This window comes from Bombina bombina, chromosome 4 (assembly GCF_027579735.1).
Source record: "Bombina bombina isolate aBomBom1 chromosome 4, aBomBom1.pri, whole genome shotgun sequence".
In the NCBI taxonomy this organism is placed as follows: domain Eukaryota; kingdom Metazoa; phylum Chordata; class Amphibia; order Anura; family Bombinatoridae; genus Bombina; species Bombina bombina.
Window position 1 is genome coordinate 872,606,219 of NC_069502.1, and position 144,179 is coordinate 872,750,397.

The following is a 144,179-nucleotide window of genomic DNA, read 5'->3' on the forward strand; positions in this document are numbered from 1 at the left end:
TTTAGATTATATAGCTGGTGGTAGAAGTTTTGAAAGTGAGATGCTATGGCCTTACTATCTTGGATATATGTTCCTTGTTGTGTTTTTAATCTGTGTATGTGTGTGAGGGAATCTCTTTCCCTCAGAGTGTTCGCGAGTATTCTACCTGGGCGGTTGCCTTCATAAAAATATTTCTTTCGGAGCTGTAACGCTTTCCTCTGGGCCTCTGAGTAGAGGAGCGTTTTGAGTTCGTTTCTAGCGGTTGTTAATTCGCGGAGAGTGATTGAATTGGAAGGGGAGTTCTTGTGTTGTATTTCTAGGGTGTGTATTTTGGTGGTTAGGTGTGTCAAATGACTGTCATATTGTTTCTTAAGTCGTGCCTTGTGTTTAATACATTCCCCTCGAAAAACTGCTTTATGGGCTTCCCATACATAAAGAGGGGATGTTTCGGGGATTGCATTGAGGTTAAAGTATTCCGTCAGGGTAGTCGTCAGAGCTTGTGCAGTTGGTGGATGTTGTATCAGATATGCATCTAATCTCCAGATAAAAGGGTGTATTGGTATATCTGGCCAGTTCATTTTCAAGCTTATCGTGGAATGGTCAAACCATGCCGTCGGGGTGATATCTGTGTCAGTCATTAGGGAGAGGCTTGCTTGGTCTAGGTACAAGTGGTCTATTCTAGAGTACATTGCCCACGGGTGGGAGTAGAAAGTGTAGTTACGCTGTGAGGGGTATTGTGCTCTCCATGTGTCAACTAAACCCGAGTGCCTAATGCAATGAAATACTGAGTTAGGTGGGCGCTGTGCAGTTGTGGAAGTTGAATCTAAGAGAGGATCTAACACCGTATTAAGGTCCCCTCCCATTATCACTGTACCTTTACGAACTTCTTGTAGCATCACTTTTAATTTGTTGAAAAATCTATTTCTATGTGAACTGGGGGCATATATATTCACCAACGTAATAGGTCTGTTGTGTATAAGACCAATTAGTATAAGTATTCTACCCTCACCATCCGATGTAGTATGGAGGAGTTCGAACGGTAGGGAATGATGGATGAGAATGCCCACTCCGTTTTTTTTTTTGTGTTCATGAGAATTATAAAAGCTGAGTGGGAAATTTTTATTGTGTAATTTAGGTTCATTCCCTTTGGAGAAGTGAGTCTCCTGTATAAACACTATTGAACCTTTTTGTTTATTAAACCACTGTAGGGCTACTGACCTTTTTGTAGGAGAGTTGAGGCCCTTGGCGTTTTGTGAGACTATCAAAACTGTCTTATGTGCCATGTTTGCATCTGGTCCTACGTGGTGCTATAAAGTGTTGTTTAAAGTATCTTACCATTAGATGTCGCCCTAGATTGCGATGGAGTCCTACCCTTGTGTTATGTTGCATAAACCTTAGAGAGCAAAGAATTGTATCACAACTACCGTCATTTAACTGCCTGGACCTGGGGATCGACCTGAGCTTCATGAGGATACTGAAATAGAACAATGAACAATTAAACAAACATTTCAACAAACTACAAACAAATTCAACAAGGTTAACAAATTTAACTAACATTTCTAAATTCAGGAAAAGGAAATTTGTTCCGTTTCCTGATATAGAAATGAGGGAGGAGGTGTAGCACTGAATTAGTACTACTTTCATTCCCCATTAATTGCTGAAGAATAATTCTTATGAAGGGAATTCACAAGTTGCAGGGACATCTCAAGGGATCTTAAAGTTATTCAATGTCTCTAGGATAGAATAAGCCCAACATTTAACTTTGGCTACAACTGTTCATCAACTAGGTATTCTTGGAGCAATACTTAGTAGAGAGCAGGGAATTCCACTCAGGCAAAGAGTCATCTGTTAGTCTCGTCCAAGTATGATTACTTTTGTGTTTCAACTCTACAATGTGCCCCCTCAGGGTGGATCTACAGTGCAAGGTTGAGGGGCGAGGGATGTTAAGGGGGTTTCTTTGTCTTTAAAGTTATGGCAGTGGAGAATAACATCGCGGGGTGGGCGCCTTTGCTGAGGGTCTAGGTTTCAGAGCTCTGTGCATTCTGTCAATAGAAATATTGGCGCTTTCTTTGTTATCCAAAAGAGAGTCAAAGAGGTCCTGTATGTATTGTGGCAGTGCGGTAGCTAAAATGTTCTCAGAGATCCCTCTTATCCTTAGATTTTGGCGTCTCCCACGATTGTCCAGATCTTCAATCTGCATTTGCATCATTTTAATTTCACTGCTTTGGTGTTGAAGCTGCATGTCATGTAGATTAGTTGATTCAGAAATTTCCTCTGCATGCTCCTCTAATTGTAGTACTCTGTTTCCTAAGTCTACAACATCTTTTTTGACTTCAGTTAAACTCTCCTTTATAAGTTGGCTGACTTGATTCATGAAGGATACAAAGTCCTCTTTGGTCGGGAGAGACTGTAGATCTGCTTTAGTGATGGGGAGATTAGGGTCTGGTATTGAGGCTTCTGAATCTTCCTCTGGTGCGTCACTGTTAGATTGTGGTGAATTGGGTAGAGCAGAAGCAGCAGTGTCAGCAGTTCTGAAATAGGAGTTTAATTTAATGGCAGTTGCTGCAGCTACCTTGCTAACTTTGTCCCCTTTAGGGGGTCTTTTAGATGTCATTTTTGCTAAGAGTCCAGCTTAGAGTGGAAGGTGACCAGTGCCTGTAATTCTTGCAAGTTATTTTTATTAATTACTGTGCCGTATGTTGTGGCCAGCAGGTAGAGGATGCTTTTAGAGAGATTATGGCTGAGTTAAATTTATTATTGCTCCCAGGGGGAAGGAAATGCTGAACTTCTATTGAGTCCTTTCAGTGTTGTTTATGTACCCCTTATAGAAAGCCCACTAGGACCGGTCCCTGCTCCAAATAAATTAATGTCTGTTTACGTGTCAGTCTTTTAGTGATGCAGGGTCACTTTAGCTTACCCCCTTGTCTGCTTAATTCGCGGCACGCTGCACAGCTGGCAGATTTTATCCTTCTCCTCTCTCTTAGAGGTTTGCACGCGATGCAGGCTGATTCCGATTACCCTCTGTTAGTTGTTACATGGCAGTAGCTAGGATCGTTGTCGGAGCAAACCCGACCGGAAATCTCCGTGAAGCGGTAATTTGTTTTCAGGCCTCCTCTGTTACTTCCGTCACAGCCTTCATAGGCCTTTACTGCTACGCCTGTGTGCGAGTGTAGGCATTGAAAATGGCGCCTCCCCGCTACATCACCCGCGCCTTGTATGTCATCTGTCACTGCCAGGAGTGCTGAGAGTCATCCATTGTCCCAAAAGTGGATGCTGTAGGTGTTCCGCTATCTTTATGTGTCACTCTTCTCATCCTTTTCTGCCCTTCTGATTAACTTTAAGGGGAATACCACACGGAGCATTACAATTTTGCAGCCATGCTGGATCTCGGCTGGCTCCGCCTCCCGTCATGTTATGTTTTATCTGCTCTACATGCTGTTGTATTATATTGTACACAAGTGACATAAACAGGTTTAATATCACTTAATCACCTCTTTACCATAATAAAAATACAGAAAGAGCTCTGATTATTTCTCATCTCTTATTTTTGGCTTCTTCCTTTCTTCTCACAGGTGTCACATTTATATCATCTGACTCAGTCACTGATGATAAACAAGATGAACAAACACAGGAAGCAGATGGCAGAGGAGTTCCTGAGCCAGGCCCTGGGCATCATCTGCCTGCTGACCGGAGAGGTGGGAGCTGCTGGCGCATGCCATGATGACACTGGTCCTATTTACTGTGCTTCTTCTTATCCACCAGATCATCTCACTGACCCTAACTTTAGCTCACCCAGACCATCTCACTAACCCTTACTTCAGTTTACCCAGAACATCTCAATAACCCTAACTTCAGCTCACCCAGACTATCTCACTTATCCTAACTTCAGGTCACCCAGATCATCTCAATAACCCTAACTTCCGTTTACTCAGACCCTCTCACTAACCCTAACTTCAGTTTACCCAGAATATATTACTAACCCTAACTTCAGCTCACTCAGGCCATCTCACTTATCCTAACTTCAGGTCACCCAGATCATCTCAATAACCCTAACTTTAGTTTACCCAGACCATCTCAGTTATCCTAAATTCAGATCACTCAGATCACCTCACTAACCCTAACTTCAGCTCACCCAGACCATCTAACTTATCCTTACTCCAGATCACCCAGATCATCTCAATAACCCTAACTTCAGTTTACCCAGATCCTCTTAATAACCCTAACCTCAGTTTACCCAGACCCTCTTAATAACCTTAACTTCAGTTTACCCAGACCCTCTCGCTAACCCTAACTTCAGTTTACACAGACCATCTCGCTAACCCTAACTTCAGTTTACCCTTACCATCTCACTAACCCTAACTTTAGGTTACCCAGAAGATCTCACTAACCCTAACTTCAGCTCACCGAGACCATCTCACAACCCTAACTTCAGTTTACCCAGACCATTTCACAAACCCTAACTTCAGTTTACCCAGACCATCTCACTAACTCTAACTTTAGGAAACCCAGACCATCTCATTAACCCTAACTTTAGGTTACCCAGAAGATCTCACCAACCCTAACTTTAGCTCACCCCGACCATCTCACTAACCCTAACTTCAGTTTACCCAGACCCTCTCAGTAACCCTAACTTCAGTTTACCCTTACCATCTCACTAACCCTAACTTCAGTTTACCCTTACCATCTCACTAACCATAACTTCAGTTTACCCTTACCATCTCACTAACCATAACTTCAGTTTACCCTTACCATCTCACTAACACTAACTTTAGATTACCCAGAAGATCTCACTAACCCTAACTTCAGCTCACCCAGACCATCTCACTTACCCTAACTTCAGTTTACCCTTACCATCTCACTAACCCTAACTTTAGGTTACCCAGAAAATCTCACCAACCCTAACTTTAGCTCACCCCGACCATCTCACTAACCCTAGCTTCAGCTCACCCAGACCATTTCACAAACATTAACTGCAGTTTACCCAGACCATCTCACTAACCCTAACTTTAGGTTACCCAGAAGATCTCACCAACCCTAACTTTAGCTCACCCCGCCCTTCTCACTAACCCTAACTTTAGTTTACTCAGACCATTTCACAAACATTAACTTCAGTTTACCCAGACCCTCTCACTAATCCTAACTTCAGTTTACCCAGAAGATCTCACCAACCCTAACTTTAGCTCACCCCGCCATTCTCACTAACCCTAACTTTAGTTTACTCAGACCATTTCACAAACATTAACTTCAGTTTACCCAGACCCTCTCACTAATCCTAACTTCAGTTTACCCAGAAGATCTCACCAACCCTAACTTTAGCTCACCCCGCCCATCTCACTAACCCTAACTTTAGTTTACTTAGGCCATTTCACTAACCATAACTTCAGTTTACCCAGACCATCTCACTAACCATAACTTTAGGTTACCCAGAAGATCTCACTAACCCTAACTTCAGCTCACGCAGACTATCTCACTAACCCTAATTTCAGGTTACCCAGAAGATCTCACTGACCCTAACTTCAGCTCCCCCAGACCATCTCACTAACCCTAACTTCAGTTTACCCAGACCATCTCACTAACCCTAACTTCAGTTTACCCAGACCATCTCACTAACCCTAACTTCAGTTTACCCAGACCATCTTACTAACCCTAACTTTAGGTTAACCAGAAGATCTCACTAACCCTAACTTCAGCTCACGCAGACTATCTCACTAACCCTAACTTCAGGTTACCCAGAAGATCTCGCTGACCCTAACTTCAGTTTACCCAGACCATCTTACTAACCCTAACTTCAGTTTACCCAGACCATCTCACTAACCCTAACTTCAGGTTACCCAGAAGATCTCGCTGACCCTAACTTCAGTTTACCCAGACCATCTTACTAACCCTAACTTCAGTTTACCCAGACCATCTCACTAACCCTAACTTCAGTTTACCCAGACCATTTCACAGACATTAACTTCAGTTTACCCAGACCATCTCACTAACCCTAACTTTAGGTTACCCAGAAGATCTCACCAACCCTAACTTTAGCTCACCCAGACCATCTCGCTAACCCTAACTTCAGTTTACCCTGACCATCTCACTAACCCTAACTCCAGTTTACCCAGACCATCTCACAAACCATAACTTCAGGTTACCAAGACCATTTCACTAACCCTAACTTCAGCTCACCCAGACCATGTCACTAACCTTTACCAGCTCACCCAAACCATCTCACTAACCCCATCTTCAGCTTACCCAGACCATCTCACTGACCCTTACTTTAGCTCTCCCACTTGCACAACCTACATCCACAATACCTTCTCCGGCACCCAGGGTCCTCTGCACAACCCTACATTGTAAAATCTCTACCAGCACTCAGTATTCCCTGTACATCCCAAAACATCCCCTGCACAAGTTTCCACTGTAAAACCTTCTTGGTGCTCAGGGTCACCTGCAAAACCTTCCAGTATTAAACCTACCCCAGCACCCATGGTTCCTTGCATAACCCTTTATCAAACAACCTCCCCCTGCAGTGTCCCCTACATAACTGTTCACCTTAAAATATTCCTCAGCACCTATGGACCCCTGCTCAACTATCAACTGTAAAACACCGCTAAGCACACAGGGTCCTCTGCAGAAACCTTCACTGCAACCCCCCCCCCCCCCCCCCCCCCACAGCACCCGGGACCACTGTACAATCCTTTACTTAAAAATTTAACAACCCAAGCCACGCACCCTCAGTTGCATAACCCTCCCATGCCCTACTACATAACTCCCATGGCAGATCCTAAGGGTTCCCCTGCATAATACCAAACAAAACATAAACAATATAAAACACTAGTTACCAAGGGCTACCTTGAATGCGAGGAACCTACTATTACCCAATGATCTTCAGCATTTTCAAACAACAGAAGACCCACAAAGTAATTCTGTCTGCTACATAACTGTGTTGATCAAGACTGTAGCAAAAAACCTTAATTTAAAGAGATTTAGAAGTAAATGAGAACTGGAGAAATGTTACTCCAGAGAAACAGAGTCTGATGATTTTCTCTTATGTTTTATAGGAATATGTCATTGTGAAAAAGAGACACTCCCAGAACACTATTCACCGGCAGAGTAGAGAGGTAAGTACTGCTGGAGAATGTAACATTATATCAGAGTCATATTACAGTGACGCCCTTTACTAACCTATTTGGCCCTGTGCGTGTATTTCCTACCGTCTGTCTGCGTCTCTGTATGTTTTCAGTATCATTATCCCCTAACAGTAGCATTCACCGGCTGAGAGGTGGGTGAGCACTGCTGGGGAATGTGACATTATACCAGAGTCAAGGCACAGTGACGCCCATTACGTAACCAAATGTCTGTGTCTCTGTATGTTCTTAGTAACATTACGCTGGCTCTGTTAGTAAAAGTGTGTGACAGAACCAGTCCCTGTGTCAGCGCTGAATGAGTTGTGTGTGTTTCAGGTGCCTATAAAGTGTGATGACGTTGCTGTGTATTCCTCTATGGAGGAGTGGGAGTATATAGAGGGACACAAGGAGCTTTACAAGGATGTTATGATGGAGACTCACCAAGCACTAAGTACTATGGAGATCTCAGAAAACAAGAGCTCAGGTAACTTTGTTTAGTAGTAAAATATGTTGTATACAGGGTGTGTCTGGGCTATGACCCAAGATGGCTGCTAAACTGGAGGCTCTGACAGAAAAGTTGTATTTATTTATTTATACATGTACTGTATGTATCTCTATGTTAAAGCCCTTTGCAGTCCTTTTTTTTTATTTATTTTTTTATTTAACTGTTTTTTATTAAGTTTTTGAAACAGGAATACAGAAGATACAGTTGTACATATAATATGCAACAAAAAGAAAAACAAAGCTGTAGAGGTGACACGGAATCAGAGCATGTGACTATGTATATAGATGATGGTCAATTTGTATAAAAATACATAATATAACTGGAGTAAGGAAATATTGCTATACATAGCAGTGGGTTTTCCCCCCGTATTCTGGGGGGGCAGTCTTGTGTTACATAATAAAGAGTAGTAATACAATGACCCTAGATCTAAGTTATTATTTCCTTTGATCCCATATTTAACAAATATCTGCAATAAAATCTTGTTTGCCTAAGAATGTGTAGTGTATTCTTTCTAAAGATAGGATGTAATCTACTTCTCTCTGCCACATGGAGAGAGTGGGGATTTGTGTAGACTTCCAGAACCTGGGTATAAGGCGTTTGGCACAGTTGAGCATGCACCGAAATAGCTGTCTACGGTAGATGCAAGGTATAGGAGGAGTGTTGTGCAAGAGGATTACACTAGGAGAAAGTGTTACGTTAAGACCCAGTGTATTGTTAATACATCTGGAAATATCCTTCCAATAAGTTTGTAGGAGGGGACAAGCCCACCAGATATGTGATAGGATTCCTGTTCCACCGCAATGCCTCCAACACAAAGAGGAGGAGTTTGGGTAGATGCTATGTAGACGATGCTGGGTTAGGTACCATCTAGATAATAGCTTGTAGTTCATTTCTGCAAACATCAATGAGGGAGATGATTTTTTAGTTTCCACAAAAATATTGCTCCACTGGGCTTCAGTTAGGGTGAGATCAAGCTCTCTCTCCCATTTAGCTATATAAGAGGGTTGTTTGGCTGGGTATGAGCCTCTGAGCAGTTTATATATGATAGAGATTTGGGATCTCGTCATGTCTGAGGTCGTGCATAAAGATTCAAAAGGGTAAAGGGGCCTGGTCAAGTCATTAGTGTAGGGGCTATTTGTTATGGCATGTCTTAGGTGTAGAGAGGGGAACCAGAGGTGGAAAGGGGGGCCAAGCAGCTGGGAGAGTTCCTGTTGTAAACAAATCTGGCCATTGTTAAGCACCAAGTGTGCCGGGACATTAGAGGGTGAGTCAGCAATGGACGGGGTCTGTAAGGAGTGTGGTTGTAGTAGCAGAGGGTTATTAAGGAGAGGAGTAAGGGGTGAGGGTATAGTCGAGATGGGAATGTCTGAGGCTAGGGTTTTATCCCATACTTTCAGAGTAGCGACCACGTAGTAGTTTTCTCCAACATTGGTGTGTCCGGTCCACGGCGTCATCCTTACTTGTGGGATATTCTCTTCCCCAACAGGAAATGGCAAAGAGTCCCAGCAAAGCTGGTCACATGATCCCTCCTAGGCTCCGCCCACCCCAGTCATTCTCTTTGCCGTTGCACAGGCAACATCTCCACGGAGATGGTTAAGAGTTTTTTGGTGTTTAAATGTAGTTTTATTCTTCTATCAAGTGTTTGTTATTTTAAAATAGTGCTGGTATGTACTATTTACTCTGAAACAGAAAAGGATGAAGATTTCTGTAAGAGGAAGATGATTTTAGCAGACAGTAACTAAAATCGATTGCTGTTTCCACACAGGACTGTTGAGATGAAGTAACTTCAGTTGGGGGAAACAGTTAGCAGTCTTTTCTGCTTAAGGTATGACTAGCCATATTTCTAACAAGACCATGTAATGCTGGAAGGCTGTCATTTCCCCTCATGGGGACCGGTAAGCCATTTTCTTAGTTAAACATAAAAGAATAAAGGGCTTCAAAAAGGGCTTAAAAACTGGTAGACATTTTTCTGGGCTAAAACAATTGCTTTACTAGGCATATTATGCAGATTCTAACTAATTATTGGTATTATAATCTTGGGGAACGTTTAGAAAAACGGCAGGCACTGTGTTGGACACCTTTTTCAGATGGGGGCCTTTCTAGTTATAGACAGAGCCTCATTCTGGGACTGTATAGGGGTTAAATGTAAAAACGGCTCCGGTTCCGTTAATTTAAGGGTTAAAGCTCTGAAATTTGGTGTGCAATACTTTTAATGCTTTAAGACACTGTGGTGAAATTTTGGTGAATTTTGAACAATTCCTTCATACTTTTTCACATATTCAGTAATAAAGTGTTTTCAGTTTGAAATTTAAAGTGACAGTAACGGTTTTATTTTAAAACGTTTTTTGTGCTTTGTTGACAAGTTTAAGCCTGTTTAACATGTCTGTACCATCAGATAAGCTATGTTCTATATGTATGAAAGCCAATGTGTCTCCCCATTTAAATTTATGTGATAATTGTGCCATAGTGTCCAAACAAAGTAAGGACAGTAATGCAACAGATAATGATATTGCCCAAGATGATTCCTCAAATGAGGGGAGTAAACATGATACTACATCATCCCCTACTGTGTCTACACCAGTTATGCCCACACAGGAGGCCCCTAGTACATCTAGTGCGCCAATACTTTTTACCATGCAACAATTAACGGCTGTAATGGATAACTCCATAGCAAATCTTTTATCCAAAATGCCTACTTATCAGAGAAAGCGCGATTGCTCTGTTTTAAACACTGAAGAGCAAGAGGACGCTGATGATAATTGTTCTGACATACCCTCACACCAATCTCAAGGGGCCATGAGGGAGGTTTTGTCTGATGGAGAAATTTCAGATTCAGGAAAAATTTCTCATCAAGCTGAACCTGATGTTGTGACATTTAAATTTAAATTAGAACATCTCCGCGCACTGCTTAAGGAGGTGTTATCTACTCTGATGATTGTGACAATTTGGTCATTCCAGAGAAATTATGTAAGATGGACAAGTTCCTAGAGGTTCCGGTGCCCCCCGACGCTTTTCCTATACCCAAGCGGGTGGCGGACATAGTAAATAAAGAGTGGGAAAGGCCCGGCATACCTTTTGTTCCCCCCCCTATATTTAAGAAATTATTTCCTATAGTCGACCCCAGAAAGGACTTATGGCAGACAGTCCCCAAGGTCGAGGGGGCGGTTTCTACTCTAAACAAACGCACTACTATTCCTATCGAAGATAGTTGTGCTTTCAAAGATCCTATGGATAAGAAATTAGAGGGTTTGCTTAAAAAGATTTTTGTACAGCAAGGTTACCTTCTACAACCAATTTCATGCATTGTTCCTGTCACTACGGCAGCGTGTTTCTGGTTCGAGGAACTAGAAAAATCGCTCAGTAAAGAATCTTCGTATGAGGAGGTTATGGACAGAGTTCAAGCACTTAAATTGGCTAACTCTTTTGTTTTAGATGCCGCTTTGCAATTAGCTAGATTAGCGGCGAAAAATTCAGGGTTTGCTGTCGTGGCGCGCAGAGTGCTTTGGCTAAAGTCTTGGTCAGCGGATGTGTCTTCCAAGACAAAATTGCTTAACATTCCTTTCAAAGGTAAAACATTATTTGGACCTGATTTGAAAGAGATTATTTCAGACATCACAGGGGGAAAGGGCCACGCCCTCCCACAGGATAGGTCTTTTAAGGCTAATAATAAGCCTAATTTTCGTCCCTTTCGCAGAAACGGACCAGTCTCTAATTCTGTATCCTCTAAGCAAGAGGGTAATACTTCACAACCCAAACCAGCCTGGAAACCAATGCAAGGCTGGAACAAGGGTAAGCAGGCCAAGAAGCCTACCACTGCTACCAAAACAGCATGAAGGGATAGCCCCCGATCCGGGACCGGATCTAGTGGGGGGCAGACTTTCTCTCTTTGCTCAGGCTTGGGCAAGAGATGTTCAGGATCCTTGGGCGCTAGAAATAGTTTCTCAAGGTTATCTCCTGGAATTCAAGGAACTACCCCCAAGGGGAAGGTTCCACAGGTCTCAATTATCTTCAAACCAAATAAAGAGACAGGCATTCTTACATTGTGTAGAAGACCTGTTAAAGATGGGAGTGATACATCCAGTTCCAATAAGAGAACAAGGAATGGGATTTTATTCCAATCTGTTCATAGTTCCCAAAAAAGAGGGAACATTCAGACCAATTTTGGATCTAAAGATCCTAAACAAATTTCTCAGGGTACCATCGTTCAAAATGGAAACTATTCGAACGATCCTACCTACTATCCAGGAAAATCAATTTATGACTACCGTGGATTTAAAGGATGCGTACCTACATATTCCTATCCACAAGGAACATCATCAGTTCCTAAGGTTCGCTTTTCTGGACAAGCATTACCAGTTTGTGGCACTTCCATTTGGATTAGCCACTGCTCCAAGGATTTTCACAAAGGTACTAGGGTCCCTTGTAGCGGTTCTAAGACCAAGGGGCATTGCAGTAGTACCTTAGAAATGAGGATTTTTCTGACAGAGGTCAGAAAATCAAAACTTCTAAGCTCTTGTCAAGTACTTCATTCTGTTCCTCGTCCTTCCATAGCGCAGTGCATGGAAGTAATAGGATTGATGGTTGCAACAATGGACATAGTTCCTTTTGCACGAATTCATCTAAGACCATTACAACTGTGCATGCTCAGACAGTGGAATGGGGATTATACAGACTTGTCTCCGACGATTCAAGTAGATCAAAAGACCAGAGATTCACTCCGTTGGTGGCTGACCCTGGACAATCTGTCACAGGGAATGAGCTTCCGCAGACCAGAGTGGGTCATTGTCACGACCGACGCCAGCCTAGTGGGCTGGGGCGCGGTCTGGGAATCCCTGAAAGCTCAGGGTCTATGGTTTTGGGAAGAGTCTCTTCTCCCGATAAACATTCTGGAACTGAGAGCGATATTCAATGCTCTCAGAGCTTGGCCTCAACTAGCAAAGGCCAAATTCATAAGGTTTCAGTCAGACAACATGACGACCGTTGCATATATCAATCATCAGGGGGGAACAAGGACTTCCCTGGCGATGAAAGAAGTGACCAAGATAATTCAATGGGCGGAGGATCACTCCTGCCACTTGTCTGCGATCCACATCCCAGGAGTGGAAAATTGGGAAGCGGATTTTCTGAGTCGTCAGACATTCCATCCGGGGGAGTGGGAACTCCATCCGGAAATCTTTGCCCAAATAACTCAATTATGGGGCATTCCAGACATGGATCTGATGGCGTCTCTTCAGAACTTCGCGCTATCCCGATGCACGTTAAATTCAATTACACTCAAGCGAACACGTTTGCTTTCAACTCATAGGGGCCTATTTACTATGGTGCGAGCGGACATGATCCGATATAGCGGCATTTATTATTGCACCAGCAGTTCTTGTGAACTGCTGGTGCAATGCCGCCCCCTGCAGATTCGCTAGCAGGGGATGTCAATCAACCCGATCGCCCAAAGATGCGTGCAAAGAGCCACAATAAACCCCCTATCGCTCACATTCAACAGTTAGCGCATCACTCGTAATCTAGCCCTAAATTAACAGATTTAGATAAGATTTGTAGTTTTAACCTAGGAAACACATAAGTTCAATATGTTAGTCAGGGACCCCTATAGTATTTTTTTTTATTTCTTTTTGTAAGCTTGTTGCTCAGTGGATACTATTGTTAAGTCTAATGCCTATTCAATTAGGGCTGCAGTCACAACCTAGGGCTCTAGTTTTAATTAAAAATATTAAAGAGTTCCTTACTTATAGCTGTCACGGATGCCCCATCCCTGAACCTTTAATGGGGGACATAAAAATGTAATTTTAATAATTATTATTATAATGGAAAGTGAATTTCAAAATACTGTTACCAGGTAAGGTAGGAGGGCAGCACTGAAAAAACAATAAGTTCAGCAAGTTCCCTACCTCCCTGGCTGTTTTTCTATTGAGAAGGGATTGAAATATTAACAATCTGCAGCCAGACAAACTCCATAGGAAGTATGCACTCCTTTGATTGGCTGAAACACATTTATTTAAAGGGACAATAAACACCACTAACATCTCTATTTATTCCCGCACAACATTACCAATCAACCATTATTCACATACCCCCAATAGTAAAGAACATCATCAGCCATATATATCGTTAGCGTTATCATCTAAATCTATGTGTCCAAAATGGCCCCCCAACTCCTCCTCCCTGTACCTTCTTCATCAACGTTCAATATTTTTTTGAATACCTCTGCTCGTTTACGATGTTTTCAACAGTGTCATCACGCAGTGCAGGTGACATATGAACGTTACTGGCATGGCGATGCGCACCGCAATGATTTCCCCTATCTTCATTACCGGATGATCCGAGGGAACACTTTTAGTATCAGAATCTGTCTGTAGCGTTCAATTTCAAGCACAGAAAAGTGGTTATCGAATGGTTCCAGTTTTTTAGTTCCCCCTAGACGTTGTGCATGCGCAAATTCAGCGCGTCACGTGTGATCAGATACGATGACGTAAGCGCAACAGTCTGTGAAAGGAATGATACAATAATTTGCAAGTCGCTTACTAGAGGAGCATGTGGAATCAAGGTTAGGAAGAAGTATTCTTAGGGGCTGAGTTTGAGGGCTATTTTTAACAGTCTGGATGCACTGTTTGAATTTACAAGGAGACACAATGCGATGTGAAGAGGTATATTTAAAACATTGCAGAATAATCAACAGGCTCACTACTATTGAATAAGGTAAATTTATATGGAGTGTTTTACTGTCCCTTTAATTGGTTCTGTTTTAGCCAATCAAGAGTCGAGTTAATGACCAATCAGGAATTTCTGCAGCTGACATTCTGCTATTGGTTGCCTTTCCATCATACTGCTAATTGATCACAGTGTCTAGATTCTGGCTGCCATTGTTCAGTGTCTAAGAAAGGGAAAGTTTTTTTTTTACTGTTTTATGGCACCTAGACTGTGATAAGAAGTGCTATTTATAACCATGCAGTTCCCTCAATAAAACAGACAGTGTCACTGGGATGAATGGGCTATTATCACTTCATGAGCTTTTATCACTAAAGGATCTAGTTACATTGAGCCTGCTGTGACCCACAGGGCTGAGCAACAGACCCTTTCCACTGGAGTGGTGGAGAATATCGCTGGAGTCTCCCTGTTAGAAGCTGGTCCTTTGCAGGAACCAGGAAAGCCACGTTGACTGCAGGACTGACCGCTTCTCCCTCCAACAACCACTGGCAACACCCACCCTGTGACAATAGCGTGCTTATGTTCTACACCCTATTTTTTGTTCAGCAACCAAGGCACCTGCTCATGACATAGCTGAGGACATATAGCCCTATCTTTTTGAGTTCTATATGATTTATACCTTGCGCTAAGGACTCATGGTTACTTACAACTCCATTGGTGAAACTTAAACTTAGTGTAGTGGATGCATTTTGGTTGGCTGGCCTAACTGATCAGTATTACTAACATGACCATGTTCAGTGCATAACTTAAAGAGGTGACTCATTAGCTCCAGGGGCCGAACTACCATTGGTGCAGCAGCTGCAGTGGTACCGGGGACCCAAGGTCTGGGGGGCCCCATAGCAATCAGTCTATAAATTGGCTTGTGCAGAATGTGTACAATCCTAATACAGGTGAACCTTTTATTAGTGCAGGTTGTAGGTGTAGCTACCTCTTTATCTATCCTCAAAATCATTTTACAGAAAAACCTTTTGGAGGGCCCAAAAAATGTTTTGCACCAGGGTCCTCTGTTGAGTAGGTTCTCTACTGATTAATTCTTACTTGTATTTGCACAAGTCTTCCATCTATTAGTCAACTCCCCCATGGTTTGGCTGGAAATATAACTTTTTCATAGCTTTTTTTTTTGCCCCTATCATTTATTTTCTGTTTGATAGTATTTTATACGCCGGGTCCACAAGTGGCCCTTATATTCGCTTCGTGTTCCCCTTCACATATTTTCTTTGTAATGCTTTTAGTGGCCCAAAAATGTCCACTATATTTAAATAGGGATAATTATTTGTTATAGTTTTATAGTTTTTGAAACTATACAGGGATTTATTTCATACTAAAAATGAAGTTTATGTTATGGAACATTTGCTATTCACTTTACATATGTATATTGTAGCTTTGCTTTTTTTATACTGTTATATTTGTGATTCATGTATACGCATTTTGTGATCACTTTGATTTTTGAAAGCAAATGATGCTTGTACTTGTATCTATCTTACCTCCATAAAGAAAAGAAAAAATCTCATTCAGGAAAAGCACGTACACTAGTGAGCAACAGAGTGCAAATCTCTAGTGAATCTGTCATGTGTGAACTAATAAGCTGTCTGATTATAAACAAGTTTAATACCCAGCAACAATAATAAAAACACATTTAAAAGGTCAAGAGGGATTAATGTTAAATCAAATATATATATAATATTTTATAAGCGAAAAGTAACAAATGCTTTGTTTTTGTTCTTAAAAATGTATACATTTTAAAGGTATACTGAACCCAATTTTTTTTTCTATCGTGATTCAGATAGAGCATGCAATTTTAAGCAACTTTCTAATTTACTCCTATTATCATTTTATTTCCGTTCTCTTGCTATCTTTATTTGAAAAAGAAAGTCCAGAACCCTGGACAGCACTTGTTTATTGGTGGATGAATGTATCCACCAATCAGCAGCAACAACCCAGGTTGTTCACCAAAAATGGGTCGGCATCTAAGCTTACATTCTTGCTTTTCAAATAAAGATACCAAGAGAATGAAGAACATTTGCTAATAGGAGTAAATTAGAAAGTTGCTTAAAATTGCATGCTCTATCTGAATCACAAAATATAAAATTTGGGTTCAGTGTCCCTTTAAGATACCTTTTTACATGCAACAAAATGTGTTTCATATTGATTAAACAAAATAAAAGTATTGCATCTTTATTAGAATTAACAGGTCACAGTGATGAAAATCTAGACACAGGAGCACATGGTGAATTTCTACAGAATATTCAGCCAGTGGAAACCCCATCAGACGTTGCTGCAGGTGAGAGATCTATGGCAGAAGCTACTAGTAATGTTTTCTTCACCATTTATCTGAAAACTCAGGTGTTTAAATCTTTACTAATAATTATGTAAATGATAGACCCGAAGACAAACTAATTACAATCATTACAAACCAAACTGGTACTATAAAAGTCCAGATAAGCAGGGAGCGCCACAGAGTCCAGCCTAATATTGAGAAAAATGCAGATCAAATCAAGGATGATGGATCCCAGGAGTGGAAACGCGAATGCACAGATAAGCCGATCTCTTCAATCACACAAACTCGTAAAGGTATCATACAAACATCAGTTCTGAAAGACAGAAAAGAAGAGGCGCTTCCTTGTGCGTATCGGCTATATACAGATAGGCAAATGGCTACAGGTATCGATCGATCTCAATATACTCACAAAGGGAGCAGCACCGAGTTGTGCTATTATATAGGCAGATCCAGATAGAAATATTGTTTCTTACAGGATAAAGACGGGTTGGTTAAGATGAGAGAGCATATTCTCTAACCCATCTTTATTTAGAGCCATTTTATACCACAGTGGATATCCAGATACAGGTTACTCATACATATTCATACCAATCTTTACACATCTTTGACCAATTTTGCTAAGTCATTTTGCACATACAATTTACACACATTTAGAGCAGAATTTGATTCATTCATTTAGGCCCGGGTATTTCTATGACACTTAAGGGGTGGGAACTTCTCTGTGCTTTTTTCACAGCAAGTCAGTCCTATTGCAAATACGATTTGCTTCAGACTTACGCTTTGTAATAATAAGTTGTGAAATATCGCTACTTATGTTTTGGTAGCTAGTACAACTTCAATTGAGGAATGAGCGATATTGATACATTTTACTTCTATCTAGAAATAAGAACTTAAGTGCCATGAGTGTTAACACAGTGTATCTCTATTCACAAATAGGAATTTAGTTGATTTAATTACTAATTGGCAATGCAGTTGCTATCCATGATGTAGGAAGCCTTTTCTAATTGATTGGTTTAGGTAGATTTAAATAGCTAACAAAGCGATATGTTTTATGCCTGAGGAAATGGTCAGTGGACTGAGAAACGCGTAGCGTGCCAAACTGATCTATTTATGAGTTCTAAATTGTTTTAAAATTTGTTTTACTTCCATTCACGTGTGTTTATACATATCACTTCGCACTGCCTGGTCTGTACGATCACCTTATATTGCCAACCAGCTGGGCCTGGTTACCTGTGGCATTTCCTGAAGCCAAGTTGGACTGCAGCTTATTTGCGCTTAGAGTACACTGTATCCGGATTCTTGAGACCACGGTGTCAGCAAGCTGGAGCGCTGTGAGACTCAAGTCTGCCTCTAATAGCACAACTGGGTGCTGCTCCCTTTGTGAGTATATTGAGCGATACCTGTTGCCATTTGCCTATCTGTATATAGCCGATACGCACAAAAAAGTGCCTCTTCTTCTAATTACAATCATAAAATACTGATGTGTTGTTTAATATTACTGTATAGATGTCAGGGGTGTGGAAATTTAAAAAAAAAAAAAATCTACTTGTCCACAGGACTAAAGTGGTAGCCTAGTCTACTTGTCCCTTATGACAATCTACTTGTCCTGACACACAAATGTAATGGGACCAATCTATTTATCACAGAGGGGGGTACTATTTACACCACCCAACAATTAAAACAATTTAAAATAATATCCTGTTGTATAAGATAAGTTTGAAGAAAAAAAAAAGTAAATATTAAATATAACAATTTTTAAGATTATACATATATACTGTATTGTTAGAGGCATTAAAGGTAGACGCTCTGTTAGCGCACCTGCATAAAAACTCTCTGGTGCATAGTATTCATCTGCACTTTATGCTTTGAGGGCAGTGGCAAGTTGCAGTGGGCAGGGGTAATTAAGGGGATCCATGGGCAGATTGTGGGCTCCAAACAAGGGTGTTAGGACCCAATTTAAGGCACAATTTGTGCCCAGGTTTGTCAGCCCTGCGCTGAACATTTCTGCTCCACAATCGTGCACTCCTTTTAATTGTAGCCCACAGTGGTGATAAATTCATCATACAACATACTGTCTGTGCAATATGGCGCATATGCAAACTGCCACATATGTTACACACACTCGATCATTGCTAAACATACACTTGCTGGACCGTTAATGGCTGTTTGCTGTTAATTCATTGGTTTTTTTTTTAGTTATTTAGCGTTGTTTGTGCAAATATCCATCCATAGTATCAATGCTGAAAATGTTTAGACAGCGTTGCCAAGGCAACTATACAGTTGTATTCATAACTTTGTCAGTATTGTTTACCCATTTTTTTTTTAAAGGCAGCAATATTGTTACATGCATAATGTCATAAAAATAATATTCTTTAGGGTCAGAGTAAATCTCTAACTTGCCAGAGATGGGTGAAACATCCTCTCTGGTATCCAATGAGTTTGTGGGGGCTTTTTGTTTGGTTTTTAAAGTGCCATTTAATATTTAGTAGCTAGTGTTTCTTCTGCTGTCAGAGTGCTGGACACGTCTGTAAAACTCAGTGTTAGGGTTATGTCACTTGTCACTTGTCTCTTATACATTTTATGGCAATATACACTCATTACCTGCACACCTTCTACATATCTTTATGTATACTGTACTGTTGTGTGCGCTTCTGGTGCTGTTAGTAACGCTTTATGTTTTTACAGCCATTAAACTTAGTAAAGAATCAACAGAAAAGCTAAGACCATTTAAAAAAAAAATAAAAAAAATTGTGACAAGTGGCTTTTCTCTGCGCAGTTTAACCCTTGCATATATTTCTTGTGGCTGTAAAAACATAACCCTAACACTGAGTTTTACAGAGGTGTCCAGCACTCTGACTGCAGAAGAAACACTAGCTACTAAATATTAAATGGCACTTTAAAAAACAAACAAAAACCACCCACAAACTCATTGGATACAAGAGAGGATGTTTCACCCATCTCTGGCAAGTGAGAGATTTACTCTGACCCTAAAGGATATTATTTATATGACATTATGCATGTGATAAAATTGCTGCCTTTAAAAAAAAGAAAAATATAAAACCTATATATACACACAGAGAGAAGCACACTCACAGGAACGAACAACTGGCTCAATACTATTGTTAGCCTGTTCTATGGCGATTTACCACCTGGGTGCAGCTTCTTTTAGCCCAGTAATGCTTTTCACAGAGAAGAACTTTCATGTAGTATATCAGTCTGATCCCGCCTATTACGGTCAGTCCAGCACCGAAAATACCAGGCAATTCCTTTCTGAGCAACGAACACAGCAACCCCAGACGATCGTTTCGGCCTTCATTGGGCCTCGTCAGGTGTAGCTATATTCCTCTAAGCACACTGAGCAAGGAGTCCACATCTGGTTTCCCCTTTTTCCCATAGGGAGACTAAATACACACAGAGAGAAGCACACTCAAAGCTGCACCCAGGTGGTAAATCGCCATAGAACAGGCTAACAATGGTATTGAGCCAGTTGTTTGTTTCTGTGAGTGCACTTCTCTCTGTGTGTATTTAGTCTCCCTATGGCAAAAAGGGGCAACCAGACGTGGACTCCTTGCTCAGTGTGCTTAGAGGAATATGGCTACACCTCAGTGACGAGGCCCAATGAAGGCCGAAACGATCGTCTGGGGTTGCTGTGTTCCTTGTTCAGAGAAGAATTGCCTGGTATTTCGGCGCTGGACTGACCGTAATAGGCGGGATCAGTCTAATATACTACAGGAAAGTTCTACTCTGTGAAAAGCATTACTGGGTTAAAAAGCTGCACCCAGGTGGTAAATCGCCATAGAACAGCCTAGCAATGGTATTGAGCCAGTTGTTCGTTTCTGTGAGTGCACTTCTCTCTGTATATATATGTGTGTGTATATATATATATATGTGTAAATAATACTGATTTAGATTTGAATACAGCAGTATAGTTAACTTGGCAACACCGTCTAAACATTTTTAGCATTGATATTATTGATGGTGGATATTTGCACAAACAAAAACGAATTAACAGCAAACAGCCATTAACGGTCCAGCAAATTAGAGTGTTTGTTTAGCAACGATCGAGTGTGTGTAACATATTTGGCAGTTTTTGCAATACGGCGCATACGCAGACTGGGTTTGTTGTATGATGAATTTATCACCACTGAGTTGCAACTATCGAAGCACCATTGCAGATTTGTCAGTTCCCCAGCGGGCGGCATAGAAGTCAGTCAGCATGTGAGATACTACAGTTACTGAAATTCACATTACTATGCTTTGTACTCCATGCATGTGTGACAAACAGCAGCATGCGGCACAAACTACTGTGAAAAGGAAACTCTGCTATTGGGTCATGAGACAATTTTATGTTACATTTTAAAACGTAACTGCATTACATATGTCACTTCGCTGTACCTACCCTAATTACTGCAGTGTAGAATTATTATTTACCATTATCCTGCCGGTTATTTAGCTTTGGCATTCAGGAATACCCCACGGTTATTCATTCCTCGCCTACTAGCTGCCTCCCAGCAAATCAGTGGCGTTGCTTTTGAAGCAGCAATGGAAGAAGTGTCAGAGGAAGATAGCCAGGTTTCAGTAATTGCTAAAAGGTCTAAAGCGTTAGAAACAAACAGGTCGTTAACAGTTGTAAGTTTGTTACAGACAGAGTGAGCATTCCAGAGAGCACAAGAAAAGAGAGGGGATAAGCGTTGTGGGTTAATGGAGATTGTTAGTATTGCGTGACCTATAGTTTTTGCAGTGGGAGACTGAGTGAGAGTGTGAAAGTGTGGCTATTGCTGCAGGGCCAGGGTTAGGGAACATGTCACCAGCAGCAAGAAGAAGTAGGAGTGTGAGTGACTGGAGGGGAGAGTGAAACTTGTAGGATCGGGTGTGATTAGAGACAGGAGAGTTAGATGGGGAAGTGTTTCTAAGGAGATAGAGTAGTTCATGAGAGGACACCATAGGGGATGAGCGAAGGGAGGGTGAGATATGGATAGTGTGGGGGTTGTTGTTAGTGTTATAGGGGCATGCATTGAGTTTTAGGAGAAGGGCAGACAGAACAGAAAAGACATGGAGATCATTTTGCAGGTGTATAGTTAGTGAGGTTTACCTGTTTGTGGGACTGCAGTTTCCCCTTTAACTCCAGTTAGTAACTCTGCCACTTGTAACACAGAGCCACTTTGAGCAGAGAGCCAGGCTCAAGGGAGCCTGTGGTCTTCTTTTTATAGCAGTGAGATCTGAGGTGTAAATAAACATAGGTCCCCACGGCAATATTTGAAGTGTGCCTTCACTGAAACTAATTTTAGTTTCAGTGTGCGCACTTTCTGCGCCGTGTAGGTACACTTCAAATAGGGCCCTCCGCAGTAAAATGCAGACAAGCTGTGACGTTGTGTCCCAATTGACTTCAATGGGAGAAACATTGCTGCTCGCCAACATTGCTCAGACACGCCCCTTTTCTTTGAATATCTCAACAGATGCCATCGAAGCAGTTTCCCGATGGTCTGTCGATGCTTTAAATATCGGGGCCTATGTGAGGGGTAATCATATGGGGATTTCTCTGCCTTTATTTAGATCCTACCCTGGAAGTGAGTGTGTGGGAATTGCAGAAGTTATCCTTTTTCCCCACAGTCAAACAGCAATCCTGATAGCCCGTCAGATAGAATTTTTCTCCCCTCTACCTTCTCTGGCGCCATGTCATGTAGGCAGGTATGGTCTGTACCGCTGTCTTCCTCCTGGTGCTGAGACCCTTGAGACTGGGCCAGGCAGAGGCAGACTGACATGCTTTCACTGCTGCCCCTATTTAGGGGTTGAAATCCCCATGGTAACGCAGACCTCCGCAATGGATATTTCAGCTGGGTGCAATATCTAACACTCTCCCATACCATAAGTAATCTCAACGTGCATCACGTGACTCCACCCCCCCGGAAGCCTCCCTCATTTTATTTTTCATTAGATGTAACAGGTCACAGTGATGAAAATCTAGACGTGGGAGTACGTGGGGAATTTGTACAGAATATTGAGCTTGTGGAGACCTCATCAGATGTTACTGCAGGTGAGGAATCTATGGCATAAGTTTCACTATTTGAAAACTAAGATTCTGATATAATTTAATCCCCATTAATATCTATGTAAATGATGCACCTAATCTATTTGGCACACAAACACATACACTATCTTCCCTTCTCTTTCACCCTCTGCTTCATGTATATAGTACATACACACACCCTCTTACCTTCTCTCTCACCTTCTGATTCATGCTAATGGTACACACACTCTGCTTCATGTGAATGCTACACACACACATGCCCTCTATTCTTTTCTTCTCTTTCACTCCATGCTTCATCTGAATAGTACACACACACACACCCTCTCCTCTCTTCCCTTCTCTATTACTCTCTGCTTCATGTAAATGGTACACACACATGCCCTCTCTTCCCTTTTCTCTCACTCTCTGCTTCATGTAAATGGTACACACACATGCCCTCTCTTCCCTTCTCTCTCACCCTCTGCTTCATGTAAATGGTACACACACATGCCCTCTCTTCCCTTTTCTCTCACTCTCTGCTTCATGTAAATGGTACACACACATGCCCTCTCTTCCCTTTTCTCTCACTCTCTGCTTCATGTAAATGGTACACACACATGCCCTCTCTTCCCTTCTCTCTCACCCTCTGCTTCATGTAAATGGTACACACACACATGCCCTCTCTTCCCTTCTCTCTCACCCTCTGCTTCATGTAAATGGTACACACACACATGCCCTCTCTTCCCTTCTCTCTCACCCTCTGCTTCATGTAAATGATACACACACATGCCCTCTCTTCCCTTTTCTCTCACTCTCTGCTTCATGTAAATGGTACACACACATGCCCTCTCTTCCCTTCTCTCTTACCCTCTGCTTCATGTAAATGATACACACACATGCCCTCTCTTCCCTTCTCTCTTACCCTCTGCTTCATGTAAATGACACACACACATGCCCTCTCTTCCCTTCTATCTTACCCTCTGCTTCATGTAAATGACACACACACATGCCCTCTCTTCCCTTCTCTCTTACCCTCTGCTTCATGTAAATGACACACACACATGCCCTCTCTTTCCTTCTCTCTTACCCTCTGCTTCATGTAAATGGTACACACACATGCCCTCTCTTCCCTTCTCTCTCACCCTCTGCTTCATGTAAATGGTACACACATGCCCTCTCCTCCCTTCTCTCTCACCCTCTGCTTCATGTAAATGATACACACACACGCCCTCTCTTCCCTTCTCTCTCACCCTCTGCTTCATGTAAATGGTACACACACATGCCCTCTCTTCCCTTCTCTCTCACCCTCTGCTTCATGTAAATGGTACATACACATGCCCTCTCTTCCCTTCTCTCTCACCCTCTGCTTCATGTAAATGGTACATACACATGCCCTCTCTTCCCTTCTCTCTCACCCTCTGCTTCATGTAAATGGTACACACATGCCCTCTCTTCCCTTCTCTATCACCCTCTGCTTCATGTAAATAGTACACACACATGCCCTCTCTTCCCTTCCCTCTCGTCCTCTGCTTCATGTAAATAGTACACACACACATGCCCTCTCTTCCCTTCCCTCTCGTCCTCTGCTTCATGTAAATGGTACACACATGCCCTCTCTTCCCTTCTCTCTTACCCTCTGCTTCATGTGAATGGTACACACATGCCCTCTTTTCCCTTCTCTCTTACCCTCTGCTTCATGTAAATGATACACACACATGCCCTCTCTTCCCTTCTCTCTTACCCTCTGCTTCATGTAAATTACACACACATGCCCTCTCTTCCCTTCTCTCTTACCCTCTGCTTCATGTAAATGATACACACACACGCCCTCTCCCCCCTTCCCTCTCGTCCTCTGCTTCATGTAAATGATACACACACATGCCCTCTCCTCCCTTTCCTCTCGTCCTCTGCTTCATGTAAATGATACATACACATGCCCTCTCCTCCCTTCTCTCTCACCCTCTGCTTCATGTAAATGGTACACACATGCCCTCTCTTCCCTTCTCTCTTACCCTCTGCTTCATGTAAATTACACACACATGCCCTCTCTTCCCTTCTCTCTTACCCTCTGCTTCATGTAAATGATACACACACACGCCCTCTCCCCCCTTCCCTCTCGTCCTCTGCTTCATGTAAATGATACACACACATGCCCTCTCCTCCCTTTCCTCTCGTCCTCTGCTTCATGTAAATGATACACACACATGCCCTCTCTTCCCTTCCCTCTCACCCTCTGCTTCATGTAAATGGTACACACACATGCCCGCTCTTCCCTTCCCTCTCACCCTCTGCTTCATGTAATGGTACACACACATGCCCTCTCTTCCCTTCCCTCTCACCCTCTGCTTCATGTGAATGGTACACACACATGCCCGCTCTTCTCTCTCACCCTCTGCTTCATGTAAATGGTACACACACATGCCCGCTCTTCTCTCTCACCCTCTGCTTCATGTGAATGGTACACACACATGCACTCTCTTCCTTTTTCCCTCACCCCCTAGTTCATGTAAATGATACACACCTGTGCCCTTTCTGTCTCTACTCCTCATCCTCTCGTTCATCAAATGGTATTCGGAAAACCCTGTTTTATTGTGAATACAGTTTTTTTGGCAATTAATAGTTATGTGACTTAATATAGAAATTAATTGGCAACTAGTATTTTGGAATATAATTATCCTTTTGAATCAATGACTGCAGTGGGATGTTAATTGATCTACAGATTATTATATTTACAAAAGGGACAGTAAAGTCAAAATTAAACTTACTTGGATTGGACAGAGCATAGCATTTTAAACAACTTGTCAATTTGCTTTTATTATAAATTTTGCTTAGTTCTCTTGGCATTCTGTGTTAGTAAACCTAGGTGAGCTCAGGAGCGTGCACGTGTCTTTAGACATCTGGCAGCAGTTTTTGCAACATTGTTTATAGCCATGTTATGCATAGTTGCAAACACTGTTGCCATATATTGCTAAAGACACTGTGCATGCTCCTGAGCTCGTATCAGACTACCTAGATTTATTTTTCACCAAAAGATACCTAGAGAACAAACAAATTTGATAATAGAAGTAAATTGAAAAGTTGTTTAAAATGACGCTCTATCTAATGTCAGCTTTACTGTCCATATAATGAAATATTGTCTACATTTAATTATCTGACAGGTGACATAGATGTTAAAACAGAAGATCTAAGTGTAACGTGTCAGCTGGAAGCTCCAATGCAGAAAATGTGTGACAGCGACAATGCAGGTAAGTGCACGTGTGTGACAAGTCTTGTGTTTATGGGGTATTGCCTGGCTTTTATAGCTTATTGTTTATAAGTACTGTACATAATATCACCAGTCAGGGTGTCACCTCAATCACACACTGAGTGTCACAGTACAATATAGCCTGATACTCTGATACATTTCTAGGGTCTGGTTATCCTGATCACATGACACCCAAGCCCTATACAGCTGCTGTTATTTATATTTGCCCGAGTATATTAATTACTATTGTCATCTGATCAGCTGCGGATACACCGGTAGCACTTTGTAGGAGCATAAAATAAACCCCACAGCGCTATGTGATCTTTAAAGCCGCTCATCTGTATGTCCTGTCTGTATATTGTGAGTTAAATGGGCATTGTACTTAAAGGGATAGGAAAGTCAAAATTAAACTTGCATCATTCAGATAGAGCATGTAATTTTAAGACACTTTTAAATTCACTTCTATTTTCAAATGTGCTTCGTTCTCTTAGTATCCCTTGTTGAAAACGAATATGCACATATCATACACTAGTGGGAGCTGGTGCTAATTGGTGCCTGCACACATTTGTCTCTTGTGATTGGCTAACTAGTTGGGTTCAGCTAGCTGTCAGTAGTGCAATGCTGTTCCTTCAGCAATGGATAACAAGAGAATGAAGCAAATTTGATAATAGAAGTCAATTGGAAAGTTGTTTAAAATTGTATGTTCTATCTGAATTATAAAAGAAAATTTTGGGGTTTACTATCTCTTTAAACCTTTCTGATATACATGTGAAAGACCAGCAGAGAAACATGTTAGTAATATTTATTTTTACATAGAAAATGTTAAAGGGGCATTGTACTCTGCCAGGAAGCTACAGCATTAAAGGGACACCCAAGTCAAATTTACACTTTCATGATTGAGATAGAGCATGCAATTTAAAAAAAAAATTTTTTACTTCTATTAACAAAATGTGCACAGATTTCTTTCCTATGGCATGGAGAGTCCACGATTTCATTCCAATTACTAGTGGGATATTCAACTCCTGGCCAGCAGGAGGAGGCGAAGAGCACCCCAGCAGAGCTGTTAAAAGACAATTAAAGGGACAGTAAAGTCATAATTTGACATTCATGATTTAGACAGAGCATACAATAATGAATAACTTTCCAATTTACTTCTATTATTTTATATGCTTCCTTCTCTTGTTATCCTTTCCTGAAAGGTTTATCTAGGTAAGTTTAGGTGCAGCAAAGAACATAGGTTCTGTAGAAAAGTAGAAAAGAAGAGGGCGCCAATAGTGCACAATCAGTGGTACTGGGTCTTTGCACACGCAGATAACAAATATACTTACAAAGTATAATGCACTTGAGAAGTGCCACAAACGCCTGCTGGACCTTTTATCAGCTGTCCAGAAAGCTATCCTCCTGCAGCAGTATGGAGTCTCCAAAGGATTTGTGATCCCACACAGACTGAATAAGTCCCTTCAAGGCTCAATATCCCAAGTGTGTTTAAACAGGATAAAAACCCTCATAGGACAGGCTGCAGATGGTGGTAAGTAATAAGTATTTACTCGATAAAAACAACTGAGTAAAAATTCCACAGAGTGATAGAAGTCGTGATGCCAAATGTCTTCAAAGCACAAAAGGCTTTATTGTAACAAGAAAGTATCACACAACGCGTTTCCCGGTCTTGCTGACCGCTTCATCAGGTAAAGTGGTCAGCAAGACCGGGAAATGCGTTGTGTGAATTTTTACTCAGTTGTTTTTATCGAGTAAATACTTATTACTTACCACTGGCAATTTTTCTTATTAGTTTTGCGGTCACGTGACCAGACATAGAGAGAGCTCCTGAGGGTGTTATATTTATTGCGTTCTGAAAGTTTAAGTTCACTTTTTCCTGTCATCGCTTTGTTTTCTGTTACTTAAAGGTACAGCTAATAAATGTAACTTTAATTTTCTTAAAGGTACAGTACATCCTTTAATTTTTTTCCATTATGGACTAGTTGTCCCTCCTGTGCATCTTTGTTCCACATGTTTAAATAGGACTTTGTCTTCTAGCGATAAAGATACCCACTCTGAGCCATATGTCTCTCAGGATAATGTTGTCGATGCCATGCCTCAGCTTTTCCCTCAAACGTCCCAAGCTTTAGCAGTTTCCCATGCAGTGCCCTGCGGTTCCTCTCAACAGCCTCCTGGGGGTGTTTATTTACCCGGGGATTTTGCTGCGCAGATTACTTCTGTGGTTTCTGCAGCCTTGTTAGCTTTCCCGGTTACTGGTATGCGTAAGAGGAAATCTAAAAATATTTCTGTTAGAAAGGGCTCTGACTCCACTAAGACTGCGTTAGTCAGCCTCTCTCAATTATCTGATGAAGATGATACCTCAGTAGCTTCTGAGGGCGAGATATCAGACTCTGACACATTAGCAGACAATTCTACAGATTCAGATTTAAGATAGAACACCTCCGATTACTTTTGAAGGAGATTCTTGCTACTTTGGACAACTCTGACTCATCTGTCGCTGAGAATCTAAAAAAGTCTAGTAAACTTAACAGAGTTTATGATGAACCTTCTTCTGTGGAGGTTTTTCCAGTTCCAGACCGTTTGTTGGAAATTATAGCTCAGGAATGGGAAAAGCCTGGGATTCCTTTCTTTCTAATGACACAGTGAGTCCACGGATCATCATCAATTACTGTTGGGAATATCACTCCTGGCCAGCAGGAGGAGGCAAAGAGCACCACAGCAAAGCTGATAAGTATCACTTTCCTTCCCACAAACCACAGTCATTCTCTTTGAAGTTTTCAGTGTCTGAAAAGAAGTTTACTAAAATCAAGATTTTATTATTTTAAAGCAGAGTAGGTTTGCTCTGATCTTTCCTTGGGTTTGGCTGTACCCCACGTCAGTCTCTTCAGTAGGGCAGTGGTGGCTTTTAAGCAATTGAGAACTTGTGAGGTACAATCCTCACTGCGTTTTCTCAACAGATTTGCTGCCCTATTCAGAAAACCTGAGTAAGTTTACTCAGATCTTTCTTTCTCCACAGGTCCATGTGAGGATCGGCATCCTCTCAAACCGGGTGAGCTGTCCTCCTGCCGGACAGCTAGATGTGCAGGTAAGTGCCTTTTTGTCTTCTGGGGCTAGGGCCCTAAATAATAAGGTCATCTGCATTTAACTATGGGACACATTATCCTTTAAGAGGATTATTCTGGCAGAGGGCAGGCACTTTATTGCATGTGAGCGAGACTTAGAGGTTAATTGTTCTCAAAAGAAGGAATTAACTCTCTATTGGTGGCTTCAGTATTTTAAATTGTTTAGACATACTCCTACGCTAATGCTCGTACTCAGAGTGATTGTGTTTTTATTTGCAGAGCGCGCTTTTTCCCTGGTAGCGCCATACCTAAGGAGCTAGTTGATGTTTTCTCCGCTCTTTATAATAAGGGTGAGCGGCATCTTTATTTTGTGACCGATTTTTTTTTTTTTATTCCAGATCTGACTTGTTTTTCAAACTAAGTGACAGGATGAGGTGCGAGATAAAAAGATCTGCGCTTCATCTCCATGCCGTTCTCATGGTCCCGCCTCCTTCTTCTTCTGAAATGAAGCACCGCCATTTATTTTCTTGCCAAGTGCAGTTTCTAACTCCACCTCGTTCTCTGACTGAGAACAAAGCAGAGTGTTTTCTGCTGGTATCGAGTGTTAGGTTCAAATTAGTGGTGCAACTTTTGTCAATTAGTAGAAACCGTACAGCCTAAAGTCCATCCTGATTACTCTGGGTTAGAAGTAGTGGGTCTGTTTGTACGATGTCATAATAGTATCTAAGACCACTTGCCCTAATTTCAGTATTAGATAGTGTATTTGCATACCTTTCAGATTGTTTGAACCTTTAGTTAAGGTTTTTATGAATAAGACGTGCTGAAGGTTTTTTTTTGTTTTTTTTAAGTATTTTTTTATTAGAGGTTCAAAATAAAAGCATACATAAATATCAAACAGTGACAAATGAAAGCAACACAATGTTTGCATAAAAGAAGACAATAAATACATCAGAAAATAAATTGAAAGAAAATAATATACAAGCAGTATGCCAGGTGAAAAACAAACCTCCTAGAAAACACAAGAGGCCACTCTTGGGCCCCAGAAATATAGAACAAAATCACAGGAGGTTACCTTCGATCAAAGGAGACCACTCTTGGGTCCCAGATGACTGACCTCATTTTTCATTTTTATTTTTATTTTTTATAAATGCATATATATAAAAGAAAAAAAAACAATACTCTGAACAAACGTTACAGAACCTAGAACAATATTCAATATGTATAGTCGTGGTGATTGGGGGGAATCAGTACTATTATAAGCATAGCAAGTGAAAATGACTTTCCTATGAATTTAACCCTTCCAAAGTACTATAGTGAGCTTCATATTAATCATTTTTACATTTCCAGATCCCGCCAGCGACTTGTAATAACAATTATATGAGAGGTAAGTCAACGTGAAACTACCCACTTCATAGAGAACAACTTTAAAGGACAGATATGAGCCATAGTGAGTTCCCTAAGAGCCAACCTCAGATTTAGGCATCAGACATGAAGTCTTCATTAATAAATCTGGATATATTAGGGGGTGACCCATAGCAGCAGGAGTACAGAGCCTGGTCTGGTGTGTGTTAGTAGTAGCTGGTCTATATATAATTTATGGGGTGGACTATTTTTATGATAATAGCGTCTTATCTCTTGCAGTGCCAGCAGATCAATATAGCCAACACCAGGTCTTATAGTATAATAAGCATAATTAGTGTGTCAGGGGATCCTAGGTAAAGTGGGATCTGTTTGCTAAGGCTGCACAGGGAAAGGAGGCTATGTGTATATACATTTACACCCACATTCACACACACATCCATACATACATATCCATGTGTGCACCCATACACGTCTCATGTTGGATAAGGGGATCTACATGTTCCTAATATACTGGAAGCAATTGACGTTCTATTAAGAGTCACCCATTTAGGATAAGTGCAGAGCAGACTGGGTAGCAGCCTGTATAAATAAAGGGCAACTTTATGTGGCGGGTAAATAGATCTTAGCATGTCATTCTGTATAAACACATAGCTTTGATGTATAGAGCATAGTGAGAACAGGTCAAAATAACTGTGAAATATCGTTTGCAAGCCATATTGAAAGAGCGCTAAAAAACAATCCCTTTTGCGCTTGAAATATTTTAGTCTTACTGTCCGCCTGCTAAGACACTTGACAGTTAACAAACATAACAGCAACACAAAACTGACCAGCTTAAAATCTAGGACGTGTGCGGTAGCTGAATAGGAGAAAGCAGCAGTCAGGAAACCAGTCCGTCTCCATAGCTAGGTAGTCAATATCCCCGACATAAAGCACCTCGTTGGGCAAAGTATTGCGAACCAGTTGAGGCGGTACCAACACTTTAACGTCCTGCTGGCCAAAATCATGGTGAGTCAGAGTGCCCAGAACAAAATAAGTCCACCGGAGCCAGCAGAGCTCAGTACAGTGACTGCTTACCCTCTAGCCCACACCTGATTTGTCTAGTGCCCGTTACGAATGCAGTTGCGTGAAGCTGTGTGGGAAAGAAGGTGTCTCCCTCGGCTGTTCTCCTGCTTGCTGCTTGCTCGTATGAGTTAGGGATGCCGTTTCTCTGACAGCCCTTTGGGATAACAGCGGTTCCGTTGCGCCTATTGCCTGTCGCAGGCTAAACTCCTTCTCCCACACGGTGTCATAACCAACGTCATAGGCAAAGTGGAGGCGGGCTGGTCGCAATCCGATCTGAGGGTCTCTGTAAGCGACTCTCGAAGTATGGTGAGTGGAGCTCTGTGCTCAAGGCTCTCTGGGACAGCTCTGTGTTTGTGCCGGAGCTCGGAGTCCAGATGATTAACCTTTGGCTCTTCCTGGCAGTGATATTTTTCAGAGCTGACACCCTCTCCTGAGTTAAACGCAGTTTCTGGTGTCATGGAAGGGCTTGTTGTAGGATTAGAATTCTCCTGCTCTTCTGTAGTATTCTCTTGATCTGTCGACCGGCAAGTAGGTTTTTTAAGTGCCTGATGTATGGTTTCAGTAATGCATTTAAGTTGACGCTGCAGTAGGGAAGTGAGGAGATCCTCCCAGTCTGCCATTTGAACCACGGTATTATACACTATAGCTGTGTTGTAATGTTGCTTCTCCGTAGTCTGCATTGGCCACACAATAGGTGCGGCAGTGGTGAGGACAAATGAGGCTTCTAATGTAGGGGAAGGCCTCAGAAGAAAAAGTCCGGTACTGAGGGCTAGGGAGCCGCGCCACAAACCAAAACCCCAATTCTTGGGTCAAAGTGCCCTCAGCCAAGTTTCTCCACCTCATGAAATAGCTTAAAGCCAATTTTTCACCTTAATTTGAGTAATAAGTGGTGGATGAACCAGGAGCTGAGGCTCAGTGCAACCATTAAGATGGCCGCCGCCCGGAAGTCCCCGTGCTGAAGGTTTTTTTATTGTTCCCTTGATTGGGATCTTCTCAAACTTCTGAGAAAGACTTTTAGGTCTTGGGGTATCGAAAGGATGTTTTTTCTGGACAATATTTGGTTCATGTGTCATCCTTCCTTTGAGCAATTTCTCTTTTAGAGACCTTGTCAATCTTCTTTTCCATTGATTGGAATGAATTTGGGAAAGCGTTCCCTTGCTTCTTCTACTAGGGTGATTTAATGGATACCCACTTCCGTCTAATCTCGGAAGTCAAGTAGGGCCAGACCTGGTCAGTACCAGGATGGGAGCTCAACTGGTAGCATCAGTTGTGGTTGACTTGTTCCTTTTTACATTCTCTATCCAGGGACAATGGCTCTCGGAGGTCAGATAACTTAGAAATTATTCCTTCTCCTTTCTCTGCAGTCTAATGTCCGGCCAACAGCAAGCACTAGTGGTCCGGTTGATAACTTAGCCATCTTGCTACCAGGAGGTTGGGAGTTGAGATCTAGCTGCAGTTGCTTTTCCTTCAGTTTTCAGTGACTCGGTGCCTGGAGGGAATTGGTCTGATGGTTTCCAGGGACATCATTTCCTTTGCTGTTTTCCATAAAATGGAAAACATTCAGATTTGTCTCAGAGAATAGTTTTAATTCAGAGACATGAGATTCTCTTCCTTAGTGGTCTTTCAGGAGTATCTGTCTCAGGGTGTGTGCTTCTAGAGACACCCTGGGTCATGTGACCACGGACACCAACCTGCTGGGCTGGTAAACAGTCTGGGTTCTTTTAAGGCGCGGGGATTATGGTCTCGGATGTGTCTGCTCTCCTCGTTTACATCTTGGAGTTGAAAGCGATTTGCAATGCTCTGATAGCTCGGTTTCGGCCAGACTATATCACCCCTAGGGGTTATATCAACTACCAGGGAGGAACTCTGAGTTCCCTAGCCGGTAGGAGGTGACTTGGATGTTGAGTGGACGGAAGCTCACAATTGCTGTCTATCTGTCATCCTCATTCCAGGAGTGGACAACTGGGAAGCAGATTTTCTGAGCGTACAGACTTTTCATCCCGGGGAGTGGGAACTCTATCCGGAGTTGTTTTCCAGTTTAACCCTCAGATGGGGCATGCTGGAACCAGTTTTGATGTAGTCTCAGCAGAATGCCGAGTTTTCAAGGTACAGTTTTAGGTTAATGGATCCACTGGCCGCTCTGATAGATGCTCTGGCGGTTCTTTGGAATTTCAGGCTGGCATACCGGTTTCCTCCTTTTGCTCTTTTTCCACGAGTCATTGCTCGTATCAAACAGGAGAGAGCATCAGGGATTCTAATAGCCCCTGTGTGGCTTCGCAGGATATAGTATGCAGACCTAGTGGAGATGTTGTCTCTTCCGCCGGGGAGACCGTCTGAGGAAGGACCTTCTGGTTCAGGGTCCCTTCTTTCAACCATATCTCCTTTCTCCGAAGCTGACTGATTGGAGATTGAACGCTTAGTTCTATCTAAGAGTGGTTTTCTGAGTCGGTCGTTGAGACCATTATTCAGGCTCCTATGATTGTTACTAGAAAAAATTACCATAAGATAGACGTAAATATCTTTATTGGTGTGACTATAAAGGATATTCTTGGACTAAGGTCAGGATCCAAGGATCTTATCTTTGGCCTTGAGAAGAGATTTCTGCTCTATCCTTTCTGCTGCAGAAGCATCTGGCGGATATGCCGGATGTACAATCCTTTTGTCAGGCCCTGTTCAGAATCAGGCCTGTATTTAATTCAGTTGCTCCACCTTGGAGCCTAAACCTTGCTCTTAAAGGTTTTCCTGCAGGCTCTGTTTGAGCCTATGCATTCCATGGACATCAAGTTATTATCTTGGAAGTTTTTGCTTCTTACTGCTCTGAGGGTTTCTGAACTCACAGCTTTGCAGTGTGATTCTCCTTATCTCATATTTTTATGCAGATAAGGCAGTTCTCCGTATCAAGTTTGGTTTTCTTCCTAAGGTGGTTGCGGACAGAAGTATTATCAGGAAATTGTTGTTCCTTCTTCTGTCCTAATCCTTCTTTTCATAAGGAAAGTTTATTACACGTCTTAGATGTTGTGCATGCTCTAACATTCTATCTGCAGGCTACGAAGAACTTTCATCAGTGTTCTGCATTGTTTGTTTTCCTTTCTGGAAAACGTAAGGGTCAGAAAGCTTCTGCCACTTCTATTTCTCTCTGGTTGAGAAGTATTATTCGTACGGCATTTGAGACTGCTGGACAGCAGCCCCCTGAGAGAATCACAGCTCATTCTACTAGGGCTGTATTTCTTCTTCTTGGGCCTTTTAGATTGAGGCCTCTGTGGATCAGATTTGCAAGGCTGCGACTTAGTCTTCTTGGCACTCTTTTTCTAAATTCTATAAATTGGATATTTTTGCCTCAGCTGAGGCTTCCTTTGGGAGAAAGGTTCTTCATGCAGTGGTGCCTTCTGTTTAGTTTCCCTGTCTTGTCCCTCCCTTATCATCTGTGTCCTCTGGCTTGGGTATTGATTCCCACCAGTAATTGATGATGATCCAGGGACTCACCGTGTCATTAGAAAGAAATCAAAATTTATGCTTACCTGATAAATTAATGTATTTCTTGACACAGTGAGTCCACGGCCCGCCCTGTTTTTCAGACAGTTTGTTCTTATATAAACCTCAGGCACCTCTGCACCTTGTGTTATTTCCTTTCTCTCCTTTTCCTTGATCGAATGACTGGGGTTTGTGGGAAGGGAAGTGATACTTATCAGTTTTGCTGTGGTGCTCTTTGCCTCCTCCTGCTGGCCAGGAGTGATATTCCCAACAGTAATTGATGATGATCTGTGGACTCACCATGTCAATAAATAAATAAATTTATCAGGTAAGCATAAATTATGTTTTTTCCCCGTCCCCTGTTTTAAAAAAAATGTTTCCTGTTGCTGATTCCATACGTGACTTGTGGCACACTGTGCCCAATGTAGAGGGAGCTATCTTTACTTTAGCCAAGATAACTACTATTCCTATTAAGGATAGTTATTTCTTTCATGTAAGTGGCAAGAGTCCATGAGCTAGTGACGTATGCAATATACATTCCTACCTGGAGGGGGCAAGGTTTCCCAAACCTCAAAATGCCTATAAATACACCTCCTACCTCACACATACCTTAATTTTTACAAACTTTGCCTCTCATGGAGGTGGTGAAGCAAGTTGTGCTTGATTTCTTCTGTGATAGGCGCTTATAAGGATATTGAAGACCGGTTCCTCTCAAAGTACATTGTTTTTCTGAGGGATGTGAAGGGAGTATTGCCTGATGACGCCATGTTTTCACCTATGGTGAAATCTATTTCAAGGTTTTCTGTAAATAGGTCGCAGGGATTCATCTCTGCCTCCCTTTTCAGATTAACATTATACTGATATGTTTCAGTACTGGTTTGTCTGTCTGCTATATGTGGATGGGTGTCTTCTGGTAAGTATATATCAATTTTATGACACTCCAGCTATGTTTGGCACTTTATCTTTTAAAGTTTTAAATGTATTTTGTATACTGTGTCCAATGTAGAGGGAGCTATCTCTTCTCTAGCCAAGATAACTACTATTCCTATTAAGGATAGTTGTTATTTTAAGACTCTCATGGATAAGAAGCTAGAGGCTTACTTAAGAAAGATGTATATTCATCAGGGATTACAGTGGCAACCAGTTGCAAGTATTGCTACAGTGGCGGGGGCAGCATCTTATTGGTGCGATGCCTTGTCTGACCTGATGAGGAGACTACTATAGAAGAGATCCGGAATAGGATCAAGGCTCTTAAGTTGCCAATACTTTTATCTGTGATGCCAACATGCAAGTGCTTAGAATGGGAGCTAAGATTTCAAGCCTCACTGTTCTAGCTCACAGAGCTCTATAGTTAAAATCTTGGTCTGCTGATGTAACTTCCAAGTCCAAACTTCTGTCTTTATTTGGTCCTAGCTGAGATCATTTCCGAAATTACGGGTGGAAAGGGAACTTTCCTACCTCAGGACAAGAAGAATAGACCCAAGGGTCGCCAGAGTTCTAATTTTTGTTCTATTCATAACTTCAAGGGACAAAAGTCTTCCTCTTCCAAGCCGGAGCAATCCAGGACTTCCTGGAGGTCCAGTCAGCCTTGGAATAAGGGGAAGCAAACCAATAAACCTTCAGCTGATTCTAAGTCAGCATGAAGGAGATGCCCCCAATCCAGTCTTGGATTAAGTGGGGGGCAGACTTTCCTTTTTTTTTCAAAAGGCTTGGATCCGCAATGTCCCAGATCCTTGGGCCGTGGATATAGTATCCCAGGGTTACAGAATAGGATTCAAGTCATGCCCCCCCCCCCAGAGGCAGATTTATCTTGTCAAGGTAAAGATAGTGGCCTTCTTAAACTGCGTAAAGGACCTATCTTCTCTGGGAGTGATTGATCCAGTTCCCGTAGAGGAACAGGGTCAAGGATTCTATTCAAATATTTTTGTGGTTCCCAAAAAGGAGGGAGCTTTCCGTCCTATCCTAGACCTAAAGTGTCTCAACAAATTCCTCAAGGTTTCGTCCTTCAAGATGGAAACTATTCATTCATTCTTCCCTTAGTCCAAGAGGGTTAGTTCATGACGACCATAGATCTGAAGGACGCGTATCTTCATGTTCCCAGCCACAAGGAACATTACCAGTTTCTGAGGTTTGCATTTCGGGACAAACATTTCCAGTTTGTTGCCCTTCCTTTTGGCCTTGCTACGGTTACCAGAATCTTCACAAAGGTTCTGGGGGCCCTTTTGAGGGTGATTTCTTTCTCCAGAGATGTGGCACTGCCATGGGTGCGAAATTTGCCCCATCCTATGCAAATTTATATTTAGGATGGTGGGAGATGGTGCACATCTTTGGAGAAAGGAACCCCTACAGACCCTATGTCGCACTATTTAAGTGCTATATTGATGACCTTTTATTAATTTGGTCAGGACCTGAAAATCTTATATCTGATTTTGTGGCTTACCTTAATGATAATGATATGGGTTTGCGATTTACCTATGAGTATCACTCCAAGTCTATTAACTTTTTGGACTTAACGCTAAAAGGGGAAGGGAATGGTGACATTACTTCTTTGGCCTATCGCAAACCCATTTCAGGGAACACTCTTTTGCACGCCACTAGTTGACATCCTGAACTCTTTGAAATCACTCTTGTTCTAACTCGTGAGAAGTTAGAACAGTTAGTAGGCCAGCACTGTATCTACTAAGTAATAGTGTACACCCACCTAGCCATCCTGAACATGTCAGATTTGCTGTGGCTAAAGGCCAATTTACAAGATTAAAACATAATTGCAGTAAACAGTCTGATTTTTTGGCAGCAGCAAACGATCTGGAAAAAAGGCTTTTGGATAGAAAATATCCAATACATGAGGTTAAAAGAGCCAGAAAGGAAGTTGTGTCTACTGATAGAACTAGCCTAATTACAGGAGTTAGGTTCAGAGGTACGGACGTGCAGTCTCAGAGTATACATTTTGTAACAGCTTATAGTAGCCAATATCGGCAAATACGTGCAATAGTGAAGAAACATTTTGCTCTACTTGCAGGTGATGATGGCTTACTAGATACTGTTGAAAATGGTCTAAAATGCTCCTATAGAAAATGTCGAACTTTGGGTTCATTGTTGTCTCCTACACAATTAAAACCCATTTCCAATTCATCTAGTTTATGGTTAAAACATCAAGGGATGTTCAGATGTGGCCACACTAAATGTATGCCCTGTGAGTATGTCTCTATCACTAAATGTTTCCGGTCTTATGCTACAGGTGAAGTGTTTGACATTCAATCGTGTTTAATAGACTACAAAGGTTGCTGTACAATTTAGAGTGCACAGTTTGTCAAATTCAATATGTTGGACTCACGAGCAGGGATGTAAATTCCTGTATACGTGAACATTTGTCAACTATTTCACAGGGACGATCCACCACCCCACTTGTATAACATTTTGCCAATAGACATGATAGTAATGTAGATTCCTAAGGACTCCTAAGAGAGAAGGTGACCTTGAACAACTTCTGGACAAAAGGGAGATGTACTGGATTCATAAGTTATGCACACGCATTCCTAGAGGTCTGAATTCTAAATATGACCTCATTAATTATTGGGAATGATTAGTATTTCATTACAGGTATGCATGGCTTCTTTTTCCAGTATTTTCTTTGAAAGTGCTTAATAGGGCCCTTGTTTTAATTTAAATTAAATTATATTTAATTAAATTTAATTAATATTAAATAAGTAAACTATATTACATTGAACAAATAGTTTTTTATTTAAGTATTAATATATTGTATATTTTCCCTACTATAATCCATTTTTGAACCATTTTAAGAGACATATTGACTACCAATAACTTCACTTGCAGTTAAATGTTCTTTAGGCAGGTATGGTGTTCTCGTAAATTGCATATATCTTCATATTAGCTTTTATGGGTTTAACCTAAGAACGTTTTATTTTTGTAGCTTAACTATTGTTTTACTATATGTATCTGATTTCAGTGTACTAAGATATTATTTCTTCTTCAATTTTTGGTTGATGGTTTAAGGGTATTTATGATGCTAGTGGATTTTTCACATAATATTAATAGATCGAATATCATTTAATCTTTATCCTGTTTATACTTGATATTTGATATGTGTTTGGAAATGTGATTTATCTTTGGGCCATGTTTTTGCACTGTTCCTTTTTGTACTGTTCCTTTAAACATCTTATCAATTATGCTGTTTTATATTTGTATATTGTTTCATCAATGCATTCAATTAACACATTGTCTTTGATATTTATAGCGTGTTGTTGTTTAAAAGGTCTTTAGCACAGAGGGGGCGTTATTAGGGATTATGTTTTAACCAATGGGTGCTTTCTAATTGTTTTAAATAACAAGCTGTGAGAACCTGACACCAATGGCTATGATTAAGGCGCCAAGCCGAAACGCGTAAGCCAGATTGGTGATGCGCTCTCTCTATGCTGATGCTTGCTGTTTCCACTGTTTTTAACGGAAAATAAATTTCTGGTTTGTTTTATCTATGGATCTTCCGAACTTTCTTTCTTATCCCTTTTGGCGGTGGTCAGATCTCAAAGGATAGCGGTGGCGCCTTACCTGTACGACATCTTAGTTCAAGCGTCTTTTCATCTAGCAAGATCTCATACAGATATGTTGTTGTCTATTCTACGTTCCCACAGGTGGAAAGTGAATCTGGAGAAGAGTTCCCTAGTACCAGATACAAGGGTGTGTTTCTTGGGAACAATTATAGATTCTCTATCCATGAAAAAATTTCTGACAGATGTCAGAAAATCCAAACATCTTGCTTCTTGCCTTTCACTTTGGTCGTCTATCTGGCCTTCAGTGGCTCAATGCATGGAGGTTATTGGTCTGATGGTTGCTTCCATAGACATCATTCCCTATTCTCGGTTCCATCTGAGACCTCTACAGCTATGCATGCTCAGTCAATGGAACAGAGACCACCAGATCTTTTGCAGAGGATAGATCTGGATCCTATAACAAGAGACTCTTTCTCATGGTGGACTTCGCAGGACCTTCTGTCTCGGGGTACATACTTCCTGAAACCTTATTGGGTGATTGTGACCACAGACGCCAGCCTGTTAGGCTGGAGGGCAGTTTGGGGCTCATTAGAATCTCAATGCCTTAGAACTCGGGAGGCGTCTTCTCTTCCCATAAACATCTTAGAGTTGAGAGCAATCTTCAATTCCTTGACAGCTTGGCCTCAACTAGCCTTGGTCCGGTTTATCAGATTCCAATCGGATAACATCACCTCAGTGGCTTACATCAACCATCGGGGGGGGGGGGGGGACTCAGAGTTCCTTAGCAATGAAGGAGGTGACCCACATTCTTTAGTGGGCGGAATCTCACAATTGTCTTTTATCTGCAATCCACATTCCAGGGGTGGACAACTGGGAAGCGGGTGTCTTCAGCAGGCAGACCTTTCATCCCAGAGAGTGTGCTCTCCATCCGGAAGTATTTACAATGATAACTCTCATATGGGGGTTCTGGAGTTGGATCTGATGGCGTTGCGTCAGAATGCCAAGCTTCCAAAGTACGTTTCAAGATCAAGAGATCCTCAAGCCGCTCTGATAGACGCGCTGGCGGTCCCTTGGATCTTCGGTCTAGCATACCTTTTTACTCAGTTTGCTCTCCTTCCATGAGTCATTGCTCGTATAAAACAAGAGAGGGTGTCTGTGATTCTAATAGCTTCTGCCTGGCCTCGCAGGATCTGGTTTGCGGATCTGGTGAAGATGTCATCTCTTCCACCTTGGAGGTTGCCTCTGAGGAGGGACCTTCTACTTCATGGTCCTTTCCTCTGCCCAAATCTGGATTCTCTGAAGCTGGCTGCTTGGAGATTGAACGCCTAGTTTTGGCTAGGCGTGGCTTCTCTAAGAAGGTCATTGATACCATGCTTCAGGCTCGTAAACCTGTTACTCGTAAAATTTCCAATAAGGTCGTAATACCTTTATTGGTGCAAATCAAAAGGTTTCTCTTGGAGTAGAGTAAGGGTACCCCAAATTTTGTCTTTTCTTCAGGAGGGCCTGGAGAAAGGTTTGTCAGTCCGTACTCTGAAGGGTCAGATTTCTGCACTGTCTATTCTTTTGCACAAACGCCTGGCAGATTTGCCAGATGTTCAATCTTCTGTTCAGGCTTTGGTCAGAGTCAGGGCTGTGTTTAAAACTGTTGCTCCTTCTTGGAGCCTTAATATTGTTCTTAAAGTTTTGCAGCAGGCTCCGTTTGAGCCGATGCATTCTGTTGATATTAAATTGTTATCTTGGAAGGTTTTGTTTCTTCTTGCTATTTCTTCTGCTTGCAAAGTTTCAGAGCTTTTTGGCTCTACAGTGTGATTTCCCCCTACCTTATTTTTCATGTGGATAAGTCGGTCCTTCGTACCAAGCTGGGCTTTCTTCCTAAGGTAGTGTCGGATCGTAATATTAATCAGGAAATTGTTGTTCCTTCTTTTTGTCCCAATCCTTCTTCCCAGAAGGAACGCCTTTTGCATAACCTGGATATTGTGCGTGCTCTAAATGGTTACCTTCAAGCAACAAAAGATTTTTGGCAATCTTCTGCCCTGTTCATTGTTTTCTCTGGTAAGGGTCAGAAGGCCACTTCTACTCTTTCTCTCTGGTTGAGAAGTGTTATCCGTTTAGCTTATGAGACAGCTGGACAACAGCCTCCTGAGAAAATTACGGCTCATTCCACTAGGGCTGTCTCTTCTTTCTGGGCTTTCAAAAATGAACCTTCTGTGGAGCAAATTTGCAAGGAGTGTACTTGGTCCTCTTTGCATACCTTTTCCAAATTCTACAAATTTGATACTTTTGCCTTGGCTGAGGCTTCTTTTGGGTGAAAACTTCTTCAAGCGGTGGTGCCTTCTGTTTAGGTTCACCTGTCTTGTTCTCCCTCCGTTTCATTCTGTGTCCTCTAGCTTGGGTATTTGGTCCCACTAGTATTTGGAATGAAATTGTGGACTCTCCATGCCATAGGAAAGAAAACAAAATTTATGCTTACCTGATGAATTTATTTATTTCTGGGCATGGACAGTCCATGACCCGCCCTTATTTAAATTTAAGATGGCAGTTTTCTTGTACAAACCTCAGGCACCTCTATACCCTTGTGTTATCATCTTTTTCCGTTTCCCTTCAGCCAAATGACTGGGGGTTATGGGTAAGGGAAGTGACACTTAACAGCTCTGCTGGGGGGCTCTTTGCCTCCTCCTGCTGGCCAGGAGTTGAATATCCCACTAGTAATTGGTATGAAATTGTGGACTCTCCATGCCCGGAAATAAATACATTTACCAGGTAAGCATAAATTTAGTTTTTTTATATTTACACTTTTTTAATCATTTACGCCTTCTGAGCATGTACAAGAATTCACAAAATATAAGTATATGCATTTGTGATTGGCTGATGGCTGTCTCATGATACAGGAGGAGTGGAAATCGACATAACTTTTGAAGTTCAGACTAAGTTCTATTGCATTGTCTTTTCATCATGCATTTGTTGATAATGCAAATCTACTGTATTTACTGGTTCTTTAAAGACAGCACCAACCAAACCGATACAGAGAGCACAATACACATATGCAAAAAGGCAATATTAGTAATAATTACCCAGGTTAGAAGTGGCAGCAGCAATGTCCATGGAAATTGTAAAAGCGTCAAAGTGTACCCAGTTAAATTGCATATTCTAATGAGCTGTGCATGTGGAGACAAACAAATAGATTGCAGAATGCGGCCTGTGAGTGGCACATTTATTTTAGATACATTTAGGGCCAGATTATAAGTGGAACGCTAAATATCGCTTTCAAGAAATAGATATTGCGATCCACAGTGTAATACCAGTGCATGCTAATTTGCGTTTGTATTACAAGTTAATAACAATGTAAACGCGAGTTTGCATTGCTGGGAAGCATTACGCTCACAAGAGCGCGCTTTCAAAGACTCCAATGAGAGCCTCATTCTGATGCCGTCGGAGACCTAAGCGCCTAGGGCAGTTGTTGAAAAAACTATAATGCCCTCTATTTTGAAGGGCATTTGGGGCACTTTTAGGGCTCACGGTAACAATAACCAGACACTTTGTCAGGGTTTTTTCCCGGTTTTGTTTGCCATGTGCTGCTGGCAGCCATTTTACTCACCACTCTTGCTGACTATGGTGCATTGTGGGGGATGCTGCTCATTTCCTGCACTTCCTTTTATGGCCAGACTGGTGTGCATCATCTGTGTGAGACAGGATGCAGTGTCAGAATTGTGATGTCATCACTTATTATTTAAAGGGCCTCTGTTCAGTATGCTTTGCCTTTGCGTTGTCTCAGACCTGTTTGTGAGAGTTCCTTTGTATTACCTGGCTGTCTGACGTCCTTCCTGGTTCCTGATCCCTGGCTTGTTCCTGACTCTGCTGTTTTCCTTGTTCCTGATTCCGGCTCGTCTGACTATTCTCTTTGGCTCCTGACTCGGCTCGTCTGACTACCAGCTCTGGTTTTGACTCCTGGCTTGTTATTTGACTTGTGAACTTTTTATTATTTTTTTGTTATTAATAAAGGTGTGATTATTTTTGCACTTCTCGTCTCAGTCTGATTCCTGGCACCCTGACATTACGCAAAGGACATGAATCCTGATGGTGCTAATAATCCACCTTTACTTGCTATCATTTCCAGGATGGATGAACAGGATCACTGCTTGAATCAATTTGCACTAGCCCTGCAAACCCTGCTGACTCGCACTGCAGATTTGAACCAAAGTGTCCCACAAGTTATGACTGCTCCTGTTTCCGCTGCTGCACCTAGTCCTACCAGGAGCATGTCCGGTTCTGCACCTCTACCTCAGCGATATGGAGGTGATCCTATTCAGTGCAGAGGGTTTTTGAACCAGGTGGGCATTTACTTTGAGTTGTTACCTCAGGCGTTTCCCTCTGACAGAGCTAAAGTGGGATTTCTCATCTCGTTAATCTCTGACACAGTCTTGCCTGGGCTAATCCCTTGTGAGAGACTAATAAACCTGTGATTTCAAATTACCCTGAATTTGTGGCCTCCTTTCGAAGGGTATTTAATGTTCCGGCTCGCTCCTCCTCTGCTGCTAAACGACTCATGTCCATTCAGCAAGGTACAAGATCTGTTGCTCAGTATGCTATTGAGTTCCGTACGCTTGCCACAGAGGTTGGTTGGAACAATAAAGCCCTTGTTACCGCCTTCTTTCATGGGCTCTCTGATGCAATTAAAGACGAAGTTTCTGCCAGAGATTTACCAGAGGATCTCGAGGGATTGGTGTCTTTTTTTATCCTAATTGACATCAGACTCAGAGAGAGGCCCTCTTTCAAGGAGCGCTTGCGGAAGCCTCCTGTTCCATTGTCTCCTACGTGTTCGTTCCCACCCATACCTCCCTCTCCTCCCATGCCTCCTGGTCCCGAGTCACCAGGTACTGCTGAGCCGATGCAGTTGGGATTCACGCGTCTCTCCACGGTGGAGAGGGCCTTTAGGAGGAGGGAGGGGCTCTGCCTCTATTGTGGGTTACAGGGCAACCTTTTGAAGTCTTGTCCTACACGGCCGGGAAACGCTCACACCTAAGGTCCTGTCGGGGGCAGACCTTGGGTGGTTTATCCTCGTCCCTGGAACCGCTTAAGCAGAAACCTTTAGTCACGGTTGTCCTTTCCTGGGTGGACTCCTCCATAGTCACCCAGGCTCTTGTTGACTCCGGTGCTGCGGGCTATTTCATTGACAGTGCTTTTGTATCAAAGCACTCCATTCCTGTTTTGCCTCGATCTGTTCCGCTTGCTATTGAGGCCATTGATGGCAGGCCCCTTCAGCCCGTACTCGTTACTCACGAAACTGCTCCGTTGTCCATGGCTGTTGGGGCTCTTCATTTTGAAACCCTCCACTTCCAGGTGATAAAGCATTTTCCGGTTGTTCTGGGTTATCCCTGGCTCCAAAAGCACAATACCAGTCTCGACTGGCGCAGGTCCGAAATTTTGTCGTGGTCCCCGCAATGTATTTCCACTTGTCTTCGGAAACCAGTTAAAGTCTTGTGCACTTCGGTATCTCAATTGCCAGAGGAGTACCGAGAGTTCCTAGACGTTTTTGACAAGGTGCGTGCCGGTACGTTGCCTCCTTACCGGTCTTACGATTGTGCCATAGACCTGCAACCCGGAGCCATTCCTCCTCGGGACCGGGTTTACCCTCTGTCTGTTGCAGAGAATTGTGCTATGGAGGAGTATGTTGCCGATGCTCTGTTGCGGGGTTTCATCCGCAAATCCTGCTCTCCTGCAGGGGCTGGCTTCTTCTTTGTGAAGAAAGAGGGTGGTGAGTTAAGACCATGCATCGATTATAGGGGTCTTAATCATCTTACCATTAAGAATGCTCCGCTCATTACGGAACTCTTTGACCGCCTCAAGGGAGCTATGGTCTTTACTAAACTTGATTTGAAAGGAGCGTACAATCTCGTTAGGATCAAGGAGGGCCACGAATGGAAAACAGCGTTTAACACCAGGAGCGGGCATTATGAGTATCTTGTAATGCCCTTTGGCCTATTTAATGCTCCTGCTGTTTTCCAGGAATTTATTAATGATTTCCTACGAGATATGTTGCAACAGTGTGTTGTGTTGTACTTAGACCACATCCTCATACACTCACACACACTTGAGGCTCATTGTTCTGATATTACACGGGTTCTTCAGAGACTACGTGAAAACGGACTGTTTTGTAAACTCTAGAAATGTGAGTTCCATCAGACTCAAGTAACCTTTCTAGGTTATGTTATCTCCGTTGCAGGGTTCTCCATGGATCCTGACAAGTTATCTGCAGTTCTGCAGTGGCCTCGCCCAGTTGGTCTTTGGTCTATTCAACGTTTTTTGGGGTTCGCCAATTACTATAGAAAGTTTATTAAAAACTTTTCTTCCTTGGTCAAACCTATCACAGACATGACCCGTAAAGAGAATGATCCACTCCATTGGTCACCTACTGCCATTAAGGCCTTTGATAGTCTTAAGACTGCCTTAGCTGTCGCTCCAGTTCTGGCTCATCCTAACCCTGTCCTGCCTTTCGTTCTTACGGTCGATGCGTCTGAGACTGGAGTAGGTGCCCTCTTGTCTCAACGTCCTACACCTGACGGTTCCTTGCATCCATGTGGTTTCTTCTCTAAGAAATTGTCTCCAGGGAATTACTGGCTATAATTTTGACACTCAAGGAATGGAGGCATCTTCTCGAGGGTACTAGCGTGCCAGTGCTCATTCTTACTGACCACAACATTTTAACTTATCTATCTGAAGCAAAACGTTTGTCGCCCCGACAGGCCAGATGGGCGCTATTTTTGTCTCGGTTTAATTATGTTGTCTCCTACCTGCCTGGTAGTAAGAATGTTAGGGCTGATGCCCTCTCTCGACAATTTTCGCCTCTGTCCAAGGAGGAGTCTGTACCTACTCCTGTTATACCTCCTTACCATATTTTAGCTACCATACCTACTAATTTGACTTCTCCCTTGGGGGAGGAGATCCTGGCTGCACAAACCAATGCACCTCCTGAGAAACCTAGTGGTAAGTGTTTTGTTCCTGAGAATCTTTGAACTAAACTTTTGCACACTTACCACTATCCTAAAGCCGCAGGTCACCCTGGCAAGAACCAAATGATTTGGTCTGCCACTCGACAATTCTGGTGGCCAGGTCTTCGTTCTGATGTTGCTGCGTATGTTGTCTCCTGCTCAGTTTGTGCACAGAATAATACTCCTCAACGTCTTCCTGTGGGTCTTCTTCAACCTATTGCTAATGGTGAGTGTCCTTGGACACATCTTTCCATGGACTTCATTGTCCAGCTCCCTGTTTCCAATGGCAATACTGTTATCCTTATGGTGGTTGACCGTTTTTCTAAAATGTCACATTGCATTCCCTTGATGAAGCTGCCTACCGCTCAGGAGCTTGCTTCAATTTTTGCCCGGGAGGTCTTCCGTTTACATGGGTTACCCAAGGAGATAGTGTCGGACCGGGGTAGCCAGTTTGTCTCCAGATTTTGGCGTTCCTTTGGTGCTCAAATGGGGATCCAGCTTTCCTTCTCCTCGCCATATCACCCTCAATCCAATGGGGCTGCGGAACGGTCTAATCAAGCTCTGGAACAGTTCCTCCGTTGCTATGTCTCAGATCACCACAATAATTGGTCTGAACTGTTACCTTGGGCAGAGTTTGCTTTTAATAGTGCTATTAATGCTTCCTCCAAGTTATCCCCGTTCATGGCAAATTATGGGTTTCAACCATCTTGTTGCCCGATTCATTCATGTCTCAGGGTATTCCGGCTTTGGAGGAGCATCTTTGGCAACTCCGTTCCACGTGGGTGCAGATTCAGGATTGCCTTCATCGTTCTATGCAGCGCCAAAAGATCCAGGCTTATCGTAGGCGTCTGCCCGCGCCTTCCTACCAGGTTGGTGAGAGAGTTTGGCTGTCCTCCCGCAACTTGAACCTTTGTGTGCCTTCCAATAAACTGACTCCCCGTTATGTTGGTCCTTTTCGAATACTCCGACGGGTCAATCCTGTGGCCTACGCTCTTGACCTTCCTCCTGCAATGCGCATCTCCAATGTTTTTCATGTCTCCCTCTTGAAACCATTGGTTTGTAATCGGTTTACCACTGTGTTGCCTCGTCCCCGTCCTATCTTTGTTGACAACCATGAGGAGTATGAGGTCAGCAGCATTATTGACTCTCGTATGTCCAGGGGCCGTGTACAGTATTTGGTTCACTGGAGGGGCTACGGTCCGGAGGAGCGTTCTTAGGTTCCCTCCTCTGATGTTCATGCTCCCGCCCTCCTCCGTGCCTTCCATGCCTGTTTCCCCAATAAGCCTTTTGTCCCGCGGGGGAGGGGTCGTTGACGGGAGGGTACTGTCAGGGTTTTTTCCCTGTTTTGTTTGCCATGTGCTGCTGGCAGCCATTTTACTCACCTCTCTTGCTGACTATGGTGCATTGTGGGGGATGCTGCACATTTCCTGCACTTCCTTTTATGGCCAAACTGGTGTGCATCATCTGTGTGAGACAGTATGCAGTCTCAGAATTGTGATGTCATCACTTATTATTTAAAGGTCCTCTGTTCAGTATGCTTTGCCTTTGCGTTGTCTCAGACCTGTTTGTGAGAGTTCCTGTGTGTTACCTGGCTGTCTGACGTCCTTCCTGGTTCCTGATCCCTGGCTTGTTCCTGACTCTGCTGTTTTCCTTGTTCCTGATTCCGGCTCGTCTGACTATTCGCTTTGGCTCCTGACTCGGCTCGTCTGACTACCAGCTCTGGTTTTGACTCCTGGCTTGTTATTTGACTTGTGGACTTTTTATTATTTTTTTGTTATTAATAAAGGTGTGATTATTTTTGCACTTCTCGTCTCAGTCTGATTCCTGGCACCCTGACACACTTGTAATGGCTGGTTAATTATTGCGTGTCCGCAAACGGGCAATGATTTAGCGCTCCACTTTTAATCTAGCCCTTAGTAAAGGAGACCATGAACCTCTTTATAATATTGTATATGTTTGTATAAATTATTTAGGATTTGACTGTATGTGTAAGCTTGTGTAGTGTCTGTGCATGTTTCCATATGCATATCTGTATGTGTGTGTGTGTGTAGATATGCAGAATCTTAAAGATGAACAATACTAGTGCTGTATTGGCCCCATGTCAGGTATTGGGGCTGTTGCAAGGCTAGTGCTGCATTGGCCCCGATTTCAGGTTTGGGGGCTGTTGGAATATTAGTGCTGTATTGGCCTCATGTCATGTATTGTGGCTGTTGCAATAGTAGTGCTGTATTGGCCCCATTTCACGTGTAGGGACTGTTGGAATATTAGTGCTGTATTGGGTCCATGTCATGTATTGTGGCTGTTGCAATAGTAGTGCTGTATTGGCCCCATTTCAGGTGTAGGGACTGTTGGAATATTAGTGCTGTATTGGGTCCATGTCATGTATTGTGACTGTTGCAATAGTAGTGCTGTATTGGCCTCATTTCAGGTGTAGGGGCTGTTGGAATACTGAATCTTTACTGTCCCTGTGTCAGGTTTAGGAACTGTTAAAATACCAGTGCTGTATTGTCCCCAGGTTAGGTATAGGGGTGATACTGTGATGTGAGTGCATTTATACAATGTAACATAAATAGGTTATAGTGAGGTTGCAATGAACAATTTAAAATTGATTTTATTTTTAAATCCCCACAAAACACTGTAAAACTACTAATTGTTTATGATGGAGCTGTATTTGTAGCTAGTAAAGTTACTGATTCCCAAATAACTCACTTTACATGACATAGGTTGTATTTACTGTGGTGCTAGAATGGAATGTTTAGATGTGACTGACAGTGATGTAGGCTCACGTTTATTTACCTTACATTACACAATTTTTCAAATTATATTTTAGTTTTTGTTTTTTTATTTCAGATAAAAATGATGTTAAGATTTCATGTAACACGGAACAAACAGAAAATCAGTGGCTAAGAAATATCACAGAAGCTGCAGAGAAGGAAATACTTCAGAATAATAGTACAGGTGAGTGTATGTGTGTGACGTGTCTGAGGGACGTAGGGAACAGGTTAGTGTATGTGTGTGATGTGTCTGAGGGACATAGGGAACGGGTGAGTGTATGTGTGTGACGTGTCTGAGGGACGTAGGGAACGGGTGAGTGTATGTGTGTGATGTGTCTGAGGGACGTAGGGAACGGGTGAGTGTATGTGTGTGACGTGTCTGAGGGACGTAGGGAACAGGTGAGTGTATGTGTGTGATGTGTCTGAGGGACGTAGGGAACGGGTGAGTGTATGTGTGTGACGTGTCTGAGGGACGTAGGGAACAGGTGAGTGTATGTGTGTGACGTGTCTGAGGGACGTAGGGAACAGGTGAGTGTATGTGTGTGATGTGTCTGAGGGATGTAGGGAACAGGTGAGTGTATGTGTGTGATGTGTCTGAGGGACGTAGGGAACGGGTGAGTGTATGTGTGTGATGTACTGAGGGACGTAGGGAACGGGTGAGTGTATGTGTGTGACGTGTCTGAGGGACGTAGGGAACGGGTGAGTGTATGTGTGTGACGTGTCTGAGGGACTTAGGGAACGGGTGAGTGTATGTGTGACATGTCTAAGGGACGTAGGGAACAGGTTAGTGTATTTGTGTGATGTGTCTGAGGGACGTAGGGAACAGGTGAGTGTATGTGTGTGATGTGTCTGAGGGACGTAGGGAACGGGTGAGTGTATGTGTGTGATGTGTCTGAGGGATGTAGGGAACAGGTGAGTGTATGTGTGTGATGTGTCTGAGGGATGTAGGGAACAGGTGAGTGTATGTGTGTGATGTGTCTGAGGGACGTAGGGAACAGGTGAGTGTATGTGTGTGACGTGTCTGAGGGATGTAGGGAACAGGTGAGTGTATGTGTGTGACGTGTCTGAGGGACGTAGGAAACAGGTGAGTGTATGTGTGTGTGACGTATCTGAGGGACGTAGGGAACGGGTGAGTGTATGTGTGTGACGTGTCTGAGGGACGTAGGGAACAGGTGAGTGTATGTGTGTGACGTGTCTGAGGGACGTAGGAAACAGGAGAGTGTATGTGTGTGACGTGTCTGAGGGACGTAGGGAACGGGTGAGTGTATGTGTGTGACGTGTCTGAGGGACGTAGGGAACAGGTGAGTGTATGTGTGTGACGTGTCTGAGGGACATAGGGCACCGGTGAGTGTATGTGTGTGACGTGTCTGAGGGACGTAGGGAATGGGTGAGTGTATGTGTGTGACGTGTCTGAGGGATGTAGGGAACAGGTTAGTGTATGTGTGTGACATGTCTGAGGGACGTAGGGAACAGGTTAGTGTATCTGTGTCCCCAGGTTAGGTATAGGGGTGATACTGTGATGTGAGTGCATTTATACAATGTAACATAAATAGGTTATAGTGAGGTTGCAATGAACAATTTAAAATTGATTTTATTTTTAAATCCCCACAAAACACTGTAAAACTACTAATTGTTTATGATGGAGCTGTATTTGTAGCTAGTAAAGTTACTGATTCCCAAATAACTCACTTTACATGACATAGGTTGTATTTACTGTGGTGCTAGAATGGAATGTTTAGATGTGACTGACAGTGATGTAGGCTCACGTTTATTTACCTTACATTACACAATTTTTCAAATTATATTTTAGTTTTTGTTTTTTTATTTCAGATAAAAATGATGTTAAGATTTCATGTAACACGGAACAAACAGAAAATCAGTGGCTAAGAAATATCACAGAAGCTGCAGAGAAGGAAATACTTCAGAATAATAGTACAGGTGAGTGTATGTGTGTGACGTGTCTGAGGGACGTAGGGAACAGGTTAGTGTATGTGTGTGATGTGTCTGAGGGACATAGGGAACGGGTGAGTGTATGTGGGTGACGTGTCTGAGGGACGTAGGGAACGGGTGAGTGTATGTGTGTGATGTGTCTGAGGGACGTAGGGAACGGGTTAGTGTATGTGTGTGACGTGTCTGAGGGACGTAGGGAACAGGTGAGTGTATGTGTGTGATGTGTCTGAGGGACGTAGGGAACGGGTGAGTGTATGTGTGTGACGTGTCTGAGGGACGTAGGGAACAGGTGAGTGTATGTGTGTGACGTGTCTGAGGGACGTAGGGAACAGGTGAGTGTATGTGTGTGATGTGTCTGAGGGATGTAGGGAACAGGTGAGTGTATGTGTGTGATGTGTCTGAGGGACGTAGGGAACGGGTGAGTGTATGTGTGTGATGTTCTGAGGGACGTAGGGAACGGGTGAGTGTATGTGTGTGACGTGTCTGAGGGACGTAGGGAACGGGTGAGTGTATGTGTGTGACGTGTCTGAGGGACTTAGGGAACGGGTGAGTGTATGTGTGACATGTCTAAGGGACGTAGGGAACAGGTTAGTGTATTTGTGTGATGTGTCTGAGGGACGTAGGGAACAGGTGAGTGTATGTGTGTGATGTGTCTGAGGGACGTAGGGAACGGGTGAGTGTATGTGTGTGATGTGTCTGAGGGATGTAGGGAACAGGTGAGTGTATGTGTGTGATGTGTCTGAGGGATGTAGGGAACAGGTGAGTGTATGTGTGTGATGTGTCTGAGGGACGTAGGGAACAGGTGAGTGTATGTGTGTGACGTGTCTGAGGGATGTAGGGAACAGGTGAGTGTATGTGTGTGACGTGTCTGAGGGACGTAGGAAACAGGTGAGTGTATGTGTGTGTGAAGTTTCTGAGGGACGTAGGGAACGGGTGAGTGTATGTGTGTGACGTGTCTGAGGGACGTAGGGAACAGGTGAGTGTATGTGTGTGACGTGTCTGAGGGACGTAGGAAACAGGAGAGTGTATGTGTGTGACGTTTCTGAAGGACGTAGGGAACGGGTGAGTGTATGTGTGTGACGTGTCTGAGGGACGTAGGGAACAGGTGAGTGTATGTGTGTGACGTGTCTGAGGGACATAGGGCACCGGTGAGTGTATGTGTGTGACGTGTCTGAGGAACGTAGGGAATGGGTGAGTGTATGTGTGTGACGTGTCTGAGGGATGTAGGGAACAGGTTAGTGTATGTGTGTGACATGTCTGAGGGACGTAGGGAACAGGTTAGTGTATCTGTGTCCCCAGGTTAGGTATAGGGGTGATACTGTGATGTGAGTGCATTTATACAATGTAACATAAATAGGTTATAGTGAGGTTGCAATGAACAATTTAAAATTGATTTTATTTTTAAATCCCCACAAAACACTGTAAAACTACTAATTGTTTATGATGGAGCTGTATTTGTAGCTAGTAAAGTTACTGATTCCCAAATAACTCACTTTACATGACATAGGTTGTATTTACTGTGGTGCTAGAATGGAATGTTTAGATGTGACTGACAGTGATGTAGGCTCACGTTTATTTACCTTACATTACACAATTTTTCAAATTATATTTTAGTTTTTGTTTTTTTATTTCAGATAAAAATGATGTTAAGATTTCATGTAACACGGAACAAACAGAAAATCAGTGGCTAAGAAATATCACAGAAGCTGCAGAGAAGGAAATACTTCAGAATAATAGTACAGGTGAGTGTATGTGTGTGACGTGTCTGAGGGACGTAGGGAACAGGTTAGTGTATGTGTGTGATGTGTCTGAGGGACATAGGGAACGGGTGAGTGTATGTGGGTGACGTGTCTGAGGGACGTAGGGAACGGGTGAGTGTATGTGTGTGATGTGTCTGAGGGACGTAGGGAACGGGTGAGTGTATGTGTGTGACGTGTCTGAGGGACGTAGGGAACAGGTGAGTGTATGTGTGTGATGTGTCTGAGGGACGTAGGGAACGGGTGAGTGTATGTGTGTGACGTGTCTGAGGGACGTAGGGAACAGGTGAGTGTATGTGTGTGACGTGTCTGAGGGACGTAGGGAACAGGTGAGTGTATGTGTGTGATGTGTCTGAGGGATGTAGGGAACAGGTGAGTGTATGTGTGTGATGTGTCTGAGGGACGTAGGGAACGGGTGAGTGTATGTGTGTGATGTACTGAGGGACGTAGGGAACGGGTGAGTGTATGTGTGTGACGTGTCTGAGGGAAGTAGGGAACGGTGAGTGTATGTGTGTGACGTGTCTGAGGGACTTAGGGAACGGGTGAGTGTATGTGTGACATGTCTAAGGGACGTAGGGAACAGGTTAGTGTATTTGTGTGATGTGTCTGAGGGACGTAGGGAACAGGTGAGTGTATGTGTGTGATGTGTCTGAGGGACGTAGGGAACGGGTGAGTGTATGTGTGTGATGTGTCTGAGGGATGTAGGGAACAGGTGAGTGTATGTGTGTGATGTGTCTGAGGGATGTAGGGAACAGGTGAGTGTATGTGTGTGATGTGTCTGAGGGACGTAGGGAACAGGTGAGTGTATGTGTGTGACGTGTCTGAGGGATGTAGGGAACAGGTGAGTGTATGTGTGTGACGTGTCTGAGGGACGTAGGAAACAGGTGAGTGTATGTGTGTGTGACGTATCTGAGGGACGTAGGGAACGGGTGAGTGTATGTGTGTGACGTGTCTGAGGGACGTAGGGAACAGGTGAGTGTATGTGTGTGACGTGTCTGAGGGACGTAGGAAACAGGAGAGTGTATGTGTGTGACGTTTCTGAAGGACGTAGGGAACGGGTGAGTGTATGTGTGTGACGTGTCTGAGGGACGTAGGGAACAGGTGAGTGTATGTGTGTGACGTGTCTGAGGGACATAGGGCACCGGTGAGTGTATGTGTGTGACGTGTCTGAGGAACGTAGGGAATGGGTGAGTGTATGTGTGTGACGTGTCTGAGGGATGTAGGGAACAGGTTAGTGTATGTGTGTGACATGTCTGAGGGACGTAGGGAACAGGTTAGTGTATCTGTGAGACGTGTCTGAGGGATGTAGGGAACGGGTGAGTGTATGTGTGTGACGTGTCTGAGGGACGTAGGGAACGGGTGAGTGTATGTGTGTGATGTGTCTGAGGGACGTAGGGAACAGGTGAGTGCATGTGTGTGACGTGTCTGATGGACGTAGGGAACGGGTGAGTGTATGTGTGTTACATGTCTGAGGGACATAGGGAACAGGTGAGTGTATGTGTGTGATGTGTCTGAGGGACGTAGGGCACGGGTGAGTGTATGTGTGTGACGTGTCTGAGGGACGTAAGGAATGGGTGAGTGTATGTGTGTGACGTGTCTGAGGGATGTAGGGAACAGGTTAGTGTATGTGTGTGACGTGTCTGAGGGATGTAGGGAACATGTTAGTTTATGTGTGTGACGTGTCTGAGGGACGTAGGGAACAGGTTAGTGTATCTGTGAGACGTGTCTGAGGGACGTAGGGAACGGGTGATTGTATGTGTGTGACGTGTCTGGGGGACGTAGGGAACAGGTGAGTGTTTGTGTGTGATGTGTCTGAGGGACGTAGGGAACGGGTGAGTGTATGTGTGTGACGTGTCTGAGGGACATAGGGAACGGGTGAGTGTATGTGTGTGACGTGTCTGAGGGACGTAGGGAACAGGTGAGTGCATGTGTGTGACGTGTCTGATGGACGTAGGGAACGGGTGAGTGTATGTGTGTGACGTGTCTGAGGGACGTAGGGAACGGGTGAGTGTATGTGTGTGACGTGTCTGAGGGACGTAGGGAACGGGTGAGTGTATGTGTGTGATGTGTCTGAGGGACGTAGGGAACAGGTTAGTGTATGTGTGAGACGTGTCTGAGGGACGTAGAGAATGGGTGAGTGTATGTGTGTGACGTGTCTGAGGGACGTAGGGAACAGGTTAGTGTATGTGTGAGACGTATCTGAGGGATGTAGGGAACAGGTTAGTGTTTGTGTGTGATGTGTCTGAGGGACGTAGGGAACGGGTGAGTGTATGTGTGTGACGTGTCTGAGGGACATAGGGAACGGGTGAGTGTATGTGTGTGACGTGTCTGGGGGACGTAGGGAACAGGTGAGTGTTTGTGTGTGATGTGTCTGAGGGACGTAGGGAACGGGTGAGTGTATGTGTGTGACGTGTCTGAGGGATATAGGGAACGGGTGAGTATATGTGTGTGACGTGTCTGAGGGACGTAGGGAACAGGTGAGTGCATGTGTGTGACGTGTCTGATGGACGTAGGGAACGGGTGAGTGTATGTGTGTGACGTGTCTGAGGGACGTAGGGAACGGGTGAGTGTATGTGTGTGATGTGTCTGAGGGACGTAGGGAACAGGTTAGTGTATGTGTGAGACGTGTCTGAAGGACGTAGGGAACGGGTGAGTGTATGTGTGTGACGTGTCTGAGGGACGTAGGGAACAGGTTAGTGTATGTGTGAGACGTATCTGAGGGACGTAGGGAACAGGTGAGTGTATGTGTGTGATGTGTCTGAGGGACGTAGGGATGTAGGGAACAGGTGAGTGCATGTGTGTGACGTGTCTGAGGGACGTAGGGAACGGGTGAGTGTATGTGTGTGACGTGTCTGAGGGACGTAGGGAACAGGTTAGTGTATGTGTGAGACGTGTCTGAGGGACGTAGGGAACGGGTGAGTGTATGTGTGAGACGTGTCTGAGGGACGTAGGGAACAGGTTAGTGTATGTGTGAGACGTGTCTGAGGGACGTAGGGAACAGGTGAGTGTATGTGTGTGATGTGTCTGAGGGACGTAGGGATGTAGGGAACAGGTGAGTGCATGTGTGTGACGTGTCTGAGGGACGTAGGGAACGGGTGAGTGTATGTGTGTGACGTGTCTGAGGGACGTAGGGAACGGGTGAGTGTATCTGTCTGATGTGTCTGAGGGACGTAGGGAACGGGTGAGTGTATGTGTGTGACGTGTCTGATGGACGTAGGGAACGGGTGAGTGTATGTGTGTGACGTGTCTGAGGGACGTAGGGAACGGGTGAGTGTATGTGTGTGACGTGTCTGAGGGACGTAGGGAACAGGTGAGTGTATGTGTGTGACGTGTCTGAGGGACGTAGGGAACCGGTGAGTGTATGTGTGTGATGTGTCTGAGGGACGTAGGGAACAGGTTAGTGTATGTGTGAGACGTGTCTGAGGGACGTAGGGAACGGGTGAGTGTATGTGTGTGACGTGTCTGAGGGACGTAGGGAACAGGTTAGTGTATGTGTGAGACGTATCTGAGGGACGTAGGGAACAGGTTAGTGTATGTGTGAGACGTGTCTGAGGGACTTAGGGAACAGGTGAGTGTATGTGTGAGACGCGTCTGAGGGACGTAGGGAACAGGTGAGTGTATGTGTGTGATGTGTCTGAGGGACGTAGGGATGTAGGGAACGGGTGAGTGTATGTGTGTGACGTGTCTGAGGGGCGTAGGGAATAGGTGAGTGTATGTGTGTGACGTGTCTGAGGGACGTAGGGAACGGGTGAGTGTATGTGTGTGACGTGTCTGAGGGACGTAGGGAACGGGTGAGTGTATGTGTGTGACGTGTCTGAGGGACGTAGGGAACAGGTGAGTGTATGTGTATGACGTGTCTGAGGGATGTAGGGAACAGGTGAGTGTATGTGTGTGACGTGTCTGAGGGACGTAGGGAACAGGTGAGTGTATATGTATGACGTGTCTGAGGGATGCAGGGCACAGGTAAGTGTATGTGTATAACATGCAGGTATTGTGCATTGCTCAAAATCTAAACTGTGACCATATTTACATGATCTATGCAGGTGCTGTTAAGACTGAAGTCACACTTAATGCTGAACAAACATATGATCTGTATGTAAAGAGTCAGCTGGAAGTTTTGAAGCAGGAAATCAGTGATAATATCAGTACAGGTGAGTGCACGTGTGTGATGTGTCTGAGGGATATAGATCATCTGCCCCACTAAGCACAGTGAGGACTTTATTAATGGGGTGGGAGACTCTTTTAGAGCCCCTATCTCTCCATATAAAACATATATAGATGTCCCAGTTATTTTTAGTCGATTGTGATATAATTTATATAGGATTGAAATACAAATTGTTTAAATACAATGAGTGAAAAAGACTTCAGCACAGGGGTATGGTATGGCTCAGCAGTGAAAGGCTTAAGCTTTCTAAAAAAAAGTAATTTTGTTCTTTATTAAATCCCTTTAAATGACATCTTCAGTCATATCACTGTTATGTTCACTCCCACAAGCAATGCATGCTAAGATATTTAAGTCTTCCTATATAAATGATGTTTTTGAAACCATGTCTTATTTTAGAGGCCTCCTTCTAATATAATAAATTGTATCACAATCTCTGTACACATTATACACGGTGAGGCCTGATCTATAAAGTGCCATAATTTTTTTTTTTTTTTTCATACAAGTAGTGAGAGTTTACAATCCATTACTACTGGGAATTATTCTTTTTTTGTTTACATTAGTAGGGGGCAAAGATTCCCAAACCCCAAGAACTCTATAAAACCCTTCCAACCTCACCAGTACCTCAGTCTTGTCTTTGCCTCCACTGTAGGTGGTCGGAGAATGAAGTTGTGCATTTGATTCTTCAGAGAGAGGGGTTCTCCGATAGAATTGAGGCCCATTTCCTCTCAGAGTACAGGTTGTTTGTTGAAGGTATATATTTGGAGTATTGGAAGTGTGATATATTTCACCAGCTTAGTCAAAAACCTTGCCATGGGGAGTTGCAGGGATTTGTCCTTCGTATGTGCCTGTTGGTTCATCGATATACTCCTATCATAGTTCCTCTGTTGTTATGTTTCAGCACTCGTTTTTGGCATTTAGGATATATATATATATATATTGTCATGCAGCAATGGAAAAAGCACTCCTCCAGATTTATAAATGCAAACATTTATTAAGTATAAACGTTTTCGAGGTTGCCCCCGTCCTCAGATACAATACAAACAAGAAACTTCTACTCACCACACTAAATACCCTTGCACCCAGTGGACATCTCTGCCTGAAGTGCGTGCAGAGCCGCAGCGTCCCCCAGTCGCCATTGCGCATGCGTGAAGGGCACTACGGATGCCTGCACTGGCCAAATGTCAAAGCTAAAAAGAAAAAAACACAAGAACTAAAGCATTACGTTACCAAAATGTGTAGCATATGTCCACATGTATATTCATACGGATCCCAATCAAGTTGGTAGGTTAACATAACAACATAGATTATGTAGAAAAAACTAACTGATGATGGAATCGTAATAGAAGAAGCTGTTATACTGGTATACTAAACAAGGGAAATACAAATCAAATAAGCATGTCATAAATAAGGAAATGAGCACAGAAGCATGTGCACTAAATACTATATGAGAGTAACTGCCAATGATTACTAGGGAATAACTAAAATCAGAAAGTATGTGATGTAATTAATATGGAACAGGCTAACCCTGCTGCATATAACACCTAAAAAATAATAAACAATCAATGGTATATTTAGAACAGAACAGACGATTAAAGGACAGATATAATCAGAGAAGACAAAATAAACCTTATGAATAAGAAAGAAAAAAGAAAAAAAAATATCTATATAGACTTACACATACAGAATGCAAAAAAACAACTAACAGATACTGTAGCATATGTTAATATGTATTTAGAAACATATAATCAAATACTGGCATAGAGATGAACTCCAAGAACCCAATATATTCAAAGAAAACATTGAAGGTCCAATTTAATATTGAGACCTTTAGGGGTCAGGGTGTCCAGAGTATGTATCCATTTACTCTCTCTCTGTAGGAGTAACCTTCCTCTATCACCCCCTCTCGTCAAGGGGGGAATGTGAATAACAAAATACAAGGAAGCCCAGCACTATCTGCAAGTAGGTGCACGCTCCAAGGGGGGAATGTGGTTAATAATGACACATCTGATGTCCGCCACTGTGTGTTGCATCTTGAGGAAATGCCTTGCCACAGGCTGATCTGATGATCCCGTGCCCAAGGCTGACCTAATGCTGTATCTATGGTTGGCCATCCTTGTGCAGAGATCGTCCTGGGTTTTCCCAATGTAGAATAATCCACAGGGACAATGAAGCATGTATACCACATATTTTGTGGTTCAGGTGACCCTATGTTTGATTTCATATTTTTTATTGCTCCAAGGATGTGTGAAGTATTTGCATTGTGAAAGTCCACTGCAAATGGTGCAACCACTGCACCGGTAACAACCATTCCTGTTTGTGCCTAACCAAGTTCTGTTTATATAGCTCAGCCTAAAGTTTGCACGCAAAAGCAGATCCTTAATTGATCGACCCCTCCGGTAACCGATCATGGGCGGTTCCATGTTGGTAAAAGGTAATAGTCCATCAGTAGTAAGAATGCCCCAGTTCTTTTTCAAAATGCCAGAAAGTTCCAATGCATCAAAGTTGAATTCTGTAGAGAAAATCAACCTGTCAAGCAGTTTCTTTGCTTTCTTTACTAATGCTTCTGATTGATCCATATTCCTGCATATCAACAAGGCCTGATCCAAGTGGGCTGCTTTGTAGCCCACTTGGATCAGACACAATTGGTCTGCCAGGGGGCTTAGTCTGATGTTTATGCACCTTAGGTAGCGTATAAAGGACAGGTACGATAGGAAAATCCACTGTGAGGTAATCACCAAGATCTTTGGAGATATATGTTTGTGAAACCAGGAGTGATATATATTGGTCTATCTCCTTTTTAAAAGTTTTTGTTGGATCACCTCTTAATTTGTTGTACGTCATGGTATCATTAAGTTGGGATAAAATCTCATTCTTATAGTCATGATAATTGAGCAGGACAATCGCTCCTCCTTTGTCCGCCTCCCTGATGACTAAGTGTGGATTATTTTTCAGATCCTCTAATGCATTTCTTTCATCCCTGGTGAGATTCTGTCTCACACTCTTCATTTTATTGGTGACCTGATCTTTTAATTCAGTATCAACCATCCGGATAAAAGTTTGGATGCTGGGGTTGGTACTTTTGGGTTCAAATGTAGAGCGTCATTTGAATTTCTGTATCTCTCCTTGGGACTCACCAAAGAATTCTTTTAATTTTAGTGTTTTTTGGAATTTATATTCATTAACCTTGATGGAGAAGCTATCAAAACATGTTGTGGGGATGAAGGTGAAACCTTTCTGTAGCACCCTCTCCTCCATAGGGGTCAATATGTGGTCACTCAGGTTCATGATAATATTCAATGACGGTTTCTTTTACAGATGCAAGGGGGTCTTCTTCTGGCCCGACCTGCCCCCCCCCCCCGCCGTGTCCGCCTCCTCTGCCACGCTACCCGTTTTTTGAGCGGGTAGCCATTCCACCCGCCTGGGGATTTGTGCTATCCCTGTCGTCCATATTAGAGGTACCAGTTTGTTCATTATCTGAACTGTTGTCAGTACTGTCTACAGTAGCTAGGTTTCTTGGTTTAAAAGCCCTGTGGCGTCTCTGGCGGTATGGAGCTCTGGTTTCTGAATTATATCCTGATTGCCATCTATACACCCTTTGCTCCTTGTAATCATAAACTACAGCGTCCCACTTTCTTTCTTTAAAGCTGATGAGATCATTCTCATAGGTGGTCAGCTGTTGTTTAAGCTTTGTTAGCCAATCTCCATCCTCCATTTTAGATGTGTTGTTGTTCAAAAACAAAATTTCACCCTCCAGCTGTTGTAGGGTCTGGCCAACCTCCTCTATTACTAATAGGACCAGATCCAATGAACATTTGTTTAAAATTCCACACCATTTTTTGCAAAATGTGGGGTTGTTGCATCCTATGGAGGGAATATTTTTGATCCTGAAGCCCTTTGGGATGAACATCTTTCTATGATACTGTGAGAGGTAGCAGCCATGTAGTTTAAAGTCAATGCAATGTTTTTTTAATTTCAATAGTTTAAAGTTGCTCAGGTTGGTCCCTGCGTGTACGTATAGAGACCTCATCAAAGCGGATTCTAAGCGCATCATCCTCAGTGAAGTTAAAGATGTCAGCCCCTTTAATGGCCTCATAGTTATATATATGCATAGCCTTGGGACAGTTATATATATGTTATTTCCCATTTTAAAGTGTGAATATGTTTATTTTTACTGAAATTGTCGTCTTTTTTTTTCTTTTCTTTTTTTGAAGCTTCAGCATTTTCAGCCGTATCTTTTGACGTACGCATTTTTTATGCCAGTTAATGCACGCTGGCAGGGCCGCCACTAGAAATTTTGGGGCCCCTGACTAAACTTTTGACTGCCCACCCCCCCATGCCATGGCGGACCACCTGGAAAAGACCACTTGTAATCACAAACTAGGGAACAGGAAAAAAGCCTACCTTTCTCCCAATGTGAAACTATTCTTTGAAGTTTATTTTTGTCTATTAGCTAGCTGGTTTTGCTCTTTGGAACAGACGCACTTGCAGGTATATGCATTCTCCTTACATTATCACTTTTTGTAAACACACACACACAAAGCCTCCTTATGCAAAACTTAAAAAACAACATGTTTTTTTTTTTTCTTGGTATTTTAAAATACCCACAATTTTACAATTTGTCTAAAAAAATTACTGTCTTTTTAAGCTATGAAAGGATGGCTAAACTCTTAAAATTATTGACAGATAACTCAATAATGGCCATAATTCATCATACATAAGTAAAATATTCATAATTTTTGGTACAGATTTATGGAATATCACTGACTTTAACCAGTAGCAGTATTAATTGTTATGCAACTGATGGTTAAAGCCTAAAGACATTTCATAAATCTGCACAGCAGTTGTATAACATTTAATACAGCTAGTGATTAAAGTCACTAAGACACTTTTAAAAGTGTGTGTAAGCCTATATTTTCTCAGCACTCAACTCATACTCATTTATGGCATTGGGGTCAGAGGGTTAAGGGCAGTCAGCCGTTGGCTATTGTTTTCACACATTTTTTCAGCATATTAAAGACCCTCTCCATTCCGAGTCTCATAGCAAGAGTGAGCAGCCTGCATAGCTGACCTGATCAGCAAGAAGATGAACAGAAAAAGTTAGAGCCGGGAGAAGCCCTGCACGGAACTTTTTGCATCTGACACAGGGAAAGCTCAGCCGGCAGCATAGCAGATCAAAGCAGGTGTCCCATGCCACTACAAACCTCAATTAAACATAACAAGGCAGGCACAGACAGTGGATCTAACCTGGTGACAATCTTAGTTTCTTAAGCTGTGCCAGGAGCGCTCTTCCACTCACTGTTTTGCTTGTAGTCCTGGTGAGAACTCCTCCCTCCCACTCTGATTTGAAGGAGATATTTGCTGCACGGCATTGTGGAACTTGTAGTTTCCAGTGCCTGCTGTGCAGCATGTAAAGACAAAACAAAATGTTCTGTGCAGCTGGATGCTACAAATAGTGTGTGTGTGGGGGGGTCTATAATTTGTTTCGGCTCCTTTACAAGCCTTCTTCAGGACATATTCAGTCTTCAGGCGGCTATGTAGCCGAACTCCCAAATTAGAAAACAAGCGTGGCATATATATATAGATAGATAGATAGATAGATAGATATAGATATTTACAGATATATATAGTAAAAATAAAAAGTGCAGTGTTCACTTAGTGCTAAAATATGAACGATATATAAAAAGTGAAAATTAACAAATAAACAGGTATATATACAATATATATAAGGATATATCTTGAATCCACGTGTTATTCCGTGTTTCAAGTGATTTCTTAGTGATGATATTCACAAAATAGTCCCGCCAAGGGGTTACTCACACTTTGTGGAGCCTAACAGGCACTGGAGATGACGCGCATCTGGTTTTATACTACCAGGTACCCAGTATTCATCCAATAGCAAACTGCAGCTTGAAAAAGTAACACTTGTTTATTAAAACAGATTTAGGGGTACCCAATGCAATATGAATGCAAGCAGTCAGAGACACTTGTATACACATTAAGTCTTAGTGGCCATGCAGTTATCAAGCATGCAGCAAAGCAGATGGTAAGCAAAGCTAAGACATAAGCAGGACAGAAGCCATAGTAAAGCAGCATATTTAGTGATAAGCGCCTCAACACAAGTCAAACTAGTGTGCATAAAACACCAGTGTAGTTTAATACAGGTAAATCCCTTACCTAGGGGTACAGCCTACTGAGGGCAACGGGCTTCAACATAGAGATACATACATATACATGTCTAAAGATATATATGTACTTCTATATATGTGTACATATATTTACAGACATATATACAATACACATATAAACACATAAATACATATTTATATATATATATATATATATATATGTATGTGTGTGCATTAGCGCCCTTTGCCGTTAAGTAGATGAAAACATGTAAAAGCATATTTATGCAATATTCATATTTAATAAAGGTTTTAACTATGTATTTACTGTGAATATTTCACATTCAAATGTTCTGCACATAGCAGAATATTTTCTAAGTATTTATAATTAGATATTCCTATATATACAGTATCCCACAAGAGTTAGTACACCCCTCACATTTTTGTAAATATTTTATTATATCTTTTCATGTGACAACACTGAAGAAATGACACTTTGCTACAATGTAAAGTAGTGAGTGTACAGCCTGTATAACAGTGTAAATTTGCTGTCCCCTCAAAATAACTCAACACACAGCCATTAATGTCTAAACCGTTGGCAACAAAAGTGAGTACACCCCTAAGTGGAAATGTCCAAATTGGGCCCAATTATCCATTTTCCCTCCCCAGTGTCGTGTAACTCATTAGTGTTACAAGGTCTCAGGTGTGAATGGGAAGCAGGTGTGTTAAATTTGGTTTTATCGCTCTCACACTCTCTCATACTGGTCACTGGAAGTTCAACATGGCACCTCCTGGCAAAGAACTCTCTGAGGATCTGAAAAAAAGAATTGTTGCTCTACATAAAGATGGCCCAGGCTATAAGAAGATTGCCAAGCCCCTGAAACAGAGCTGCAGCATGGTGGGCAAGACCATACAGCTGTTTCACAGGACAGGTTCCACTCAGAACAGGCCTCGCCATGGTCGACCAAAGAAGTTGAGTGCTCGTGCTCAGCGTCATATCCAGAGGTTGTCTTTGGGAAATAGACTTATGAGTGCTGCCAGCATTGCTGCAGAGGTTGAAGGGGTGGGGGTCAGCCTGTCAGTGCTCAGACCATATGCCACACACTGCATCAAATTGGTCTGAATGTCTGTCATCCCAGAAGGAAGTCTCTTCTAAAGATGATGCACAAGAAAGCCTGCTAACAGTTTGCTGAAGACAAGCAGACTAAGGACATGGATTACTGTAACCATGTCCTGTGGTCTGATGAGACCAAGATAAACTTATTTGGTTCATATGGTGTCAAGCGTGTGTGGCAGCAACCAGGTGAGGAGTACAAAGACAAGTGTGTCTTGCCTACAGTGGTGGTGGGAGTGTCATGGTCTAGGCCTGCATGAGTGCTTTTGGCACTGGGGAGCTACAGTTCATTGAGTGAACCATGAATGCTAACTTGTACTTTGACATACTGAAGCAGAGCATGATCCCCTCCCTTCGGAGACAGGGCCGCAGGGCAGTATTCCAACATAACGACCCCAAACACACCTCCAAGACGACCACTGCCTTGCTAAAGAAGCTAAAGGTAAAGGTGATGGACTGGCCAAGCATGGCTCCAGACCTAAACCCTATTGACCATCTGTGGGGCATCCTCAAACAGAAGGTAGGGGAGTGCAAGGTCTCTAACATTCACCAGTTCAATGATGTCATCATGGAGTAGTGGGAGAGGACTCCGGTGGCAACCTGTGAAGCTCAGGTGAACTCCATGCCCAAGAGGGTTAAGGCAGTGCTGGAAAATAATGGTGGCCACACAAAATATTGACACTTTGGGCCCAATTTGGACATTTTCACTTAGGGGTGTACTCACTTTTGTTGCCAACGGTTTAGACATTAATGGCTGTGTGTTGAGTTATTTTTAGGGGACATCAAATTTACACTGTTGTACAGGTTGTACACTCACTACTTTACATTGTAGCAAAGTGTCATTTCTTCAGTGTTGTCACAGGAAAAGATATAATAAAACATTTACAAAAATGTGAGGGGTGTACTCACTTTTGTGGGATACTGTATATATCTATACCCATATATATCATTGTCACGAAAACCTCAGGATTTAGCTAAGAAGGGGTTAATTCTGTGTAGCTTGAACTCAAAACAGTTATTTGTTTTTCAAGAAGAATTGTGACTTGTGTTTTCTTTGAAGTGCCAGGCGCCTCATAAATAGCTCCACCAAATGTTATTGTGTATGCATTGAGTCATAAAGCCACTCAAGCTCTTAGTTCCAGAGATACACAGGATAGAGTTTATGGCTTAGGCTGTCAATAGAATGCATGATGCAAAACAGGGCCTCAATCACAAAAACTGACCAGGTCACTAAAAGGACATTGGTATATTATGTATATATGTGTTTAAAACTGTTATGACATTAAATGAAGGGAAATATGTCATATCTGGTATCAAATTGATTCTCCCAATGAAACTAGGAGATTCCTGATAGGTATATATGGAAGTGGAGTTACCTAGCAGAAATTATAATGGATTGTATAATTCCAGGCAAGAACTTAATCTATTGAAGGTCATAAAGGCAGGGGGGTTTCTTAGCCCACCCAGGAGGGTGTGGTCAGGCAAGCTGATCTATGGGAAATAGGTATAAGAATCTTATTTCTTAACAATAAGATTGTCATTCTTACAAGGGGAGCTGTTCTACAGAAGTAAGGAGCCATCATTTTCATGCCAGCATCTGGCACAGATCTTGAAACTAGGAAAGTATTCAATTCTGTTTTTCTCCTTTTTATTTTAAAACACTGTTTGTTAATGTGTCATTTTGTTTGTAACAACTTTTTATTATTAATGCATTGTGCATAATATTTTTGGCATAATAAATAATTCCTTTATTAAGTTTGGCCTTTGTCTAATAATTGAACCACGTTACTGAAAGAGACTGGAATATTAGAACTGTATAATTTAGGTTATTTTCTGCCAAATTGTATTTAGAGAGTTAATGTGTAAAGTCTGGGGTTTTTCTTAGGATTTTCCCTTTAATAAATGTTAAGTGGTGGCAGTATTTGAGCTATAGGATTTGTTGGTTTAGTGTGGGTGGCATTAAAAGGGAGTTTTGGGCATTTCTCTTACGTCTAGTACAGACTAGGGAGTGTGGTTAACCCTTGCACCCACTAAATTGAATCACAAGCTTGCCTGGTGTGGCTAGATTGTGACCTATTGTTGACAGTAAAAGGGGGCTGATAACCCTTTCTGTGTCAAATAAGTGACTGGCGCAGGGTTGGATAACCTTGGTTCGTCACAATCATTATATATAGTGTATATATATGTCAGCATTTGGCTACTCAATATGCCTCCTCCCCAAACCTAGCCCTATTTAAACACCACCTTTTCCAAGATTCATTGCTTGATTATTAAAGAGAAATAGAGGACAGTCAATTGTCTCTCTAGTAACTTTTGTTTATTTAAGCCATTTACAGTCCTTATCTAAAGCTACGTTTATTTAGGAACATATTTCAAATTCCTAATATCCTTGGGACCTTTTGAGTATTCTTATTAACTTTACTCCTTGATAATTAGGAGTGTACTTTTTCTTTGTTTTGTGTTAGCTGTGTGTATCAAGCGCTCCCACTGAACCAGGCTGCTCACGGACGCATAGGCAGCTGGTGACGTCATCACCGCTTCAGCTGTTACACCACGCTGCACTCTCTATTCAGCCTTGCTGCTCGCATCAGACGCTGCTCTCCTGCTTCCGCATTAGACGCTGGGGTTCTCTCAGACAAGTAAGACAAGCTGCCTCTCAAATACTGATTTCCATTTCAGATAAAGGTATGTGCACCAACGGATATCTTAATAGCATGCTAGGAAGTCATAAGTTAGTAATGCATTACTGAAGAACGTTATGGGGAAATAATAACTTCATTGCGTACATTTGAAACTTTAATCTCTGGATTACAAATTACTATCTCACTTCATCTCTAATCCATTATCATAATTCAATTGTTTATTGACCATTTTCAACTCCACTTCATTAACTTTATGCTTGTAACCTCTGAACCACCAATTATGACTTCACATTCAGGATATAATATTATAGTTTGTTTTCAATGCTATATCTTAATCTGTTATATCAACATATAAACAGAGTCTGTCACATCTACAGAGTCATGTATGATGAGACTATTCACACAAATCTTTAGTAACATTGTATTCATACAGGTGCCTGATACCTAAGCTATGGTATTATTGGTGATTATGAATACAAACATTTACCATTCAAATAAATATTCAGTCCTTTAAGTTTTATTTAAAAGATTTACAGACCTGTATTCTCACAGAATAATCAAGCCTATAAAAAAGAAACAAAATTAATTATTGACACATATTTCCAGGTACAACATGGATCCTATAGAAATTGCCAACCAAATCTCCTCTCTAAATCAAAAGGTCAAAATTTTGGCTCAAGGGTTAACCGAATTAAAAAATGAGAACAGTACTTTAAAACAAATAATGAATGAATTTGTGACCCAAAAAACTAATGAGACACCAGAACCACAGGTTAATCCTCCAACCCCATTCGCTGGTGAACTCACAAAATTTCGTGAATATAAGAATGCTTGTACTCTTTTATTCACACTGAAACCACGGACATATCGAACTGAAAAGATCAAAGTTTTTACAGCCATCTCCTATCTCACTGGAGAGCCCAGAGCATGGGCAGACAGATTTCTTGAGACAGAGGATCCAATTCTAAACTCTCTTGAAAACTTTTTTCAAACAATGGCCATACTCTATGATGATATAAATAAACAACAAACCGCTGAACATAGATTAAGATCCCTTAAACAGGGAAAAAGACCAGTGGAAGATTACATAGCGGACTTCCAGTTGTGGGCCACGGATTCAGAATGGAATTCAATTAGCCTAAAAAATCAGTTCCGCCTAGGTTTATCTGAGCATTTAAAAGATGAACTGTCAAGAGTGGATTTCCCTGAAACCTTGGATGCATTAATTAAATTATGCATAGCAATGGACAGAAGGTATCGTGAAAGGAAGACTGAAAAACAAACTTATGAAACAACGCCCAAAAGATCTTATCATTCATATCAAGAGAAAACCTATACAGTACCTACACTAATGGAAATAGGTACGATTCGAGGGCCTCTAAGTATGGAAGAAAAACAAAGAAGGAGATCAGCTAATCTCTGTCTTTATTGCGCAAATAAAGATCACGACGTAGCTTCATGTCCAATCCTTTCTCGCCAAAAGAAGGGTAAGTTGTCGCTTAATTGCGCTTTTAAAAAATTTAAACAACCATTACATTTGTCATTAACATTATCTTTACAGTGGGAAAATCTTCAACTTCAGAACGAAGCCATTATTGATTCCGGAGCTGATGGTATATTCCTAGTTGAATCAATAGTAAAACAAAATAAAATTCCTATTCTGCAGAAATCCTCTCCTGTCTTTGTTAGGGTAATAGATGGTACCCAGATCTTAAAGGTACCTATCACTCACCACACAATTCCTTTGTTAACCATTTCACCAGACGGACATAAAGAGTATCTGTCATATGATATTATACCTAGTTCAATACATCCCATAGTACTTGGATTACCATGGTTACAAAAACATAATCCATCCATAGATTGGTCCCAAAATAAAATTACCTTCAGTTCACAATATTGTCTAAAGACATGTTACCCTTATGTTAACATTGCACATATAGAATCTGCTTTACCACATGAATATCATGATTTCAATGATGTTTTTAATTTAAAAAACGCTGAATCACTCCCTCCACATAGGCATTTTGATTGTCCGATTGACACAAAACCAGGGGTAGAGATACCATCAGGAAAAATATTTCCTCTCTCACAAAAAGAATTACAACATCTACGGGAATATTTAGATGAAAACCTTAGAAAGGGTTACATTTCCCCATCCTCTAAACGAGTAGCCTCTGCTATATTTTTTGTTACAAATAAGGATGGCACACTCAGACCAATAATAGATTACAGAGCACTCAACGCTGTCACCATAAAAAATAGATACCCATTACCACTCATCCCGGAGATAATTGAACGTCTTACTGGTGCAACCATATTTACCAAGTTAGACCTTAAAGGTGCATATAATTTAATACGTATGAGATCCGGAGATGAGTGGAAGACAGCTTTCAAAACTAGATATCGGTTATTCCAATATAATGTAATGCCCTTTGGTCTGACGAACGCCCCCGCCACATTCCAGTTCTTCATAAATGAAATCTTCAAAGAACTTATGGATGTGTGCGTAATTGTCTATTTAGATGATATTCTCATTTACTCTAAAACTCTTGAGGACCATAGAAAACATGTCAGATGGGTACTTTCTACTCTTCGTGATCATCAGTTATTCGCCAAGATGGAAAAGTGTCAATTCCACAAAGACACCATTAAATTTTTGGGATACATTATTTCACCAAATGGCATTCAAATGGATCAAGAAAAGGTAACAGCCATTATTAATTGGCAAACACCCACAACATTGAAATCTTTACAAAGATTTCTAGGTTTCTAAAATTTTTACAGAAAATTCATTAATCATTATTCCGCTATAGTTCAACCTTTAACTCGTCTTACTGGAAAACAAAAATTTGTTTGGGACTCCAAGGCTGAACAAGCTTTTCACAATTTAAAGGAGAAATTTACAACAGCTCCGATTCTGAGAATACCTGATCCAGATTTGCCTTACACCCTAGAGGTCGATGCCTCAAATGTTGGAATTGCCGCAATACTTTTACAACCTGGAAAACAAGATAACCAGCTTCATCCTATCGCCTACTATTCTCGAAGATTAACTCCAGCCAAGACTAATTATTCGATAGGCGATAAAGAATTACTAGCAATGAAGTCAGCAATGGAACATTGGCGACATCTATTGGAGGGAACTACAATCCCTTTCCAGGTTTTCACAGATCATAAAAATCTTCAATATTTGAAGAAAAATAAAACTCTGTCCTCAAGACAGGTTCGGTGGGCCTTATTCTTAGATAGGTTTAATTTCATACTTACTCATATTCCAGGAACTAATAACACCAAAGCTGATGCTCTATCCCGGTCTTTCGATAATACAGAAGACATTCAAAATCTTACATATATCATTCCGCCAACTAAAATCATTGCTGCAATTGATCTAGTTACGTCTGACATTTACCAAGCACAACATAATGATCCGGATATGCCACCAATTTGTACTCCAGATTCTGAATCTGGGTTATACATGAATAATGGTCTCATATATGTACCTCTAACTCTAAGAAACCAAATAATCCAACAACATCATGATTCCCCTTTAGCTGGACATCCAGGTATTGAAAAAACTACTGAACTTGTCAGTAGGGATTATTGGTGGCCCCAGATGAAAACAACAATTCAAACCTATGTTCTAAATTGTCAGACTTGTGCAAAGAAAAAGAAGGAACACCATTCTCCCCTTTTTATTCTACCTATGGCTTCCATCCACGGTCTTATCCAAATACACTTACATGTTCTCAGTCTCCATCAGTTTCCAATTATACTGAGTCTATAAAAGACATTATGGAAACTTTACAGAACCATTTAATTACTGCCAAAGAAACACAGACAAAATATTACGACAAAAAGAGAATGCCTTCACCTGACTATAAACCCCAAGATATGGTTTGGTTATCCACGAAAAATATCAAATTATCTGTGCCCAGTAAAAAACTAGCAGATCAATACATTGGACCTTTCCCAATACTTAAGGTAATAAACCAGAATGCTGTGACATTAAAATTACCTCCCACTATGAGAATCCACCCTTCATTCCATGTGTCCTTATTAAAACCATATGTGGGGACCACGGTTCCATCTGCTAGCGCTCCTGATCTCACTTTGCCTGATCCTCAGGATTATGAAGTGGATGGCATTCTGGACTCTAGGATGTGTAGGAGGAAGCTTGAATACCTCGTACACTGGAAAGGTTATGGTGATGATGAGAGCTCATGGGTTTCATTACGAGACTTGAATGCACCTGATTTATTGAGGGATTTTCATGTTCGTTTCCCTTCCAAACCAGGTTTTCAGCCTGCTGGGGGGGCTCTTGAATGGGGGATCTGTCAGCATTTGGCTACTCAATATGCCTTTAAGACAAGTACTCCTCCCCAAACCTAGCCCTATTTAAACACCACCTTTTCCAAGATTCATTGCTTGATTATTAAAGAGAAATAGAGGACAGTCAATTGTCTCTCTAGTAACTTTTGCTTATTTAAGCCATTTACAGTCCTTATCTAAAGCTACGTTTATTTAGGAACATATTTCAAATTCCTAATATCCTTGGGACCTTTTGAGTATTCTTATTAACTTTACTCCTTGATAATTAGGAGTGTACTTTTTCTTTGTTTTGTGTTAGCTGTGTGTATCAAGCGCTCCCACTGAACCAGGCTGCTCACGGACGCATAGGCAGCTGGTGACGTCATCACCGCTTCAGCTGTTACACCACGCTGCACTCTCTATTCAGCCTTGCTGCTCGCATCAGACGCTGCTCTCCTGCTTCCGCGTTAGACGCTGGGGTTCTCTCAGACAAGTAAGACAAGCTGCCTCTCAAATACTGATTTCCATTTCAGATAAAGGTATGTGCACCAACGGATATCTTGATAGCATGCTAGGAAGTCATAAGTTAGTAATGCATTACTGAAGAACGTTATGGGGAAATAATAACTTCATTGCGTACATTTGAAACTTTAATCTCTGGATTACAAATTACTATCTCACTTCATCTCTAATCCATTATCATAATTCAATTGTTTATTGACCATTTTCAACTCCACTTCATTAACTTTATGCTTGTAACCTCTGAACCACCAATTATGACTTCACATTCAGGATATAATATTATAGTTTGTTTTCAATGCTATATCTTAATCTGTTATATCAACATATAAACAGAGTCTGTCACATCTACAGAGTCATGTATGATGAGACTATTCACACAAATCTTTAGTAACATTGTATTCATACAGGTGCCTGATACCTAAGCTATGGTATTATTGGTGATTATGAATACAAACATTTACCATTCAAATAAATATTCAGTCCTTTAAGTTTTATTTAAAAGATTTACAGACCTGTATTCTCACAATATATATATATATATATATATATATATATATATATATATGTATATATGTATAGATATATATTGTACCAAAATACCATCAGATATATGTATTTATGAATAAATAGAACATATTCTGTTATGTGAAGAACATTAGAATATGAAATATTCATATTTTCATGTTGGTTTAGCATAAATGCGAACATGTGATTAGGTTTGCGCAAAAAGTAAGGTGTTAGTTTTTTCCCTCTATTGACTTCTATGGGGGAATACGTGAACACGTACGCAATATTCTAACTTCAGAGTTCCAACTAGTAATACGAGCGCAACCTTAATTTTAGTGCAATTCTGCTTGTAATCTAGCCCTTAGATATGTATGTATGTATCTCTATGTTAAAGCCCTTTGTAGCCTTTTTTTTTCTAATATCTGAGGCCTCATATCTTTGACCTCTTATAACTTTTTTGTGCAATCTTTTTTTATTAATAATTTTTCAGACAATATTATTATGATTGTAACTGTTCTTTTAAATGTATTTTTGAAATATTTTTTCCCCACTTTTTTGTCCCAGAGCTCTGAAGACACGCTACCCAGACTAGCGTAAATCGCAATTGCGCTCACATGTTCGTATTTACTTTCAACTTGTAATACGCACACTCCTTTCAACATACACAAACAACCGCAATAAACCTGATATCGCTCCCGTGAAACAGTGCGCCACTTGTAATTTGTCATCTGAGCACTTTTGCTTTGCAGTGCTGCTCCACATCAGGCTGTTTAAATAGCACTTTGCTCTGGCTGCACTGTGTAAGCACAGCACACTGGATTGTTACTGTTTCTCAAGAAATTTTTAAACCCAGCCCCCTAGCCTTTCCCGGTCTGCAAAGCTGTGACTCCTGAATGTGAAATTGTTGTAAGGAATGCACCCTTTTTATTATTAATTTTTTACCTTATAATTATGTGATGTTAGACTAAGAGCAAAGGAAACAAATTTATTCAATTGACATTTTAAAAACTAAAAATGTTTTATCTTTAATATATACTTCTTTATTCTCCAGTTAATAAACACATTGCAACTGAGCTGGTGCTTTAATGTAACTGACTAATTCAAAATGTTATTGGATTTCAAAATGACCTGCAGAAAAATTTCACACAAAAAAAGTGAAAACATTTTCTGATTCAGGGGCTTTGTTCTATCAGATAATTGATCTTTGGGGTTGCCCAGAGAGAGTTCTGGTGGCTTCTTAGTTGAATCTCAATCTCCTCAGGTACTGTGTAAGATCCAGGGATCTTTGAACTGTGTTTGTGGATGTTCTGGTAGGTCAGTGGTCATTCTGGCTAGCCTATATTTTTTCATTTATTTTTTTTATTCAAAATTTGGCAGGAAGAGCTTTGGTCCAACTTGCTGCAGCTTGTTCCTGCAGTATGTCATATGCAGATCTGGTTCTGTTATCTAGTTTCTCTCCTTGGCTGCTTCTCCTTGGCTGCATCCAACCCATCTATTTTGAAGTCCTTCTTTGTATCTGGATTCTAGTTCTATTGGCTTGATAGCATGGAGATAGAATCAGAAACCCATTGAACTATTTGTACAGTTATTGAGTTTCTTATACAGGCTTGCAAGTCTGTGACTAGGGGAATTGTTATCTATAGGTCTGGAAGGCCTTTATTTCTTGCTGTTCAAATCAAGTTTTTTCTTGGCATTGTTTTTGAATTCAAAGATTCTTTGCTATTTTTACAGGATGGTGTGGATAAGGGTTTATCCACCAGTTCTTTTGAGGGGTCAGTTTTCTGTCCTTTTTAGATATGTTCTGCAAGAAGATTGCTTATCTTTCTGACATTCATGGTTTAGTCCTAGCCTGACCTAGAATTAAGCCATTTATGATCAATTTGTCCTCCTTGGAACCTTTATCTTAACCCGTGCTAAGCTAAGCCATTTTCCACCTGGGTTCTAAGCTGGATTTGAGGTTTTTTTTCTTTTTTGTTAACAACTTTTTACTTTTTAATTTTTTTTTCCAGATCCCCAAGACTTATACTGTTAGAAAGGTTAGGTGAGATTACCTTTCCAACGGTGGGTCTGGAGGGGTCTGTAGCTGCTTAGATGCCTGAGATACAGGCTTCTAAGCAGCATGCCCCCATTTCCCTATATTGTACATTGTAATTTTTAAATAAAGTTGCACAGTGACATCATCACTTCATTGCGCGTGACGTCACCACACGAAAAGTGAAGCCCTGGCGATGCCTGTCACTATACAGGCCAGATCGCCGGGTGGGAGTCAGTGGGAGCCCCCAGAGTGCCCTCAAGGTGGGTGAGTGCTAGCGACGGCTCTGAGCCGTCGTCAGCACCTGACTGGGACTATTTGCGACGGCTCAGAGCCGTCATTAGCACTCAAAGGATTTAAATAATAATTCCCAAGTTTTATTCCTCTTGTATACCTGGTAGTAACATAGCAGTTGGGTAGCAGAAGTCTATTGAGTTCAACCTGTACAGATAATACTTGATTTACAACAAAGATGCTCCAATTGAGCTTAAATTACAACAGTTAAAAAGGATTACCCATTTAACACAAACAATCATATCATGATTTCTGTTTCTAACCAGAAATGTGTCAAAGCTATTTTAGTATCCAAGGTGTTGACTTTCACTACATCCTTAGGCAATGAGTTCCACAATTTGATTTCTCTTAAAGCGAAACAACTTTTACATTGCTGGAGATTAAAACAATTGCCTTGGAATAAACAGTGCTTCCACAAATAATGTATATGTGCCTTGGATATATTTATATAAAGTAATTACATCAAGCACCTTTTCTACAGAAAACAGACCCAGTTTGACTAACTTCTCTTCATAGTCTAAAATTATCCATTCCCCTTATTAGCTTTGTGGCCCTTCTCTAAACACTGCAATGTCCTTTTTGTTTAAAAAAATTGGTTCCATGGTTTCTCCTTACTTTATAGCTCAAATGCTGTATATTTTGACCATTATTTTTGACCCGAGGGACAATGATCTCATTTTTAAACCCCCTCAACCCATATATGTGTGCTTTACCATAGATGCCATTGAAAAATCCTCCTTTGATATATATGGGTCACAATAGTAAGGGTATGCTACTGTTGACACTATAATATTAGACATAACTTCTGTTAAGGCATGTAAATATATTTGAGTTGCAAACCATCATTGATACCTTTGGCTCCGTTCCCCCCCTCACTTGGTTTACCCGCTAAGATAAGGGACACAGATCCCACCTTTGCATTCTCATAATCTACATATGTGTGTTTAACCATAGTTGTTATAGATAAACCCCTCCTTAATATACATATATGTAATTATAGTCCTGAGGGTCTTGAAGGGACCCTATATGTTATTAATCTAAAAAAATCTGTATGAGTATGTCAGTCTTGGTGCTACTGTATATTAACAGTGAGGTTAGATTTGAGTCATTGTGAAGTTTTTTCTTTTTTTCTTTGCTGGGCTGCCTGCGGCCCGGGTAGCCTAGCAAATACAATACATATGTATTGATATAGCCTTATTTTGAGGTATCTTAGTGGTAAAACTGCCTTATAGTCCCCTGGATCACCTATACTAAGGTGAATAACAATGTTATCATGATACTTATGTCTTTCTAAGTAGCAATATCTGTATCTATTATTCCAATGGAGGTGCCTATATTATTTATTCTACGCTCTTATATACGGATAACTTGAAGGGACATGGAACCCACATTTTTTCTTTCGTGATTTAGGAGGAGAATGCAGTTTTGAACATCTGTCTAATTTGCTTCTATTATCTAGTTTGTTTTATTCTCTTGATATGCTGTGCTGAAAAGCATATCTAGATATGCTCAGTAGCTGCTTATTGGTTGCTGCACATAGAAGCCTTGTGTGATTGGCTTACCCATGTGTATTGCTTTTTCTTCAACTGAGGATATCTAAAAAATGAAGCAAGGTAAATAATATAAGTGAATTGTAATGTTGTTTGGGTTTGTATTCTCTATATGAATCATGAGGGAGAGATTTTGGATTTAGTGGCCCTTTAACGTCCAACATATATGCCCAACTAGTTCATTTAGTGTGCTTGGCTGTTATAGCCATAGTTTTTTTTTTCTGTTCACGTGTATGGAGCTTACTTAGTTCCACTTTGATACCTAATCTGCCCTTCAGCTGATTTGTCTTGTGAAAGTTACTTAGACACCTTATTTGGCTAGCCCTAATAGATTTGAAACTGTGATCTATATAACCATCATCCCGCCCCCCCCAAAACTTTTTGTTTATCTAATAAACATAGGAACGTAGATTCCCAAAGAAACTTCCCATTTAACATCAAAATATAGTATTTTATATATAAGAAGCAGATATTTATATCGAGCAGTTTGGATGAGCTGAGGCAATATTGTAGAATTTAATCTAGATTAATATTTCCTTACAGGATGTATATTGTCTCCATTAGATACAATGATAATTTTGCCTACTGTACGTTATTTTTCAAAGATTGTTATTCTTCCATATGCTCTCATTTGGTCAGATTATTATATGTTTTAACATTGACGAGCTTCTTGTTCTTAATATTACCCCCCCCCCTTATGTCTGTTTACATTATGAGCTCTCTGTCTTGGATGTATATACTGGGAGGAGGAGTACTATGCCTTGCTAAATTTGAAAGGATCCAAAATGGGATCTTATAATGTAAAAACCCTCCTGTTATTCTCTATAATAATCATATTGGAGGTCTTAAACTGGCCTCATTTCTCTTAGGGAGGTGGAAAATCGTGGGATGAAAAGTTGATATTCTCTATTCTTTTTTATACTCTCTTACAGGTATATTTCAGATTATTGACTGTAATTTGGTACTTTATTACTTTTACGCTTGTGTATTAAGCCAACCATGTATATCTTGTGTTGGCACTTTTTGCCTGTATCATTTATGTTATTTTATATTGGGATTCCTGTATGTTATTTTACTTCATCCTCAATAAAAACCATTAAAAAATAAAAAAATAAAATAAAAAAAAAAATTGGTTCCTAGACCTGTACTTTATTCTCAAGGTGAGGTCTTACCAGGGAATTATATAATGACAGAATTATGCTTTCCTCCCTTGGGTCAATGCTTATATATATATATATATATATATATATATATATATATATTAGTGTCTTATTAGCCTTAGAAGCTACTGTCCTGCATGGCACACTTATTCTTAGTTTGTTATCGATTAGTCTTGTCCCATGTAAAAAATAGATTGCCTGCATGTTTCTTCTACAAGATATGACGAGTCCACGGATTTCATCCTTACTTGTGGGATATTAACCTCCTGGCAGGAAGTGGCAAAGAGCACCACAGCAGAGCTGTATATATAGCTCCTCCCTTCCCTCCACCCCCAGTCATTCTCTTTGCCTGTGTTAGTAATAGGAAGAGGTAAAGTGAGGTGTTAGTTTAGATTCTTCATTCAAGAAGTTTTTTATTTTAAAATGGTGCCAGTGAGACTATTTTTCTCAGGGGGAAATCGTCAGTCTATTGCTTCCCAAGAGGAGTGGAGACATCTTATTTTCTGCCCTGATGTTGATGATCTTAGCAAACATTATCTAAGATCCATGATGGTTCCCACAGCATAGCTGAAGGTAGTGTAAGAAAATCTTCAGTGTGGAGAACGGTGTCTTGCTACAAGCAGCATTGAGGTATATTCAGTCTTTAGTTTCTGGGGAGACTTGATGCAACAGAACTGGCTGACATTTTTCCCTATATGGGGAAGGGTAAGCAGTATACACTATATGAAAGGAAATGGTGTACCTGGAATCCCTTTATATTATTTGCCAAAGTATGTAAATATATCTTTGAGGCTTATTTAGGGCTGGACACTGGGAGTTGCGGTTTGCTTAAGTGCTGTTATCTTTATCACTGGCCTGAGGGAGTGCAGTGTTACGATGTTTGCTGTGTATACAAGAGGGCACATGGCTTTATTTTTTCTCTTACAGATCGACATGTTGTTTTTACTTGTGACCCATGCGGGTCTTAGTCAGGATTAGAGTAACGCCCACGGTGGGTATTTTCGCGCGTTCAGGCGCACAGTAGCATCCGGATCGCATAGCAAGCAGAGGCTGGGGCTCTGGTGGGACCTAAGTTGTCTCGGCCTATAGAAGGGTTTTTCCAACTTCAGGCTACAGCAAGTGTATTCCGGGGGCAGGTAGGCGCCACAGCAGAGCTGTGGCATGGTGCAGGGGCCAAATTAAGATAATAAATACATTTCTGTTATAAATTATTTTCTTTCATATATAAGCAAGTGGATGCAATACTAATAGAGTATTGTGGGCACTTTAAAATATTTTTTTCTGTTCCAAACACGTTTTTGCAGATATCAGAAAAATAGTTGCGCTTTTAAAATTTAAAGGCGCAGTACAGTATTTTTGCATTAACATTTTTGCATACAATCTGAATCTGAGCTCAATATTTTAAGCAAAGTACGACTATTGTTAATATTGCTAGTCTGTTTAACATGTCTGACACTGAGGAGGAAACTCCTTGCTCTATGTGTTTAGATGCCACTGTGGAACCCCCTCTGGTTTTTTGTCCCTTGTGTACTGAGAGGGCCTTACAATGTAAAGCACATATTTTATGTAAAGTAAATGTGTCTAAAGATGATTCTCAGTCTGAGGAGAATCAGGGTATACCGCTAACTTCTCCCCAAGCGTCACAACCTTTAACGTTCACCCAAGCTACGCCTGGTTCTTCAACCGCGTCTAATTCATTTACTCTGCAGGATATGGCTGCAGTTATGTCAACTACCCTACTACGGGCAAACGCAGTAGGACAGAGGTCAATGTGAATGCTGAGTCCTCTGATGCTTTGTTAGCTATTTCCGATGCACCCTCACAGGTATCTGATTTGGGGGTCTGGGAACTTCTGTCTGAGGGGGAACTTTCCGATTCGGGAAGTGCGTTACATCAGACAGACTTGGGCGTCATGTCCTTTAGATTTAAGCTTGAACACCTCCGCCTGTTACTTCGGGAGGTTTTAGCGACTCTGGATGACTGTGACTCTATTGTGGTACCACCAGAGAAATTGTGTAAGATGGACAAATACTTAGAGGTACCTGCTTACACTGATGTTTTTCCGGTTCCTAAGAGAATCTCAGAGATTATTAAGAGGGAATGGGACAGACCGGGTATCCCGTTCTCATCCTCTCCTAATTTCAAGAAGATGTATCCCATATCTGACACTATTCGGGACTCTTGGCAAACAGTCCCTAAGGTGGAAGGAGCAATATCTACCCTGGCTAAGTGTACAACTATTCCTATTGAGGACAGCTGTGCTTTTAAAGACTGTATGGATAAGAAATTGGAGGGTCTTCTAAAGAAATTGTTTATTCATCAGGGTTTCCTCTTACAACCAACGGCCTGCATTGTACCAGTTACCACTGCGGCGGCCTTCTGGTTTGATGCTTTAGAAGAGTCTCTTAAGACTGAGACTCCTTTAGAGGATATTTTAGATAGAATTAAGGCTCTTAAGCTGGCTAATTCTTTTATTACAGATGCCGTCCTTCAGATTGCCAAGTTGGCGGCTAAGAATGCCGGATTTGCTATTTTAGCACGTAGAGCGTTATGTGTAAAATCTTGGTCTCCTGATGTGTCATCTAAATCAAAGCTTTTGGCTATTCCTTTCAAGGGGAAAACCCTATTCGGGCCTGACTTGAAAGAGATAATTTCTGACATTACGGGAGGTAAGGGTCATCTCCTACCTCAGGATAGATCTGCTAAACTGAGGGGTAAACAAAATAATTGTTGTTCCTTTCAGAACTTTAGAGGAGTCCCCTCTTCTTCCGCCAGGCAGGAAGGGAATTTTGCTCAGGCCAAGTCCGTCTGGAGACCCAACCAGGCTTTGAACAAGGGTAAACAACCCAAGAAGCCAGCTGCTGCTACCAAAACAGCATAGCAAGCAGAGGCTGGGGCTCTGGTGGGGCCTAAGTTGTCTCGGCCTATAGAAGGGTTTTTCCAACTTCAGGCTACAGCAAGTGTATTCCGGGGGCAGGTAGGCGCCACAGCAGAGCTGTCGCGTGGTGCAGGGGCCAAATTAAGATAATAAATACATTTCTGTTATAAATTATTTTCTTTCATATATAAGCAAGTGGATGCAATACTAATAGAGTATTGTGGGCACTTTAAAATATTTTTTTCTGTTCCAAACACGTTTTTGCAGATATCAGAAAAATAGTTGCGCTTTTAAAATTTAAAGGCGCAGTACAGTATTTTTGCATTAACATTTTTGCATACAATCTGAATCTGAGCTCAATATTTTAAGCAAAGTACGACTATTGTTAATATTGCTAGTCTGTTTAACATGTCTGACACTGAGGAGGAAACTCCTTGCTCTATGTGTTTAGATGCCACTGTGGAACCCCCTCTGGTTTTTTGTCCCTTGTGTACTGAGAGGGCCTTACAATGTAAAGCACATATTTTATGTAAAGTAAATGTGTCTAAAGATGATTCTCAGTCTGAGGAGAATCAGGGTATACCGCTAATTTCTCCCCAAGCGTCACAACCTTTAACGTTCACCCAAGCTACGCCTGGTTCTTCAACCGCGTCTAATTCATTTACTCTGCAGGATATGGCTGCAGTTATGTCAACTACCCTACTACGGGCAAACGCAGTAGGACAGAGGTCAATGTGAATGCTGAGTCCTCTGATGCTTTGTTAGCTATTTCCGATGCACCCTCACAGGTATCTGATTTGGGGGTCTGGGAACTTCTGTCTGAGGGGGAACTTTCCGATTCGGGAAGTGCGTTACATCAGACAGACTTGGGCGTCATGTCCTTTAGATTTAAGCTTGAACACCTCCGCCTGTTACTTCGGGAGGTTTTAGCGACTCTGGATGACTGTGACTCTATTGTGGTACCACCAGAGAAATTGTGTAAGATGGACAAATACTTAGAGGTACCTGCTTACACTGATGTTTTTCCGGTTCCTAAGAGAATCTCAGAGATTATTAAGAGGGAATGGGACAGACCGGGTATCCCGTTCTCATCCTCTCCTAATTTCAAGAAGATGTATCCCATATCTGACACTATTCGGGACTCTTGGCAAACAGTCCCTAAGGTGGAAGGAGCAATATCTACCCTGGCTAAGTGTACAACTATTCCTATTGAGGACAGCTGTGCTTTTAAAGACTGTATGGATAAGAAATTGGAGGGTCTTCTAAAGAAATTGTTTATTCATCAGGGTTTCCTCTTACAACCAACGGCCTGCATTGTACCAGTTACCACTGCGGCGGCCTTCTGGTTTGATGCTTTAGAAGAGTCTCTTAAGACTGAGACTCCTTTAGAGGATATTTTAGATAGAATTAAGGCTCTTAAGCTGGCTAATTCTTTTATTACAGATGCCGTCCTTCAGATTGCCAAGTTGGCGGCTAAGAATGCCGGATTTGCTATTTTAGCACGTAGAGTGTTATGTGTAAAATCTTGGTCTCCTGATGTGTCATCTAAATCAAAGCTTTTGGCTATTCCTTTCAAGGGGAAAACCCTATTCGGGCCTGACTTGAAAGAGATAATTTCTGACATTACGGGAGGTAAGGGTCATCTCCTACCTCAGGATAGATCTGCTAAACTGAGGGGTAAACAAAATAATTGTTGTTCCTTTCAGAACTTTAGAGGAGTCCCCTCTTCTTCCTCTTCTTCCGCCAGGCAGGAAGGGAATTTTGCTCAGGCCAAGTCCGTCTGGAGACCCAACCAGGCTTTGAACAAGGGTAAACAACCCAAGAAGCCAGCTGCTGCTACCAAAACAGCATGAAGGGGTGGCCCCCGATCCGGGACCTAATCTAGTAGGGGGCAGACTTTCTCTCTTTTCCCAGGCTTGGGTAAGAGATGTTCAGGATCCTTGGACACTGGAGATCGTGTCCCAAGGGTATCAGCTGGAATTCAAAAGTTCTCTCCCAAGGGAGAGGTTTCTTCTGTCGCGATTGTCTGCCGACCAGACAAAAAGAGAGGCGTTCTTACGTTGTGTAAAAGACCTCTCTACTATGGGAGTAATTCGTCCTGTTCCATGACTGGGACAGGGGTTTTACTCAAATCTTTTCGTGGTCCCCAAAAAAGAGGGCACGTTTCGACCCATTTTAGATCTAAAGAGTCTAAACAAGTTTCTCAGAGTCCCATCCTTCAAAATGGAGACTATTCGAACAATTCTGCCATTGATCCAGGACGGTCAATATATGACTGCCGTGTACTTGAAGGATGCATACCTTCATATTCCTATCCACAAGGATCATCATCAGTTCCTAAGGTTTGCCTTCCTGGACGAACATTTTCAGTTTGTGGCTCTTCCCTTCGGGTTGGCCACAGCACCCAGGATCTTCACAAAGGTTTTAGGGTCCCTTCTGGCGGTTTTCAGGCCGTGGGGTATTGCAGTGGCGCCTTATCTGGACGATATTCTGATCCAGGCGTCATCTTACCATCTGACATGGTCTCATACAGACATGGTTTTGTCCTTTCTGAGGACTCACGGGTGGAAGGTGAATCTAGAAAAGAGTTCATTAATTCCACAGACCAAGGTTCCCTTCCTGGGAACTCTAATAGATTCCATATCCATGAAAATTTTCTTGACGGAGGTCAGAAAGTTAAAGATTCTGAATACATGCCGAGCCCTTCAGTCCAATCCTCGGCCATCAGTGGCCCAGTGCATGGAGGTAATTGGATTGATGGTGGCGGCAATGGACATCATTCCATTTGCTCGTTTTCATCTCAGACCACTACAGCTGAGCATGCTCAGACAGTGGAATTGAGATTATGCAAATTTGTCTCCTCAGATAGATCTGGATCAGGAGACAAGAGACTCTCTTCTTTGGTGGTTGTCTCAGGATCATCTGTCCCAAGGGACGTGTTTCCGCAGACCCTCATGGGTGATAGTGACGACGGACGTCAGCCTTCTAGGTTGGAGCGCGGTCTGGAATTCCCTGAAGGCTCAGGGTGTGTGGACTCAGTCGGAGTCACTTCTTCCAATCAATATTCTGGAATTGAGAGCAATATTCAATGCGCTTCAGGCGTGGCCTCAGTTGGCTTTGGCCATATTCATTCGCTTTCAGTCGGACAACATCACGACTGTGGCTTACATCAATCATCAGGGAGGAACAAGGAGTTCCTTAGCGATGACAGAAGTATCCAAGATAATTCGGTGGGCGGAGGCCCACTCTTGTTATCTGTCAGCAATCTACATCCCAGGAGTGGACAACTGGGAAGCTGACTTTTTAAGCAGACAGACGTTTCATCCGGGGGAGTGGGAACTCCATCCGGAGGTCTTTGCCACTCTGATCCTCAGATGGGGCAGACCGGAGTTGGATATGATGGCATCTCGTCAGAATGCCAAGCTTCCAAGATACGAATCCAGGTCAAGGGATCCTCAGGCCAAACTGATAGATGCCTTGGCAGTGCCTTGGTCGTTCAACCTAGCTTATGTGTTTCCACCGTTTGCTCTCCTGCCACGGGTGATTGCTCGGATAGGACAGGAGAGGGCTTCAGTAATTCTAATCGCACCTGCATGGCCTCGCAGGACTTGGTATGTCGATCTAGTGGACATGTCCTCTCTGCCTCTGTTCCAACACCCAAATCTAGTTTCTCTGCAATTGACTGCTTTGAGATTGAACGCTTGATTTTATCTAAGCGGAGGTTCTCTGATTCGGTCATTGATACTTTGATTCAGGCACATAAGCCTGTCACTAGAAAGATCTATCATAAGATATGGCGTAAATATCTTTTTTGGTGTGAATCCAAAGGCTACTCATGGAGTAGAGTTAGGATTCAGAGGATTCTTTCTTTTCTCCAAGAAGGATTGGAGAAAGGGTTATCAGCGAGTTCCTTAAAGGGACAAATCTCTGCTTTGTCAATTTTACTACACAAACGTTTGGCAGATATTCCAGACGTTCAGTCTTTTTGTCAGGCTCTAACCAGAATTAAGCCTGTGTGTAGACCAATTGCTCCACCCTGGAGTTTGAATTTAGTTCTTAATGTTCTTCAAGGGGTTCCGTTTGAACCCATTCATTCCATAGATATTAAGTTGTTATCTTGGAAAGTTTTATTTTTGGTTGCTATTTCTTCTGCTCGTAGAGTTTCGGAGCTTTCAGCATTACAATGTGATTCGCCTTATTTTATCTTCCATTCTTATAAGGTGGTTTTACGTACCAAACCTGGTTTCCTTCCTAAGGTTGTTTCTAATAAGAATATTAATCAGGAAATTGTTGTTCCTTCATTATGTCCTAACCCTTCTTCTAAGAAGGAGCGTATGTTGCATAACTTGGACGTGGTTACGTGCCCTGAAGTTTTACTTGCAGGCGACTAAGGATTTCCGTCAATCATCTTCATTATTCATTGTTTTTTCTGGAAAGCGTAGGGGTCAGAAAGCTACGGCTACCTCTCTTTCTTTTTGGCTGAAGAGTATCATCCGTCAGGCGTATGAGACTGCTGGACAGCAGCCTCCTGAAAGAATTACGGCTCATTCTACTAGGGCTGTGGCTTCCTCATGGGCATTTAAAAACTATGCTTCTGTTGAACAGATTTGCAAGGCTGCAACTTGGTCGTCTCTTCACACTTTTTCAAAATTTTCCAAATTTGATACTTTTGCTTCTTCTGAGGCTGGTTTTGGGAGAAAAGTTCTTCAAGCAGTGGTGCCTTCCATTTAGGTTCCTGTCTTGTCCCTCCCTTTCATCCGTGTCCTGTAGCTTTGGTATTGTATCCCACAAGTAAGGATGAAATCTGTGGACTCGTCATATCTTGTAGAAGAAAGGGAAATTTATGCTTACCTGATAAATTTATTTCTTCTACGATATGACGAGTCCACGGCCCACACTGTCATTTTTAAGACAGATTTAAATTATATTATATTTTAGTTAAACTTCAGTCACCTCTGCACCTTTGGCTTTTCCTTTCTCTTCCTAACTTCGGTCGAATGACTGGAAGTGGAGGGAAGGGAGGAGCTATATATACAGCTCTGCTGTGGTGCTCTTTGGCTCTTCCTGCTAGCAGGAGGTTAATATCCCACAATTAAGGATGAAATCCGTGGACTCGTCATATCCTATAAGAAATAAATTTATCAGGTAAGCATAAATTTCCTTTTTTACTTTTAAAATGTCGAAAATGTGTAACCTTACATTTACTATTTTTCTATTTACCTGCCCATTCTTCCAATTTTTGTAAATGCCTTTGCAAAGCAATTTCATTCTGCACTGACCTGATGACCTTACACAACCTTGTATTATCTGCAAAAAGAGATGTTGAAAGCTAATCCTTCATTCAAGTCACTAATACTTACTACTACTCGTTGCTCCTTGTCTTTTATCCAGTTTTTTATCCATGAGCTAACATTTTCAGCTATCCCCAGTCCATTAATTTTGTACATTAATCTCTCATGTGGCACTGTATCAGATGCCTTTGCAAAATCCAGAGTATATCACATCAATTTATTTGCCTTTATCTATATTTTACTTACTTCCTCATAGAATCTAATTAGATTAGTTTGTCATGACCTGTTTCTCATAAAAATCATGCGGATTGAAACTCATAGGGTTAGATTATAAGTGGAGCGCAAAATATCGATTCTGTGAAAGCGATAATTTGCACTCCACTTAGTAATACCAGCGCACGCAAATATGCGCTGGTATTACAAATTAGGTGCAATGCGTTTACAAGAGTGTGCTTCCATAGGCTCCAATGGGAGACTTGTTCTCATGCCGTCAGCGAAGGGGGTAAGTTGTGCAGTGATGAGCTACAAATATAAAAATATATGAATATTTACATATATATTTATGTGTTTATAGGTGTATATATTATAAGCATATACAGTACATATATATTTACAGGGAACACACAGTCCCCATAGACCGCAATGAAAAGGCATTTTTCAGTGCCATTTTTTATTTTATTTTTCCTTACAACCCACACCCGCGAGCTTGCGGTAGCAATAACCAGCCATTTGTAATGGCAGGTTATTTTTTTGCGGCGAATTTGACGTTTTTGGCCACGATAAATTAGCGCTCAACTTGTAATCTAGCCAACAAAATTTGATTACATAGTAATCATTTCCAGTATTTTCTCCACTACTAATGTCAGACTTACTGGTCTATAGCTTCCTATCCTAACAGCCCTGATTCCCTTTTTAAAAAGTGTCACCAGATCAGCTTTATGCCAGTCCTGGGGTACTAAGCCTAAGGATAAAGAGTCTTTATAAATTAAGAGTAGAAGTTTGGCTATAACAGTTCTAAGTTCCCTTAGAAACCTTGGGTGTATTCCATCTGGACCTGGAGTTTTATTTACTTTAATTTTATCCAGTTTTTTTAATCACTGTGAGGATGGATTGTGTAGTGTTCTAAGGACATTATATAGTAACAACTAAAGGTACTTTTAACTGAAGTATTCTGCAAGTTTCTGAAACATTTGTGCTACATAAATAGTGTTATCAACAAGTTCTTCAAAGAAATTCCTTGTTATTTTAAAACATTTGTCTTCTATGCTAGTTTGCTCCTCTGCTCCTCCCCTTCATGTATACAAGGTGCTCATACGTATGCAAGTGTCATAGGCATTGCATAGTGCATGCGCAAAAACAGGTATGCGCACACATGAAACAAGTCTCCTTTTTACTGGTTGCTTGGTTCCACTGTGACCAATCTTATGCAGTGCACCAGCAGTGCTTCTGTGGCATTCATTTTTTTGCTCATGCGCTTTAGAAGGCTAGCCAAGCATATAAGCACCAAAGAAGAAAGTAGAATCCGTGAAGGTTAAAAATCCATTTTCTTTATTCATTTAAACAGGATAAAAATACATGACACCCACATATCCTGTTTAAATGAATAAAGAAAATGAATTTCTTCACAGATTCTATGCTCTTCTTTGGTGCTTAAACTATACAGGGACTACAAGGAGTCCCATACTTCAGTTGAATCCCGTTTTGTGTCCTCAACCTCGACAGCCATGCGGCTGTTCAGCGATACCTAAGAAAAGGTCTTTCTGAAAGGAGAAGCTCATTGGCCAGGAGCTACACACTTCTCCACATACCCCACCATGTGTCACACGACATACACAGAAGCAAGCTTGACCCGAGAGGAAGCAGCGGACTGTGTGAGTTGGTTTCCACACCGAAGCTGTGGTTCATACGCTGCACATACAACTCTAAAGGGTCTCAGCAACTGGGAAGTTCGTAATGGAGAGCTGAAAAATATATATTGTACAGCTATAACATTTTATATCGCTGGTCCTATTTCTGCTTGTCCTTTCTCGGATATTACTTCAGCCTTCTACTTATGTATGCGGCAACGAGTTTCCTATTATCCGATTGAGTATATGAGATTTTTATTCTGGGAACATTCTTTGTTTGTTTAGCCTTGTATTAAAGAGTTATTTAAAAAATGCCTAAAAACATTAAAACTCCGGCCTTCATGTTGAAGCCAACCCAGAGCTGAAATGGAAGCAATTCCAGGGAGTGAGCTTTTTGGAGGGCAGTAGAACTCTCCAAAGGCACTGGTGAGTTTAGAGGTTTGAAATAAAGTGAGGCCAAAGTTATCAGACTGGTAGGTTTTACCTTTATTTACAAAGTAATTAAAATGTCATCCCACTTTAAGAATTATTGAACATATTCTTAGAAAGCATACATTTAACTACACTTGAATACATATGTTTCCTCGAGATCCAATTGTACAGGATGTACATCATGCAAGGAAACAAGCTTTACAGAGTTAATAAAATAGGCATCATGAGTGCAACTATCTAAAATAAATAAATAAACTCAAATCTGTGCACACAAGTAATAGTTATAAAAAGTAGTATTGCAACTGGTCATTTTTTTTATTTTTTTTTATTGAGGTAGCAATGGCAAACATACATACAAATAGAAGACATTATAATGGCAACATGCCTAGATACATACATCAATTTTCACATATCTAATACACAGACATGTCCTAGATGGTGCAATCAGTATTGAATCCTAAACATGTGGAGACAATTTTCTAACAAATATAACATGAGACCTATATTCTTGTAGGAAGTCCAAAGATAAGTCGGTCTCAAGGTATCCACAGAATAAACATCAAATTATAAGTAAATTCGACTAACAAACAGTAGAAATGTTACAGCCAATAGTTTTCCCCAAAATTTTTAAAGAGCCTAAAGGATCTCTTCAATTTCCCATAACCCTAGGTCCTCCCAGACCCAGGCGGTCTAGCACACATCGCAACCAGTAATATGAATAATTTTTCTTCTTAAATGATAAGAGCTTACTTTTGGGAACTAAGAACCTGGCCACCAGGAGGAGGCAAAGACACCCCAGCCAAAAGCTTACATACCCCTCCCACTCTCTTCATCCCCCAGTCATTCTTTGCCTTTCATCCCATGAGGTTGGCAGATACGTGTCAGAATTTTTAATTTTTGTTTTTTGTCTCTTATGGAGGGTAGTACTCTTTGGCATGGGTTTTAAGTTTTAAGTAGTCCTGTCAGGCTCTCAGTGAGGGCTTGGATGAAAGTTAGAGTCCGGAGATGCAGGGGGAGTCTCTCTGCGAAACCATCCCTACTCATACTAACAGCTCCTCAAGCAATCAGCATTGTCGAACTTCGCTCTGCTGCCTGCTTTCTTCTCTCAAGTCCATGGCGGAGGCGATGCTACTATTCGTCACACTTGAAAGGCCGTGTTCCTGTTCCACAGTGTTGATTCCGGTAAGATTGTTTAATTTTATTTTATCGTCAATGTACTGTAATGTGACTGTTTTCCCAAGAGGTTACACACCTTTGCGGGAACTATATAACATAAGGGTCTCAGTGAGTCTCTGTTAGTATCTTGGAATTGGGGGGTTATTGAACAGGGGGGGGTTTATAATCATGTTTGTTATGTGATTCAACCTGCTTATGTGTGATGTTCATGGGCTCGTGGTTGGAACTCTGAGGCCTTTGGAAGTGATGCAGCCTTTTGGTTGGGCGCTTTTTTGTACTGTTTGGTTCACCTTGTGTTCAGGCGTGGTACCGTTCCCCATTTCCGCATTCCTGACCGTGTGGCGAAGGAGATATTCTAGTCTGCAGGGGTCTGGTCATAGGAGGTGGTGAGTGCCCCAGCCATTGTGGGTGTCAGGTGCTGTTTTTGTTTTCATAGTATAGTCCATATTGATAGTTCCTCTATCCAATAATGGAAGATTCTGATGCTTAGACTGTATTGATTTCAGATTCCGTGCCCGGTGACGAATCCGGATTGGCCTCGTTGACACATGTCTACCAGTTTTGTTCCGTATGCCATTTAAGAGCGCCTTGTTCCTCGGGCCCTACCAATTCATACTTCTACACATGCGGGTAACCCAGTTTCTGATTCCTCCATGCAGGGTGGCGTGTTCCCCCTGGAGATTGCAGCACGTTTTCACTTCCACATAATGTTGGCGATTGTTCGTCTGCAGAGTCCAGACATTTCTTTGAGAATGTGCTTGTGCCCTATTGTCCCGGGCCTTCTGCCTTGGGGAGGGCCTCTACAGTTCCACGCGGGTGTAACTGTCCCTGAGTGTGGTGCCTTTCGTTACAAGATTGCGCGCCTTCGGGTATTGCTCAGACATGTTTTTCAGTTATTGAATGACCCTATCGTTACCAAATATGGAGATTTTCAGTCTAATTCGAATGGTGCACCACATTAGACATGTGGGGAGGAAGTAATCTCCTGATTGTCATTTGTTTGAGATCTTTCCCAGTTTTTGAAAGATAGGGCCCCGTTTGGCTGGTCCTGCGGGTAGGCCTGTGTCTTTTTGGGCATTAACCTCCGATTATACTCGGCGCTGTAGCACTATATCCTTTTTTATTACGTTAACCTCCGGGTTGCCTTATATTTTATTTATATCTGATGGGATGTCTTTTATTTGTTTTTGTTTCCTTTGGGAACCTTCTGGGATTGAAACTCTTTATTACTTCTTCGGAAGTTGTTTTGGACATGTTAGTCCTAAGTTAAAAATGTCTGTTTTCTGTTTGTTTTTTTTCCCTATGAGGGAGAATTTATGCAGCTTGCCGGTTAGGACCCTAGGTGCAGGCTGGTCCTGTCGGGTTCGTTCGGTCTTGCGGCTGTTCAGACACGTGGCGCTGTTCTGCTTGGCTGGTTCGGTAGAAGCGCTGAGTGCTCAGGTTATCATTTTTTTTCATGTTCAACCAAGCATTCGAGAGGACCTGTGGGTCCATGAGGCGGGAAGGATTGTTTCAGTCCTAAAAGCCTTCAGTCATGGATGGCCGGGCAGGGGAGTTTTTCCGCTGCATCATTCTATCTGACATCTGATTTCATCAAAACTTAGTTTCCTCCCCCATGTGGTGGGGGGTTGGAGGGCTTAACGCCCCTTACCGCAGTTGAGCGGTTTGGCCTTCATTTTTAGGCCTCTGAATTTGTCTTTTTGGGTTTGATCCAACAGCTTGTACAGGATAGCTGTCTTGCATGTGGAAGGTTTGCAGTTTGAAACCAGTTGCAGCTCTTGACACCTTGCTGGTGTACACATAAGCTGTTTATAGTGTATCTAGATACAGCTCTTACTCTTTGACGTGTACTGTCTGTCTGAGTTATAAGAGACCTTTGGGTCTTCTTCCATTGTCTCCGGGTGAGTTGCATCTCCTTTTAGGGATCTGTAATTCTGGGTGATGGTTGTTCCCTGCGGGGAATTTGTTTAGCTCAGGGTTTTCCAGAGCTGGGTAGGCTTAGTGCCTTTCTCTTCCTTGTGTCCTCTGCTTGTGCAAAGGTGATAGGGAGACTAGTCCTGCTAGTAGGATTTTTTTGACCTTGAGGTATCCCTTGGTTGTCCTGAGGCTCTGAGAAGTATCTTCTTACGACTTCTAGACTTTAGCTAGGGGTGGTTCCTTCCTTTGGTCGGGGCTTTTCGAGTTCTCTGGATATGCATCCGTATCCCTTGTGTCTGGCTTTTTGGCCCGCTGGGGTGTTTAGTTCTAGGGTAAGGTTTGCCTGAACTATTAGGTGCTCTGACCTGTTTTTCTCCCTGAGAATTCCGGTTGCTGAAGCTTCGCTTGGCCTTTTTCCTGACCCAGTCTTGGGTGGTTTTGGAATCTTGGTTCTCACGGATGGTCGGGGTGTTCCACGGTAGTGGGAACTTGGGCTATGTCCTTGGTCCATCTACCTAACCTGGTCATGGTTGGCCAGGTTTTCTGAGTATTTTTTACTCTTTGCCACCATCATCTGGTGGTTAGCTGTGTGGTTTGCGCCTCAAGGGTTGTTGGTTCATACCCAGCTGCTGGCACTGGATGTCCAATTTCTGGTGCGCCTTAGGGTTGCATTCCCCTGGTCAGCTTGCCAGTGTTCCCGTGGATTCCCTGCTCTGCAGGCGAATGGGTTGGCTGGGCCTCTGCTTGGCAAGCTACTTGTAGGGGGGTCCTTTTCTAGGACATCTGTGTTGGGAATTTCTCTTCCCATTAGCCAGTGATTTCGGGCTTTGAGTACGGTTGTTGCCCTTCCGGTATCATCCCTCTCCTTAAGGGGATATTTTCCTCCCTATGGAGATAGAGTCTTTGCTTGGGGCTTCTCCTGGATGGGAGGTGGAAAGGTGGGATGGGTTCCCCCTGGGATCTTACTGGCTCCAAGCAGACTTATTGGGCCTTTATTTTGATAGATCCTTAGGTCTATGGCCTTGCTATCTGTTTTCAGAGTCGGGTTGTACTCTGTGGGGATGGCTGTGCTCGTCCTATACCTGTTTCGGGATTTTTTTGTTCCCCTGTCTTGGATTCCTGAGGCTGGGTTGGTCCAGCTGGGTGTGGGTCTGCAGGTCAGGATGGCCGAGCGGTCTAAGGCGCTTTGTTCGGTCGCAGTCTCCTCTGGATGTGTGAGCCTTGTTGAGTCTATCCTGTTAGCTCAGTCTGCTAGGGTATAGATTTTCCTTACAACTTGCTCTATTGATTTCAGAATAGGGTTTACTCTTCCTTCGGGTTCTGAGGGTATTCTCTCCGTCTCGGGAGGCCTCGATTGAGGATTTGTGTTCCCCTTTTTAGGGAGCTGTGTGTAGGCCTGGCGACTTAGGTTGCCTGGAGCGTGCCCTCTGTCCGGGGGTTGCTTTTGTGGTCTGTTTCTTGCTTGACTGCTTCTTCTTCCTTGCAAGTACCCTCTGTGTCATCCTATTATGGACTCTGTTCTCAAACTTGGGGTTTTTCACCTGGGTGTATTACACACTTTTTCATGGTCGAATTCTTTAGTATTCTATGGTCAGACACTGGGAGGACTTTGCCTTTTCAGTTGCTTTCCTTGCTTGCAGGATGTTGGAGAGACGTCTGTTCTGTCTCTGTGCCGGTCTTATCCCGGGTTTCGCTTGGTATAGGCGTGGCCTCCTTTCCCTGTTTGGGCCCCTTTTGGGTCTCTGTGAGCTGGGCTCACTCTTGGAGGTGTTCTTTTTTTGTATTAGGGGACCTTTCAGTTTCCTCAGAATCTCCTTTGCCTTGTCCCCTTGGGGGTTTCGGCTGGTGTCACCTTCATTTGTGGGGGGTGAGTGGTGGGGGACTGTCTGTTGGGTGACAGTGTCTCCTGGAGAACTGTTGGCTCAGTCGAGTCCATTTGCGGTCTCTAGTTTGGCTTCAGGACTGACTGCGAGTCAGTGTTGTTGGGGTTTTTCCTCTTAAAATTCGGAAGAAGCGGGGTTTTTTAGTGGGTAGAGGTTCAGGCCTGGTGCCCTCAGTTTAGGCCGCCCATTTTACCATCCCGTCTTGCCATTCAGTGTCCTCTATAGCTTGGGTATTTTTTTCCCAAAGTAATGAATGCAGCTGTGGACTCTTTCCATTTAAGAAGAAAAAGATAAATTGTGCTTACCTAATAATTTCACAGCTCCCAACCCGTAATTTTATGTGGGGCGTCCTTATTATTCCTCTGGCACCTTTCACCCTGATATTTCTTCTACTGTTCCTTGTTTCTCGGCAGAATGACTGGGGGATGAGGGGAGTGGGATGAGTATTTAAGCCTTTGGCTGGGGTGTCTTTGCCTCCTCCTGGTGGCCAGGTTCTTAATTCCCAAAAGTAATGAATGCAGCTGTGGACTCTTTCCAACAGAAGAAAAGGAAATTATCAGGTAAGCATCATTTATGTTTTTATGTTAAAAAGCAAACTGTGCACCACCCGAAAGGGCCCAAAGGAGACCCAGGGCACAAGAAGACTGTGGGGTTACAACAAACTAAGAGCCTTATGAAAAGTATTCTGAATGTTATTCCGAGACGACAGAGCAGGTATAATAATAATAGTAACTGCTCAATAAATTAAATATTTTTAGACTCTATTACAAAAAACTTAAAAGCAGAATTAATTTCTAGATGTTCCAAAAATATTTATTTGCATATGTTTACTTGTTTACATAAAATGATATCCAGGAGAAGAGCCGCTCAGGTCCCACGCTGGTTAGAAACGCCACCGGAATTCCAGGGGAAAGGAAAAGGTGTGAAGCCCAGGGGGTGCACGCCGAAACTGCGGTCGGTTCCGCCGCAGAGAAATAAAACAAATAAGAAAGAAAAAATCAGCTGCACTTGCGGTGGTTAAAGTAAAAAAAGGAATTTTATTGATATGCCTTAAAAACAAGGTACATAGAGGCTAGCAGGATGAACCTCCTAACATGTTTCGTGCCTATGCTCGGCACTTAATCATAGGACTATAGTTCATGGTATTGTCCCTTCCTTTTAAAGGGACAGTACCCAATAGCAAACTTTGTACAATTAAAAAACAGGTGTATGCGATTCACAGGGGCAAAAAACTTAGACAAAGAGCAGTATATATATACAAATGTGATAAACAGAACCAAGTACAATAGATTAATGATGAAAACTGTAATATTATATTATTGTATTAAACTGTAGCAGTGATTGTTCTTGTATAAATAAATAATGCAACAGAGTGGTAAGTTGTTCTAGACCTTAACAAAAAGATCCAAGTACAATGAATTACACTAAATATATCTGATGGAAAATACAATATTAAACTGTAACAGTAAATGTTCATGTATATCCCTGCTGTTAAAAGAAAAACAACAAAATATACCGGATATATATAAAGAGATAAGGCAATGGCGTATAGAGAAATGTAGTATAATATGGGTGGAAGCTATATTCTAAACCCTTTAGTGGTGCTAGATTGTTGATAAAATACAATTAAATTAAGTGCTTATAATAAAACAAGCTATACAACAAAGCACCATATGTTTAATATGATAAGGCTACCCATCTACTCTCTACTTAAAGGCCATGCATTGTACTGATAGTTTTTTATATACATGAATAAAAACAGCAACATCCAAACTGCAATAATTACTGAGCTCAAATATATGTTAAAAGAAACTAAGCTCTACTCAAAATAATAGGACCTATCCCATTCTCTATTTAAGCCTGAAGGAGTAATGGTCTTCAATTTATGTGTCCAATACAACTCACGTTTCAGCAATAATTTGTGTTTATTACCACCTCTAATGGGAGAATGAACTCTATCTATAACTTTCACAGTAATGTATGCTTGATGGGTGAAATGTACTAGGTTAAAGTGTCTCGCTATAGCCGAATCCTTATTGTAATTCTTGGTATCATTGATATGTTCCCTGACCCTGGATCTAAGTTCCCTCGTCGTCTGACCGACGTATTGAAGGGAACAGATGGTACATTCTAGCAGGTAAACAATGAATTCGGTTCTACAATTTGCGTAAAAGTTAACCATAAAGTTTTCCTGAGTGACAGTACTTGAAAAATTATTATTCTGACTGACCACTCCACAGGTGATACAGGCTCTCGCTCCACATCTGAATGTGCCTTTTTTCTGTAACCAATCTCTGGATTTGGCACTTTTACTGTTGATCATGCTGGGAGCTAGTCTTGTGGCTAATGTAGGCGGTTTCTTCTAAACAAACCTACAAGACCGATAAACATCACCCAAGAGTTCATCTTCTTTTAAGATATGAAGATTTCTCTTAAGGATATTGCAAATGTCATGGTGCTGTCTGGAGTATTCCGTAGAGAATACCACAGTATCTTTATCAAAGTCCCTCTTTTCTCTTTTATTGTAGAGGACCTCAGATTGTTTTTTAGATTTTACACTGTTAAAAGATTTCTGAAGGTCCTTGTCTGAGTATCCTCTCAATTTAAGTCTATTCGTAAGTTCAGCTGACTGAGTGTAAAAGTTGTGGTCAGAATTTGTATTCCTCCACATACGAATATATTGCGCTCTGGGAATTGAGCGATTGAGGTGCGGTGGATGGCAGGATTTGGCGTGTAAAATAGTGTTGCCGGCTGTAGGCTTACGAAAAGTATCAGTTTGTATAATGCCTGTATCTACGTTGCCTGTGAGGGTAAGATCCAAAAAACAAGCTGTGTAGGTGTGCATTTCACCGGTAAATTTAATTCATTGGCATTAAGATATTCCAAAAATATGTTAATGTCTAGGGGATCCTGTACAATAAAAATCAAATCATCTATAAACTCATATACTTTATGGTTAAATCAGCAAAGGGATTTGATGTAGTATATAGGTACATGTCCTCCCACTAGGCTACAAATAAGTTGGCAAACGAGGGGGCAAACTTTGCCCCCATCGCCGTACCACAAACTTGCAAAAAATATTCACAGTCAAACATAAAAAAGTTATGTTGAGTAAAAACTCTACAATTTCACAAAAATAAATAATAAATTCGACTGAGTATTGAGTAGCAGAGCTTAGAAAGTATTGTAATGCTTTGATTCCCAATGCATGTGGTATGCTTGTATATAGCGCTGTGGTATCCACTACCACCAATTTGTAATCCTCACACCACTTTGTGTTTTGTAGATAATCTATAAGATGACTTGAATCCCTCAGATAGCTATTAAGATTCTTAACAAGGGGTTGCAAAACCGAATCTACCCATTCGGACAATGGCTCAAACATAGAGCCAATGCCCAAAATAATGGGTCTACCCAGGGGGGAATTGATGTCCTTATGGGTTTTGGGTACGTGATGGAATATGGGTACCATTGGATGTAAGGGAATCAGAGATTTAGCCTGATCTTCTGAAAAGATGCTTAGGGCAACACCTTGTTCGATGATACTAAGGAGCTTGGATTTAAATATTTCAGTGGGGTTTCTTTCTAATTTCCTGTAGGTCTTATTGTCTGATAGCTGACATTTAGCTTCATTAATGTAGTAGTCCTTGTCCAGGACCACCACATTGCCTCCTTTGTCCGAGGCCCTAATGACAATATTGTCATTGGATTGTAACCTTTGAAGTGTTAATTTCTCTGCTTTGGTTAGATTTGAATTTATAATCTGCCCCTTAGTCATGGTTTCTAGCTCTAACAATTCCTTTTGTACCTTCTTATGAAAAAGATTGATTGCATACCCCCTAGCATTGTAGGATAAAATTCAGATGGCTTCCTATTCGGCGATGGGATTTCACAGTCACTAGGACCATAAGAATCCTCATTATGTCTAAGCTGATTCAATGTTATGAAATCGCCAAATTTGAAGTCATCTTGTTTAACACTCTCATTTATAAAAGTATTCCCCTCATTATCAGTGATGACATTGGTATTACATATATCAGTATTGTCAATAGCATTACTTTGATCTTTCTCCTGTAATTTGAAAAACCTTTTTAAAGTCATTTTTCTAACAACTTTGTTAACGTCAATCATTGTTTTAAATGCCGAAAAGTGTTTGTTGGGGCAAAGCCCAGTCCTTTACTGAGGAGGGACCTTTCTTCATCTGTTAGCTTGACCTTTGATCAATTTAAGACTGAGAGTCCTTCTGATTCAGCTTCTGTTTTCTTGCTGACTTTCTTGTTTCTTCTGCCAGCCCTCCTGGTGCGTTTCCTAAAGGGACCGCAGGTACAGCTTTATCTTTGGGATGTACTGCCAAGGGTATATCTTCATCTGTATCACTGTCACTCAGTACCTGCAATGACAAGAGGGGGCAGGAAGAGGAGGGAACAGAGATAGAGGAGGAAGAAAATGATGAAGAAGAGACATCCGTGGCCACTGTTGGAAGGGAGGCCCCATTGCTATCAGATGTATAGGAATCTTGGTCAGATGTGTCCGGGGAGGAAAAAGCCACCTTCCGTTTGTGCTTATGCTTTAGAATCAGTTTCAGGGGTTTTTCTTTGGCATCATCATCTGAAGATTTACTTCCCCCCTTGTTATAGGATGGTTTCCTCTTGGGTTTGTTTTGGAACCTTGACCAATTGTAAACCTTGTTATTCAAATAGTCCTCCAAATCTCTATTAAATGTATTGCCTTTCCTCTCAGCCAGCATTTCATCTGTTTTTTGAATTTTGGATTTGAGGTTATCCTTAAATTCTCCATATTTAGGATCTGATTTATTGGCTTTCAAATCCATTTTGATATTATCAATTTTGGTTTTTAATTTATCTCTCTTGTTTGTATTGCTCTTAATTATAATGTTCATTAGGGTCAAGGAGCATTCAGTTAGTGCCTCATTCTATTCTGATTGAAGGCTCTGATCTTCCAAATCAAAGGAAGGGTACTTTTCTATTCTTAGACCCCTCGGTATTCTCTTGGCTTTAATGTAATGATTGAATGAAACCACATCCCACATTAGCCTGAGGTCTGTAAGTAATGACCTTTCTAGTTGTACAAACTGTACCTTAAGGTCACCATTACCACCACTTGGATGCTCAGCAGTATTAAATATTTTGTCAAAATAGCTCTGGCGATGCTGCACATTAAAAAATGACTTATGTAAGCCTGCTTCTTCTTTATCCATGTTTTACCACTGTGTATCGTAAGTTAAAAATTATTGGAATGCTAGTACCTCGTACCTGACAACACCGCAAAAAAACCCTTTTATTATTTAAGGCTTCACACCTGTTGCACCCTGTATTAGTTACTGGTTACTTGTATCCCTCCTGTTATGACAACTTTGTACCGTTGAACCTTACAAGCTCTACACTTACAAAGTGCACAAACGATAAGACATCTGTAACAATCAAGGTTGTGTGATGCAAAGCAAAATACGCTGTACGTTTGCTGTTAAAAGTATATCACTGGCATTTCATCTGTAATCAATTGACAGTGCTGCTCGCAAAGTAGTGAACGATGGAACAAAATGAAGTATACAATTCACTTACTGAAAGTTCTGTTGCTGTGGATCGAGCCGGTCAGATGCAATACTCCTTAGAAGACATCCACGAGAACAGCCGCTCAGGTCCCACGCTGGCTAGAAACGCCACCGGAAGTCCAGGGGAAAGGAAAAGGTGTGAAGCCCAGGGGGTGCACGCCGAAACTGCGGCCGGTTCTGCCGCAGAGAATTAAAGCAAATAAGAAAGAAAAAATCAGCTGCACTGCGGTGGTTAAAAAAGTAAAAAATGAAATTTTATTGATATGCCTTAAAAACACTGTACATAGAGGCTAGCAGGATGAACATCCTAACATGTTTCATGCCTATGCTCGGCACTTAATCATAGGACTATAGTTCATGGTATTGTCCCTTCCTTTTAAAGGGACAGTACCCAATAGCAAACTTTGTACTATTAAAAAACAGGTGTATGCGATTCACAGGGGCAAAAAAACCTAGACAAAGACCAGTATATATATATATATATATATATATATATATACAAATGTGATAAACAGAACCAAGTACAATAGATTACTGATGAAAACTGTAATATTATATTATTGTATTAAACTGTAGCAGTGATTGTTCTTGTATAAATAAATAATGCAACAGAGTGGTATAAGTTGTTCTAGACCTTAACAAAAAGATCCAAGTACTCTAAATATATCTGATGGAAAATACAATATTAAACTGTAACCGTAATTGTTCATGTATATCCCTGCTGTTAAAAGAAAAACAACAAAATATACAGGATATATATAAAGCATACCACATGCATTGGGAATCAAAACATTACAATACTTTCTAATCTCCGCTACTCAATACTCAGTCGAATTTATTATTTATTTTTGTAAAATTGTAGAGTTTTTACTCAAACATAACTTTTTTATGTTTGACAGTGAATATTTTTTGCAAGTTTGTGGTACGGCGATGGGGGCAAAGTTTGCCCCCTCGTTTGCCAACTTATTTGAAGCCTGGTGGGAGGACATGTACCTATATACTACATCAAATCCCTTTGCTGATTTAACCATAAAGTATATGAGGTTTATAGATGATTTGATTTTATTGTACAGGATCCCCTAGACATTAACATATTTTTGGAATATCTTAATGCCAATTAATTCAATCTTAAATTTACCGGTGAAATGCACACCCACACAGCTTGTTTTTTGGATCTTACCCTCACAGGCAGCGTAGATACAGTCATTATACTAACTGATACTTTTCGTAAGCCTACAGCCGGCAACACTATTTTACACGCCAAATCCTGCCATCCACCGCACCTCATTCGCTCAATTCCCAGAGCGCAATATATTCGTATGAGGAGGAAAACAAATTCTGACCACAACTTTTACATTCAGTCAGCTGAACTTACGAATAGACTTAAATTGAGAGGATACTCAGACAAGGACCTTCAGAAATCTTTTAACAGTGTAAAATCTAAAAAACAATCTGAGGTCCTCTACAATAAAAGAGAAAAGAGGGACTTTGATAAAGATACTGTGGTATTCTCTACGGAATACTCCAGACAGTACCATGACATTTGCAATATCCTTAAGAGAAATCTTCATATATTAAAAGAAGATGAACTCTTGGGTGATGTTTATCGGTCTTGTAGGTTTGTTTCGAGGAAACCGCCTACATTAGCCACAAGACTAGCTCCCAGCATGATCAACAGTAAAAGTGCCAAATCCAGAGATTGGTTACAGAAAAAAGGCACATTCAGATGTGGAGCGAGAGCCTGTATCACCTGTGGAGTGGTCAGTCAGAATAATAATTTTTCAAGTACTGTCACTCAGGAAAACTTTATGGTTAACTTTTACGCAAATTGTAGAACCAAATTCATTGTTTACCTGCTAGAATGTACCATCTGTTCCCTTCAATACGTCGGTCAGACGATGAGGGAACTTAGATCCAGGGTCAGGGAACATATCAATGATACCAAGAATTACAATAAGGATTCGGCTATAGCGAGACACTTTAACCTAGTACATTTCACCCATCAAGCATACCTAACTGTGAAAGTTATAGATAGAGTTCATTCTCCCATTAGAGGTGGTAATAAACACAAATTATTGCTGAAACGCGAGTTGTATTGGACACATAAATTGAAGACCATTACTCCTTCAGGCTTAAATAGAGAATGGGATATGTCCTATTATTTTGAGTAGAGCTTAGTTTCTTTTAACATATATTTGAGCTCAGTAATTATTGCAGTTTGGATGTTGCTGTTTTTATTCATGTATATAAAAAACTATCAGTGTAATGCATGGCCTTTAAGTAGAGAGTAGATGGGTGGCCTTATCATATTAAACATATGGTGCTTTGTTGTATAGCTTGTTTTATTATAAGCACTTAATTGTATTTTATCAACAATCTAGCACCACTAAAGGGTTTAGAATATAGCTTCCACCCATATTATACTACATTTCTCTATACGCCATTGCCTTATCTCTTTATATATATCCTGTATATTTTGTTGTTTTTCTTTTAACAGCAGGGATATACATGAACAATTACTGTTACAGTTTAATATTGAATTTTCCATCAGATATATTTAGAGTAATTCATTGTACTTGGATCTTTTTGTTAAGGTCTAGAACAACTTATACCCCTCTGTTGCATTATTTATTTATACAAGAACAATCACTGCTACAGTTTAATACAATAATATAATATTACAGTTTTCATCAGTAATCTATTGTACTTGGTTCTGTTTATCACATTTGCATATATATACTGCTCTTTGTCTAGGTTTTTTGCCCCTGTGAATAGCATACACCTGTTTTTTTTATTGTACAAAGTTTGCTATTGGGTACTGTCCCTTTAAAAGGAAGGGACAATACCATGAACTATAGTCCTATGATTAGGTGCTGAGCATAGGCACGAAACATGTTAGGATGTTCATCCTGCTAGCCTCTATGTACCTTGTTTTTAAGGCATATCAATAAAATTCCTTTTTTTACTTTAACCACCGCAAGTGCAGCTGATTTTTTCTTTATTTACATAAAATGATACTCTGATGTGTAGAAAAACTTCATTAAAAGTAAGGAACATGTGGTATAAAATGCAACAATCTAAAAAACATAATTTATGCTTACCTGATAAATTTATTTCTCTTGTAGTGTAGTCAGTCCACGGGTCATCCATTACTTATGGGATTATATCTCTTCCCCAACAGGAAGTTGCAAGAGGATCACCCAAGCAGACCGAAACCAGACGAGAAAGGAGAAACCATAGGGTGCAGTGGTGACTGGAGTTTAATTAAAATTTAGATCTGCCTTAAAAGACAGGGCGGGCCGTGGACTGACTACACTACAAGAGAAATAAATTTATCAGGTAAGCATAAATTATGTTTTCTCTTGTTAAGTGTAGTCAGTCCACGGGTCATCCATTACTTATGGGATACCAATACCAAAGCTAAAGTACACGGATGAAGGGAGGGACAAGGCAGGAACTTTAAACGGAAGGAACCACTGCCTGAAGCACCTTTCTCCCAAAAATAGCCTCCGAAGAAGCAAAAGTGTCAAATTTGTAAAATTTTGAAAAAGTGTGAAGTGAAGACCAAGTTGCAGCCTTGCAAATCTGTTCAACAGAGGCCTCATTTTTAAAGGCCCAGGTGGAAGCCACAGCTCTAGTAGAATGAGCTGTAATTCTTTCAGGAGGCTGCTGTCCAGCAGTCTCATAGGCTAAACGTATTATGCTACGAAGCCAAAAAGAGAGAGAGGTAGCCGAAGCCTTTTGACCTCTCCTCTGTCCAGAGTAAACGACAAACAGGGAAGAAGTTTGACGAAAATCTTTAGTTGCCTGCAAATAGAACTTCAGGGCACGGACTACGTCCAGATTATGCAAAAGTCGTTCCTTCTTAGAAGAAGGGTTAGGACACAATGATGGAACAACAATCTCTTGATTGATATTCCTGTTAGAAACTACCTTAGGTAAAAACCCAGGTTTAGTACGCAGAACTACCTTGTCTGAATGAAAAATCAGATAAGGAGGATCACAATGTAAGGCAGATAACTCAGAGACTCTTCGAGCCGAGGAAATAGCCACCAAAAACAGAACTTTCCAAGATAACAGCTTGATATCAATGGAATGAAGGGGTTCAAATGGAACACCTTGAAGAACGTTAAGAACTAAGTTTAAGCTCCACGGCGGAGCAACAGTCTTAAACACAGGCTTAATCCTAGCCAAAGCCTGACAAAAAGCCTGAACGTCTGGAACTTCTGCCAGACGTTTGTGTAGAAGAATAGACAGAGCAGAAATCTGTCCCTTTAACGAACTAGCAGATAAGACCTTTTCTAAACCTTCTTGTAGAAAAGACAATATCCTAGGAATCCTAACCTTACTCCATGAGTAACTTTTGGATTTGCACCAATATAAATATTTACGCCATATCTTATGGTAAATTCTTCTGGTAACAGGTTTCCTAGCCTGTATTAAGGTATCAATTACCGACTCCGAGAAGCCACGCTTTGATAGAATCAAGCGTTCAATCTCCATGCAGTCAGCCTCAGAGAAATTAGATTTGGATGGTTGAAAGGACCCTGAATTAGAAGGTCCTGCCTCAGAGGCAGAGACCACGGTGGACAGGACGACATGTCCACTAGGTCTGCATACCAGGTCCTGCGTGCCCACGCAGGCGCTATCAGAATCACTGATGCCCTCTCTTGTCTGACCTTGGCAATCAGTCGAGGAAGCATCGGAAATGGTGGAAACACATAAGCCATGTCGAAGACCCAAGGGGCTGTCAGAGCATCTATCAGCACCGCTCCCGGGTCCCTGGACCTGGATCCGTAACAAGGAAGCTTGGCGTTCTGGCGAGACGCCATGAGATCCAGATCTGGTTTGCCCCAACGAAGAATCAGTTGAGCGAAGACCTCCGGATGAAGTTCCCACTCCCCCGGATGAAAAGTCTGGCGACTTAGAAAATCCGCCTCCCAGTTCTCCACGCCTGGGATGTAGATCGCTGACAGGTGGCAAGAGTGAGACTCTGCCCAGCGAATTATCTTTGAGACTTCCAACATCGCTAGGGAACTTCTGGTTCCCCCTTGATGGTTGATGTAAGCCACAGTCGTGATGTTGTCCGACTGAAATCTGATGAACCTCAGAGTTGCTAACTGAGGCCAAGCTAGAAGAGCATTGAATATTGCTCTTAACTCCAGAATATTTATTGGGAGGAGTTTCTCCTCCTGAGTCCATAATCCCTAAGCCTTCAGGGAATTCCAGACTGCGCCCCAACCTAGAACGCTGGCGTCTGTTGTTACAATCGTCCAATCTGGCCTGCGAAAGGTCATCCCCTTGGACAGATGGGGCCGAGAAAGCCACCATAGAAGAGAATCTCTGGTCTCTTGATCCAGATTTAGCAGAGGGGACAAATCTGAGTAATCCCCATTCCACTGACTTAGCATGCACAATTGCAGCGGTCTGAGATGCAGGCGCCCAAATGGTACTATGTCCATTGCCGCTACCATTAAGCCGATTACTTCCATGCACTGAGCTACTGACGGGTGTGGAATGGAATGAAGGACACGGCAAGCATTTAGAAGTTTTGATAACCTGGTCTCCGTCAGGTAAATTTTCATCTCTACAGAATCTATAAGAGTCCCTAGGAAGGGAACCCTTGTAAGTGGTAATAGAGAACTCTTTTCCACGTTCACCTTCCACCCATGCGACCTCAGAAATGCCAGAACTATCTCTGTATGAGACTTGGCAGTTTGAAAACTTGACGCTTGTATCAGAATGTCGTCTAGGTACGGAGCCACCGCTATACCTCGCGGTCTTAGTACCGCCAGAAGAGAGCCCAGAACCTTTGTAAAGATTCTTGGAGCCGTAGATAATCCGAAGGGAAGAGCTACAAACTGGTAATGCCTGTCTAGGAAGGCAAATCTTAGGTACCGATAATGATCCTTGTGAATCGGTATGTGAAGGTAGGCTTTAAGTCCACTGTGGTCATGTACTGACCCTCTTGGATCATGGGTAGGATGGTTCGAATAGTTTCCATTTTGAATGATGGAACTCTTAGGAATTTGTTTAGGATTTTTAAGTCCAAGATCGGTCTGAAGGTTCCCTCTTTCTTGGGAACCACAAATAGATTTGAATAGAATCCTTGCCCGTGTTCCGTCCGCGGAACTGGGTGGATCACCCCCATTAGTAAGAGGTCTTGTACACAGCGTAGAAACGCCTCTTTCTTTATTTGGTTTGCTGATAACCTTGAAAGATGAAATCTCCCTTGTGGAGGAGAAGCTTTGAAGTCCAGAAGATATCCCTGAGATATGATCTCCAACGCCCAGGGATCCTGGACATCTCTTGACCAAGCCTGGGCGAAGAGAGAAAGCCTGCCCCCTACTAGATCCGTTTCCGGATAGGGGGCCCTCTCTTCATGCTGTCTTAGGGGCAGCAGCAGGTTTCTTGGCCTGCTTGCCCTTGTTCCAGGACTGGTTAGTTTTCCAGCCCTGTCTGTAACGAGCAACAGTTCCTTCCTGTTTTGGAGCGGAGGAAATTGATGCTGCTCCTGCCTTGAAGTTACGAAAGACACGAAAATTAGACTGTCTGGCCTTTGATTTGGCCCTGTCCTGAGGCAGAGCATGGCCCTTACCTCCCGTAATGTCAGCGATAATTTCTTTCAAGCCGGGCCCGAATAAGGTCTGCCCTTTGAAAGGAATATTAAGCAATTTAGATTTAGAAGTCACATCAGCTGACCAGGATTTAAGCCATAGCGCTCTGCACGCTTGGATGGCGAATCCAGAGTTCTTAGCCGTAAGTTTGGTTAAATGTACGACGGCATCAGAAACAAATGCGTTAGCTAGCTTAAGTGCTTTAAGCTTGTTCATAATTTCATCCAATGGAGCTGTGCGAATGGCCTCTTCCAGAGACTCAAACCAGAATGCCGCTGCAGCAGTGACAGGCGCAATGCATGCAAGGGGCTGTAAGATAAAACCTTGTTGAACAAACATTTTCTTAAGGTAACCTTCTAATTTTTTATCCATTGGATCTGAAAAGGCACAACTATCCTCCACCGGGATAGTGGTACGCTTAGCTAAAGTAGAAACTGCTCCCTCCACCTTAGGGACTGTCTGCCATAAGTCTCGTGTGGTGGCGTCTATAGGAAACATTTTCCTAAATATGGGAGGAGGGGAAAAAGGCACACCGGGTCTATCCCACTCCTTGCTAATAATCTCTGTAAGCCTTTTAGGTATAGGAAACACGTCAGTACACACCGGTACCGCATAGTATCTATCCAACCTACATAATTTTTCTGGAATTGCAACCGTGTTGCAATCATTCAGAGCCGCTAATACCTCCCCTAGCAATATGCGGAGGTTCTCAAGCTTAAATTTAAAATTAGAAATCTCTGAATCCAGTCTCCCTGGATCAGATCCGTCACCCACAGAATGAAGCTCTCCGTCTTCATGTTCTGCAAACTGTGACGCAGTATCAGACATGGCTCTCACATCATCCGCGCGCTCTGTCCTTAACCCAGAGCTATCGCGCTTGCCTCTTAATTCTGGCAATTTAGCTAATACTTCTGTCATAACAGTAGCCATGTCTTGCAAAATGATTTGTAAGGGCCTCCCTGATGTACTTGGCGCCACAAAATCACGCACCTCCTGAGCGGGAGGCGAAAGTACTGACACGTGAGGAGAGTTAGTCGGCATAACTTCCCCCTCGTTGTCTGGTGATAATTTCTTTGCATGTAAAGCCTGACTTTTATTTAAAGTGACATCAATGCATTTAGTACACAAATTTCTATGGGGCTCCACATTGGCCTTCATACACAGTGAACAAACAGACTCATCAGTGTCAGACATGTTTAAACAGACTAGCAATGAGACTAGCAAGCTTGGAAAATACTTTTCAAATAAATTTACAAGCAATATAACAAACGCTACTGTGCCTTTAAGAAGCACAAAAAGCTGTCACAGTTGAAATAACAATGAAACAAATTAGTTATAGCAACCAAATTTTCACAGTAAATGAATTAAGTTAGCAAAGGATTGCACCCACCAGCAAATGGATGATTAACCCCTTAATACCCAAAAACGGATAACAATTTAATAATTAACGTTTTTATCACAGTCAAAAACACACTGTCACAGGTCTGCTGTGACTGATTACCTCCCTCAAAATGAGTTTTGAAGACCCCTGAGCTCTCTAGAGACGTCCTGGATCATGGAGGATGAAGTAGGAAGATTGTGACTGAATTTTTACTGCGCAAAAAAGCGCTAAAATAGGCCCCTCCCACTCATATTACAACAGTGGGGAAGCTCAGTTAACTGTTTCTATGCAGAAAACAAGATAGCCATGTGGTAAAAATCATGCCCCAATAAGTTTTATCACCAAGTACCTCACAAAAAACGATTAACATGCCAGTAAACGTTTTAAACATACATTTTTAAAAGTTATGAAGTGTTATTAATAAGCCTGCTACCAGTCGCTTTTACTGCAGTTAAGGCTCATACATTACTTCAGTATTAACAGTATTTTCTGAGTCAATTCCATTCCCTAGAAAAATACATTCAGTGTACACACTCATCAGCCTAATACCAGTCGCTATCACTGCATTTAAGGCTGAACTTACATTACATTGGTATCAGCAGTATTTTCTCAGTCAATTCCATTCCTCAGAAAAATAATTTACTGCACATACCTCGTTTGCAGGGGGGCCCTGCATGCTATTCCCCTTTTCTGAAGTTACCTCACTCCTCAGAATGTATGAGAACAGCCAGTGGATCTTAGTTACCTCTGCTAAGATCATAGAAAACGCAGGCAGATTCTTCTTCTAATGCTGCCTGAGAACAAACAGCACACTCCGGTGCCATTTAAAATAACAAACTTTTGATTGAAGAAATAAACTAAGTTTAAAAACACCACAGACCTCTCACAACAACCTATCTTTAGTTAGGTTGCAAGAGAATGACTGGATATGACACGTGAGGGGAGGAGCTATATAGCAGCTCTGCTTGGGTGATCCTCTTGCAACTTCCTGTTGGGGAAGAGATATAATCCCATAAGTAATGGATGACCCGTGGACTGACTACACTTAACAAGAGAAAAATGTTTTGCACACAAGCAATCGTTAAATGACTCATTTTTTAGCTGAAATAATTGTATTCCTAAAATTGCAAAAAATAATAGTTAAAAATATTACAGCAGCATTAATTTATATTTATTGTAGTAACTGACAAAAATGAGATGCATGGAAGTCCTTAAAAATAGCCCATAATGTCCAGTAAATTGCCCTTAAACGTTATGATGAATATCTGGGGAAAGGTGTAGGCTCATAGCTGGTCCCCTCCCCTTGTTCTAGACACTAATTCAGAACAGTTAAAGGACAGTATACACCAATGTTCATAAAACTGCATGTAATAGACACTACTATAAAGAAGAATATGCACAGATACTGATAAAAAAATCCAGTATAAATCTGTTTTAAAAACGTACTTATGTATGTATGTATTGGGTACTTGTAAAGCACGGCTAATCGCCTGTAAGGGTCTCAAGGCGCGGCTCATTTTATTGACCTCGGAAGGATGAAAGGCTGAGTGGACCTCACCGGGATCGAACCTGCAACCCTTGGGTTGCTACAGAGCTCAGCCGCAGTGCCAGCATGGTGAGCTATCTGTCCGGCATGAGAAGCTCTCAGTTTAGCACTATTAATGAGGTTAGGCTGGGACACCCACTGAAAGGGGCTGAGAAAGCAGGAAGAGCAGACACTCCCTCCCATGCATATGAAAAGATCCATTACATAAACAGGCAAGTAAGAGTTTGTATACCTGAGTCTACATCTGCTTACATCTTGGTTAGAAGTCTGAAAATCAGCACAATGTTATTAAAAAAAAAAAAGAAAGAAACAAAACTATACATTGTTATAAAAAAAACTTCCAGTGCAAAGAAAAATCTAGTGTACAGTGTCCTTTTCAAATGTTCTCAAGATAAAGTAATGATGTCATAATTATTCCCATTTTATTTCTTTTCAACAGGTGAACTCACAAACTGCAATAATCCTAGACATGGCCAGAATCCTGATGCTTTCGGTGTTCTTCAAAATCAAAGCAGCCACATGGGAAATGTATGTTCTGAATGTGGGAAATCTTTTACCTGGAAATCCAAACTTATTACTCATCAGAAAATTCATACAGGAGTGAAAGCATTTCCATGTCCTGAATGCGGGAAATGTTTTTCGCTGAAATCAACTCTTACTAATCATCTGAAAATCCATACAGGAGAGAAAGCATTTCCATGTTCTGAATGTGGGAAATGTTTTACTCTGAAATCAAATCTTGTTGCTCATCAGAAAACTCATACAGGAGAGAAAGCATTTTCATGTTCTGAATGTGGGAAATGGTTTGTCCAGAAATCAAATCTTATTACTCATCAGAAAACTCATACAGGAGAGAAAGAGTTTTCATGTTCTGAGTGTGGGAAATGTTTTGCTCGGAAAGCAACACTTTTTGATCATCAAAAGACTCATACAAAAGAAAGGGCATTTTTGTGTACTGAATGTGGGAAATCGTTTACTCAGAAATCAACTCTTATTACACATAAGAAAATTCATATTAAAGGGAAATCAAATTCTAACCTCTTAAGTGCAGAGGATATTGACTACATGTTGTCCTCCTGGGGCAGGAGCTTTGGAGCTAATCCCGGGCCCCCCTGCACCTTAAGCAGTTACAAAGAAGCACAGTATGTTCAGAATCATTATCACCAGGGAATCTGAGAATGCCAATGATGTCACCAAGTGGAAGTGCCGAGATGCTGAAGTCTAGAGAGAGCTGGATAAGGGCTAGTATTAAAATCTTTAAATCTCAGCACCCTTAATGTCTAGAAATCCCTAAAACCCACTATTTGAAAGGCAATATGAGTAATTTGGCTATATAAATTTTAAGTTACAAAGAAGCACAGTATGTTCAGAATCATTATCACCAGGGAATCTGAGAATGCCAATGATGTCACCAAGTGGAAGTGCCGAGATGCTGAAGTCTAGAGAGAGCTGGATAAGGGCTAGTATTAAAATCTTTAAATCTCAGCACCCTTAATGTCTAGAAATCCCTAAAACCCACTATTTGAAAGGCAATATGAGTAATTTGGCTATATAAATTTTAAGTACAATATTAAGAAAAAAATAAATTGTACTGACCCCTTGTTTAAAGCCAAGAAGCCTCTCTTTTCAATAAGATCCCTGTATAGGATTGAATAGACAGTTGATCACTCTGGTAATAGTGATCACCTGGCATGAATTAATGTGTATTTATTTGATAGAGGTCCATGTGAGTCCATATATGCAGATCAAAGTTATATAAATACACTACAGTGTTCTCCATAGACAAATTTGCCAGCCAGGTGGCATTCTGAAGTAGTCAGGTGAGGGCAGTGTAGGAATTTCTAATATTATATCATTTTCTGCTATCCAAAATACAAATAAATTGCATAATTCAATATAAATGTATTTAATAATAATGTATGCAATAAAAATTGAGCATTTTTAATATTAGCTAATTTTAGTTTAATATTGACTAAAATTTTAGTCAGGTGGTCAGTAAAATCAACCAGGGGGTGCAGCCACTAAAAAGGTCCTTTGGAGAACACTGAACTAAAAGGCCCTCATTTATATGATAATATATGCTTCTTTGAAATGTAGGTACTTTTGAGGGCATTATAGTCAGGTGAACGCTGATGTAAGTGTGTTTCCATAGCTGGAATTTGTTTTACTAGATGCATAGGTGATCAATTATAACTTATCTTCTACCCCCCACTGAACTTATTTTGCTGGTTATGTTTTATATAGCCTATACATTAGTATTGAAATGTTCAGTATGGGTGTGGATATCACAGGCACAAGGAGCTATTTTAAATGGAAAATAAAGGTAAATTAGATATCTGTTAAGATTGTAATACACTCCATCAGGTAAACTGGACAATTGGAAACAAATTAAATGGGAGAAAAATTTAGAGTGCACAGCCCTTTTAAGTATAACCCGTTGTTTAGTGTTTTTATTAAAACAATGAAATAAACTGTTTATATTAATTTAACTTCCTCATTTAACAATAACAAAGCAATGTGTCTGGCTTAGCTTCACTCTTAATCCTGACATATATTGGTCAGTAGTATCATTAAAGACAGAGTGCTCCATGTACTAGGCAGCGAAAGCTCCTCCAGAGCCCCTTCCCGCAATGTGGCGAGGGAAAATCACAGAGAGCGAGCTCACTGTCTGTGTTTGATAATCCGTTCTCCCACGCGATTGGTCACACATGAGAAGGGGCGGGGATTACACACTAACTTGAGCATGTGATGATACAAATGGGCAGCGGATTCTGTTTGTCCGATGCCTGTATGTAGCAAAGGCGAGTGGACAATTTCCCGAGTTGAGAAGCTTGTCCACTCCCTCCTTCGTACATGGAGCCCAGAGGCTGGTTGAATAAGCAGGGGGATATAAATAAGTATTAAAAAAAGAACAGTGACTGATGTAACAGTGTTTATGTAAAAAAACTAAAAAAAAAACTGCTTCCTTCAGAACATTTGATATTTGGTAACAGAAAACAGTTTATTTAAAATAAAAACGTGATCCCAAATTTAGAAGATCTAAATAAGCTATCAGCACAACCACCTGCTAATTACACCCCATCACACAAATCACAATTCCCCCAGATATTACTAGATGCTGCAGTAACAAGTGCTCTCATCTCACACATCTGACTGGGGAAGGATCAGGGGAAAGGTCAGTTTAAATATAGGGAGGACTGATCTATCCATAATACCAAACCCACTGCACACATCAGCAGGAGGCTGTTCTGTTCTCTACACATCCACCAGGGGGCACTGGAGATTTGTTAAAATACATCTACATATTATTGTCACATTTATCTTTTCTTTTATATACATCATTATATCTAACATGTATTTAGTATTTAAAGGGATATGAAAGTCAAAATGAAACTTGCATGATTATGATAGAACATGTAATTTTAAGACACTTTTAGATTCACTTCTATTTTCAAATGTGCTTTGTTCTCTTGGTATACCATGTTAAAAAAAGAATATGCACATATAATACACTAGTAGTTGCTAGCTGCTGATTGGTGCCTGCACTCATTTATCTCTTGTGATTGGCTAACTAGATTTCTTTAGCTACCCGCCAGTAGTGCAATGCTGTTTCTTCTGCAAAGGATAACAAGCTAATGATGCAAATGTGATAATATAAGTAAATTGGAAAGTTATTTAAAATTGTATGTTTTATCCAACTCAAAATCCCTTTAATGTCCCTTTAAGAATCTGCAGCTCTGCACTACATACTTGTGTCATGTGTATGATGTACCCTGCTAGATGTGCCATGACATGATTTCATATGCTGTGACTGCTGTACAGGTGTTTTTATGAAATTCAAAATAAAGCCTGAAGTTCTGTATATGGAGTGAGTGGTGGATATATATTGGGGTTAGTTTGTGGGTCATGTGTGATCTACCTGCTAAAGTGATGCTGACATTTACAACATTTTTGTAAAATAAGGACACATATATGCCATGATCGGTTAGCAAGTAAGAGTCATAAGCAGGTCCGCGCTACTAGCGATAATATACCAGTTTTAGTTAAAAGGTTAGAAAACGTTCAAAAGAAATAAAACTTAAAGGGATAAACCTAATTTTTTTTCTTTCATGATTCAGATAGAGCATGCAATTTTAAGGAACTTTCTAATTTACTCCTATAATTATTTTTTCTTCAGTCTCCTCCTATCATTATTTAAAACGGTGGAATGCAAAGCTTAGGAGCCGACCCATTTTTGGTTCAGAACCTTGGTTAGGCTTGCTTATTGGTCACTAAATGATGTAGCCACCAATAAGCAAGTGCTATCCAGGGTGCTGAACCTAAAATGGGCCGGCTCTTAAGCTTTACATTCCTGCTTTTTAAATAAACATAGCAAGAGAACGGGAAAAAAATTGATAATAGGAGTAAATTAGAACGTTGCTTAAAATTGCATGCTCTATCCAAATCATTAAAGACAAAATTTGGGTTTAGTATTCCTTTAAGAAGGCTTTAAAAGAGTTGTAAAAATGTAATTAATGTAACACCCTTTAAAATAAAAGCATTTTAATACATAAAACTTTTTAAAAACAATTTCCAAACAGTTTTTACTTACAATGTTTTGATTTCTTTTATGCAAATATTCTATCACATACGTTTTAAAATACAAATTCACTTGAATGTAATAAGTTTGCTATAACTTTGTTTTAAAATGTAACACAGGGCATTGCAATTCTTATTTCCATCTAAAGGGGAGGAGAGTCCATGGCTTCATTCATTACTAGTGGGAATCAAGAACCTGGCCACCAGGAGGAGGCAAAGATAACCCAGCCAAAGGCTCAAATACCTCCCCCACTCCCCTCATCCCCCAGTCATTCTTTGTCTTTCGTCACAGAAGGATGGCAGAGAGGTGCAAAGTTTCGGAGGTCTCTTATGGAGAGTACTACTCTTCGCTATGGGACGGGAGTTTAAGTAGCCCTAACAAGCCTTTCAGTTGAGGGCCTGGGTGAAAGTTAGAGTCCGGAGATGCAGGGAGAGCTCTCCTCTGCGACACCATCCCGACTCATATTAACAGCTCCTACAGCAATCAGCGTTGACGAGTTTCGCAGACTGCTTTCTTCACTCAAGTCCATGTAAGGAGCGATGCTACGACCTGTCACACTTGAAGGGCCGTGTTCCTGTTCCATGGCGTGGATTCTGGTAAGATCGGTCCGCGCAACTAGCGATAATATACCAGTTTTAGTTAAAAGGTTAGAAAACGTTCAAAAGACATAAAACTTAAAGGGATAAACCTAATTTTTTTTCTTTCATGATTCAGATAGAGCATGCAATTTTAAGGAACTTTCTAATTTACTCCTATAATTATTTTTTCTTCAGTCTCCTCCTATCATTATTTAAAACGCAGGAATGCAAAGCTTAGGAGCCGACCCATTTTTGGTCCAGAACCTTGGTTAGGCTTGCTTATTGGTCACTAAATGATGTAGCCACCAATAAGCAAGTGCTATCCAGGGTGCTGAACCTAAAATGGGCCGGCTCTTAAGCTTTACATTCCTGCTTTTTAAATAAACATAGCAAGAGAACGGGAAAAAAATTGATAATAGGAGTAAATTAGAACGTTGCTTAAAATTGCATGCTCTATCCAAATCATTAAAGACAAAATTTGGGTTTAGTATTCCTTTAAGAAGACTTTAAAAGAGTTGTAAAAATGTAATTAATTTAACACCCTTTAAAATAAAAGCATTTTAATACATAAAACTTTTTAAAAACAATTTCCAAACAGTTTTTACTTACAATGTTTTAATTTCTTTTATGCAAATATTCTATCACATACGTTTTAAAATACAAATTCACTTGAATGTAATAAGTTTGCTATAACTTTGTTTTAAAATGTAACACAGGGCATTGCAATTCTTATTTCCATCTAAAGGGGAGGAGAGTCCATGGCTTCATTGATTACTAGTGGGAATCAAGAACCTGGCCACTAGGAGGAGGAAAAGATAACCCAGCCAAAGGCTCAAATACCTCCCCCACTCCCCTCATCCCCCAGTCATTCTTTGTCTTTCGTCACAGAAGGATGGCAGAGAGGTGCAAAGTTTCGGAGGTCTCTTATGGAGAGTACTACTCTTTGCTATGGGACGGGAGTTTAAGTAGCCCTAACAAGCCTTTCAGTTGAGGGCCTGGGTGAAAGTTAGAGTCCGGAGATGCAGGGAGAGCTCTCCTCTGCGACACCATCCCGACTCATATTAACAGCTCCTACAGCAATCAGCGTTGACGAGTTTCGCAGACTGCTTTCTTCTCTCAAGTCCATGTAAGGAGCGATGCTACGACCTGTCACACTTGAAGGGCCATGTTCCTGTTCCATGGCGTGGATTCTGGTAAGATCGTTTCATTTTTTATTATATTGATAACACAGAGGACAGGGCCACAGTGTGGCACCTTTTATCTTTATAGTATCAAGGGTTAATATTCCTGGTAAGGGTATTATTGAACAGGGCGGGTTTATACATGATATTCGTTATTGTGTCATTGCTGCGTTATGTTCGGGATGAGGCTCTGGCAATGTGGTGGAACTGACAGGTTCATTTCCGGGAGCTTTGCGCGCCCTTTTTTGGTGCATTTGCTCCTTTAGGCAGGGGCGGTCCTGTTAAGGCTCTTCACTTCCGGTCTGATCTGCAACGGAGGAGACAAGGCATTTTCTCTAGTCCAGGTCCTAGAAGGTGGTGAATGCCCCGGCCATTGGCGGTTAATAAGGTGCTTGTTCTTAATTTTGCTAATTAATATAAAAGCTATGGAGGATTCTGACGTGTTGGAGGGTACTCCCTCTTTATCCAAGTCTTTTACCTGTGTTTATTGTGAGGTTCCGGTAGACCAGCCTGCGCAACTATGTTCCACATGCCTTGAAAGAGCTACGACATCTAAAAATAAGAAAATGTCTAGTACTTCTGAGCCGTCCAACTCTGAGGGCTCTCCGTTCTGTGAGGTGCGTTCCCTAATTGTGTCCCCTATTCCACATGCAGCGCCCCAGGGTCAGACTGTTACCCCTTTGGGGGAGATTTGCTGGCCGCCGGATTTTGCGGACCAACTTCAAACGGCAGTTTCTAAAGTGATCCATGCTTTACCATGTTCCGCTAAGGGCAAGCGTAGAGCTTTCCAGAGCGGCCCGACTCAGGATTCATCTATGTCGGAAACTCCTGCTGAGTGGTACGACGATGAGGCCCTCTCCAACACTACGGAGGGGGTTGCTTCTGGTTCGGAGTCCGTGTCATCTAAACCTCCGCCTGGCTATAGGTTTAAAATGGAGAATTTGCGCTTTTTGCTAAAGCAAGTGCTTGCTACTCTGGAGGTTCCGGAGCCGAAGCTTCTGGAAGAACCTTCCATTCCTAAGCTGGACAGGGTGTATGAGGACAGGGTGGTGCCTCAGACCTTCCCAGTTCCTGTAAAGATGGCAAATATTATAAAGAATGAATGGGAGCGATTAGGTTCTTCCTTTCCCCCTTCTTCTAACTTTAAAAAGCTTTTCCCTGTTCCGGAGGCCCAGCTTGAGCTGTGGGGAACCATTACCAAGGTGGATGGGGCTATTTCCACTCTCGCTAAGTGTACCACTATTCCTCTAGAGGATAGCTTGTCGTTCAAAGAGCCCATGGATAAAAAGTTGGAAAACATGTTAAGGAAAATGTTTCAACACACAGGGTTTGTTTTTCAACCGGCAGTGGCCGCCACCGCGGTTGCCGGAGCTGCGTCATATTGGTGTGATTCTCTGTGTGAGATGATTGAGGGCGAGCCCTCTTTTGAAGAAGTTCAGGAATGGATTAAGGCGCTGAAGGTTGCCAATTCTTTCATTTGCGATGCCAATATACAGATTATTCGCCTGAACGCTAAAGTGTCAGGTTTTTCCATTTTAGCACGCAGGGCACTGTGGCTAAAATCTTGGTCAGGGACATGACTTCTAAGCTGAGGTTACTGTCCCTGACTTTTCAAAGTAAGATTTTGTTCGGTCCAGTCCTGGACTCGATTATATCCACGGTTACGGGAGGCAAGAGTTCCTTCCTACCCCAGGATAAGAGGGCTAAGCCTAAGGGTTCTAATTTTCGTCCCTTTTGCGTGGACAAGGCCCAACGACAGCAGCTCGCCGCAAAGGCGGACCAACCTAAGGGAACCTGGAAGCCTGCTCAGGCGTGGAATAAGTCTAAGCAGAACTAGAAGCCCGCCGAAACAAAATCGGCATGAAGGGGCGGCCCCTGACAGGTCTATGAACCGAGTAGGGGGCAGATTGTCTCTTTTCTCCGATGTCTGGTTGCAGGATGTTCAGGACCCTAAGGTTCTGGAGGTTGTCACCCAGGTTTACAGGATAGGGTTCAGGTTCCTTCCGCCTAGGGGCAGATTCCTTGTTTCAAACCTGTCTTCAAGGCCGGAAAAGAGAGAGACCTTTCTAGAGTGTGTGAAGGATCTCTCATCTCTAGGCGTTATCGTACCAGTACCCAATGCAGAAAGGGGTATAGGGTACTATTCAAATCTGTTTGTGGTTCCAAAGAAGGAGGGCATATTCCACCCCATTCTGGATTTAAAGTGTTTAAACAAGTTGTGACGGATACCCCAGCTACCCCGACTGGGTAGCTCCGTCAAACAAGTCATGCGTCCTCCCTGCCGACTGCAGCTATGTAGCTGGCAAGTGACCACAGCCTGTAGCCACCCCTGATGCCCGACAGCACCAGTACTCAGGGTCCCACCCTGTGGCAGACTCCAGCTACTCCGACTGAGTAGCTCTGCCAGAGGGCCCTTCCTTTGCCTGCAACAGGCTACTATGTAGCCCAGGAAAGTGATTTTAGCTGGAGCCAACCCAAATAACTAGACAGACTAGCATTCAGGTTAAACAAGAACTGACTTTATTGTAAAACATGCACTCCTTTTATACACACAGCTCATCTTGATAACACAAAGGACAATCCCACCATTCCCGCCCCTCCAGACAGCCCGGCACCTCCATAGGAGCCACAGTCACATAATCCCAATACCTAGGGGTGGCGGTTTCGGGTGATCCCGGTGGATCCAGGGTGTCATTTGAAAGCTCTCGGTCACCAGATGCCACAGTCCAAAAATCAGCATGATTCGTTACTGGGTGCCGGAGTTACAGTCCGTTGAAGTTATGGTATGGGGATAGGGGTGTCCAAAACCCCCGGTTCCCAAAGGAGCTCCCCTCCGGTAATTCCCCCACCTCTTGTCCTCCCTAGAGGCTACTAATCCCCAATAGAGCGGAGCTCTGGGGCACATGGTTGCTGGAGCGACCAGGGGTAAAATTAGCAGGTGTCCTGTGGCCGACCGGGAGTTCCAGGAGCCTGGACAGCCTGAGAGGGGTTAGGCGGGTGTCCGGTGTGAGGCGGCCGACCGGGAGTTCCAGGAGCCCGGCCAGCCTAGGAGGGTTTTCCTGGTCACACACCAGCTCTTTTCTAAACAAGTTTGGAACACAAAACCATGCAACCAAAAGCTTCCAGAGATTGTGGTTGCTCTGAGGAGCCCAAAACCACTGAGAAACAACATGGGTGAGGTTGTAGGGGGGGTGGGGGGTAGCCTTAGCTGTCTGGTATCCGTGATACAAGTTCCTCTCCTTTCCATCTTTCAAAATTGAAATGATCAGGTTCATTTTGCTTCTAGTTCAAGAGGGGCAGTTCATGGCCACAATAGACTTGAAGGATGCCTACCTGCATGTTCCAATTCACAGGGACCACTTCAAGTTTCTCAGATTTGCATTTCTGGACCAACATTTTCAATTTGTGGCCCTTCCCTTCGGTCTGGCGACGGCCCCCGAGAGTCTTCACAAAGGTTCTGGGGGCCCTGCTTGCAGTGGCCAGATCCAGGGGTATTGCAGTGGCGCCCTACCTGGACGACATTCTGGTTCAGACGCAGTCCTTTCATCTGGCAGAAGTCAACTCAAGGGCTCTGCTTCTGTTACTTCAATCTCACGGTTGGAAGATCAACTACGGAAAAAGCTCCCTGGTTCCCAGCACCAGGGTGGAGTTTCTGGGCACGATACTGGGCTCCGTGGCCATGAAGATATTCCTCACATATCAGCAACGCAGGAAGATTGCGTCTGCCTGTCTTGCCCTTCAGTCCTCAAGGAGTCCCTCAGTGGCTCAGTGTATGGATGTGATTGGGCTCATGGTCTCCAGCATAGATGTCATTCCATTCGCAAGATTTCATCTCGGACCTCTTCAACTGTGCATGTTGAGACAGTGGAAAAGCGATCATTCCGATCTGTCACAGCTGATTGAGACCGTCCTGAGAAATTGTGACCACGGACGCGAGTCTGACGGGGTGGGGAGCTGTTTGGGGTGCCAGGATGGCACAGGGAAAATGGTCTCGACTGAAAACTGTGAGCAAGCTACAATGCTCTGAAGGTGTGGCCCTGTCTGGGGGAATGCAACTTCATCAGGTTCCAGACGGATAACATTACCTCGGTGGCATACATCAACCACCAGGAGGGTACGAGGAGCTCCCTAGCAATGAGGGAGTTGTCTCGAATTCTGGAGTGGGCAGAGATCCACGGCTGTTCACTCTCAGCGATCCACATCCCTGGAGTGGACAACTGGGAAGCTGACTTTCTCAGCAGGCAAACATTTCATCCGGGAGAATGGTCTCTTCACCCTTAGGTGTTTGCGGAGATTTGTCTCAGATGGGGGACGCCAGAGATTAATCTCATGGTGTCCTGATTAAATTGCAAACTTCCCCGATACGGGTCGAGGGACCCCAAGCGGAGCTGATAGATGCGTTGGCGGGTCCTTGGGAGTTCAGTCTAGTGTACATTTTTCCTCCCTTACCACTTTTACCTTGTATAGTGGCATGCATAAAGCAGAAGAGAGCGTCATCCATTCTGATTGCTCCTTTGTGGCTGCGGAGGATGTGGTTTGCAGATCTGGTGGAGATGTCATCCTCTCCACCGTGGAGGTTACCCTGTTGCAGGTATCTGTTGGAACAGGGTCCTTTTCAATATCAGAATCTAGATTCTCTGAGGCTTACTGCGTGGAGATTGAACGCTTAGTCCTAGCCAAGAGAGGTTTTTCTGAAACCGTGAGTGATACTCTAGTTCAGGCAAGGAATCCAGTCACTCGGCACATTTACCATAAGGTGTGGAGAGTTTACTTGTCCTGGTGTAAGAGACATGGATATCCTTGGCACAAGGTGAAGGTATCCAGGATTTTGTCTTTTCTCCAAGAGAGTTTGGAGAAGGGTCTTGCCGCTAGTTCCTTGAAGGGACAGATCTTGGCTCTATCAGTGTTGTTGCATAGAGCTTGCTGAGCTTCCTGACATTCAATCCTTTGTTCAGGCCCTGTCTAGAATCAGGCCTGTCTTTAGGCAGTCTGCTCCCCCGTTGAGCTTGAATTTGGTTCTTAGGGTTTTACAGAGGGCTCCGTTTGAGCCTATGCATTCTCTTGACATAAGGATCCTGTCTTGGAAGGTTTTTTTCCTGTTAGCCATCGCATCGGCCCGCAGAGTTTCCAAAATGGCGGCCTTGCAACATGAGCCCCCTTATCTGGTGTTTCACGCGGATAAGGCTGTTCTTCGCACAGGCTTCGGATTTCTTCCCAAGGTGGTGTCTGACCGTAACATCAATCAGGAAATAGTTGTTCCTTCTTTGTGCCCTAGCCCCTCTTCTTCTAAGGAGAGGCTACTTCATAATTTGGATGTGGTTCATGCCTTTAAGTTCTATCTTCAGGCGACTAAAGATTTCAGACAATCTAACTCTCTTTTTGTAGTCTATTCAGGGAAGAGCAGGGGTCAGCAGGCCTCTGCTACTTCTTTGTCTTTTTGGCTGAGGAGCTTGATCCGCCTCGCCTATGAGATGGTGGGTCACAAGCCCCCTCAGAGGATTACGGCTCATTCCACTAGAGCAGTGGCTTCTTGTTGGGCCCTCAAAAATGAGGCTTCTATGGAGCATATTTGTAAGGCAGCTACCTGGTCCTCTTGCATACTTTCACAAAGTTTTACAAATTTGACATCTTTGCTTCTGCGGAAGAGAAAAGGTTCTACAGGCTATGGTGCCCTAATTGTATGGGTCCGTCTTTGACCTCCCAGTTTCATTCAGTGTCCTCTAGAGCTTGGGTATATGTTTCCCACCAGTAATTAATGAAGCCGTGGACTCTCCTCCCCTTTAGAAGGAAAACATAAATTATGCTTACCTGATAATTTTATTTCCATCGTGGGGAGGAGAGTCCACGGCTCCCGCCCGTATCTCCGGTGGGAGGCCCTAAATTTAATGTTTTCTTCTGGCACTGATATTTCTCCTACTGTTCCTTGACTGGGGGATCAGGGGAATGGGGGAGGTATTTGAGCCTTTGGCTGGGTTGTCTTTGCCTCCTCCTGGTGGCCAGGTTCTTGATTCTCACTAGTAATGAATGAAGCCGTGGACTCTCCTTCCCACGATGGGAATAAAATTATTTATTAAAATGTTTTTAAATACATGTGAAAAATATAAAAATGGCACATTTTAATAGCCTAATCTACATTGTTAATTTTAATGATACAAAATAAATATTCTCTTTTCATTTTTTTTTTTTTTTTTTTTCAATTTCTATTGAGGTTATATGACAAAACAGGATAATAATAAGTTACAACAGGTTAATCCAAAATATATGTAAAGGTGCATACATTATTAAATGTCCTCAAGCTAGGATTAATTAATAGAAATATATAACACACTCAACTATTTCAAAGTTGTACATTGCATATCACCCAGATATCTGCATATGGAATAGAGTAAACCTCAATTTTTCAAATAAAGTAACATATATTCCCATACACGCAATAAGATAAATTGTAAAGTGGCTATCCCCAGTGATGAATAGAGGCCTGTTTTTGGACCCCCCAAAGATCATACTAACATTTGTAAAAATGTTTTTGTAAAAATGTATAGTTTTGCTTATTTTTAAATAACATTATGCTGATTTTCAGACTCCTAACCAAGCCCCAAAGTTTTAGATATATACTGATGTATACAGACTTCAGATTTCTTCTGTTTGTATAATGGGTCTGTACATGCAAGGGGGGGGGGGTTGGAGGGAGGTTCTTCTATCAGTCCCCTTTCAGTGAGTGTCCCAGCCTAACCTCATCAACAGTGCTAAATTGGGAGCTTCTAAGTTTTTAAAATGTTATATACTGGTTTTTATATCAGGATCTGTGCATATTATTCTTTAGAATAGGGTTTATTACATGCAGTTAAATGAAAATTGGTGTATACTGTCCCTTTAAGCTTTCTCTTTTTAGGTAGAAATAACTATAAGGTCAAAACATAATTTTCAATGACCACTAAGTGAAAGGTAATGGGAATTTGCTCAAATATATGACTAATATGTTCTTAAATAAATTAGGTACCTATTCTCCTGACGTCTACAAACCTTGAACAGGGGTATTGCTGACAACTTATCACATTATTAGAATACAGAGGTATATAGCATTGCTTGATGAAATAAACTTAAAGGGACATTTCACCCATTTTCTCCCCTTTAAATTGTTCCCAATGATTCATTTTACCTAATGGCGTTTATTAAGTTGTTTACAAGTAGCTCCTTTACCCCTATTTTAGTTTGCAAACTGGAGTCTAGGCTTTTAAATAGCCTTAGTAAACACAGTCAGCAGAAGAAATTACACTCCCAGTGGGGTTCAGTATAGTTAAGTAATAAAATATTAATTTTCCATTGTTCTCTCTAAGTATTGAGCTTTGGTTTTACAGACAAATATAAGATTAGGAAGCATGTGTGTGTACACAAAGCTATAACATAATGAGATATTACCTGAAACTCAACCCATTGTAATAGGCTGTGGTTTAAAATCACAAAACCAGCTAATTTATATACACAAATAAATCTGAAAATGCAATTTCTCATACATTTTATACCCTGCAGCTGGTATAACAGGTCATTGAAAATACATTCATATAAAAACAATTTTACAGTGTACTGTCCCTTTAAGCTTCCTCCTCCTTATAGATGCTAGAATTGGAGGTATAGTAATTCCGGAACATTAGGATTACATTTCTGTAGTATCAGACAATATTGTTAAGAATAGTCATAATCTGTTTATCATGTTCCGTGTGATCCATAATAAAGACTAAAGACTAGACGCTTCTCTTTATGTTTTTTGTTTTTCCTCTCAAACTTATTGCTACCTGGTCTATTCAATTAATTTTATATTAGACTCAATGGATAACCTCTTTGTAAAGAGTTGTTGCCCATACCTTTTAGTCCATTCTGTAGTCTGTCCTGTTCATTCACTATTCTACTTACCCTTAAATTGACTGTGTGGAAGGGAACTAATTTTATAATTATACATTTTGATAGTTTTCATCCTAAATATATAATACTATTCCTAGATGTGGGCTTGGTAAACAAATCCATCTTTAAAATGCCCCTTCTCCATAGATAGTTGTATCTAATAAGATAACATATTCCATTCCCTCACTGCATGTCAGTTTAACAGAGGCTTAGAACTACAGTTTACATCCTGAACAAACATTTCAAGGGATCCAATGTCGCCTTACTACAAACCAAACACGTCATCTTTATAGCGCCACCATGTGGCTGCATATTTCAACAAAAGTTTGTTCTCATACACATACTTCTCTTCACATGTGTTCATATAGATGTTGGTGTATGTTTGGGCGACATTGGATCCCATGGCATTACCTTGTTTTTGTACGTAAAAGGTATCTTGGAACAAGAAATAATTGTGATACAATACAATTTGTAGGAATTCTTCAAAAAACTGCCTTCGGAGTTGCCGTCTACCGAATACACTCCTCTAAAGCTCTCATTACTGCAGCAAAATGGCTCTCTTGCCTTATTATGGTGTACAGACTACAAACATCCAGGCTAAATAGAATGATTTTGTCTGAATTTAAATCAAACGACTTTACAGATAAAGTCATTAGTGTCCATAATACAGTATAGTAAAAGTGGCTATGTTAGTGAATAGAGAGTTTAACCTGCAACAATTGGCAGACCAGGTGGGTTATTTAACTGTTTATGCACCTTAAGGAGTGTGTAAAAACTGGTGTTATAGGGTGTTCTTTAATTATAAATGACCTGTATCTTCTGTAATTGTACCATTACTGACAGCAGATAATACTACCCTACAAACTTATTTTTGTATCTCGTGCACTGGATCATAAGATACACAATATACCTCCTTATCATTAAGTAGTCTATTCATTTTATTAAAGGGACAGTCAAGTCCAAAATAAACTTTCATGATTCAAAAAGGGCATGTCATTTTAAACAACTTTCCAATTTATTTTTATCACCGATTTTGCTTTGTTCTCTTGGTATTTTTATTTGAAAGCTAAACCTAGGTAGGCTCATATGCTTATTCCTTAGACCTTGAAGGCCGCCTCTAATCTGAATGCATTTTGACAGTTTTTCACCAGAGGGCATTAGTTCTTGTGAGTGATATAGATAAAATTGAGCTCACACACGTGAAGTTACCAAGGAATCAGCACTGATTGGCTAAAATGCAAGTTTGTCAAAAGAACTGACATAAGGGGCAGTTTGCAGAGGCTTAGATACAAGGTAATTACAGACGTAAAACCTGTATTATTATAACTGTGTTGGTTATGCAAAACTCGGTAATGGGTAATAAAGGGATTATCTATCTTTTTAAACAACAAACATTCTGGTGTTCACTGTCCCTTTAATATATCTGACTCTATCCATATTTCTGATAGCACCACCTTTATCCGCAATTTTCACCACTATGTCATATTTAGTTTTTAAAATTGTTAAAGGCTTCCTTTCACATTTAGTCAGGTTAGAACAGCAAGAATGACAGGGCAGCTGCAAGGTCAGGGATGAGATGTGGGTACTGGGATGAAAGAGTAGTTGCAGGGTCAGTGTTGTGATGTGGGTATAGGGATGACAGAGCAGTTGCAGAGTCAGGGGTGTGATATGGGTATGGGGATAATAGAGCAGCTGCAGGGTCAGGGGTGTAATGTTGTTATGGGGATCCCAGAGCAGTTGCAGGGTCAGGGGTGTGGTGTGGGTATAGTGATATCAGAGCAGTTGAATGGACAGTCAGTGGTATGATGTCCGTATGGGGATGACAGAGCAGTTGCAGGGTTAGGGGTGTGATGTGGGTATGGGGATGACAGAGCAGTTGCAGGGTCAGGGATGTGATGTGAGTTTGGGGATGAAAGAGCAGCTTTAGGGTCAGTGGTGTAATGTGAGTACAAGAATAACAGCAGTTGCAGGGTCAGGGGTATGATGTGGGTACAAGGATGACAGAGCAGTTGCAGGGTGAGTGGTATCTTGTGGGTATGGGAATGACAAAGCAGTTGCAAGGTCGGGGTGTGATGTGTGTATGGGGATGACAGCAGTTGCAGGGTCGGGGTGTGATGTGGGTATGGGGATGACAGAGCAGTTGCAGGGTCGAGTGTGATGTGGGTATGGGGATGACAGCAGTTGCAGGGTCGGGTGTGATGTGGGTATGGGGATGACAGAGCAGTTGCAGGGTCGGATGTGCTGTGTGTATGGGGATGACAGCAGTTGCAGGGTCGGTGTGATGTGGGTATGGGGATGACAGCAGTTGCAGGGTCGGGTGTGATGTGGGTATGGGGATGACAGCAGTTGCAGGGTTGAGTGTGATGTGGGTATAGGGATGACAGCAGCTGCAGGGTCGGGTGTAATGTGGGTATGGGCATAACAGAGCAGTTGCAGGGTCGAGATGTGATGTGTGTATGGGGAATCGGGGATGACAGCAGTTGCAGGGTTGAGATGTGATGTGGGTATGGGGATGACAGCAGTTGCAGGGTCGGGTGTTATGTGGGTATGGGGATGACAGCAGTTGCAGGGTCGAGTGTGATGTGGGTATGGGGATGACAGCAGTTGCAGGGTCGAGTGTGATGTGGGTATGGGGATGACAGCAGTTGCAGGGTCGAGTGTGATGTGGGTATGGGGATGACAGCAGTTGCAGGGTCGAGTGTGATGTGGGTATGGGGATGACAGCAGTTGCAGGGTCGAGTGTGATGTGGGTATGGGGATGACAGCAGTTGCAGGGTCGGGTGTGATGTGGGTATGGGGATGACAGCAGTTGCAGGGTCGAGTGTGATGTGGGTATGGGGATGACAGCAGTTGCAGGGTCGGGTGTGATGTGGGTATGGGCATAACAGAGCAGTTCCAGGGTAGGGTGTGATGTGTGTATGGGGAAGCCATGTAATATATGAAAATAAAGGCCTTAAATATAAAAAAAAAATGGTGAGTTCTCTAGATATATAATTTGTGGTGCTATTGAGATCTAAATAATTGCTAGAACAGTTGCAGGGTTAGGGATGAAATGTGGATACAAGATTAACAGATTAGTTGCAGGGTCTGTGTTGTGATGTGGGTATAGGTATAGCAGAGCAGTTGCAGGGATGTGATTTGGGTATAAGGATAAGTAAAAATGAAACCCAAAAGTAAAAAATCCAGCAGCACGGCAGTAATATTGAAAACAGGAAACATTTATTTCTCAATCCAGGCAGACGTGCAAGTAATGGATATAATATCTGACATGTTTGGCGCCCTCTAGTGGCGCTTCATCATAGACTAGGGATATTACACTGAAGTCTACCTTTTATAACGGCCACAAATAATTAACAGATTGAAACTTGACCAATTATAACAAATGAACCATATAGACAAAAGAACAAGGATAAACAGGCAAATAAATTGATCATATCTAGCAAATAAATACAATGTTGCACAGCGTTTAATTTGATTATAATTATAACACATAAATCCTAATGTCTAATTCATAGTGTTAATTCAAGGTACATAATTTAAAGTATTTTCTAACCTAAACTAAACATATATGACGCTTCATAAATGCACTCATCCTTTAAGACTCAATGAGCAAATTTATAATCATTTGACTGCTAAAGTTAATAATCCCCAGACAAACATCATTGTTGCTATATATTACATCAGTACATCAGTGTGAGGGGGGGCAATAGGTATAAGATACTTGATAGGAAAGAATTGTTCTGGATATACAAACTCAAATCTAGAACTCCCGCAGGGCTAAATCTTGAGTGGGATATTAGCTATTTTGTTTAATTAAGCCCAACAATACAATGGATCTTTGTATAGGTTTATATATACTATACTTACATTGTTTAATAATCAAGTTAGTTTTGTTTTGTTAAAATTAGAATCCCTTTCTCTTTGCAAGTATAGATACATTTTTCACAAGTGTAGATGCTTTTGTTCCCAGGAATATACTCTTCCTTGTTTATAATAATACACTCTTATGTACTGATGTAATATATAGCAACAATGATGTTTGTTTGGGGATTATTAACTTTAGCAGTCAAATGATTATAAATTTGCTCATTGAGTCTTAAAGGATGAGTGCATTTATGAAGCGTCATATATGTTTAGTTTAGGTTAGAAAATACTTTAAATTATGTACCATTAATTAAGCACTATGAATTAGGTATTAGGATTTATGTGTTATAATTATAATCAAACGCTGTGCAACATTGTATTTATTTGCTAGATATGATCAATTTATTTGCCTGTTTATCCTTGTTCTTTTTTCTATCTTTGGTTTTCAGCTCAGCAGGAGAACTTGTAAAATATATTAAGTTTCATTGTTTTTAATGGTTCATTTGTTATAATTGGTCAGGTTTCAATCTGTTAATTATTTGTGGCCGTTATAAAAGGTAGACTTCAGTGTAATATCCCTAGTCTATGGTGAAGCGCCACTAGAGGGCGCCAGACATGTCAGATGTTTTGTCCATTACTTGCATGTCTGCCTAGATTGAGAAATAAAAGTTTCCTGTTTTCAATATTACTGCCGTGCTGCTGGATTTTTTACTTTTGAGATCCTTTGGTATGCAGTTGGTCGCTGCTTTGCTCCCAGCATTGCACCTTTGCCCATATGCATGCTCCCTTTTGCCCTAGCTTGTGGCGTCTGACGTCACTATTGTGAGCCTGAGAGAAGCGCCCGACGGAGAGTTTGGAGCAGCCGCCAAAAACATAATTTATGTAAGAACTTACCTGATAAATTCATTTCTTTCATATTAGCAAGAGTCCATGAGCTAGTGACGTATGGGATATACATTCCTACCAGGAGGGGCAAAGTTTCCCAAACCTTAAAATGCCTATAAATACACCCCTCACCACACCCACAATTCAGTTTAACGAATAGCCAAGAAGTGGGGTGATAAGAAAAAAGTGCGAAAGCATATAAAATAAGGAATTGGAATAATTGTGCTTTATACAAAAAAATCATAACCACCACAAAAAAGGGCGGGCCTCATGGACTCTTGCTAATATGAAAGAAATGAATTTATCAGGTAAGTTCTTACATAAATTATGTTTTCTTTCATGTAATTAGCAAGAGTCCATGAGCTAGTGACGTATGGGATAATGACTACCCAAGATGTGGATCTTTCCACGCAAGAGTCACTAGAGAGGGAGGGATAAAATAAAGACAGCCAATTCCTGCTGAAAATAATCCACACCCAAAATAAAGTTTAATGAAAAACATAAACAGAAGATTCAAACTGAAACCGCTGCCTGAAGTACTTTTCTACCAAAAACTGCTTCAGAAGAAGAAAATACATCAAAATGGTAGAATTTAGTAAAAGTATGCAAAGAGGACCAAGTTGCTGCTTTGCAAATCTGATCAACCGAAGCTTCATTCCTAAACGCCCAGGAAGTAGAAACTGACCTAGTAGAATGAGCTGTAATCCTTTGAGGCGGAGTTTTACCCGACTCGACATAGGCATGATGAATTAAAGATTTCAACCAAGATGCCAAAGAAATGGCAGAAGCTTTCTGGCCTTTTCTAGAACCGGAAAAGATAACAAATAGACTAGAAGTCTTTCGGAAAGACTTAGTAGCTTCAACATAATATTTCAAAGCTCTAACAACATCCAAAGAATGCAACGATTTCTCCTTAGAATTCTTAGGATTAGGACATAATGAAGGAACCACAATTTCTCTACTAATGTTGTTGGAATTCACAACCTTAGGTAAAAATTCAAAAGAAGTTCGCAACACCGCCTTATCCTGATGAAAAATCAGAAAAGGAGACTCACAAGAAAGAGCAGATAATTCAGAGACTCTTCTGGCAGAAGAGATCGCCAAAAGGAACAAAACTTTCCAAGAAAGTAATTTAATGTCCAATGAATGCATGGGTTCAAAAGGAGGAGCTTGAAGAGCCCCCAGAACCAAATTCAAACTCCAAGGAGGAGAAATTGACTTAATGACAGGTTTTATACGAACCAAAGCTTGTACAAAACAATGAATATCAGGAAGATTAGCAATCTTTCTGTGAAAAAGAACAGAAAGAGCAGAGATTTGTCCTTTCAAAGAACTTGCGGATAAACCTTTATCTAAACCATCCTGAAGAAACTGTAAAATTCTCGGAATTCTAAAAGAATGCCAAGAAAAATGATGAGAAAGACACCAAGAAATATAAGTCTTCCAGACTCTATAATATATCTCTCTGGATACAGATTTACGAGCCTGTAACATAGTATTAATCACAGAGTCAGAGAAACCTCTTTGACCAAGAATCAAGCGTTCAATCTCCATACCTTTAAATTTAAGGATTTGAGATCCTGATGGAAAAAAGGACCTTGCGACAGAAGGTCTGGTCTTAGCGGAAGAGTCCACGGATGGCAAGAGGCCATCCGGACAAGATCCGCATACCAAAACCTGTGAGGCCATGCCGGAGCTACCAGCAGAACAAACGAGCATTCCTTCAGAATCTTGGAGATTACTCTTGGAAGAAGAACTAGAGGCGGAAAGATATAGGTAGGATGATACTTCCAAGGAAGTGATAATGCATCCACTGCTTCCGCCTGAGGATCCCGGGATCTGGACAGATACCTGGGAAGTTTCTTGTTTAGATGAGACGCCATCAGATCTATTTCTGGAAGCTCCCACATTTGAACAATCTGAAGAAATACCTCTGGGTGAAGAGACCATTCGCCCGGATGCAACGTTTGGCGACTGAGATAATCCGCTTCCCAATTGTCTATACCTGGGATATGAACCGCAGAGATTAGACAGGAGCTGGATTCCGCCCAAACCAGAATTTGAGATACTTCTTTCATAGCCAGAGGACTGTGAGTCCCTCCTTGATGATTGATGTATGCCACAGTTGTGACATTGTCTGTCTGAAAACAAATGAACGATTCTCTCTTCAGAAGAGGCCAAGACTGAAGAGCTCTGAAAATTGCATGGAGTTCCAAAATATTGATCGGTAATCTCACCTCCTGAGATTCCCAAACTCCTTGTGCCGTCAGAGATCCCCACACAGCTCCCCAACCTGTAAGACTTGCATCTGTTGAAATTACAGTCCAGGTCGGAAGAACAAAAGAAGCCCCCTGAATTAAACGATGGTGATCTGTCCACCACGTTAGAGAGTGTCGTACAATCGGTTTTAAAGATATTAATTGAGATATCTTTGTGTAATCCCTGCACCACTGATTCAGCATACAGAGCTGAAGAGGTCGCATGTGAAAACGAGCAAAGGGGATTGCGTCCGATGCAGCAGTCATAAGACCTAGAATTTCCATGCATAAGGCTACCGAAGGGAATGATTGTGACTGAAGGTTTCGACAAGCTGAAATCAATTTTAGACGTCTCTTGTCTGTCAAAGACAGAGTCATGGACACTGAATCTATCTGGAAACCCAGAAAGGTTACCCTTGTCTGAGGAATCAATGAACTTTTTAGTGAATTGATCCTCCAACCATGATCTTGAAGAAACAACACAAGTTGATTCGTATGAGATTCTGCTAAATGTAAAGACTGAGCAAGTACCAAGATATCGTCCAAATAAGGAAATACCACAATACCCTGTTCTCTGATTACAGACAGAAGGGCACCGAGAACCTTTGTAAAAATTCTTGGAGCTGTAGCTAGGCCAAACGGCAGAGCCACAAACTGGTAATGCTTGTCCAGAAAAGAGAATCTCAGGAACTGAAAATGATCTGGATGAATCGGAATATGCAGATATGCATCCTGTAAATCTATTGTGGACATAAAATGCCCTTGCTGAACAAAAGGCAAGATAGTCCTTACAGTTACCATTTTGAACGTTGGTATCCTTACATAACGATTCAATATTTTTAGATCCAGAACTGGTCTGAAGGAATTCTCCTTCTTTGGTACAATGAAGAGATTTGAATAAAACCCCAGCCCCTGTTCCAGAACTGGAACTGGCATAATTACTCCAGCCAACTCTAGATCTGAAACACATTTCAGAAATGCTTGAGCTTTCACTGGATTTACTGGGACACGGGAAAGAAAAAATCTCTTTGCAGGAGGTCTTATCTTGAAACCAATTCTGTACCCTTCTGAAACAATGTTCTGAATCCAAAGATTGTGAACAGAATTGATCCAAATTTCTTTGAAAAAACGTAACCTGCCCCCTACCAGCTGAGCTGGAATGAGGGCCGCACCTTCATGTGGACTTAGAAGCTGGCTTTGCTTTTCTAGAAGGCTTGGATTTATTCCAGACTGGAGATGGTTTCCAAACTGAAACTGCTCCTGAGGATAAAGGATCAGGCTTTTGTTCTTTGTTGAAACGAAAGGAACGAAAACGATTATTAGCCCTGTTTTTACCCTTAGATTTTTTATCCTGTGGTAAAAAAGTTCCTTTCCCACCAGTAACAGTTGAGATAATAGAATCCAACTGAGAACCAAATAATTTGTTACCCTGGAAAGAAATGGAAAGTAGACTCGATTTAGAAGACATATCAGCATTCCAAGTTTTAAGCCATAAAGCTCTTCTAGCTAAAATAGCTAGAGACATAAACCTGACATCAACTCTGATAATATCAAAAATGGCATCACAGATAAAATTATTAGCATGTTGAAGAAGAATAATAATATTATGAGAATCATGATCTGTTACTTGTTGCGCTAAAGTTTCCAACCAAAAAGTTGAAGCTGCAGCAACATCAGCCAATGATATAGCAGGTCTAAGAAGATTACCTGAACACAGATAAGCTTTTCTTAGAAAGGATTCAATTTTCCTATCTAAAGGATCCTTAAACGAAGTACCATCTGACGTAGGAATAGTAGTACGTTTAGCAAGGGTAGAAATAGCCCCATCAACCTTAGGGATTTTGTCCCAAAATTCTAATCTGTCAGACGGCACAGGATATAATTGCTTAAAACGTTTAGAAGGATTAAATGAATTACCCAATTTATCCCATTCTCTGGAAATTACTTCAGAAATAGCACTAGGAACAGGAAAAACTTCTGGAATAACCACAGGAGATTTAAAGACCTTATCTAAACGTTTAGAATTAGTATCAAGAGGACCAGAATCCTCAATTTCTAAAGCAATTAGTACTTCTTTAAGCAAAGAACGAATAAATTCCATTTTAAATAAATATGAAGATTTATCAGCATCAATCTCTGAGACAGAATCCTCTGAACCAGAAGAGTCATCAGAATCAGAATGATGATGTTCATTTAAAAATTCATCTGTATAAAGAGAAGTTTTAAAAGATTTTTTATGTTTACTAGAAGGAGGAATAACAGACATAGCCTTCTTGATGGATTCAGAAACAAAATCTCTTATGTTATCAGGAACATTCTGAACATTAGATGTTGATGGAACTGCAACAGGTAATGGTACATTACTAAAGGAAATATTATCTGCATTAACAAGTTTGTCATGACAATTAGTACAAATAACAGCTGGAGGAATAGCTACCAAAAGTTTACAGCAGATACACTTAGCTTTGGTAGTTCCAGCACCAGACAGCGATTTTCCTGAAGTATCTTCTGACTCAGATGCAACGTGAGACATCTTGCAATATGTAAGAGAAAAAACAACATATAAAGCAAAATTGATCAAATTCCTTAAATGACAGTTTCAGGAATGGGAAAAAATGCCAATGAACAAGCTTCTAGCAACCAGAAGCAAAGAAAAAATGAGACTTAAATAATGTGGAGACAAAAGCGACGCCCATATTTTTTAGCGCCAAATAAGACGCCCACATTATTTGGCGCCTAAATGCTTTTTGGCGCCAAAAATGACGCCACGTCCGGAACGCCGTCATTTTTGGCGCAAAAGAACGTCAAAAATGACGCAACTTCCGGCGACACGTATGACGCCGGAAACAGAAAGATTTTTTGCGCCAAAAAAGTCCGCGCCAAGAATGACGCAATAAAATGAAGCATTTTCAGCCCCCGCGAGCCTAACAGCCCACAGGGAAAAAAAGTCAAATTTTTAAGGTAAGAAAAATAATTGATTCAAGTGCATTATCCCAAATATGAAACTGACTGTCTGAAAATAAGGAATGTTGAACATCCTGAGTCAAGGCAAATAAATGTTTGAATACATATATTAAGAACTTTATAAACAAAGTGCCCAACCATAGCTTAGAGTGTCACAGAAAATAAGACTTACTTACCCCAGGACACTCATCTACATGTTTGTAGAAAGCCAAACCAGTACTGAAATGAAAATCAGCAGAGGTAATGGTATATATATATATAAGAGTATATCGTCGATCTGAAAAGGGAGGTAAGAGATGAATCTCTACGACCGATAACAGAGAACCTATGAAATAGACCCCGTAGAAGGAGATCACTGCATTCAAAATAGGCAATACTCTCCTCACATCCCTCTGACATTCACTGCACGCTGAGAGGAAAACCGGGCTCCAACCTGCTGCGGAGCGCATATCAACGTAGAATCTAGCACAAACTTACTTCACCACCTCCATAGGAGGCAAAGTTTGTAAAACTGAATTGTGGGTGTGGTGAGGGGTGTATTTATAGGCATTTTAAGGTTTGGGAAACTTTGCCCCTCCTGGTAGGAATGTATATCCCATACGTCACTAGCTCATGGACTCTTGCTAATTACATGAAAGAAACCTTATTTGCAAGTAAAGAAGAAACTCTGGTTCCTTAAAAGTCTCAACTTTTATTGGACAATATTAAAAACATCCAATTGAGTACACAGCAACAAATAACGATACAGAGAAGCATTTACCAGATGGCTTACGCGTTTCGGCTTGTAGCCGTATCCATAGCCACTTTCTTTCTCGTTATTGAGTAAAAGGATGACAGATTAGTTGCAGGGCCAGAGGTGTGATGAGGGACCAAGTATGACAGAGCATTTGCAGGGTCAGTGGGTGTAGGGTTGACAGAGCAGTTGCAGGGTCAGGAGTGGGATAGAGGTATAGGGATGACAGAGCAGTTGCATGGTCAGAGGTGTGATGTGGGTATATGGATGACAGAGTAGTTGCAGGGTCAAAGTATGAGGTTGGTACTGGGATAACAGAGCAGTTATAGGGTCACGGTGTGATGTGGGTATGGGGATAACAGAGCAGTTGTAAGGTTGCGGTGTGATGTGGGTATGGGGATAGCAGAGCAGTTGCAGGGTCAGGTGTGATGTGGGTATGGGGATAACAGAGCAGTTGCAGGGTCGAGGTGATGTGGGTATGGGGATAACAGAGCAGTTTTATGGTTGCAGTGTGATGTGTGTATGGGGATAGCAGAGAAGTTGCAGGGTCAGGTGTGATGTGGGTATGGGGATAACAGAGCAGTTGCAGGGTCTAGGTGATGTGTGCATGGGGATGACAAAGCAGTTGCAGGATTAGGGGTGTGTATGGGGATAACAGAGCAGTTGCAGGGTCAGATGTGATGTGGGTATGGGGATAACAGAGCAGTTGCAGAGTTGAGGTGTGATGTGGGTATGGTGATAACAGAGCAGTTGCAGGGGCGGGTTGTGATGTGGGTATAGGGATGACAGAGCAGTTGCAGGGTCGGGTGCAATGTGGGTATGGGGATGACAGAGCAGTTGTAGGGTCGGCTGTGATGTGGGTATGGGGATGACAGAGCAGTTGCAGGGTCAGGATGTGATGTGGGTATGGGGATGACAGAGCAGTTGCAGGGTCAGGATGTGATGTGGGTATGGGGATGACAGAGCAGTTGCAGGGTCGGTGTGATGTGGGTATGGAGATGACAGAGCAGTTGCAGGGTCAGAATGTGATGTGGGTATAGGGATGACAGCAGCTGCAGGGTCGGGTGTGATGTGGGTATGGGGATGACAGCAGTTGCAGGGTCGAGTATGATGTGGGTATAGGGATGACAGCAGCTGCAGGGTCGGGTGTGATGTGGGTATGGGGTTGACAGCAGTTGCAGGGTCGGATGTTATGTGGGTATGGGGATGACAGAGCAGTTGCAGGGTCGGGGTGTGATGTGGGTATGGGGATGACAGAGCAGTTGCAGGGGCGGGGTGTGATGTGGGTATGGGGATGACAGCAGTTGCAGGGTCTGGTGTGATGTGGGTATGGGGTTTACAGAGCAGTTGCAGGGTCAGATGTGATGTGGGTATGGGCATAACAGAGCAGTTGCAGGTTCGGGTGTGATGTGGGTATCGGGATGACAGAGCAGTTGCAGGGTCAGATGTGATGGGGGTATGGGGATGAGTGCAGTTGCAGGGTCTGGTGTGATGTGGGTATGGGGTTTACAGAGCAGTTGCAGGGTCAGATGTGATGTGGGTATGGGCATAACAGAGCAGTTGCAGGGTCAGATGTGATGTGGGTATGGGCATAACAGAGCAGTTGCAGGGTCGGGTGTGATGTGGGTATGGGCATAACAGAGCAGTTGCAGGGTCGGGTGTGATGTGGGTATGGACATAACAGAGCAGTTGCAGGGTCGGGTGTGATGTGGGTATGGGCATAACAGAGCAGTTGCAGGGTCGGGTGTGATGTGTGTATGGGGAAGCCATGTAATATATGAAAATAAAGGCCTTAAATATAAAAAAAATGGTGAGTTCTCTAGATATATAATTTGTGGTGCTATTGAGATCTAAATAATTGCTAGAACAGTTGCAGGGTTAGGGATGAAATGTGGATACAAGATTAACAGATTAGTTGCAGGGTCTGTGTTGTGATGTGGGTATAGGTATAATAGAGCAGTTGTAGGGTCAAGGATGTGATTTGGGCATACGGATAAGTAAAGAAGAAACTCTGGTTCCTTAAAAGTCTTAACTTTTATTGGACAATAATAAAAACATCCAATGGAGTACACAGCAACAAATAACAATACAGAGAAGCATTTACCAGCTGGCTTACGGGTTTCAGCTTGTAGCCGTATCCATAGCCACTTTCTTTCTCGTTATTGGGTAAAAGGATGACAGATTAGTTGCAGGGCCAGAGGTGTGATGTGGGACCAAGTATGACAGAGCAGTTGCAGGGTCAGTGGGTTTAGGGTTGACAGAGCAGTTGCAGGGTCAGAGGTGTGATGTGGGTATATGGATGACAGAATGGTTGCAGGGTCAGGAGTATGATGAGGGTAAAAGGATGACAGAGTAGTTGCAGGGTCAGGGTATGAGGTGGGTACTGGTATAACAGAGTAGTTGTAGGGTCAGGGTTATGTTGTGGGTATAGGGATGACAGAGCAGTTGCAGGGTCAGAGTATGAGCTGGGTACTGGTATGAAAGAGTAGTTGTAGGTCAGGGGTGTGATGTGGGTATAAGGATGACAGAGAAGTTGCAGGGTAAGGGTATGATGTGTGTATTGGGATGATATAAGTGTGTATTGCAGAGCTGCAGATTCTTAAAGGGACATGAACCAGGCCAATGCATGTCAGGCTTGAGACTGAGGCTGAGCTGTGAGATTAACATGTGACCAGATACATAGCTTTCTTCTTGTTGAATGAGGATGTTAATACACAGGTAAAACTGTATATGGCTACAACCACACAAATTTGAAAACCAGCCCTATTTTTCGTTGAGTCTAATTAATGCACACATTTTTCTCAAGTGGATTACTGGGGTTCTCCCTCCCAGGGGCGAAACTACAGGGGGTGCAGAGGTCGCAGGTGCGACTGGGCCCCTGAGGGTGGGGGCCCAGCTTAAAAAATAAATAAATATATATATATATATATATATTTTTTTAAATAAAAACCGTTAACCTACCACTGCCTGCACTGATATCATGTGAGTGTGACATGACTACAGGGGTTAGTGTTTCTGTTTTACCAATTGGTGTTTATGTGTGTGTGTATGGTGTGTGTGTGTATGTATGTGACTGTGTGTGCATTTATGCATGTGTTTTTGTGTATGTTTGTGGAACCAGCAAATTACAGACCTTGTTACTACAGCATCGGGGGGCAGGGGGTAAACAGTGTCACCATACAGTACCACTATATACAGTATGGGGGGTGGACCATGTCACTGACTACTGTGGTCACTTTATAAAGTACTGAGTGGGTAGGGTCAGGCCAGCCATCTCACCGGCAGATTACAGACTGTGTCACTAACTTACTATATACAGTACTGGGGAGTGTCACTATATATATATATATATATATATATATATATATATAGTAATAGGGGGTCAGACCATCTCACAGACTGTGGGCACAGGGTACCTCCTTTTGCAGACATGTAATCTGATTCACATTTTTTTTCTGTGTTAAATGTAAAAAAAAAAAAATGTATTAAATTCACCTTTTTTGGAGGGGGGAGGGGACTGTGGGGGGGGGCCCTTCTTAGATTCTTGCACCTGGGCCCTGTGGTTTCTAGTTACGCCTCTGCTCCCTCCTCTAATATTTTTTTCCAGAATTAAATTATATGAGTTTCTAATAAAAATGAGAGATTGTTATATAGGTACCGACAACCAGACTCCCTCTCACGGTGTGAAAATGATTATACATCGTACAGACACTCTAGAAATGAAATACGAACACCTGGCAACCGAACAGGCTAATGTCTTGAATTTCACACAGCATTTATCAGACTATCTTGACTCCGTGGAGGACAAGGTAGCTGACATTGAAGACAGATCTCGGCACAACAACCTCAGGATCCAAGAAGTGCCCAAATCTGGTACTTCCTCAGATCTTCCATTGTTCCTGAAAGAGCTCTTTCATATGCTTGCCCCAGTCACCACTGAATCAGAGGACACACTTGACCGTGCACATCGTTCACTTAAGCCAAAATGTCTCCCAGACAGCCAGCCATGCAATGTCATAGTCATATTACATTATTTCACCTATAAAGAGAGAATTCAGAGAGCACATTTCCAAAGACCTTCTCTCCCGGACAAGTTCCAGAATCTGCAAATCTTCCCCGACCTTTCTATGTGAACTCTGCAGCAATGGAAAACTATTTCGGAAATTACTCTTGCCTTAAGAAAAAATAACATCAGATATCAATGGGGGTTACTCAATCAAGTTGCTTATCTTTAAAGACAACCAAATGTTCACAGTAAAAGGCCTCCCAAGGAATGGAACTCTTACAATCTTGGAACCTACCCAGCGATCAACCGACTAATCTACAGTCTCACCAGCTGAGGGCTACTGCTCAAGATTGGTCAGCTCTTCCACAACGGCACAGATCCAGCTCTCCCAGCACTTAGCAGAAAAACTGGAGATACAAAACTACTCTTGTAAATGATGGACCTCTGATTTACTAGGGACTAAAGACTTTCCTTCGCTGGCTTCATGGGATCATCTGATTAGTATACGCTACTGTTTGTTTCCCCTATCCCCTAATATAGGGAATAAGCCTTGTTATTTGTGTTGTCACTGTTCCATTTTATGCACTTTGTGTTTAAGGAATTTGAGCTAGTTGGGTCTCTAAACTAACCTCATGTTCCTGGGTCCTCTTGAGGGGAACACCTACTACGCTCGCATCATCTCTGCAACAGGTGCCACTACTTGCTCCTGGTTGCCCCCCTGGGACAACTCCTGAAGTTTTTACTATTCATGATGGTATGGTTCAATGCTATAAACATAAATTATCAATGGATTGGGATTGTTTAAATCTGTCTCGGGATCGCTCTTAATATATGGTTTAAAATGTTTATGTGTATTATGTAATTGCCGTGATACCCCTACATATACAGAAATAACGACCATGAGGCTTTAATAATAAGATTACAACCTTACAAGCAGTCACTTAACTACGCATTACACCTTCAAATGGTCTTCAAGAGCTACTACATAAAGCCTCTTATATTTCTACGACTATCACATCACATACTTATTATAAAGGGTAGAGAATAAGAAGCATTATTTGGGCACACTTGCAGGTCGTACTATCATGAGAAGTCAGGTGGTGGAGTACGGTATGTGTAAGACAAATTCAATAATTCAATGATAAAACATAACGTTTAATAATCATGTTAATATAAAATTGTGGACCATGCCACCATTAAAAACTAGTATAGGAAAAAGTGTATTTTTGTGTTTAAAAACAAGGTTCCATATAGAGAGCACTGCTGTCTCTCCTAAATCAGGCAAAAGCCTGGAGGTCAATAATTATATGATATTTTAGATCGTAGATGGTATTTAAAAACAATTGAGTAGGTTGTATATTGTGCATACAAATGGGTTATCTATTTATTATATCTCAGCGGCAGTATTATAAACAAATAGAGGCAGAGTAAAGTCTGCTCACAATAACCTATTCTTCAAATATAAGTAGTAAGCCACACAACTCCCTCGTCAGGGAGTATAGAGCATATAATTAATAATTATCCAGTAACATAACTAAACAAGAATCTTTGGCACTTAAAGACATCCAAAAGTGGGAGGATGTAGTGATTAAGCCATCGGATAATGGTGGGAATATAGTAATCTGGCCCACAGAAATGTATATCATTAAAGCTATGAGACAATTGGGAGACACTAATTGTTATAAATTTCTATGGAGTAATCCAGCAGAAGACTATCTGACCATGTATAATACCTTGATTAAGGATGCCAAACAAGAAGGCATAATTTATAATAAGGAATACAAATTCCTGATGGTTGAGAGTCCAAAGACTGCAACCTTTTACCTTCTGCCCAAGATACATAAGAACAAGTCAGTACCACCAGGCAGACCAATCATTTCTGGTATCGGTAGCCTCTGCGAACAGGTATCCAGGTATCTTGATCTATACTTGAGGGACATTGTCCTTACACTTCCATCCTACACTAGGGACACAATGGATGTCTTGAGCAAAATTGAAGGTATCACCTTAGAGGAAGACATTGTCAGTATATGGCCGGGTTATAACACAATATATTTAACAATCTTTCTTTAAATTAAACCCTTAATCAACATGCATATACTAGAAACCATAAAATTAATATAAATTCCTGAATTCTTTTTTATTAGTTGATATCTATAAGCACATTGAAATATATTTGTAGGAACAAGAATATGAATCAATACTATACACGTTTAAAACTATTAAAATATGCTATGCAAAGTTCATAAAAGTTGCCTTATTCACAATAGCCTCCCAAATCAGAGTTGCATTTAAAATCACAATGAGACTAAAATATAAACCACTAAACATTCAGACTGGTACAATTTTAACAGTGCTTAGTTAAACAATAGGATAATATATACTCCAATTGAAATACCAGAGAGTTGTAACTTTATATTTGCAAAGATAAACAACTTAGCATTTAGGATTAGTTTAAATATACAGGCTATGAATATAAGCTAAAATACAATCTGCTCTCTTTAATCTATCACTTATTGCAACAATTTGACTATGGTTTTACCAATTACCTTTGTTTAAAATATAAAAAAATAAAAAATTATAACAACCATACATCACCAGTTTGAACCAAATTGTAGTTCAATCTCCCCAAAACTTCTTTGTTTATCCAATTCGTCTCAGAATACCAAAATTGAGTTTTTGTTGCATATGAAAAAGAAGGTAGCTATTATTCCTTTTACTGTAGGTAATGCAGCCAAGTTTTAATCAGTCACAGTTTTTGCACACAGACAGCCCTCTTACCTTTTCTATGCTTGGGGTTTTTATCATGTGATATTACCCCACCCCTTTTTGTTTTGTACCATCACTGACTAATTGGATAGCCCTTATGGATCCTTGCCCCTTCTGATTGAACAACCTGGGATATATGGTTGTTAGGGAAAAATGCATCTTTGTTAGCACCCAATTGTCTTTTGGTTGTAATTCTTGCATCATAACATTGGGTTTTGGCCATCGGGGGGCAGCATGACAAACAACACAGCAATACATTTATTCATTTCTAACATTCAAAAATATTTCTTTAAAATGTGTAATAAATGCCACAATTTCTTTACATCAATAACCCACACGTTCAAATGCATTGCACCATGTCACATCACTCCCTCTGATCACTTCAACATGAAACATCAGTATTATTTTTAATATCATATTACATGAAAGTAATTTATATTGCTAACTATTCCAAAATTAATAGCATTTAAAATCCTGATATATATTCATATAAAAACCACAGCATATTTCATATTCAGCACTGCACTGCATCCCAACATGAACACAATACATTTCATATTTCTAATAAATCCTGAATGCATGAATCTTGTCTATGGTCCATATTCATAGGACATCCTGTTATTATATGTCTGAAAAATATAGAGATACAGAGGTTATTATTCCATACAGATTAATATTTCATATCTGTATATCTCTCTTTGAGAGGATAAAATATTCAGGATATCATTTAAAATATCAATTAGATATGTACTTCTAGGATGCCTGGAATGAAAGAGATAATTGTTAGAAGGCTCATTTTAAATCCTAAAACATTCTATGCTTCCAAAATATATGTGTACATACATTAATTTCTATGCAGTATTTAAAAATATACAAAAATCCAGCAGATTAGAGATTGTTATATAGTTATTTAAATTTTCAGGCTGTATAAAAAGACATTTTTTTTCCAAGTAGTTACACTATAACATGTGTCTTTGCTGGTCAACTTTCATTGCTTCAATTACACAGCAGGGATCATTTTACAAGTAGTTGTAAAAAGTTATAATTTCTTGAACATGTTTGTAGCTTCAAACATACTCACAGACGGATTGGCTACACCTTGGGCAGGAAACCCATATATGGGCATGTACTTTTGAGGCTCCATCATGCTAATTTCCATTTCCTTGAAATTGTGAGCATCTCATTAAGCCTCAAAGACAGATCCCAGACATCCGTCCCCACTCACTGTATGCGGTCATCTATCTGACAATCTATCCTTCTTTGAAATTACCTTTATGATTCATCCTGTGTAACCAAAAACAGTGGGTCTAAATTTCACACAGTGCCATTTGAAGTTTTTTTAGAAAATAAATGAATTATTTGATGTACACAGCCACAGATCTATTAAATAATTATAAGTATACCTGCGTATATCATCTAATAATATTTCAAATACCTTGACATAAATCCCCCTTCCAATTCAAATATATGTAGGACACATGTATTTGAATTGCCTTAAAGTCAGTGGTATTTGGTGAGTGTGTTAACCGTACACGTCATAGACAGTCTTCTATGTAGAAAGTCTGTCATTTTTGAGCCTTCATGCTTGGTAGAACTACTTGGAGTTGCTCTTAATGCCATTAAGACTAGAGGTAGTTTTACATCCCAGTCTTTACCCATTTCACTCACAAACTTTTTGAGGATTTTCACAATGGACTGGTTGTAACGCTCTACACCACCACTTGAGGCAGCTCTATATGCGATATGGAGCATTCTTTTAATCCCTAGTATTTTCCACATTTTGGTCATCACTTCGCAAGTGAAGTGGGTTCCCCGATCAGATTCGATTCTTTGGGGTAAACCAAATCTGGAAAACACGTGGTTGATGAGCAAAGCTGCGCCTGTTTCAGCACTATTGTTAGGTGCACTGATGCACTGTACCCATTTAGTGAACAGGCATGTCACTGTTAACATGTATTTGTTACCTCTTGATGACCTTGTTACTGGACCAATAAAATCAATTTGTATATCTGACCATGGCATTACCATCCCCCTTTTCTGCAATGGCGCTCTAAGCGTTGGTGCAGTGGGTTGGACCTGTGGACAGATTAAACACCCTTGACAGTAGGTTTAAACATCTTTCAACATGTGTGGCCAAAAAGCGTAGTCACGTAATATTTCATACGTGAGTTTGGCACCACAATGACCAGATGTGGGAGCATCATGGGCATGTTGAAGCATTAGACCTCTGAACTTGGTGGGTACTACCCATTGTTGGATGCCAGTTTTGGAGGTTCTAATTAACGAACCATCCTGTAACTTTAATTGTGTTCTGGATTTCATTAAGATTCTAAGATCTTCTTTGCCAATACAATCATCTTTTGAGATGGGGTTGTTCTCAGGATCTTCTATGTGTTTATAGAAGATGCCTACAATATGGTCTTCTTTTTGACTAGTGATCAGGTCCTCACTAGGAGAATCCTGACTCCATTGTACCAGGTCAGGCTCACTCTGTTGTTTAGCCTGGTTTCTGGTAATGGCTTCTACCTGAATTGCACCCATTAAGTGGTCAATATTGAGGAGTTCTCCAGTTATGGCTCCTTGTTTGGCTAATGAATCCACCAGATCATTGCCTTCCTGATCAGGACCTAGAACGCTGGAATGACCCTTGGTCTTTTTCCAGTGTATGGTTAAATCATTGGATACCACCAGATTATCAATTTTGCAGAACAACTTGCCATGCTTGACTGGTTTGTTGTTACTTTTCTGCATGCCATTTCTTTTCCAAGTTGGCAGGTATTAAACAAAACTGTCACGCACATAATTTGAGTCAGTAATGATTACAAATTCATGAATATCATGTTCAATAGCCATTTCAATGGTTTTTAGAACAGCAGTGAGTTCTGCAACTTGACTGGATCTTGGTCCAATGTTGAAACCTATAGAAATATTTGGGAATCCATTTGCCTAAGTTATACCAATGCCAGCGACTAGTCTGCGCTCATTATCAATAGTGGCATGGTAAGAACAACCATCAACATATACCCAAGGTAATGTTTGACAATGGTCCTCATTGTACATTTTATATGGGTAAAGCAATTTTTCCTCCAGGAAATCATCTTCTGATAATTCTTCCCCAGGATTCTTAACAATACAGTCGTGGAGCTCAGCAAGCCCCTGTGCGACTGGATTCTTTTTATTCTGCTTGTAGCGAATTTCTAAAGGCCAGCCTTGTAAGGAAAGAGTCCATGCTGTTATGCGGCTATTAGACAAATTCCCATCTCTTATTCTCTCACTTTGCAAATATAGCAAAGGCTGGTGGGCCGTTTCTACAATAATTTTCTCGCCCTGTATATAGCTGCGGAAATTTTGTAGAACCCATACAGTAGATAAAAGGGCTTTTTCGCAATCGCTAAATTTTATTTCTACTAGGGATAGAGTTTTGCTCGCATAAGCAATGACTTTGTTTAAATTATCATGCTTTTGGTATAAAACAGCACTCATGCTTATATCTGTGTAACCTGTTTCTAAGAAGAAAGGTTTACCACTTTCAGGGTATGCTAAGCAAGGTGCTTGAGTGAGTTTTCTCTTCAGCTCTCTTATGGCTGTCTCTTGAGACTCACTCCAGTGCCATTTCACATCCTTCTTTAGAAGAAGTAGTAGTGGTTTAGCTAATTCTGCATAATTATCAATGAATTTGCGAGAATAATTAGTCATACCCAGGAATGATCTCAATTCCTTTAAGTTAGTTGGGTTTTTAGAATTTACTATAGCCTCCACCTTTTTCTTCTGAGGATTTAGCCCTTCAGAAGTAACTTCATGTCCCAAGAAGTTTACACGAGTGCGGCACCATTGAGCTTTTTGTAGGGAAAATTTGACACCTGCCTTTTTAAGTTGGTTGAGGACGTGTTTAAGCTCTGCGATGTGTTTTTCAAAGTCTGTGCTTTTGATTAAAACATCATCAACATAAGATAAGGTCCCCCTTTCCAGTGCATCAGACATAGCCTTATGCATGAATACAGCAAATTCATGTCCAGAATTTATGTATCCAAAAGGAAGTCTCTGAAATGCATACTGGACCTTTTGGAATGAGAATGCCAGCTTATATTGGTCCTCCTCATGTACCTTTATGTACTCCAATATCCCTGTGCACAATCAATGGCATTGAATATTTTGGATCCCTGCATCTGCGCTAGGCACTGGTCAATATATGGCACAGGCCAGCCAGACATGTACACTTGTTTGTTTAGCTGTCTTAAAGTGAAGTTCAATTTTACCTCACTGCTGATCACCCGTTTAAACATTAACCGCTCAATAGCACAGTCGCTAAGTTTGTTTTACAAAAAAATTTAAGAATTTAGTTAAAAATGAATATAAATAATACCGTTGTTTCTAAGTGTTACTCCTCCCCCGGTCCACTTCCTTATTTGGCTGCAATGAAGTATCTAGCGCAAGAAGAAGGAGAAATCGTCTCTCCAAAGCGCGTTCACAACAAGTGCTTCGATATGCGCATGCGTATTACAGCTTCATTTGCATTGTTCAATATAGACACTGAAAGAATAAAGATAAGTCACTGTTATGGGCATTTAGATCAACGTTATTTACCTGTTTGGAAGAATATAAAGGGATTTCGTCATTTCTTCTATTGCGAGCAGTACCGAATGATTCAATGTATCAAAATCCACTATCTTGGCTAATACGCATGCGCTAAGCGTGAACGAGCATTGCGATTAGGACGGCACACGCTGTATTAC

General features: G+C 41.5%; 1 protein-coding gene across 1 annotated transcript; it reads left to right on the top strand.

Moving 5' to 3' along the window:
• The first annotated feature begins 3,014 nt into the window (after positions 1-3,014).
• LOC128658032 (oocyte zinc finger protein XlCOF7.1-like) lies at positions 3,015-110,219 on the top strand. The gene is made up of 13 exons (XM_053712479.1): positions 3,015-3,071; positions 3,552-3,674; positions 7,026-7,085; positions 7,428-7,575; positions 16,496-16,594; positions 22,527-22,625; positions 25,757-25,843; positions 49,141-49,248; positions 50,895-51,002; positions 51,082-51,088; positions 52,629-52,756; positions 56,815-56,922; positions 108,170-110,219. The coding sequence occupies exons 1-13, from the start codon at positions 3,015-3,017 to the stop codon at positions 108,904-108,906; spliced, it is 1,869 nt and encodes a 622-aa protein (XP_053568454.1). The 3' UTR covers positions 108,907-110,219.
• The last annotated feature ends 33,960 nt before the right edge of the window (positions 110,220-144,179 follow it).

Bases quoted from the DNA above. Each gene is read 5' to 3' on its own strand.
- LOC128658032 (XM_053712479.1), top strand. From the start codon at position 3,015: ATGGCAGTAGCTAGGATCGTTGTCGGAGCAAACCCGACCGGAAATCTC. The intron at 25,844-49,140 runs GTAAGTGCACGT...TTTTTATTTCAG, and splicing joins GTGTGACAGCGACAATGCAG to ATAAAAATGATGTTAAGATT. The intron at 52,757-56,814 runs GTGAGTGTATGT...TGATCTATGCAG, and splicing joins ACTTCAGAATAATAGTACAG to GTGCTGTTAAGACTGAAGTC.